At 36.0% G+C, this 144,179-nt stretch overlaps 4 protein-coding genes across 5 annotated transcripts; 2 read left to right on the top strand and 2 right to left on the bottom strand.

Annotated features, from left to right (window-relative positions):
• Positions 1-35,134: 35,134 nt before the first annotated feature.
• On the bottom strand, positions 35,135-37,433 carry LOC132543118 (mucin-2-like). Its single transcript, XM_060206582.1, has 2 exons — positions 37,428-37,433; positions 35,135-37,159 (listed from the first exon to the last, which is right to left on the bottom strand). Exons 1-2 carry the CDS (start codon positions 37,431-37,433, stop codon positions 35,135-35,137), a joined length of 2,031 nt encoding a protein of 676 aa, XP_060062565.1.
• A 1,615-nt stretch (positions 37,434-39,048) lies between these two features.
• Positions 39,049-96,606, top strand: LOC132543018 (tetraspanin-18-like). 2 transcript variants are annotated; one of them, XM_060206476.1, is made up of 11 exons: positions 39,049-39,433; positions 42,019-42,111; positions 60,881-61,015; positions 74,051-74,224; positions 81,934-82,134; positions 82,430-82,504; positions 84,167-84,286; positions 86,013-86,112; positions 88,147-88,295; positions 90,162-90,245; positions 90,572-96,606. In XM_060206476.1, the coding sequence occupies exons 1-11, from the start codon at positions 39,401-39,403 to the stop codon at positions 90,659-90,661; spliced, it is 1,254 nt and encodes a 417-aa protein (XP_060062459.1). In that variant the 5' UTR covers positions 39,049-39,400; the 3' UTR covers positions 90,662-96,606. The 2 variants fall into 2 exon arrangements, with proteins under 2 accessions (XP_060062459.1, XP_060062467.1); XM_060206484.1 differs by lacking the exons at positions 39,049-39,433; positions 42,019-42,111; positions 60,881-61,015 and adding an exon at positions 64,524-64,635.
• Positions 96,607-102,419: 5,813 nt separating this feature from the next.
• LOC132543156 (phosphotriesterase-related protein-like) lies at positions 102,420-111,017 on the bottom strand. Its single transcript, XM_060206630.1, has 8 exons — positions 110,931-111,017; positions 108,430-108,592; positions 107,609-107,681; positions 106,581-106,692; positions 105,745-105,897; positions 105,190-105,354; positions 103,415-103,632; positions 102,420-102,695 (listed from the first exon to the last, which is right to left on the bottom strand). The coding sequence occupies exons 1-8, from the start codon at positions 110,947-110,949 to the stop codon at positions 102,552-102,554; spliced, it is 1,047 nt and encodes a 348-aa protein (XP_060062613.1). The 5' UTR covers positions 110,950-111,017; the 3' UTR covers positions 102,420-102,551.
• Positions 111,018-117,322: 6,305 nt separating this feature from the next.
• On the top strand, positions 117,323-143,734 carry LOC132543108 (solute carrier family 2, facilitated glucose transporter member 10-like). Its single transcript, XM_060206571.1, has 13 exons — positions 117,323-117,350; positions 121,181-121,417; positions 126,802-126,918; positions 127,670-127,800; positions 128,707-128,763; positions 130,340-130,443; positions 130,848-130,956; positions 131,169-131,252; positions 131,866-132,063; positions 132,537-132,915; positions 133,371-133,493; positions 133,946-134,078; positions 143,602-143,734. Exons 1-13 carry the CDS (start codon positions 117,323-117,325, stop codon positions 143,732-143,734), a joined length of 1,833 nt encoding a protein of 610 aa, XP_060062554.1.
• The last annotated feature ends 445 nt before the right edge of the window (positions 143,735-144,179 follow it).

Genomic DNA, 144,179 nt, shown 5'->3' with positions numbered 1-144,179 from the left:
TTATCAACATAATCACCTTTTGAATAAAAAGGGGAAAAAAGAAGAAACTAATTCGTTTGAATGAATTAAATGACAATGAAATTTGATGTTATTTTTTCTCTAAACAAACCTTTATTTTCAATGTGTTTTTCAAACCGACCGTGTTTAGTCTGATATGTGAATGTGTCGAAAAGTCACACAATTGAAATAGCCCTGTGATAAGTCATGCGTGGATATCTACAAAAATCCTAAACAAACCATGATTTAACTAAAGCACAAACATATCTATAAATAGCGAGGAATTTACCCGTGAAATCGGAAGTACAGATCGCAATATTTTGCTTATGCTATTCAAATATGTGTTACTGCCATAATCATCAGCAACAGGATGGGGCATAAGTTCCCACATTATTTAGCCCTCTCCGAAAACAAATTACAATTACAGCATTTGGCAAAGAGGTCAAGAATCTATAATTATATACATACATCCAAGTAAACAGACACCCAAACTACGAAAACAAATTAGACTTAAATAGATAGGACTGGTCTATATGTTATGTGATACAGAGTATTCCAAATTATGGATGCTGCATAAAGCTCCAGAGAGTATTTCAATGGAGTGGATAAATGAACAAGGATTCGGTATGCTTGTAATTATAATACTAGAATTCTTTCCAGTAAAGAAAAATGCATTTTTTAAAACCGTGTTTATCTTTATAAAATGTCTCATGTCGTTGTCGCTTATGCACGTGCGTATTAGATATTGATCGATATGTGTCACAGGAAAACAATGCGCGTGAGATTGGTGCTGGATTTCCTTTCCGTGATATTCTGTAGTTCGTCTTCCCTAAAACAAATCCACGCGATCAAAATGTCGAAACGAAAATATGGCACACTGATGGTATTTTTAGTATTAGCCTATAATTCGATCAATTAATCATCTGAAACATTATATTTCTTCTCCATGAGACTATTTTCCTGTCAGATTTCCGTTAACTTGACACCAACAAGGGCCCAAAATTACAATGGTAAATACTTGTTACAAATAGCCGTCCGTCACGTGTGACCTCTATAGAAGGTTAAACATCGAGGAGGCGGTACCACAAATGCTTCGCCCTTTTCTACAGGAATTAAATTGTAATATTTTATTACAGTTGAAGGAATAATTGTAATTTGAAGGTAATTTATTTTCTCCTTGAGATCCGGTGCCAGTTGTGTTTTTCCTGTTTACACTCAGTGACAGCATGCGTCACATCTGCAGCGTTTCGTGAATATGACGATGGCGTGTACCAAAAATTTCAATTATAGTAAATGATTTCATATTTAAAAATCGCGTTTATTAGTTGTACATGTATTGCTCTGTTTAGAATGAATTTTTTTTATTTAAAATAAAACGGGGAGAAACAAACAAATCTATGAACAGTGTATTTACATACTTTTTTATGTGAATACCATTATGATAGCAACATGTACCTGCCTTGGCGCATTTCGACTGTGGTCAAGGAAAGTAATTAAATGAAGTAATAACAAATGTCTAAAACATCGTAATTTGATGCTTTCCTATCACAGAGATTTTACATAACTCGTTGTATGAGAGTAAGGAAAATGTTTATAGCTATTGGGTAATAAGAATGAGATCAAACTGCGTTTGGGAAAACTTTATATTTTGCTTTAAAATCCGCTTATAGTACACTTTATATTGCCATCATATTGGAGACTTAAAATCTGTGTTTATTTTGGTTTCTTCCTCTGAGAAGAGACAAATTTAGAGGCCCGTATTGGTATGTTTCGCTTTAATGATTGCAGACCAGAAAAACGAAACAAAAATCAATTCAAATTTCCATCGAGTTGGTCGGACATGTCTTAAGGGACAGGCTGATCAATTGAAACAGTACATTGATTGACAATCCCGTTCTCAATAATTGATTGGCTAATTCGCAACAAAGTGGAATTCTCCTGCATGAAGTCCAAAAACAGGTACCAGAACAGGTGACTCCTGTCAGTTCACCAGTTATTTCTAGAACGTAATTCTATTCAAAGTCACATATGCCAATTAAGATAACCCGGTTAAAGATCAATTATTCATATACCGTTGTACTAGGTTAGAAAAACGTCAATATTTCATTAAAGCATTGTCTTTTGTCTCGTCGGCCAGAGGCGTCGAATGGGGCCCCATTGACATGGAACATACACCCATCTTCCTACCCTTTCGATTCTACTGAACCCGACAAAAAATAAACAAAACTCCGAAAGTTTCATTGTACTGGAGTAGAACAAATAAACAGTCGATACGGTAAAATTTCATTCTTCCAAATTACATTTTATGAGTAAAGTTATATTGTATTATTCATCTTGATGACTAAACAGAAAATAATTTACGGTTTTTATCAATTTTGGAACACGCGGAACTATTGCTGAATACTTTAAAAAGATATCAGAAATCTGAGTTACTCTCCGAAGGACCGAGACGAGAGCGTACTCTTACTAAGAACCGAGACGAGAGAATACTTTTACGAAGAACGGAGACGAGAAGGAGAACGTACTCTTACTAAGAACCGAGACAAGAGTGTACTCTTACTAAGAACCGAGACGAGGCCGTACTCTTACTAAGAACCGAGACGAGGCCGTACTCTTACTAAGAACCGAGACGAGGCCGTACTCTTAGGAAGAACCGAGATGAGAGCGTACTCTTACGAAGAACACAGAGGAAAGCGTATTCTTAGGAAGAACCGAGAGGACGGCGTACTCTTATGAAGAAGTGGACCCAGCCTTGTTATAGAGAAAAACATAGAAACGTTTGTCAAAAACTATTTCCTTCGTTCAACTCCATTTATCCCGATATCTCTACTTCTCTGTACCATTTTGGCGCTATCTTCTGAGTAACTCCCTATTTATTGATAATCAGAAGAGTACGGGTGATTTGATTGTGTACAGCTAGTAGGTAGTGACATTTCCGTGAAATGGCAATCTAAAGTAGCCAATACAGGGATGCCCCTCGTCCATAAAATGTTTCGCCTGCCAACTTCAAAATATTCAATAGAAAACACCACAAAAGGAGAGAGCAACAAAAGAGGAAGTCTGAGCTTGTATTATGTGATCATATATATTTACATTGTACGTATACTGTGTGAATGTAATGTCGCTCTTAATTCTTATTTTCGGAAACTTAAACGACGCTTGGGATTTCTCAAAGTATGACCGTTTGGCGCCATTTTGAATTATCACGTTATAAATACCTCGTATTTTCCCCCACTTCCAAAAACGCGTTTTGCTTTTTGACATTTCTTGCATACGAATTATCGAATTTTACTTTTAACAACACTTATTAATGAATAAAGGAGTTACGAATTCACCAATCACGTGCACGCACGCATATCAGCACGCGATATAAGTCTAACCTATTATCTATATATTTCACTTATGTCATCGCCGAAGTTCCACAACTCGTTCATCATTTTTAAAAAGTCTTTGAATTTGACAAGCTCGGCAATAAAACCTATAATTTACGACATTTGGGTGTTGATTGGGTAGATCTTTTGATGTTGCATGCTACATATTTATTTAGAGTGCGAAAATACATTAATTTCTTCTCATAATTCTACACGACGAACAAGTGTTATACAAGCACCAAGTTACTGCAAGCGCGCAGATTTTAGTGGTGTTATTATCTTTGCATTTTATGGTTATGCTATTTATAGGTGTTTTTGTGATTTGCAATTTGCGTGTCTCATTTTATTGAAACGCCATTAAGAAATTCCACAACTCGCTAATATTTTAAGTCCGCTAAATGATTTTTTTACAGTGTCCTCCTGATAAGAAACAAACAGTACATTAAAAAAATTCATCAATACAGGAAGACAAAGAGAGGGGAGATAACCAACGTAACAAAATGTACGTTCACTGTCGGTAAGTGTCACCTTACTCACTGTTTTATACTCACGTAGTGTTTTTTTCTGCACCATATTTCTGGTAGGCACCGTCGAAAATGATATGCTTGACATGCTTGACTTCCAAGTTTTTCTATAGTTCCTCCAAACCATTAGAAATGTGAAATATGAATAGGATTATCATCGGAACAATTTGATCGGTGAAACACATAATCAGTATTGGGGCATGAGAAAGCTTCGCGAACACAGCCCTTTAAAACAAAGCGGTCGTTTCGTATCATAACGTGCGTCATTGTAAAATAGGACAAATCATGACGTCATAGGTCACAGTTTGTGCATGAGAGTCGATTTAAAGGAGAAACACGTGCAGTTGACACAGAGAGACTTGTATTTTGATATGAACTTATCAGGAACAAGCGTCTGAGAGATCACGACCATGTAACAGATTTCAGGTCCTGTCATCACGCCTTTCCTCATTTTTCTGAGACTGTAGAACACATTCAACCAACTCATTGTAAATATTTCGGTCATTGTTGTAAAAGAATGCTGGTTGGCCATTTTTTTCATGGACCTTCAGGACTAGTCCAGTCATTAGATTGCCATCTTGTTAGATTTGGGAAGGAAAACGTGACGTGTCCCATTTTATTGAATCATATTTTAACATAAAAGACTTCATTACATTTTTATTGACCTACGAACGGAACTGTCTCGTTTGAAACAAACCATAAAACAAATTTTATCATTGTACCATTGCTGAGTTCCCCAAAACTATCGTCCACCTACGTTACAATATCTTCCGAATTTTGACATGTGTTTCTTTGAAGTTTCTTCGTTTTTTTCAATACAAATTTATTTGATTAATAAAACTTTAGATATAAAACTTAAGATTGTATTACATTGATAACACAATTAACTGATTCGAGACAAACAGACACTATTGCCACTAATAACGAGCCCCATGTAGTATGTATCACTCGTTGCTTACGCCCAAAACAATGATGCTTCAGAAAAAATACATTGGTCAGAATCCCTTCATCCCCGCAGAATAAATATTTTAAAAAAATTACTATTACTTTGCCTATTAGTGATCCGTTCCTCAGCTCCCTAGATTGCCAGAGCCCTGTACAAACTCGAGTATCCTTCCCCAAAAATATTTCTGACCAAAAATTGATATCCACCACAAAAGAAGGACCTTTCTGGCCTCGGGGGTTTGATATACTATTTATACACCTACTATACCCTCCTCCTTTCTGGTCCCGGGGGTTTGATCCACACTTATACAACTACTTAACCCCGCCCTTCTGGCCCCGGGGCTTTGATCTACAATTTATACAAAATTAAGTCCTCTTTACTGAAAGATGTTTCACATCAAATTTGACAAAATCCTACTTTTTTCCTATAGAAGAAAAGGTACTTTAAAGAATTTTATATATTTGCCTTATTGAGTACCTGTTCTTCGGATCGGGTGAGCTGAACACAGCAAATAACATGCATTTTCTACTCCCTTTTGAATATAAATACATATAGCATGTACATTACGTCATGTGCCCAACGGAAGTTGGACAAACACGGAAACCGTTTGTGAAACATCAATATGTTAAAACAATAAGTCTGGTAGCCGTAAGTATCAAACAATCTAATGGTCTAACCAAACTGAAGAAAAATATGTCCACATTTTACTGTTTGCCAAATTTTTTTTATCCAAATCTGCTTGTTTCACCTTCGACCATTAAACAGATTTAGAATATACTTACGATGTAGTGTTGGAACTCTTTAGGGTACCCGTGGGAGGTGTTGCGTCCCGGAACATGTGTCGGTTATGGTGGGTTCGTTGAATAATACATGTCAAATCAAGATGGCCGCGCCAGTCTCTCTACATTCACCGACGTAACACACAATAAAGGTTATAGTTCTGTAGGGATAAAGTTTTAGCTACAGATAATAAACTACATGTCTACAGTGTGACAAACGTGTACATGTCTGTGATAAGCACCTGTCGTTTTATCGTTCCACTTGATATAGTTTAATCTGTTTTATAAAGTTTCTTTTTTTCTTTTTTTGTGGTGTTAATGATGATGATAAAACGTTCTCAAACTGTATTCAAGCTGACCTCGTCAGTGGCCATTTTCTAACGAGACCACTGTTGAGGAAACCTTCCATTGTGTTCTTCTTGATAAAATGTTAACGATCTGACGAAGTTGCTATATCTATAGAGGATCTGCGGTAGTAAGACGACTGTGTGTTGAATATTTAATAGCATTATAGTCAATTTACTATACAATTTAACTGTATGTCCCGTCATTGGTATGTTATGATGAATACCGGAATCACATTTTACCTAGTGCCTATTTTCGCAAGGTCAAGTTCCTTCCTGTTTATGAGACAGTCGTTGATTTTATTTGCTTTAGATGTCTTCCAAATTATCATCACGAGCTATCAGGTTTCCAAAATTGAATTATCCTGTACTGGGAGGTTGACACTTAGTTCTGATAAAAATAATTGCTTTGTGACAAAAAATGACCTTGATCTTTGATCTCAGACTAAACATATTTTAGCCCAATGATAAAAGGAAACACTGCGTGGGTCGATTGGTAACCTTAATTACATAACTTTCTCTGAAGCGTGCAGCATGTTCATAAGTGATCTGTACCTTACAGCCCCAGGACCAGTTATTGCGTCTCATGTAGGAGGGACCAGTTATTGCGTCTCCTGTAGGAGGGACCAGTCATTGCGTCTCCTTTAGGAGGGACCAGTTATTGCGTCTCCTGTAGGAGGGACCAGTTATTGCGTCTCCTGTAGGAGGGACCAGTCATTGCGTCTCCTTTAGGAGGGACCAGTTATTGCGTCTCCTGTAGGAGGGACCAGTCATTGCGTCTCCTGTAGGAGGGACCAGTCATTGCGTCTCCTGTAGGAGGGACCAGTTATTGCGTAGTTTGATATAATTGTCGTTGGATACTCTTCTTCTTTTAATCGTTCTTGTCATACATGAAGACGTGATTTTTTTGTAAAAATTTCCGAAGGTGAAGCTTGACCTTTGACATCTTATTACGGAAAACAATAGGATTCACAGCATGATAAATTAGATTATACTCCATGGCATTGTTTTCTGTTAGTAGTGCTGACATGTTTATGTCTACACGGTTCTTTTTTAAGCTCGCCCCTCGAAGAGAGGAGGAGATAACCACGCCGGCGTCAGTTTCTAACGTTAAGGTTTTGGTACGAGTGATGAAAGAGACCTTAAAGCCCTTTATTATTGTACAAGGGTACTGATATTTGGTTTCGGGGATTCTGTGGGAGTTAACCACTACTTCAAAATGTCGAAATACAGATTTTTGAGAGAGAGAGAAAAAAACTTTGAATCGTTTCAAGCGTGGACGTTTTATATCAAATCTGTTCAGGTTTTGGTGCATAGACATGCCAAATCCAGTGTTAATCAACACACTGAATCTGACGTGAAGTAATTCATCACAAACATATTTAACAACCTGGATGACGCACTGGTAATGCACTCGCCTTTCAGGCAGACATTTGGGGTTCAGTTCCCCGAACAGCCGGGAACAGGTGATGGGTAACTTGCCTGACCGCACGGGTTTTCACAGGGTTTCCTCCCAGAGTAATAACCCGTTACGTGCTTCCATCCGAAACAACAAGAGTGATTTTTTCGCAATTGTTGTGAAATAAAGTTAAAATTTGAATAACAAGATGTAAAGAATTTTCGTTATTGGTAAGGCTAAGATTTTGAAATTGACAGCCATCGAAACACTCCTTTATCAAACGTAATTCTACTAGGGTTCCTAATTTTGGTAGTGATACTTCCGTCGGTTGCTACTTAGTATTAAAGTTAGGCGAGTTTTATAACATTGGACTCTTGTTCTCTCATTAGAATGACTGAACGCGATCTTGACCTTTAACCTACGACTTTAAGCAGCAACAAGGTTCATCTTCTTATGAAGGGGAACAATTATGCCATGTTTTGTATTTTTCTGAATGTCTGTCGGTATTTGTTGCATATTTCAATTCAAAAATGCAGTTTATAAATGTGTTCGATAGTTTTAAACGTAAAAGCATGCGATCCAAAACATTTTCATACCTTTGTTACATTAAAAACAAAAACTGCCAAGTTGTTCTACCCAGTTCGTGTCCATTTTCTGTTGTCTGAACCAGGCTGATCTCACTCTGCAGACGGGCCGTCAGGAACTTCTCTAATATCAAATATCAAATTGGCACTGTTGTGTTTGTCACAGTAAGGACGTGACAGCTACCGTGATTACCTACATCGTAATCCTATACGTTTCGATTTCCTCCGGGTCTTTTATTACGGAATCGTGTGACGTTCTGAGACAAATCGTCTGGACTGATAACGGTTAAAATTTTGTTTTTGACCCCCTCTGTAGTGTGAAATTTGTACCATTACACTACAGGGAGACATTATGTGACAATGTGTTACGTTTTCTCTGGTGTCCCGTTACGAATGCTAAATAACTTATAGATTTTTTTTAAATTACATGCACTTTAATTCTTAAATGAATTTTCTATCTAAGTGGTTAAAATTCAATCTAATTAAATTGAGATCTAAATTTCATTTCGTTCAATAAGACTGAAGGTTTAACCTAGTGGGACATACGTTTACATACATCTGCGTCCCAGTTCAGAACTATTTGAAATTTAGATTTTCCAAGCTATCGCTTTGTATGAATTAATCCTACAGAAACCTTTACTTGACCGTTGATCTCGTGTCGTGATTTTAGTTTTCAGAGGATTAACGAATTTAACACCAAAATACTGGACCACTATACATGATATCAAAATGTCGGTATAAATTTTATAATGAAAACAGGAGTTGACAGTTAAGTCATCAACATTGCGTCAACATTTTAAACATTCTCAAAAATAAAACATCAAACACTGCATGGCTTCTTAGAGACCCATCCTCCGAGGTTATTTTAATTGGTCAGTCTATATTCTTTAATGAGAAAGGGTGTGAAAGATAGGCTAGAGAATGAAGATCGAAACAAAATAGCAGAGAATGGTAATGAAAAACGAAAACAAAAACATTTTAAAATTACATGCGTGGATTTGTGTACCTTTAAAACCGATGTATATATTTTACAACGTCACTAATCAAGCAGGTTTAATTTTTCTTGTCATACATTTTGATTTTTTTTTATATTTTACGCGATGAAGGATTACGTAGATATACATTGTGTATATGTTGTAAGCTGGTAATCTTTACGATTCAAAATTTTCACTCACACGTCTCATTATTTCACGGATTAAATTCTCGCGACCACGTGAATTTACAGCGAAATAGCGAAAATATCATTTCCGCGAAAACTGCCGGTTATACGATATATACGATATATATTTATATATATGAATATTAAACATGGAATTCGTCTATCATGATTAAACGTTGAACATATATATTTATAGTTAGCTGAGGAAACATTCTCGTTAAAGTCAGATCTCGAACACAAGACGTTGAATACATGGATTTATATGTGCGTCTATCGATTCCAGCCTAAGTTGATTATATATCGAATACACGGAGTCAGTTGGGAATAGCACAACTTAACTCGGCAGGGATTCTTTTATATACTATCCGCAAATAAATTTACCAGAAAATACTTCCTTTCGGAATAATCCTCCCTATGACGTCTCCCGTGCTGATGTCACTTCTCTGAATTCTACCAAGGTTACCGCGCGCTGACAAGGCCATCAATCAACCACCATCTTTAACAGATGGAGCCGGTGAAATAAATTCGACAGTCAAACAAGGATTGAAAGATTTATCCGAAAACTGCTGCATTTTTTTCTTCTTTTCTTCTGTGCTGACGGGAAATGCTTCAAAGACTTGCGAACACGTGATATTTAGCAAAATATCGTTTCCTCCCCTTGGGGATTCTCTACAAATCTGAGTGCCGACTGCAAACGAACATCAAGTTGTAATAGACTTGCAACCATATTGGATTTGCGGAACCTCTCTTTATTTATCACTTAAGAGATCTACAATAAACACAATGATGTCTGTCGTTATCCAATGTTTATCGGTGTTACACAGGCATACATCTTGTTTGGAATGTGTTTCGGTGACATCCGTCTGAAAATATGGTAGAAAAATGAAAGAGCAAGTGACAGGTATTGTGACATCACTCAACAGCGACAAAATCCATTGAAATTTTATGACCAAGTTCGAGATTTTCCCCGTAATTTAGTACCATATACATAAAACACAAGTAAATAAATCAATAAAGAAAACTGTTTACATATCATTATATAATAAACCAAAACCTTGTTTAAAATGAGTTTTAGTTCAGGATTGGTAGCAGGGTTTCTGTCTCCATGACTCTACATGCTTTTAACGGTCGTTTCATCGACAATCGTCATTGTTCTGACGTCATGGTGGTAAGGACAGCGTGTGTTAGGAGATATACGGATAACGGATCACATACGCTTCCTAGTTAAAAAGAGCTAGGAACAAGTTCACCGTTATATGTACTCATACCTAAAAAAAAAAAAAAAACTCCTTCACATACGTCTCGATATTGACCACTATATGCCAGACTTCAAAAATACCCATGACCATTGCCTCACTACATGATCATAACAAGGGTCTTAAATGGGATAACTTTCCCTTCTATTTTTCTTACAATCGTGTTTTCTGATAAGCATCCAGATTAACAACTTCGCGCTTCCGGCATTGACGTTGAGTCCAAACGAGATCAGTGATCGGTTTTGTACAAAGACTACGACTTCTGGTCTACGTTTGAAGTTTAGCATTAGATTTGCGGTATAGAAAGGACTGCTTAGCTTGTGAAATATCTAGTTGTCGCACTACTGTGTCCAGGTTATGAGGTTTCAGTGTACCTACACTATAACAGTGTCGGTCAGTGGCCCTAACATTCGTGGAAACTGCCGTATAATCTAAACTTAGGAAGGATTGCGAAGTCTTTGATCGCCAAAGCTAATGCCACGTTCATAGTCAGTCAAAGTCTGGGATTACTAAGATTAATGGTTTAACAATGAAATTAGATATTTGTATTCCATTTACATCCCATGAAATACAACATACGACAGCTCACAACAACATCAATGAAAAGATGTACAACATAGTGGCCAATACCTCTAACTTAAGACTTTTGTATTTATTATAAGACAAAACGATGAAAATCTATCTTAAATAACATGAAGACAAATTCAAATACAAAATAACAACGAAGCTCACAAACTGACACGACATTTACTGAATAAGTTTTCTACCATACAACATACAACATAAGGCTTCCATGCTCATAACCAACTTAACACATTACTATCCGCTATACTCACTATAACCACTCACAGAAATCCCACCAAACTAGGTTCTGAAACCGGCTTTACCCACTAATGGACAGCAGGCCGACCAGGATTGCTTTCTCTTGGCTTACCAACCAGGTTTACTAATTGATGGCCAGGACATTGCCAGCGTACGTTTGATATTCCAGTCGTTTGAAGATTAACACCATTGTTTAAACCAAAAATCTCGAAAATCTATTGATTTATTGAACCTCACGTTTCCGATTACAATTATCAAATGCATTTACGTAGGCTGGAAGTGAAAACTAACACCGAGATTGTCGCTGTTGCTGTTGAGTTATGTAAAAAGTAATTACATATAATGAACGCATGTCAAAAAACGTGAAAAAAACCTAAACGGTGCATGGCGCTGCGGATCGCACTGGGAGAACAACGGCATGTATTAAGGAGCTAAATAACACGGCAGTTTTTGGTTTTAAAATACGCCTGGCACTGATATTGAATTTTGGCGACATTGTTACTCGCGGGATCCCAGAAAGCTGTTGATGAGGTAGCCCATGGGAAATAATAACACGATGGCATCCTTTCCTCACCGAGCTGTTCATCTTGCAGAAGACAAGCATGCGCATTACTGTCACGTGAGAAATCATGCGCACTACCTATAATTAACTAATTGCCACTCTTTCGGCACAACACACAACAGAGCGAGAAGTGTTTTCTCCTTGTAACAAATCTGTTTTATTAAAGGTTTATAGTTCATTAACATTGATTTCATCTCGGCTGTTTCCTTTTCTTTGATATTTTTGTTCGCACAGTTGCCTAGGAAACAAATTCGTCAATATTCATTGGTACATGCATTTCAGAATTTACATTTCTGGACTGACGCCTTTTCAATACTAAAAGTCTAACAATTGATATCGACATATTAGTAGATATATTTATAGAGGTCCCAAGCCATCGCTTTAACACATGCATGTGCAGCATGAACAGTAACTAAGAGACACATCCTGACGCGTCACTCTAAAATTGTCACATTAAAACGCTTCGAATGAAAGTAATTCTAAACACTGAATATCTGAATTTAACCACAATCGCGTGTCTGCAATGATCTGTCTAGGAAACTACATAATATCTTTTTCCATTTTCTCAAATCAACAAAAGAACCCAAATTTGATTACATTTTACAATTTCGAAACAAGTTACTCGGCTCGGAATGAAATGCGCGATGGGTTTTACTGTCAGAGAAAAACCGGAGCACTCGGGGTGGGGTGAGGAGGGACCTACGTGGTCAGCCAGGTGAACTTTATCTGACAAATGACCAGTAGGTACGAGCTACAAAGTACATGAAGATCTGAAATATTAAATTTCGTGTTATACCGAGGTGGCAAAAGGTTACGAGATGGCAATGAAAGTACATGTATAGTAAAAATCAGGCGGAATTGGTGAGTAATTTTTCATACCACTTTGTTTTAAACTTTAAAGAGTATCAGTTGGCCTGAACACCAGTCTGACCCGTTAACGGATAGATAGACAAGGTAAAGTCGATGAAAACGTGGAACTTTTGGGTTACCACAATAGTCCAAATATCTGTTTTGCACGTGCATTCTATGAAAATAAATGGCGTATTCGTTTTCATACGGGTAGGGAAAAGAAAGAAAGAATTGATCCCGAATTTCTCCACCCGTATGAAATTAAAAGAAATTTCTGACTAATGTATGGAAATATTTCAATTTACATCCTGTCTGCTGCTGTTATGTAACAAGTCAGCTGGTTCAACTTTGGCGATTTATCGAGGATAAATAAAATTAAGAATGTTTATAAAGTGATGTTATTAAGAATAATGAGGTTACCAGAATGATGAACAAACCAGATCGCAGGTAAGAACATGATTACAGTACAAATAAACTCCATTCCATCGTAAAGTTCATGAAGGGGTCAATCGCACCACATTAAAATTCATTTAATAATTTATTTTTCTACAAAACATCATTTTCCAAGAAATAACTTGTAATCGTTTTCAGAAAAAAAAACTGTTCAATTTCCAAATATTGCGAAATGCAAATGTGTGATCTCTCACATACATGTAACCTATTGGTAACACTGGAACGTACCTGTAACCTATTTATACCACTGGAATGCACATGTTGCTATCGGGTTTGTAAGCAATATTGTTTACCGTGAAAGTTGATGCAATAATCAATGTTTTGGAAAGAGTTGACCGTTGCCATGACAACACAACGTGTTGCTGATATAGTTACACATCTTACAAGTTTTCTGTCAATAGCTACCAATACCCCAATAATTTAATCCCCTTTATACCAATCTAAAGAATGTGACAACATAGAAGATTCCACGGGAGACATCATCTAATTGCAACCGATTTAATCCTAACTTGGTATACTTTCATTTAACGTGATTTCAATCTAGTCTGGGAAGCTTTTTCTCTTCATAATTTTTATTCGCGTGACATTTTTTCTGATAGACTAAGCGCGTGACCAGAACGTGCTCTCGTGTCAAGCAACGCTAAGATCTATCGGGATTTACTAGCCCCTTTCTTTCTCCTCTCCCGATCTAATTAACGATAATGATCCCGTCGTTGAAGCGGACATTCGCGCCGGGGGTGGGGATGAGGAAGGAGGTGTGGTGTAAAGAAAAGGGCGTGTCCAGTTAACGGTGGGCGATTGGGATTAGAACAACTACTGAAAAATGCAGCTGTTACATGATTGATTGTCAATCAATCAATTCACGCAACTACATACTGTACGAAATAACCCTACACGGACTTCAGAGTCTAAATCACCTCCAATCACCTGCATCCTCTCTTACTAGTATCGTGACCTGCTAAAATCGATAAAATCGAACTTATTTCTGATCCGATTCTGCCATAATTAAACGGATATAATCATACTAGGACGACCGGACGGACATTGCATTTAGACAGATATATACTCAATAAAGATTTACACGTTCCGGAGTCCTTGACGGTGCCTCACCATAGACATGCCAAACATTCGGCTTCCCGGACGGGAGACTTAGCAATATCCGAGTACTCTCAGAGTCTTGGGATCGTTCCCATATTCGTAGTTAAAGTTGCTCTGTCAGATCGGATCTCGGCTCGTCGGCTTGTGTACCTTTAATCACTTACAAGTCTTAGAAATCCTGACCAGCACGTGGTCACATAAACAGTGTTGGACATTCACCAATTTAGGAAACATACGTCCTATGTCGGAGACGTCTCACCCACGGATGTATTATTGTCGGAAACTTGTTCCCCGTCAGAATATTGGATTGGAGGCAGTAGATTAACGTGTTGCTGTGAGAAGTTGTATAGCGAAGGGCCGTAGAATGTGATTAAAACATTCACAGTGCTTGGATGATTTCTGTGAGTAAGGTAAGAGGTGTTTGTATTGGAACCAAAGCTAATAAAAACTTTAAATCTAATTTATAGAAATTTTGTGAAAATTGAGATTTACAGGGGAAATTGAGTTTGGCTAATACAACCGTTGAATTGACTACTTTTGTAGTTGTTTTGTATCGATTTCCTGAGATATTCAGTATTCTTGGTTGTCGGAGCTTCCTAAAACTTTTCATTCTTTCTTGATGTTTAATGGTATTTTACAATAGCAGGGCGATGCTGTGCTCCGAATGGTACGAGCTGACGGCAGTGTATACAGCTTTGCCAAGGTCTCGAGTTGAAATGTCATCTAATGCACGTGTTAAGAAACGCTACAACCTAAATCAAAAGTGACTTTTTCATTGTATGGTACCGTGATGTGTGCAGTTAGAGCATTTATGAGGGTTTAATTTGTTTCTTAAATGATAGGCGACTTCACAGAGCGGTCCAAAGGTGTGACATTACCGATGTTTCGGTCATTACTCATTTCAAATATATTCTTTTTCCAATTTTCTCGAAGATTGTATCACTTGCAGATTTTCCTGGTAGCTCTGCTGTATTTTTTATTTTCTTTTTTTTTATTTCCGAAATCCTTACTTGCCAATCACAGGCCAACTTCACCAAATGACTCGTGTCAATAGTTTAATCACGTGACAAACGATTGGTTTTATTAACACGTGCATGCTTAGTTGACTTTTATTCTGAAACAAGTGTATGATTTGATATCTATTCTTTATTTATTGTTGATACGAATTTATAAAGGTCTGAATTGACGTGTCTGGAATAAAGTTTTAAATGACACGTGTCTGTAGTATTGTTTCAAATGACACGTCTTTGTATTATACTTTCTAATGACACGTTTTTGTAGTATAGATTCAATTGACAGGTGACTAGTGACTAATGGCGATATCGGCAAATTCATGGTTTGTAAGAGATAGATAAGATTCGGGTACACTTTCTCACAGTAAATATATTAGCATTGTGTTCATTATACAATGCGTTCAAACTCAGCAAAGAGTCAATAGATGGCGCGCGCTGTAATTACGTCACAAAATGTTTAATGAACTAGGGGAGATTACTGTTCTATTGCTCTGATCTTTGTCCGTGTTTGTTTCGGACAACAGTCTCCAAATTATACCACCATCATATCATAAAGCTAATTAAATCCTATACACGTACAGACCCAGTCATAAACGTAATTAACTACACTGGATATTTAACTGACCACGACTTGAATCTCGTTGACTGACCTAGAAAATTATGCAAATCACCTCATGGATATGGTCTTATTTATTGACCTTCAGACAGCGTTCTTATAACACTCACCTTCGGGTGGATATTCACATAATAGGAACACGACACGGGAGAACTGAAAGTGTATCTTGTGTTTAATGAGCGTTAGCTACCTGGTTCAATTAAACCGTTCGGAGCACGCACCTGCCTTACGTACGATCCTGATGAATATTTCATGTCACTATTTCTCTTTACGGAGAACTTGAACGCTATCTTTTACATGTTTATTGAGAATATAGCCAAGGAAATGGTGTCGCTTGGAAACAGGACTTAAAACGTGTTTTCGTCAGAACAATTGCTTTTAATAACATAATTGCATTCCGTGTCAGGAAATTATTTATATGATGAACATTAAACTAGTATCAATGATGGCTTCGATTATAGCGAACTTTGTACAGTAAATATTACAATGCTCTTACGGTCAGTAGGTTGATAAAAGGATTAACATTTCGTATCTTCCTAGGGTGGATGTTATTTTTCGTTTTTACTAGATTCTAGATTTATCTCTTTTTTTCTTATATATACATTTGTAACAACGAAACACATAATGTTTTATTAAAGACGTGTTAAATATTATATATCTACACGCAATTCATATCCATCGAAATTATGTTGCGTGTTTAAAAAGGCCAGATAAACAACATTGCTTAGAAGACGATCGTAAAGTACATATTTTTTTTATTAAATTACGTCAGGTGCGTGAAAGAAAATCTCCTCTGAACCTGTAAACCTCTTACAATCTTCAATTACGTGTTGCATTGTTTTCCTCGCAACAAAGCAGTGGAGAGCTATGATACTAAATCTACAACAAACAGTTGGCGACACGGCCAGTCGGGATCGTAATCAGGAGAAACAAAACCTGCGGGCGAGATAGGCACTTGGGTATGCCAAATACCACCATGTTACTTTATGCCTTGATGAGTTTAATGAAAAAGGAAAAATAAATCACATAGCTATATAATTAAGTTCAAGATACAAAAATAAGTTGTTTATTGTCGTTTAACTTAAGATAAGTGTTCATTCATTTTTACTCCACCTGTTTCACTTAAAAAGAAATTAAGGTTGTAATGACGTAATAATGAACGTCAATGTTATTTATCATAGAGAATCTGTTAACTCTAACAACGTATGTTAGCGCCGATATCAACATACACAACCGCGGTTGTTCTGGAGAGGAAACGAGAAATTCCACAAATTGATTATATTCAGTTTTTAAATTTTTTTTTCCAAATTTTAAATGTTTGAAGTATAAAAACTCTGGTTAAAACAGAGCTCTTTCAGTCTATTAGATGTTTTATTTTCTAACGAAGTTAATTACACAGTTTTATAATCATTTAATGCTTCATGAATAAAAAGAACAATATTCAAACCCGACCTGTTTCCGTGTAATTACAAGGAAACATAATTGATTGAAAGTTATACTGTAGCCATATCTAAAGTAATGTGTTTGATTTTTTTAAAACAACAGAAGTTTCCACCTGTTTCAAGGTCAGTCAGTAGCTGTTATTTAAGACGTGCGGAAAGGAATTTGTGGAATTTCTGAACCAAGTTCGTAAAAAGGAGAAAATAAAACAAAAAATAAACTGAAAACTGAGTAGTTTATATAAGTCAGGTATATGATAATTCACACAAGGACGTGATGAATAGTTTACGGTATGTTTAGACCACACTTTATCACAGAAGCCTGATAATTGATTTCAGGATGTTACGTCTTGACTTGTAACCTTGATCACAGGGTCACGAGAGTCCTTTAGAGTGTGTTTATTTGGACCTTACATGAACACTGGGACTTAATATCTAGATAGAGAATGATAACTGATAAGGACCTCACGTGATCTAAAGGACATGAAAACTGGTTTTTATAGATAGAAATGTTGACCGTAAAGAATTTGTGGATATGATTTCTTCCGTGTTGAAATTATCACACATTTTCACTAAAATCGAAATCCTTTGAAAATAGGCAATTTTATCATACAATACAAATTGTCAGAAACTTGTCAACAGAACCTCGATCCAGTGACTTTACCCTGACACCAGGTCAGCATCGTCAAGAAATTGTCTCTCCCACCTGACTGTGTACGTTTCTACTTTAAACACCTTCTGGGAGAGTTGTATTCATAGTACTTTAAACGCATGAATAAAAGTGTAGTTTTAACGCTATTTTCTCCCACGTCGAATAGAACAAGACAATTTGCACGTGCCAAACATTGAGACGATCGATGGTATACGGTTGTATGAAATTAAATGATACACGTATGACATTTGAGTTTTAAATATCTTCATGGAATATGGAACCTACCGGCACGCTTCCTTATCGTATCACGTGACTTAATTTTAATTGTTTTTATTACTTTTTATGGTAATTTGCTTGTTTATTTATGATAATATGTTACACAGTTGTTTACTGGATTACATATCTACTGTTATATGATGGATATAAATACAGGATGTTGATTCATTATTCTCATCCAGGTTCCTGTCAAATATTTGCTAATGGTTAATTCATTCAGGTGTCACAGAATAGAAATTATTATTTTCCATTCAGAGGTAGAAGTATGATGAAGACAAACAGTATATCTATTTTCGGTCTATACACTCTTGTGACACGATGTTGTTAAATTCCTTGCGAGTTTTCATGATTAAATGTTCCACTAAATATCATTGGTTTTTCAAGTTTCAAAATTTGAGACCCCGATAATTCTATTGCTGTTGTAATGATCGTGTATGGATGTTGTGTCCAATCCAAGCGAGCTCTCCATTTTTCATCTGCAATATTATGAGTGCTAGGCACAAATGGCAGCACAATGAGGATATAACCAGTGAATGCGACACTGTGTGGCTCACAGAGACTCACTCAGATAACCAAGTCTCTATTGATGATTTCTGTATTGGTTCCATTTGATTGAAATGTTGTAAGTGGTGTCATTTGGTTTATGAAATAGTATTTAACAAAGTAATCGTTTACGTAAATTTTAAATGAAAAAAAATCAAAGCTTGGCAAGGCCTAAAGCGGGGATAGCATCAGCTACCAGATGCTAAGAAATGCATTACACTCCACAATCTGTTTGAAATGTTATTTTATTGTCATTACAAATTGATGTTTCTACTAAAAAAATGGAAGTTAACCCATGCCATTATTACGGATCATCCATCAGATGTCCGTAATGATGATTTATACAATGAATCGAGTCTAGAAAATTTTATAACCTAAAAAAAACCCCAAGAAAACTGTTATAAAGACGAACTCGTGACTTCTTAGACCGTATTATCACCTGTTATTGGTAAAAAAACTCGTCATATTAAGTTACATAAAACTGATAACTACAATATTCCTCAATCTAGATTCTCCCTTGCTCTATCGTCTTTTATACCTTATATACGGTTCATTCCTTGCTTTCGTTAGATTTATTCATATCCTCTGTGAAGTCAGAGGTGCTGTCTCCCCAGTCTGTGCGTTGTATGTCGCTGATCGTATGTTCAATATCACCAGTGTGACCATGATAGGACAAACCTTGTAAATAATGCTTCGTGTTCTTATGTGTACTTGTGGTAATCGTTGTAAGAACGTATTCCTCTATTTTTTAGAACTTTATACAAATGATAGCCTGATTATTTTGATCCAAAATTTCATAATGAAGAATGTTGCACTCAATTTGGGTACAATTCTGTATTGAAATCCTCATCTTATCTTAGACACCATCTCAAATATTAGTACCTTCAGGCATTAGCACTCCTTCATTAAGTCTAGTAACACTAATACTAATAACTATTATAGATATATATGCTTCTATGATAGTAACTATTTTCCGTATCAATAGATAAAAAAAATTGTAATAACTCATAACTTTGTTCTGAGGCGTTTGTATTTTGTTCAATTTCAATGTATTCCAGTTATAGGTATGTAAATATGTTTCCATTCAAACTGTTCGCAAAGTCGTATTTATTTTCCACACGTTTGTCCACAATCAGTTTTTAACTATGTCATTGCTTTTCAAGTCACATGTATGGCTAATTAAAATCTCGTCATTTCCTTTATTTGGCAAAACTCAATACAAAACTTCGTTTTTACAAATAACCTGTTATACAAATACATTGTACCAAACAGGAACGAAAAATACCAATCATATTCCAGGAACCGTGATAAGGTTTAAATGTTCGAAAAACGAAACCGGAAATGACGATCGCACTTAACTGGTTCCAGTAGACATTGCTATTTCCGGAAAACCAACGACCTCGCTCGTTTCCTATAAGTAATACCGATGTCATCATCGCTTATATACCATGACGTCATCTTCTAATAAACTTATCACTTCAATTTTGCTAATGTATTTTCATCATTTCAAAGTTTAAACAGAAATTGAAGTATAATATAAATTTATTGTTTCTGATAACAGACCCAGTCCAAAAATGTGTCAATTTGTATGTTGAAATTCTTCTGGAAAATGTAGCGTTACGTGGCACTTCTAACTTTAATTGAATACAGTTTCAAACCGGCAACTTGCCAGATCCTTGAAACTAACAGCATGTCTCTTGAAAATGTATAATTTGGTTCGATAAAATGCGGTATTTCTGTTGTAGAAAACATTTTTTCTCTTTCTCGACATTGACGATTTCGTTGTCGTAATGACTTTTTGTGTCCTGCTAGGTTCGCTACTGTGATGTTCTACTGTAAATATTTAATGATAATTGTAGCTACGAAAGGGCGCTAGATCAGTTTATAGACGCCGTGAAATAGACACAAGGATGCTGACATTGTCTTTGCATCTCTTGATCACGTGATTCGAAATGACGGGATGCAGAAAAGCGTGAAGAGTGTGATGATAATTTTATCATGAGAACCATTGTCTAGGATACTGTGTTTAAAACAGATGTCAAGGGTATCGACATAAAATCAGGCCAAAGGAATGAAGATGTACCGGTGAATAGTATATTTCAGTGCAAATTCAGTGTTACATTTTGTAGAGCAGAACAGTGAATAAAAATGCATCACACTCCTGTTTCGTCGTTATAGGATTCGTCAGTGAAGCTTGGGACCTAGAATGTTGAAAGTTAACAGATGAACATGGAAAATCGATTCAACTGAGTCATGTAAACATGTTGGGGACGTAGGGAGGTTGCTCTCCAGAAATGGAAATAGGGAAATTTATAGAGATCGAGAAAAGCAGCTGAAGTAGAAGAGTCTGTCTTTTCTTTGATGTCCATTTCTGGTGTATATATATACGATGGACATAGTCAACAATAGATTTCTTGTTATTCATATTTAATTTAATTTAAGAGTTAAGCAACGTGTTAATACTGAATTAAAACGCTGACAAATCACGATGCTTTACATCTAATAAAAAAAATGACCAGTTAGTTGTGGATAGCTATCGAGTCTCCTGCCACATATTCTGTTTTATCTAAGGTTTTTTTTCAAAGCTGTCTAAGTTTTATTTGGAATGAGAACACAAAAATAGTGATCACTGCAAAGATAGAAAGAAAGGCAATATCTCAACCTTATACTTCTGTTTATCAATTGATACTGTCTACCAGAGTTGATTTGCATCCATCGTTTCTAAATTTGTCCATTGTCATTATCGAAATTATCGCCATTTACCACGTCACTGCATCGATTAGCACATCGTCCACATGTCAAGTGATTTATATATACATACGGTGTAACGACCCCGTGGGGACGGGACAGACAAGGGAAAATACTTGATGGAACAATTACTGATGCAAATTGTTGCTTATCGCTGTTGGTGTTCCCATCTTTCTATCAAATGTTTTAAATATTGCCTGGGACACCGGTATTTAAATTCTATCTAATAGGAAAGAAATCATACGGAATCAAATGCTACGTTTGCTGTAATTTTCTTATGAGATCGCCAATCGTGGGTGGAACATTTATGTCAGAGTGTGTAATTTAAATTGCTAAGTCTTAGTTCTAGATCAATAAAGTAAAACATTTGCATGGAATAACGGTACGGATCGCGGGTTAGCCGTATTCACGTCATACAACGACGGATCCGTACCACAAGGATTGGCTGTGGGAGTCATGGGTGCCGGAATGCACGCCCGGCTACGGTTTTGACCAATATAACCTCCCAACTAATCGTAATGAAATCGCTTTTTAACCCCTGGGACGATGAGTTTCAACCCCAGAGTTTCGTGTTTATGAAAGTACAATGCACATTTTACAGTTTGTGGGATGGATAGTGGGCTGTTTGCACGTCAAAGTTGAGCATAGACTCAGAAGTTGTTCGTTCTGAAACTTCTTAGGCTAACGATAAAAGCTGAAAACACACATCTGCAAACACCTCTATCAACACACCACAGTTTACATAGGGTTTATGCATTATTCATGACCGACAGTCTGTGATGCACGAGAAGAAAAAAAAACGACCTGTCGGGTCTTCTGTAATGTATTTAACATTAGTTCTACAGGCAATAGATATTTGATGAAACATTTGATCTTTTTAAATTTTGTCAATCATGAGTTGCCACCATAAAGTCGTCAACACTGATCACGTGATCATGAACTCTTCATTTGATAAAAAGCGTTCTTGTCTTAGTCACGTGATCAATAACCACTCGCTGGCGTACATGATATAGGTCACGTGATCGTTTATGTATAACAACTGCAATTAAATTAAGTGGTCATCAACTACAGTGGGTTGGAATTTCATTTTACTTACAGCACCGCCGCTGCTCGGATCGAACATACTGCTTCTATTTTTTGCGGGGTTATGACCAGGAATTGAATAAAAATGAAAGTGCTCCATTATTTGATAAAGCTCTGCTGAATCCGATACCCGTCATAATTACGTAGTCGGAATCTGCTTAAATGTGACGAGTGACAGACGAGGTGAGTACGGAATCTGCCGAGATGTGACGAGTGACAGACGACGTTAATACTGAATTTCCCGAGATGTGACGAGCGACACACGAGTTGGTACGGAATCTGCCGAGATGTGACGAGTGACAGACGACGTTAATACTGAATTTGCCGAGATGTACACGCGTAACAAGTGAAAAGTGCTTTGCACTATCATACGTCGAAAGAACGTCTTGAATAGCCAGTCTTTATTAAGCAGGAGATGTGTATTTATTATCAAATCTGCTCATTGAATTGTTGACCAAATCATAAAATCGGCCTGTATGTTGCTGTGTATTTTCGCTTCTGTCGATAAAGAAAAATCGAAATATTGAAAGCAGACTTGAAAATTGGTACGTTGATGTACATGTACATTAGAATGCACCAGTAAAATTGATAAGGTTATTTTCAGTATCATTTCCTTAACAATATTTATGAGTTGTTTTCTAATTCAAAATTATAACATAATTAAAAATATACTAGTGGTCTTGTTGAAAAGTAAGTTCTCTATTGGCCACGCCACGTTGAATTAAAAAGTCGTCCAGCCAATGTCGTACACACAGTAGGAGTTCCATGCTAAAGCCTGAATAATCACGCAATAAAGATCCTGCTTGAACCCTACTTTTTATTTGTTTGATAAGCTACAAATGTTCCATGTTGATTGCCGTGCAATGCAAAACCATCGACTGTTAGAAAGAACTATTTCATATTCTTGCCAATTTAAGCAATCATAAAACGAGAATGATGAACTTACATTCAAATGTATTTGAAGTACAGCAAAGGGACCTTTATAAACTGTCGGAATTTTGATATATATCAGCCCACGGATTTACGATCTGAAAGTAAACAAGGAACAGTCGGAGGAAAGTGACAATTGGCTTGGTCGGCAAAACGATCGTTCAAATTTCTAATATAATTTCTTCTTGTCAAATTTAATGACTAAACTCAGGCACATGGACTACACTTGTGAAAGTCAGCGTTCATAATCCATCGTAAAACAATCGCGCCTACAAATATTCTGTGATTTATGATCAGTTATAGGGCGTATTTGCATCTCCCGTCAAATCACTGTTTTACTGCAGTTAATAACGGCTTGTCAAACCGCGCGAGAAAACACGAGAGACAGACCATACAATTTCCCGCCAAATTCAATATTTATGAGAACGTAGACAGAAATCTTGGTAATATCTGTATATTTCCATTAATATGACAACATCAGGTCTACACTACGTTTAACAGTTTTGACATCTTAGACACTTTTCGAAGTTTATTTTCTATTCGAGTTTTAAAATGAAATAGTTTTGAAAAGGGTTTATGTCAATTTCACAATACATAAGTGTTCTGATAAATAAATTATAGGTATAAACACGATTTTGAGCGTAATTCACGTCTTACTTTCACACAAAGAAGGCACAGATCCAAGAGGGGAGGGGGAGGGGTACATCCAACACGCGCACCGCCCCCTCCAATCAGAACATTTTCCTATGATTTAGAACAAAAAAGCGTATTTAGTTGGTTGACGTTATTCAATGGGCCACATTTCTCCCTTTTAATTTACGTTTTTAATCGTTTTGTGTATTTGTTTGTTTTCTTTTCGTTTAAGTTGTGAAATCTATTGGATGTACAGTACGGGGAGGAGGGGATTTCCTTACTGTTGTGTTTGTATCAAACAACATCACGTGATTGCATACGTTATAGTGACTATTAAACTTTATCTATTTTATAACAATTACGAAACATATTTTCCAGCTTATATTAGTCAATCTTGTTAACTAGGACGGAAATGCGACAAGTCGAGTGTAAAACATCCGCAATATCGTTAATATGATTAAGAAATAATAAGGGGCCCAGGAAAGAACCCTGTGGAACTCCTGCGTTTTATCTTCTATTTGAAAGATAATTTTCTAACCAAGCAAACATGTCTCCTGGCCCCACTTGTATAAAACATCTCAACTTGAGATTTCCTCAAGTTGAGATTTTACTCTCCTTGAAAATATCTTGTATGGAAATTCCTCAAGGAATTTCAGGACATCCTAGCCGATGACTTCCTCCTGTTCCTTGAAAAAAAATTATACAAGCCGTTTTTGAGGAGATATCAGCCGAGGAAAATCTCGACTTGAGGAAATCTCAAATTGAGGTGTTTTATACAAGTGGGGCCTGTTACACTATAACAATTTAACTTAATTAACAATCTTTTCTGTCAAACACGATCAAAAGCTTCAGATATATCACAGAATACTAAACAAACATGGTTTTCTCTCTAATAGATAAACAAATATTGCGATTAATATCAGTGAGATGACAAACAGTTGAGTGATCCGGCATATATCCTGACTGATATTTGTACAAAAAAAAAATATATAATTTTCTATAAAATAGTTATGGATGTACGTAAATATTACTCTCTCGAATACTTTGTATAAATTAGAAGGAAATGATATGAGTCTATAATTTGTTGGCGAATGTCTGTTCACTTTCTTAAACAATGGCATCACTGTAGCAATCTTCCATGTGTAAGGAGAGATTTTAGAAGGAAGTGAAAGGTTAGGTTGTAATTGAAGAGGTTTTGAAACTGAGTGTCTCCAAACCTAAGGTGACTAATACCGTCATGGTGAAACGCCTTACCTAATCTTAAGATGTGTGGTATATCTTCAATTTCAGATGCTGTTGCCCTTAAAGAGTTAATACTTTAGTCTGTTATATTTTCTGACATAGGAATATCCGTATTCCCGTCATCAACTTTTATTACAGAACAAAAATATCAGCTTGTCGCCATCTTCTGTAACTGTATCTAAACCTGGCTCAGGGAAAGTGGGAATGGATTGGGAATACTTGATGATTTTATACGTCTTCAACTAATTTCTGGTATTGCTTTGGGTCAGAACACCGATCAACTGGATCGTGGACATTTTCATAAATAAAAACTGACGGGCATGCTACTTCATGGTATTTACTTTATGACGTTGATCGTTGTGTCATGTTAAAGTGAGGAATTTCCAGCTTTCCTTGCTATACTTGTGGGACGAATTAGACAGGTTTTAAATAACTAGATGTTTCCAGAGTGAGTAATTAGTTTCACTATATATCATGCTATTTCCAGCCTTTGTCAAGTATGTTTCTGTGAATCTAGACAGTTGTCATTTGTGTTGGGCTTTATATATTAATGTTATTAGCTTGCTAAGTGATTAATTTACCGGCGTTTCATTCACAAGACTCGTGTGTGTGCAGCATACGTTGATTCTGTGAATACGAGGTAATCAGTTCAAACTTCTTGTTTTCATTTGATAATAATCATGGTTAAATAAATTACAGTGTGAATTCAAGACCTACCAATATTTTTGTACTTTATAAAAAGGCAAATTAAACTCGTGGCATACGCTTACAAACGTATTGAAATCCCTCCCTCCCTCCCTCCATTCATCCCCCCTCCCTCCATCTATCCATTCATCCCTCCCTCCCTCCCTCTATCCATTCATCCCTCCCTCCAAATGACGGTAATGTACAGTCAGTTTCCAGATCTCGAAAAATAAAAAAGACTTATGTAATTGAGTGTTTAGTCGTCCGCCATCTTTCAACCTCACAATAAATCGGAAAAAGTAACCGAAGCAGAAAATTCACAAGATTTTTACTGAGAACGAATTGGGAATAATTAAACCAGATTGAATCAGAATGGAGCGATGTTTTATACAAAGAAAGCTGTTATTTGTGAGTTTGCATTACTGGCGGAAAAAGTTGTCGGGAAATGAAGTTTTCGGTGGGACAGACTGAGTTATGACAAGTATTGGATTTCAAATCCTGAACTTACTTTAACTGAAATATGATTTCCTGAAAGTTCTTCATTAAAAGCATTCTTCAGTGTTTCAGAATTTTGATTTATTGAGAAATTATTTAAATACATGATAAATACAAGAATGAATTGCACCCTCAGGACAGACACGACCTCGTCAGGATAGAACCCTTTAAGACAAGAAGCGTATTTCGTGGACAATACTCCCAAATCAAAGATGAAATATGCGGAGGACGAAATTGTAAAAACGATCGAGTTTCCGGTTGACAACATTTTCGTCGAATTTGGTGGTAAGATCTTCCAAGATCTTCGCGCTCTGTTGATACCTGGTTTTGTTTTCATACGAGGCTAAATTTATCGAAGAGCGTATCAAAACAGATCATAAAGACCTTGCAAAGGCGTTTAATGTCACTTTCTGATATACTGATGACGTCTCGTCCTTAAATAACAAAAACATCTATTAACCACGTCCATCGTATATACTACAGGAAATGAAAATCAAGGAAATAACAAACTCTTCTTCATCAACCGCTTTTCTAAATTTTTTTCTTATAACAAAACCAACAAGGACAGCTTTCTTCTGTATGATAAGGAGAATGATATCATTCTTAATTTGTTATTTTGCCATTTCCTGAATAGCAACATTCCTGCATCCAACATATGGAGTTTTCATGTCGCAATTGATTCGATATTCAAGGGCCCGTTATCACGATTTTCGAGCGAAAAGTAGTCAACTTCCGGACGAACTGGTAACCCAGAGTTTCAAGATGAGTGTTGATAAAAATTATGGAGAAGTTTTACGGTTGTCATAGTGGTCTCATATAATGAAGCTAAGCGTGTTTGATGCTCATTAGTTTTCATGTTGGATCCGTTGTTGTATACGTTGTTCTCGTTTGAGAACGTGACAATACTACTTACTTAGATCGAGTAAGGAACAGAGGGCACTTACTCTTTCGAAACACCTGGTCTTATTCTCCTTGTCAATCCTTCTTATGTTGATATTTTGACCTAGTTTTATTGAATTTGAGTTTTGATTATGTTGACATGTTGGTATTGTTGGTTTTTTCTTCTGATTGAGTTAAGGGGATCAGTCCTGGTGGAGAGAAGGAAAGATAAAGATCGACTTCTAATGTTGTCTCATCGACAAGGAAATAAAAGATGTTAACCCAAGTCTTTTTGACACCGGAAACCTTGGAACGATCTCTTGATAACTAAATAAAACATGGTTTAGAGGCCGAATTTAAATAACGCTGATTTGTTTAACGTTTTGGATGACATTTCCTCCAGGCCCTAGGAAGGAAATAAATAAGGGTCCCTTCCTCTTACTGTGAAGCATTAATAATGTCTAATGTATTGCGTTTGTGTTTTCTAATTTGCATGTGCTTTGGCTGTCCTTTCAATTTGCGTGCCCAATGATGTAAGCGACTTTCGCCTTTAAAGGGTCACATGCGTTACCCATCTTGCGTTGTTATTTTCCCACAATTTGAGACTTATTGTCACTCTCAATCACGGCCAAAGCGACATTTTTGTTTGGGTTTACTATATATGATTACCTCAAAACAGATGCCATATTTATAAAGTACTGCATCATTATCGTGTGCCGTCTACCATTATCATAATGTATACCAAATTGTTGAGGTCAAAGGTCAAACCTTGTTTAGAAGTTAATTGCACATGATAAGCTCGTGTGTGTCAGCATTAAACACCTGGACCGTATGCTTAAAAAAATCAAAATGAGATCAGCACCGGAAATGGCAGTTGGCATATTAGATATAATGATACCTATTTAATAGTTACATGCATAGAAAGATATACAAAGCCCTGTTTTACGAGGGCGCCATTTGGGAACTGAACCCCGGATACCAAAAATCAATTTGGCCGGATTTTTTTCTGAGAGGAAGAAATTATGTAATAGAATAGAATTTATATACAGTGACAATAATTAGTAGGTAAATGAACAAAGCATTGAACAGGTGTGTTATTCGATGTTCCCTACTCGTGGTCGTGTGTAGTTCGACGGTTCCTATCAGTGGCCGTTTGTTTCTCAGAAACCGGACCATACTGTGCTGACGTGGATGTGACACTTTACTTTCACTGAATAGCGTGGGACGGACCTCCCGTATGTTGTGCAGTGTAGCCAACTCCTACAAGGATATCCCGTCTCAAAAAGACCCCGGATGTTGACCGGATAATAACCCCTGCGATAAAACGTAAATCAACAGTAATTTATCACCTCTCTAAAACAGCACTAGATGTACTGATGATTACGACCTGAAATGGTTTGTCGTTTTATGCACACATCAACCGTTCAAGTTTCATCGAGACACCATCTGAATTGTTTGTTTTTTGAAGATAATAAAATGTCATTGTGTTCCCTGCTAGCTCGAGCTTTCCTTTATTAAATACGACATTTACTTGAGAGCCAGTTCAATTTGAATACGACCCAAATAATTATTTTTTCTGCCTGTATCCGAATTATATTGTGCATTTTGTGACGCCCTCTGTCGTTTTGTTTATTAGATTTTTACCACAGGAAGATAATACAATTGATTATATTACCAATTATTGTACTTCAGATAACGAAATGATATTATTTTTCTGTGGAGATGATTACAAAACTCCAATTTATAGCTTTTGAGCAAACAGATATTTGGATACCTGGCCATCTGTACAAAGGGTATTAAACGTCGACATTTCTCTGCCGGATCAATATTTTGTAAATATGTACATATTAACTCCAACTGGCGGCGAATAAAGTAAAATGTCACCGTTGAATATCGGTAAACAACGAGCTAATTGCTATTACAGGGGTACTTATTTGGTAGGTCGCTAAAGTGTGTGTCATTTTAATAAATATTAAAACTTTTAAACAAACATTCATTTATTGATGACTTTAGATACGCCTTGCAAACATTCAAGTTGATATTCGATAAATGACCGTGGTCTGTTTGTGGATTCTAAATACAAGTGAAAGAAATATCGATTATCACGTGTTTGATGTCTGACTGCACCTGTTGGTGTATATATATCTCCATTTATCGTAGAATAATTGATGGTATATCTGATCCTATAGGTTCTGCTACAGGTCTGGACAGAGAGATGTTTCGTGGGAGGGGAGCTGGATAACTGCCTCACAGTATTTTACAACATAACCTTATGAAATATCTAGTACTTGAGCTCTCTAGAAATCCTTAGTGTCTTCGAGTTTGCTATAAAAATCGATATTTCTTAATTTAATTTTTTTTCAACTTATGTTGAAGCTCTTTATTATTTGATTTACGTTGAGAATTTTTAGGAAGCAAAAAGGTGAGCTTCTTTATGATGTGACCGTTTTTATGTTTCACTTAATAAAGCAAATAATGTTGGGATTCTCAATACTTGTCGTTTTCGTCTGAATGAGGCAGCGACTAATGCTGGGGTTCTGAGGCTGTTGACATGGAGATTATCCATGAGGCGACTAATGTGGAGTTTCTCTTTGAAGCGACTAAAATGGGGATTCTCTGTAAGGCAGCTGGCGTAATGTCAGTGTACACATGTTTCTTCAGTGTAATCAGTAAGTGTAACCGAGAGGTGATGAGTTAACTTATTTTTCATTTCACGATAAGGACGATGTCTATTTCTATTTCCTAGCCAATAGATTATGAATAGAAAAATCATTATAAAAGCTACCTATAATCAGTTACTGTTATCTTTTTTCTATGCTATAATCTTGTGTTGAACTGTAACATCGGTTTCGAGCCTGGAGCCAGCAACTTACATGTTACTACCGGTAAAGGCAATATGACAAAGCATGATTTGAGATCGCAGCGGTATAAGTGAATAAAATCGGCGACAGGTTGACGACATCCAAATTGTTTCATGTAGATGGCGTCGTATTTATCTATTCAGTATTCATTTTATTTTATTCATTAGTGTCCATCGATTTATTTCTTCACGTGAACTGTGCGTTGATGATTATCCTTCCTTCCAACAACAATCCCCCCTCACCAAACTCTTCGTCATCCTTTCGTCCACCCCTTTTCCACTTTCGCCAATCCCCACATCTCAAACTATATACCTGGTTCATACAGAGTTTGTCTTATACAAGTTACAATCGTAAATGTCAATTCTAGATACGCCTTTGGACAGATATCATCTTTATTTCTTTCAGTCACGTTAATACATAATATTCCTTAACATCTGTAGTTTGCTAAAACACTTAACTGTGTCTTGAGTTGTATAGAACTATCTTGTGAAGCGATCTTGTAACGTTCTCAAATGAGATCATTGATTAACTTATATCGGAGGTCATATTTTGGTGCAATGTTTAGGAGTGGTTGCTTCAGAACACCATATAAGGTATCTCTTGATATCAATGGCTGCGATACACGTTTATTTTACTACAGCCACTCGGCGTGGGTTCGCGTGCATGAATAATACACCCCATTGACGTGAAAACGAGTGCTTAGCTCGCTCTACGTTGATCATAGTTATGTATTAAGGTTTATTGTTCTCGGGCGAATCACTTGGAGGTGGGAAAATTCCGTATAATATTGAATCGATGGTAAGAATAACTTTCTCTCTCTTTTTAAATGTCGTTCATTTATCAGTGTTTGTACAAAACAAATTGTAGACAGCTTAGAGACTTGCACATGAGTTCAAAAGCATTCGCGTGCATTTTGGTATGCATGCTTAGAGAATTACTAGTATGTTATCGTAGAATTACTGATCTGTTGTTCAGCTGTTGTAAACACTAAATGAATCTTCTTGTATCTTGTATCGGCTATATCATTAGGACACATGTCCTTTTTGTAGAAACGACTTTTTGTTGGGATGTTGTAAATATCGACGAGGAGACGGAGTTTATTTTCCGGAGTAGTTTCTACATTGGAATTCGCAATGTTCTCGTATATCTTTTTACATGTATATAATTTTTCATGTGAAAATATTTTAGAAGTAGAATGGTTGACCGCCATATCAAAAAAGGGTATATCGGTACAAAATTGGTAATAGAAACAGGAAGTAAATAACGTCATGCCGTGAGGTCCTTTCTAAACATACAATAAGTTATCATATTGTAAAACGAAATATTAAAACATTTTTTATATAATAATATGTGGTATTCAAATGCCAAAAGTTTAACGTTAAGAGACACACTGATCAGCCATTCCAAGGTGTGAATCTATGAATCAGAAAGCGGGACGCATTTTGTATGACTCAGTGATTGCTATAAGGTACGTGTATGCAAAAGGATTATAGAATATACTGCACTTGTTATCACTTTGTCTACACACAGGGACAACAACAGAAATTCGGGACATATTGTAGCGCATCAGACGAAACGACATATCAAAGAGGCTAAACAAAACGACAAAATAAAACATCAGCACACAAGGGCAAATTAATCAAACCCCATCTGATGCTGAGCATATGATAATGAAATCTTAACCAAAGAGTCATATTTTTTATATTCAGAACAAAGTCAGTAATATAAAATTTTGTCATAACGGAGACACTACTGTAAACGCACATGGTTTAGCTCTTATCATATTTTAGCCCCCTTTGCGTTGAAGGTATTGCGGTTAAATATGATTGTACAAATCACCGAGTTAATTGCCTCTACAGCAGTTGTTTAGGACACTCCAATTATTCACTGTGCAAATTCACCAAAACATGATATAATACGCTTAGATATTCTTGTACGTTTACAATATGTTCGCTAACGGTATTTATCAGCCTTCATAATTTTATCCTATTTTCCATTGTAGCTTTTCCCGTCGTAAGGTTATTCCATCATATTTTTGTATTCCCTAGATGTTATCGTAATATTTCATTGATGCTATCTTCCAAATTCAAGATTCCATTCTCGAAATGGGTTCATCTCACCATTGTACAAAAAGGCAATATGTCTTGACGAATTCGAAGACCCCTTGATTGGTTCCACACATACAGTTTATGGAACTGAACCAATCACAAGTCCTTTTATGGTTACTTAGAAATTACAGCCAAATGAAAGCTGATAAATCTCAGTGATGTGTTGTCATCGATTCCTTTTACTTTTCATCAAAGAGATCAAGAGATTTCTTAACGTGTTCTACACAAGTCAGTCTGAATCAACCGCAGTGTTTCAAGCGCAGAGCTTTGAATTCGTCTTGGCATATGCTAAGGGTGAAGAGGAATTCTGTTTATTGAGAATGGAACCATCTCGCTTTGGAGATGTGATACCTGAGAACTATCTGAGCAACTGTATTCTCCGGGGTGGTAAACCTTGCTTCTAATCAACGATTCAAATTTTAGTGTAAATATAATCAGTGTTAAGACGCAATTGCTTTTTCTGTTTTTTTTTAACTATAAAATTTAGCTTATTGAATTTCGTGGCATTATAACATTTATTGTTTGAAATAGCATTAACGATGAAAAACAACTTTTTATTTAGCAAGATAACCACACTGTACCATGCGATTTGCTGACCGATTTTCAATGTCATATGCCTTATGTTAAACCACTTACAGCTGACTTTCTGTATAACTGGCCATGGAATCCAGTATTTATAAGGCGCTATGTGTTATCAGTGTTCGTAAAAAAATACCTTGCCACATAATAAATGTCTCAGGGCTCAAATTCTTTTATTGACTTCACCGACTTATTCTGGTAAACCGAAAGGCCTGGACTCACATTTTTGGCACTTAATGTACAGTTTTCGGGGAGAAAACTTACCCATCTTCATGGTCTAATAGGTCAGATTTGCTGACGCTGAAATGAGTTCTGATAAGCAAATGGATCTGAAATTAAAAATATTTAGGCTAGACGATTTGTGGCACCAAGTGCTAAAATGATTATGAAAAGGTATTTACCTTGAGTCAAAACTATGAAACGACTTCTCTAGAACCAACAAGCGAAAAATTCATGACATTTTACAATTAGTTTGCTGACAGGTACAATTTCAAATGTTTGAAAAAAAGATACATGGTCCAAGATGTTTGTAAAATACATTTTAAACCAAGTAATCAGTAGACAGCCATTGTACAACCTGTTTAATATACAGTACTGTTACAAAGTTTGTTCCTTATTCTAAATCTAACAAAAATTGATCTGTACCGTCCACACATTTTAAAAGCGACACTTGAAACTGGTTTAAATTTGTTTGTAAAATCTTCAGACTTCAAACCTTAAACTTCGGCATGCTTACACTTTACACAAAAATCATACAGAAAATAACACATTAAAAAAATATTTAGACTATTTCACAAAAACGACGAATTTCTATAGGTGCGTGTCATCATTCTGTGATAGCGTGCTGAATGTTGTGATCTGATTCTATCGTGAACAACACTTCCGCCAAACTCCGGTCTTTTCCGTTAGTATGAAAGGCATAATTCCATCTGATTCAAAATGGACGTTTGTGTGAAGTCAAAACGGATATATATTTTCAGAGGTACAAAGGACAGAGGTAAATATCTTCTAAACTCATTATGTAGCTGGCTTCGTCTAGCGCTTTCATCAGTCTTTTTTAAAATCCGATTCCACATCTACAATTTTCCGTGTAACATGCGTTCAATTAATTTCTATCGGATGAAAACCTCTACTTGCACTAAAAAACATGAAACACAAATACGTGCACTTCAAACGCATATGACTTCATCAATAGCTTCCGATATTCAGATCTTCATATCGTTTCAATTTCTTTAAACGAATACTTATATTTTTAATAAAAAAATAAGACTTTAAACTAAAAACACTAGAAATGATACCAGTGTATTGAAATTGCACAGAAGACAGAGTCACAGTATAGTTTGACTATGGTTGAGACCCTTCTGTTTGGAATGACTGGGATTTTACCAAGAAATTTACATCTATATTTGTATTTCTTGAAATTGAAATCTGGTGTAAATCAATTATTTGAATTATTCAGGAAACGGCGTTTGTTTAAAAGTTGACAAACATATATCTGATGATGGAGTAAACTCCAGTTTGTGTGTGTAAATAACTGATATTTTGATATAGATATATGTAAATACACATATTTGTAGTAATATAAGTAATGTTCGTGTATTTGTGTTGATATTATACTGATATTGATTATGTATTACGTGGAGAATCATTACTGGTAGAGCTAGAACAGACACCTGAGGTATGGCAAAAACTAACACAATCGATAGACAGAGAGTCCCTTGACACTCATATCCCGGGTGTTGGCATATATTTATATATAAATGACTAAGTTATTTAGTTATACCTATGACTAAGAGCGAATATAGAACGTGATGGCGTAAATTTGATAAAAATATGATATCAAAAATGCGAAAAATTTCATTTCAATAAAATGTACAATGAATATAAATCCTCAACTTTCCTGCTGTATTAAGTAAAATTTTCAGGTGGCACAGATGTATTCAGACTACAAGTACAATGTAATTCTCTACAGGACACACCTGTGCAGCATCCGCATCAGGTGAATACGAACACTAATTACAACAGTGTTACCTGAACAATCTAAGGTAATTACCTGTACGTACTATAACTGCTGGAGAAGACCAACTGTTTCCACCGTAATAAGTATAGGAAAGAATTTCGAAATGGCGACATTGTTTCATATAACGTTGATTAATGGCCAATGACTTGGTTTGGTGGAAGGGCTTGTATATTTTGGTGATGGTAGTGACTTAGTTTGGTGGTAGGTGTTGTAGTTTGTAGATAATGATAGTGACTTGGTTTGGTGGTAGGTGTTGTAGTTTGTAGGTGATGGCAGTGACTTGGTTTGGTGGTAGGTGTTGTAGTTTGTAGGTGATGATAGTGACTTGGTTTGGTGGTAGGTGTTGTAGTTTGTAGGTGATGGCAGTGACTTGGTTTGGTGGTAGGTGTTGTAGTTTGTAGGTGATGATAGTGACTTGGTTTGGTGGTAGGTGTTGTAGTTTGTAGGTGATGGCAGTGACTTGGTTTGGTGGTAGGTGTTGTAGTTTGTAGGTGATGGCAGTGACTTGGTTTGGTGGTAGGTGTTGTAGTTTGTAGGTGATGACAGTGACTTGGTTTGGTGGTAGGTGTTGTAGTTTGTAGGTGATGGCAGTGACTTGGTTTGGTGGTAGGTGTTGTAGTTTGTAGGTGATGGCAGTGACTTGGTTTGGTGGTAGGTGTTGTAGTTTGTAGATGATGGCAGTGACTTGGTTTGGTGGTAGGTGTTGTAGTTTGTAGGTGATGACAGTGACTTGGTTTGGTGGTAGGTGTTGTAGTTTGTAGGTGATGGCAGTGACTTGGTTTGGTGGTAGGTGTTGTAGGTGATAGCAGTGACTTGGTTTGGTGGTAGGTGTTGTAGGTGATAGCAGTGACTTGGTTTGGTGGTAGGTGTTGTAGGTGATGACAGTGACTTGGTTTGGTGGTAGGTGTTGTAGGCGATGGCAGTGACTTGGTTTGGTGGTAGGTGTTATAGTTTGTAGGTGATGACAATGACTTGGTTTGGTGGTAGGTGTTGTAGTTGATGGCAGTGACTTGGTTTGTTGGTAGGTGTTGTAGTTTGTAGGTGATGACAGTGACTTGGTTTGGTGATAGGTGCTATAGTTTGTAGATGATGATAGTGACTTGGTTTGGTGGTAGGTGTTATAGTTTGTAGATGATGATAGTGACTTGGTTTGGTGGTAGGTGTTATAGTTTGTAGATGATGATAGTGACTTGGTTTGGTGGTAGGTGTTGTAGTTGATGGCAGTGACTTGGTTTGGTGGTAGGTGTTGTAGGTGATGGCAGTGACTTGGTTTGGTGGTAGGTGTTGTAGTTTGTAGATGATGACAGTGACTTGGTTTGGTGGTAGGTGTTGTAGTTGATGGCAGTGACTTGGTTTGGTGGTAGGTGTTGTAGTTTGTAGTTGATGGTAGTGACTTGGTTTTGTGGTAGGTGTTGTAGTTTGTAGGTGATGACAGTGACTTGGTTTGGTGGTAGGTGTTGTAGTTTGTAGGTGATGGTAGTAACTTGGTTTGGTGGTAGGTGTTGTAGTTTGTAGTTGATGGTAGTGACTTGGTTTTGTGGTAGGTGTTGTAGTTTGTAGGTGATGACAGTGACTTGGTTTGGTGGTAGGTGTTGTAGTTTGTAGGTGATGACAGTGACTTGGTTTGGTGGTAGGTGTTGTAGTTTGTAGGTGATGTAGTGACTGATGGCAGTGACTTGGTGTGGTAGGTGTTGTAGTTTGTAGTGATGGTAGTGACTTGGTTTGGTGGTAGGTAGGTGTTGTAGTTTGTAGGTGATGACAGTGACTTGGTTTGGTGGTAGGTGCTGTAGTTTGTAGTTGATGACAGTGACTTGGTTTGGTGGTAGGTGTTGTAGTTTGTAGGTGATGGTAGTGACTTGGTTTGGTGGTAGGTGTTATAGTTTGTAGTTGATGGCAGTGACTTGGTTTGGTGGTAGGTGTTGTAGTTTGTAGTTGATGGTAGTGACTTGGTTTGGTGGTAGGTGTTGTAGTTTGTAGGTGATGGTAGTGACTTGGTTTTGTGGTAGGTGCTGTAGTTTGTAGGTGATGGTAGTGACTTGGTTTGATGGTAGGTGTTGTAGTTTGTAGATGATGATAGTGACTTGGTTTTTTGGTAGGTGTTGTAGTTTGTAGGTGATGCTAGTGACTTGCTTTTGTGGTAGGTGCTGTAGTTTGTAGGCGATGGCAGTGACTTGGTTTGGTGGTAGGTGTTGTAGTTTGTAGGTGATGGCAGTGACTTGGTTTGGTGATAGGTTTTGTAGTTTGTAGGTAATGACAGTGACTTGGTTTGGTGGTAGGTGTTGTGATGAAGTTTGGTAATTTGACATCTGTCTGGAAATATTCTGACATTCTATCGACTTAATGACGTTCTTTCGACTTAATGACATCCGTCTGGCAATATTCTGACGTTCTTTCGACTTAATGACATCCGTCTGGCAATATTCTGATGTTCTTTCGACTTAATGACATCCGTCTGGAATTATTCTGACGTTCTATCGACTTACTAACATCCGTCTGGAAATATTCTGAAAAAGACCTTAGTAAGGTTAAACTTGGTGTTACTTTTTATCAACGAAATGCTCTGCTCTCTATGAAACAATATCTACTCCTGACTGTCTCGATCAATTCATGTGAAAATTATTCTCATCCTGTAAATATTTTGTTTAAAATTTGCGATAGCATGGCTATTCAAATTGATTCTGTACGTTCAAATGGTACGTTACATTTGACGTTTTCCCCTTCTCTTATTTATTTCTATGTTTTCAGGGGGTAGGGTGAGGTGGGGTGAGGTGGGGTGGGGTGGATGGGGTGGGGGTATTGGAGTCAACAAGTATTACGTCATAACTTTCCACGTGTCAGTTCCCAGGTGCGTGTACGTGCTTTTATTGTAATTATATCGCGTACATATAATGATAACGACTTAAACTGCCTCTCTCCTCCAGTTATTATCCTCTTGTCAAAACTATAATCTGAGAACTCTATGACGGATATTTCCCGATATGTTAACGTTATGGCCAATTCACAGTTTAGTTTCTACTCTCAGGTATAAGGTAGATTTCCATGAATTTACACTCAAATGTCGGTGGATATTAAGCGGAAGGTAATTTTCTAAACAGATGCCTAATATTTTAAAGGTTAAGCAGCTTTTATTTAAGATTAAGAATGAGCACAAATTTTAAAACATCATAAAATATCCAAACGATTTTACTTTTGAATTTTTCCTAATCCGTGTTTATCAATGTTAGATACATTTAGTGTGTTATTAATTGATTATGGTGTTTTATAAACATTTTCGGTGATTTATTATTATATATTTAAAAGAGGTAAAGCTGACTATACTTTTACAACCGAGTTACGGGTCGTAAAAGCTGGCGGCAGCCTAGGCCTTTCTGTAATTTACGCATAATATGAGGCAATTTTGATGACGCTTGCTACAATAATGAGTTTATCGAATTATATTTCAGCTGCTGAGGAACAGTGATTTTCTACTTTGAAACACTCCAACAGTATACTGCATGTTTACTAAAGTAAACTACGGCTGGAGGACCGGAAGTGCGAACTTTTCTACATTTAAAAAATAGCTGTATGATTTTATTGAGGAAAAAGCGTTTTACAATACAACGGATGTAAAGAACGAATATCGTTGACATTGAACAAACAATGGAAGTTGTATCGAATAGGGGCTTGTGAATACAAGCGTATCGTGACCCAACAAAGGGCACCCGGGATACGCGGCAAGTCACCGGTGCTAAACACTAGAACACTCCCCAAACTAACGGAATATTCGATTTCTTTGTTGAGGAGATTTAAAAATCGTTACTGGGGAGATTTTAAAGCCCTGTGTGACACTCAACTATAAACGGTATTTATATATTCGAAGAATTTGTCATGTCTTGTGAAAACTAATATTAGGTATTGAAATCCGCGGGAATTCGTTTTACACACGCGTTCAGCTATATAATTCTCGTTGTTTGTTGTGAATGAAGTCTACAAGTGCTGGAGAGTGTGCTCCCGTCTAACACATGTCCACATGGAGATGTCATTTGATACGTCAGCTCCCAGGGTTTCAACTCCACAGGCAGACTGCTCGACGAAGGCTAGAGATTAAAAACAAGAAGGTCACGTCTTCAGCATTTTAGCTCCAGTGGTTGAATACGGTGATAAAGCTGTGAGAGAGAGTTGATCTCGTATTTACGTAGCACTGCTGTGAGTGGTCAGAAGATTTCCTCCGGGAGATAATATTTACAAATATATACTACTTCGTGGTTGGGATTTACTTCTTAAGTGGTTAAGGGAAACAGCACGTGCATTGTGTGTTCATTTCTTGTGAAATTTCGGGACGTTATGACGACATCGTTGTGTTGAAATAGTTATCCGGATTTTACAGATGTCCCATATTGGATTATTAGCCAGCAATGTATCCGAGAACTCTGTCCTATAACCACACCATCTGTTCTCATTGAACAACCAAACAACTATGGAATCACCTAAGATGCCAGAATTAATCGAAGTAAGTATGTGTCCTTGTTAACTATGTGACAGATAAATATATACGGATTATTTCTTACACATGACGTTTACAATATCACAGGTGTTTCCAATAACTTGTTGAGTTGGTGATTATTGTTATTTTCATATTTATAGGAAAGCCGTCACGTTTTCTTTTTCATTATCCCCTGTCCTGTTTATTTTTAGAGAGAGTTGTATGTACTAACGTTTTCAAACTTATCTATATAACAAAGTTTTTCATATATGGTATACTTATGGAGTCCTTTTTCTATATAAGTAATATTTCAGAATTTCTCATGCGATGTTGAAATATAATCATATGAAACTTGTCTTATTCGAATTTCTGTAGTAAACGATTTTTATATAAAAAAAAATATTTTTGTATATGAGAGTATAACGGAAGATGTGAAATATAAGTCAGTATATCCGGGGCTTAGATCAGGTAGTTTCATAGTATACAGAATATTTCGTTATATGTAAATGGGTTCGAATTAAATATATTTTACTCATAATAATGGTAGAAAGTAAGATGTTGTACACGATTACGTTAATTAGTTTGTGAATAAAATTGCGCTTTGTAAAATCTTTTTTTCTATATATTATTGTAGAATGTACTCTGTATTTGGTTTTAAGTTTATGTAATTCAGTTAAATAACATGTTTATAGTTTGTAAACAAAAAAATATGTAAATGTTAAAAAAAGTGTTTTGAATAATTCTCTTCTTTAATGTCATCCGTTTCTGTTATCGATGTAATTCTAGTTTAAAACGAAATTATATATGGATAAAATTTTTGTAAACAAAAAAAAATGTCGGCCATGTTAGAGGGAGTGTGGTGAACATTGTACTGTTATCACAGGGACTGTTTGTAAGTGGGTAACACTGCAGCGCCCTTACACACTCCAGGCCCACGTGATCATATTACGATTTAATGGGGCGTTGACACAGAATTAAAGGCTACATGTATGGCAGTTATACAGTCTACGTGTACGTGGGTGAGTGAGAGGTTTGAAAATAGACAATACGTGCAAACAAACGATTTACGTAACGAGTTATTAATTAAATGACATGGTATTTGAATGAGACAAACTATGTATTCGATGGTAAACTGACTATTGTCCCACGAAACAATACCCCTTGATTCAGTTGCCATCTTACTTCTAACCCTGTTGTGTGTATGTGTTTTAGGTATTATTGTGTTTTCCCTGCTCTTTTAAAAGTGTCCCTCGTTTTATTTCCTTATAAGGGTAGGGTGCCATATAGGCGTATAAATATGTGATTTAACACCCAATCTAAAGGGATATAAGTTCCGATCCAAGCATTGTTGTAGTAAAGTCGGCAAAAACCTTTTAATGTCAGCTAAGTGAAAAGTTTTGTCTAACTGTTGCATTTGAATGGAACCAAAACGAATGATGTGTGCATTTAAAACCATGATACATGTACATGTAATACGCTAGAAAAGATAGAAAAAAAAAGATACGATCCTTTTTATATGAAATGAAATATGTTGTTGTAACCGGAAACGGTGTTTTTACCTGCGACAGCCGTCAGTTATGATGAAATAGGGTGGGATCCGGTCCTCCAGCTCTTTAATTGATAAAGAATTTTGGGGAAGGGTATTTATTACACAATATCTTAATACCAAAATACCTTTAAATCGGTTTAAATTTAAAAGGTAAAGGAAAGGAATAGAATGAAAGTCGGAGGTTAGGAGACTTTACGTTAAGACATTTGAAAACGTAAAGAAATACAGGTTTTTGTGGGTGAGTAAATTATTTATTCTGACAAAAGCTACCCAGACGTTAGATTTCGGAAAAATAAATGAACTCCAGATTCATTTATCTACTTATTTAACGGCTAATACGTCCATCTTATGACTTTTCGGTCTTTCAGCGGACGAGTTCTCGAGAAGATGAATTAATAAATAGTATTTGAAATGATAGATAAAATCTCATGAAGACGTAAGAGTAAAAGCTAGTGAGATAAAAGGAAGATTTGTAAAACATTTATAACAAATTAAAAGTATTTTTATATTAAGGCGAGCACTTATTTTTAGAATATCATTGAAAGGAATGAGTATATAATACTCGTATATTCTCTGGTATGTGATGTCCACGCCTATATGCCATATGGCGCACTTGGTTGTAGCTAATATCTAAGACATACATCAATTAGAATTAGCATGACGTCACAGTTGACTTGCCTATCACCTGTACCAGCTGGACTTAAGGCTATATATAGCTATTTTACCTTCACCAGGATGTTTAAAAAATCGATATTAGCATTCAGGACATGATCTCTCTCGATTAGTTCTACAACATTTTCTTTCGAAATGAGAAAATCACTCAGCCATGAAAATTAATTACTGTATCTTATTCTACACCTTGAGGACGGTGTATAAAACAATCTCTAACCCGAAAGGAGGTTGATACTTAATTTTATCAACCTAATAAGAAAAAAAAAAGAGTGAACACTGATTAACTCGGAAATGTTACATCTTAATAGTTTTTAACTCGATGTTTTCTACGTACAATTAATTAGAATATTGATCCTATCAAGGTGTAAAATTATTGTCATTTTTTTGTCAGGCTGATTCCAGTTCTAGTAATCACAGATCAATGGCCAATTGTAATAATTTCGAGGAAAACAACTCCTTACCGAGGAAATCAGACCCTCAGTGGGTAAGTAGCCTTTATTTAGTAACTTGATTTTTGATAAGCTATCCAGACTCCTACCCCCATCCCGGGCCTAACTCCCCCCCCCCAACCTCCAACAGACGTTTTCACCTATATTTCCTATATTTCACATGTGTACAGTCCTTATTTCCTAAATTCCGCCCCACTTCAATATATCCTGTCCCTCCGGCCACCCATGTCCCCTTTCACCTATTTTGTATGTTTACAACCTTAGCTCCCTAACCTGTCTTTATCCCATTTCCCCCTTAGCCTCCTCCACCCATGTCCCCTTTCACCTATTTTACATGTTTACAACCTTAGCTCTCTCACTCTGTCTCTATCCCATTCCCCCTAAACCCCTGCCGCCCACGGCCCTTTCACCTATTCAGTCTTCGGCCTCCCACTTTCCCACACACACACATGTAGAGTTAGTTCTAACAGCGACGGATTAGCGTCACTCGGTGCGTTTATTTTGTTTTCCTCCCGAAACTGACCCCGTCAGAACATGTAATTGTATGACAACAAATGGTTGATGTACACGACAAACCTACGAAGAGATTGTTATGTAACAGGAACGTAAATATTGAATAAAAAATCGAACAAGTTTATTCAAATTATCTGGAATGTAGGGACATTCCTGCATGTAATTTTCTGACGCCGAGACAGAAAAGTAGGCTATGAGATAATAAATGTGCATGACAGGTGCAGAGGGTCCTGAGAACTATCCGAACGGTGTATGTTGAAGTGTATGGGAGAGTATGAGATGGAACCTATTCGATTATACTCTTTTCTAGGGAAATGATACTTTAACCAATATAGAATCTACAACCTGCAAGAGTTGAATTAATCTTATTGAAAAATACCTACTACCTACCCCATGAACAAACGAGGAAATTTTAAAGCAGTGAAACTTGTAGTTATTTCGTAACTCTCCGTGGGTAGGGGAGGTTGTGTTTCATTTTATTTATAATTGTGACCTTGCGACGGTTAGCAGTATTATAAGAACACGCTTCGACGAAATCACATGACTTGTTATTGTGCAAGTCATAACTTCGGACTGGCGTGATAAATAGTAAGCAGGAAAGTGGGGTGGACGCAATAGTGACTTCCGGTTGTGGTTTTCGAGGCTTGAATCCCACGCTCAAACATTTGAATAAAGTTGATTATATGATGCCAAGCGTATTCTGGGAAACACTCAGTGGCACGATGTGTAGATATTTTCATAGTACAACTCAATGCAGAATTTGATGTGACCTTGTAAAAATACCAGATATGTTGGCAGTAAATTCAGGATTTGTACCGTATATGGGATGCATGCAAAGTTATATAATACTGTAAGTCATCATGAGAGGCGACTTATGTGAGGGGGCCCCGCTGATCATGGGTTATACTTAAACTGTAGCTTTCTCTCCCTAGCTGTTCTATTAACTCCGCAGTAATCTAAATTAAAACAATTGTATATAAAGAACCGGAAGTAGAACGCTTTTACTGGAGTCCAGACAGAACTTGGAGTTTTGCAGTCAAACAGTTTTTTTTCAGAGATGTCCCTAAAGTACCGAATGTGTAAGTCACTCTTGGTCATCGATGTACAATAATTATATAATTATATTCCTATTATATGCCCTTGATGTGGTGTACCATAGCTGGTTAGAGGAGTATAGAAAATACAGTTAGTTCGCGGCATCCATTTATAACGACCTAGTGGAGGTGTTCCAGATGAAATTTGACAGTTAGTTTCTGAGACATATATCACCCGAATCACCACGAAACCAACACAATCGGCTACAACAACTCCCGATTTCACCCCGGGGGAGGTGTGATAAGAAACGTTCTAATTCGTATTGGAGTGATATCGTTTCCTCATGGGGGATTCAATTAAATTTCCTACATGTCAAATTGTGGTATATTGTCAAATTAATTGTGATTAGATACAATGTAACAACCGATATGCATGTAACCAGAGCACAACTTGGATAGGTCTGGAGCAGAGATACCGTTATATACGTCAGGGCTATGTATCGCGTGGTCGGTTTTCATTGGCCGAGATTTAATTAAGGCGGAAGAGGAAAATTGGTTAAAATATATATATTGACATTCTTTAACAGTGGAAAAGCAATAGAATTTGTACAATTCGATTTACTTACAATAAAAAATAGACAAACTGCTATCTTTCTGATGGAGAATTGACTGTGATTGGTATGGGCGCTATTGTCTGTACATTCGCTTCATTGTTAAATTATTGAAAATTCAATTTTTGAAAGTAAACTATTTCGCAAAAATCTGATAAAATAATATAGAAGTGATCATTTCAACGCAAAATATAGTCAATGACTGCGTACCAGGCACAACTAGTCGAGCAGCGGAACACATCATATACTATCTAATTATCAAGACATTGGCGCTGAGGTATGGTTTCTCGAAACGAAATGCAGCATAATTGGCAATTAATTTTCATTAAATGTGATTGAGATAAAACTCTTGTAATTGCTCAAGAAGTGAACGTTCTCGAAAGGCCATACTGGATTGTTGGCGGATATCACGCTATCTTTTCGAAATACTTAAAACCTGTCGCGCTGAGATTCTAGTCTTCCAGTTAAACAGATTGACAGTTTGCATTCGCTCAGAATGAAATTACGACAGAATTTTCTCAGAATTGACCCCTTGGGATTAAACAGATTTTTCAAATTGTCAGTTTAGATTTTAAATTTGAGAGTTATTTATAGTTAAACAGGTCGATTTTCTTGCCTGTAATACTAGTTCAGCTATGACTAGCGTTTAGCACTGTCGTATGTGAAAATGGGATGTAAAAATCAGAATTTATTACAATTTCGACAGTCTGTGTCATAATACGGCGGATGAATATATGACTAACGTGTCATTATGTGCTAACTACGAATGTAGACCTTTAACCCTTTATCGCACTTAAATCCTTACACCGCAACAGAGAGTGCAGCGTAAAACATCGTTTTTCATTTGCGAAACTTTGAATAACAACAATGAAAATGTAGTTAAAGCCAGTAAAAATGGATTTCATGAGAAACACCAAGAGAACATATAATTCATAAAATGCGAATTGAAATATACATGTACATGTAATTCGACCCCAGGTCATTTATAGTGTCAATTTCATAGTGATTATGTTGGTTAGAGTTGCTTTCCATCGTATCTCACTAGTATAATGTGGGCACCATAGGACTTTAAATATTAGCAACATATCTGACATATCATTCATGTACTTCTTCCTGATATTTATTTTGCCTTTCTGTCCTTCACTCTGTGATTTACGTCCTTGTTTCGAAGCTACTCATTCTGTCGTTCTAGAATTGTAATTTTCGTCTCTATCCTTTCTCTGTCTATTTCACCAACAGGGGTGTAATTTTCGTATCTATTTCTCTGATGCTCGTTGTTCCTAACGAATACAAAGATGGTAAAGGTTTTCCCCTTTCTTTAATAACCCGACCTGTCTCCCGACAAATGTGACAGACTGTTACATCTCCGTACAAAAGGAGAACAGGCGCTCACTCATATAAAGGGGGATGGCGGTATCCCAGATAACATCAAGTGGCTTGGTTACAGCTATTGATAAAAGTCTGTCCTGTCATCAATACATTTTAAAAGACATGTTTTCGTGGAAGTCCGTTTACGTTTTGTTTTTGCGTGACATACATGCAATGTTGATTACAAGCTCAGCAGTTCTGATAACCATCTACGAGAGTAATGTTTATGGTAATAAAGTCAAGATTTGCTTAAAAAGATATTCCTAATAATGAACGTATGTTTGTAGTTATTCAACCGGAACAAAGAACAACTGGAGGTGGTTCCAAATGAATTGGCCTTTATGTCAATAATACAAACAACAAACAATAAAATACCACAGAAAACAACTGGACAGGGAGAGTAGGAGCCATGTTTTGGCTCCTATTATGAACAATGGTGTCCACACATGTGACCATGAGTGAGAAGATCATAACATAAAACTAAATTAAGGTCAATTAATCTTACTCCTGGGTCTTCTTCCTAACAATAGCTACATGACTAGCTCTCTGTGCACAATGTACCATGTGGGAATCAAGTATAGCCGAGGTCAGCCTTTTGTATTGGAAAAAAAATGTGTTAAGGAGGTGAACTATGATGCACAATATTACCTCTTTTCAAAAGAGTTCAAATAGATCAAATATGTTCAAGAATTATGGCAGACTTTAGTACTCTTTAGACTGGTACTTTAATGCATTTCGTATCTTAAGTTCTTTCTTTGTGTTAATTATTAAATACGATTTTATGATAAAATTTCCTTAACCATTAATAAACAGTACTCCAGGGAAAAGACCTATCTTAGCTTTTGTCATAAAGTAAGACGAGATGAATTGAGAATAGACTGAACTCTGCTACTGAGTAATGGCAAGCGGCAATGAATTGCATTCATTATTGCAAGAATACGGTATACTGTGGATGGGTGACACTTGAGAAATGTATTAGCCATCTGTGCATCACAACTAGACTTAATGTGAAAAGGACAAATAATATGATCCGATATGCCAATAACGCTTAGAAGATAAGGCCTGTCATAGCTACAACATCTAAAGCGTGTTTTTAGAAATAATTGTAACGTAAAATAAATAAATACCTTGTTGGTACAGTGTACTACTAAAATTAAAATTGACCAGATTAAGCGCCCAGTTGTTTTGTCAGAAAATCGGAATGTTTTTGGGTTTATTTTTGTCCAAGGCTAGTCTGCCCTTGTGTTACTTAATCGATTCGCTGTTGAATAAACACAACGGCCACCGTTTGGTCTTTCCTGTCTGTACCGGAAGTTGCATAATAGGAGTTTTACGTCAAATCCATTATTTCAAGTATCCAGACTAAGAATAGATACTTTTTCGAACATGAAGTATAATTACTTTTTCAAATAGGATTCGATACCCGTCTAGAAGTATTTATGCTTTAAATTGGTACAAATACATGTATCAATCTCTTCAGAATCGGAAGTGGTATTGTTACATTTCTGCCGGAAAATACTCTTCTTGATGCTTTCATTTTCATAGAGTTATCTGTCGCAGTTTCTTTTAAATCTTTATCTCACAATTTAAGAATTAATTCTGAAATGATTATTTGATTTAGGTTCATGTAGCTGGAAGGATTGAAGATGATGTTTATTGAAGATGGGGTTATTTTTTCTCCTTATCTTCATCGCATTTAAGACCAGGAAGTCCAACCATACCTAAAACATTTGGCCCACACCTTTAGGCAAGTCAACTACAATCCAGAATAAAATCATTTTATCGGTTTTCTTTTTATTTCTAAAATGGAATATTCCTTTAACGTATAGTGACAAGGCGAATTTCTTCTGTATTTGAAATAGATTGTAAAACCAAATGTTCCAGGGTCGATATGACGGTCTAAAACCCACTTGATCCGATACTATCTCGGTACAGCAGACCTTTTCCCCATATATAACTTCGCTCATTAAATGGGCGTGTGTGTTAAACATGATGGTGCTTTACTAGATAAGCATCAAATTAGTCCTTAATTAGTTAGGTACAAGATATTCAGCTAACAATGATTCGAAGTCTGTCGAACAATATTCAATGTCCAGATCATAAAAGAAGACGAAAAAAGAGATCGCTGCATGTCCGCATTTTTTTATGTTACGTCTTTTTGTTCAGATTTCCAATTGCTCTTACACGTGGTTAAAGTTGTAGCACGCCTGTTTGCTTAATATACAAAATATTAATCACAAAAATATTCCGAATTGCGCTTTACAGATAATCCTCGATAGAAGTGAACGGTCTTGGTGTAGACATACATAACATTCTCGGTTTATGTAACTATGTTATCTTTTACAATGTTCGTGACGTAAAAAAGGCGCTGTTCCCTTTTATCTGCTAACTCTTCATGCATGGGAAGTTAGAACGAAACGATTGGAATCCTCGGCCATTTACAGTTTTCATTACTTAGATGTTAGGACACTGACAACGTGGTATATATTTACAACATAAAACAATCGGCTTTCTTACATCACATGCGTCTTACTTTTATCATATTACCCTTTCTTTAAACATTGGTACCAGGTAATATTTCATGTCGTCACTATCTTGTGCTTTATTTTCCACTCTCGGTGTCCCTCATGACTCCTGTCCTCATATGACCAGGGCTGTTGCGAAGATGTTAAAATCCGTTAAAAATATTTTGTTGAAACAACTACAATGTATAACTCGTAATTCAAAATGCCACAGTACAGTGAAATGGTGTTAGAATGAGTCTTTATGTTGCTAAGGTAGTCTTTTGTTATTGATAACAGCTTGAGTTAACTCCCTAAATCGGTTCAGTCTTTCATACCCATTCACCATTGCTATCTTGACCAGAAATCGACCATGATTTAGAAAACTAGGTTTATTTTTTTTTCCGCGCATGGTTTATTCGGTTTAATCTGTACATGATTACTGACTGATACCTACTGTAAGATAACTTAGCAGGTTGTTTTTTTCATCCGCCAGACAATACTTCTGCGTAACCAAACCCCTCATAATCTCCCCTTCATTCTACCTCCTCCCAACACATATCACAACTTTAACACGTGGCTGGACTGACACGTGTGCAGTGGCATTTTTGACATATTTGACATATTTGACATTTTTTTTTTGCATTTTAACTATTTTTCAACTGAAATTTGGTATGAGATTGTTAACTAGCTTCAAACTCTTGAAAACATTTTAATTGCATTATCGTGGTTTTTAAAATCTCTTTCTTCTTGTTTTTCCTGGTCTTTCAAATGATCTGGAAATTGGTACACAGGAAGTCGATAATTCGCCATTTTCTTATTTTACTTCAAGTTTGATCCGGAACAGCTATGGGGAATCGTCTGCTTATGTTTTCAGGAAAAAAACTTTGTTTAAACCATAATCTAGTGAAACGAAAAATATGTATTGACATCACAGTCGTGTTTATGGTCGGAGAGGGACATTTCAAGATGGCGGCGACGAAGCACATCTTACCGCAGTAGTCCAACGGTTTAGACCCAGTCCTTATAGTCATTTTGAGTTATTGTGCTATTTTCAGCAGCGCAGATCTCTTAATAGAGATATTGAAAATCATCACCTATGTGAAACGTACAAAGTAGTTTTGAAATTTACGTGATACTGATCTGTAATTGTTGTTGATACCAACTGAAAATTTGAACCGGTTAGGGTGCATGGAGCTTTATTTTTCTGTTAGCTTTCGTGTTCTTATGTATATTTTGACAGTTCTATCGTTACAATATCAAATCTGTGAGTGCGTTTTGCATCTTATTTACACAGTTAAAGTATCGAAATATTGGTTAAAAACTGATAGTGTTTGTCAGTCAACGGAAAGGTAATTTCAACGGAAATTCAAAATTTTGTCCCTTCTGTTGACGCCATTTCATTTTAAACATGATTTGAATTAATGATACTGCATTCAACATGTACAAGTTTTAGTATTTAACCTTATATTTCATTGTATATATACATTTTGAAAATATATTTGAATTTACGTAAAATGTAGGTCTCCTTTTGTTTTTGCATTTCCAATGAATGAATAAACAAATCACTTCCTCTTTGAATGCTTGACTTGTCGACCAAAGCCCATGTTAAAGGGGCGTGTAACGAATCGATAAAAAGTATCACAAAAACAAAAGATAAACACAAATTGAAACGCAGTTCATACAACGTAGATGTTTGGTTGTTTCCACACCGCTTTATTGAATTGTTTCCTTCAGATCACTTCATATTAGTGGACAACTCCAAAAATGGTATTCATTTGAAATTGGGACGATATGTCTTTAAAACACTGTCACTCCTGTTCGATCAGCCGCCAAAATGGTTTCAGTAACTGCGAAGGTAAGTGCATCCAGCGAAATGGTTCGTTTGCAGTACCACAGAACTTCTGAAATTCGTGTGATAACTTTTATCAAATCAACCTTATCACCCTTCCACCGACTCGCTGTGCTCCCTCAGTGCAATTTGTTCTGGCGAATATCCAAAGTGCCCGCGTGTCTTTAAAATTTCTACGTATGCAAAATTTTGGTACAAATTTTATTGAATCTTGTAAAAAAAGAAAGCCAATAAATATATGTAAATTTGTTATATTTTATTCAATGAAAGTTTTGGGAAAAGCCGAGACTGATATTATCGAAGAGTCGGAGAAAATGGCAATAAATCTTCATTTGTTGGCAGTTAGTTCCGACATTGAACGGTGTCCGATAGTAGAATGCTGATCCATCTATTGCGTCTCCTCGGCTCTCGTATGTTATTTACAGAAGTAATAAGTACTCCCGCGCTAGTTTAACCTTCGGTGACATTTGTAAATGGATCCTGGCCAGGCAATCAATCGCCGCTAGGTGGAGTGGTGCTACTAGGACGCTTCTTCAATCACGACAATACAATTACACACGTCCAAGGGTCCACACTTCGGACATTTTTGTCATCATGGAACGAACTATTCGCACCATACCCTAGATATAGTGATACCATCTCACAAGGAACATGATCAAGTGTTTCATTTCCATTACTTGATTTTTGTTCATTAATCTTTATCAATTTGCAACAACAGAAGGACTTTTTCATTGGAATTATATACATTGCGGATTGACAGTGAACGGCTGTTGTAATAGGTGAAAAGGGCCGTCCATTACTATTATTAAGAACCGTACACAATTCTATAATTTCGCGTTACCAAATTTGTCCAAACCCGAATTCTTTTCATCCAGCTTGTGTAGACATGCATTACGTTGATTGGAGTAAGGCTGATTAAAATCGAAAGTCTTCTATAAGTAGAACGAGGTCAGTTGACCTTAACGTACAGGGGTCAAGGTTATCTTATATTAATTGACAACAGGCGGTGTTAGCGGACGACTTTATAGCACCAATGTCTGCGATAGCAAAATTGCTGCCCATTGCCTCCATAATCTTTGTCTGCTGTCGCCACGTTGCAAGTGAAATCGGGACTTTTCTACAAACATAACGTGAATCCATTCCCGTTAGACTCAAGTATGGTGACCTCTGGTCCGGCGGTTGTTGTGATGTAGTTCCAGTAAATGATAAGAAATAAAGTCACTATGGCTTTATTTTTTTACGATGCATCATTTATACTAAATAAACACTGGGAGAGGCATTTTGAAGTTCAGTTACTGGGGACGATAATAGCTGATCCCAGTAACTAAGACTTGAGTTAGCTGACATAAAGTAAGTCAGGACGATGTTCGTTTACACGACATAAGTAAGAACGAGGTAAGCCGACATGGAGTACCTCAAAACGAGGTTAGCTGACACACAGTTACTCAGGACGAGGTTAGCAGTATCTCAAAACGAGGTTAGCCGACAAGCAGTAGCTCAGGACGAGGTTAGTTGACACAACATTAGTAAGAACGAGGTTACCTGATATGCACTACCTAAGAACGAGGTTAGCTGAGGCACAGTAGCTCAGGACAAGGTTATCAGTATCTCAAAGAGAGGTTAGAGGACACACGGTAATTCAGGACGAGGTAGACTGACAGATAGAAACTGATGGCGAGAATTGATGACACGCTGTAAAACAGAGAACGAAGTTATCGAACACTGAATTCCTGAAAGGGACATTACCTGACATTTGGAAACTAAAGAACGAGATCGGCTGTATTTCACTTGTTGATAATAAAAACAAGCTTCTATGACATTCAGTAACAAAGGACAAGGAAAGCCTTGGCTGAGAATTAAAAAAACAGGATTGGCTTACTTTCAGTAACTACAGAGACTTGCTTGAGATAAGCAGCATTGCATCAACTGCTGTCATGGTGAATACATGTATTTCCGTATAATTTTGCTTTGACTTTTCTTAAAGAATCGGAAAAATAATTCAACTGGTTATTTTTGCGCAGTAAGATGCGTAACTAATCTGATAGCTCTGCATATTTTGGCTTGATGAATTGATGTCGCCTTGGGGCTGTGCTCAGACTGAAGTTTTCCATCTCACCAAGTCAGTGCATATCTCGCAGTAGTTGGGATACGTAATTTTAATAAAGAGTGATGTCTGTATTTTCCTGACCATGGTTCAAATACGGTCATGAATTGCCTAAACGACTACAACAAACCAAAAGCAGTCCACTCGTTTGATTAACATTTCTTCTGATTCAATTAAACGCTTGAACGAGTCAGAATTATCCAAGCCTACAGAATGCGCTAATATCCCGTATAAAGCTGGGCTAATTATAGTCATATAAAGTAATGGTTAGGCAAATCTCTTTCCAATTAATCGTTATTACCTTGTGATGGACGGAATGTTTATGTACAGTTCTGACGAAACTTTACCAGTAACGGTCACCGAACACACGATAAAATGACGTATTTAACTGAACGTGTGATGTCATCAATCCTGGCACTGATTTGAATGACATCCGCTAGTCAGAAAACAAATCTATCAATACAGAAGAATGTAAGGTGTAAGGAGTAAGAATGACACAAACATGGTACCGATATCAAAATTTTACTGAGCAAATGAGCTTTCAATTCTCCAAAATAATGGTATAGCAGGAAATATCATTTAATTCTAATTTTGTTTAGTTTTGTTGTTGAAAAAATATACGTAACTTCTAGGGTGCCGTTTCAAAGAGTTGTATTTCTCATGTTTCTGACAGAATTAAGAAAATCCGTTCTGAGTTTATCACATTTCATTGTGATTAATCATAAGACACTGTTTTTGTTCGTTGTGAAAAGTCAGTTTTAAAATCAAGCTTTGGACAGTTAAACTCCATTATACCTCAGATAAGGAACAGGACATTCCCGGATGATTCAAAATCAAATAAGATTAAAATTCTTGACCTATTTCCTTGTGTATGTACTTGTAACTTTAGACTCTAAGCGCGTGAGTGACCTTATCGGTACAAGCGACCGGCAAAGACGTTTAGGCAAATTACTTAAGAGAAAGATTGACTACAAATGCAGTGTAAAATTGCACTTGAAATCCTTGAGGTTTCCTTTATCGCGAGATTGTGAGGGAAACGGAACAAAGGTCAAGTAGGTCAGTCATTCTATTCTACTCGAGTAGCTATATATTGTGGTGGTAGTGATGGTAGTGATGATGATGATGATGATGTTTAGTCCTTATTACATAGCTACATAATAGAAACAAAATGACCTTTCAATACCGTCGAGATAGTGCTAATTGTTATGGAATGTTTCCTTGCAGTCGTTTTTGTTAGTCACTAAAAGCTATTGTGGTTGTTGCGGAGTTCTTTCCCCTTTTTGACTCTCGTGTGCCAGACTTAAAAATATTAGAATTTTGTTTCAGGTAGTCTCGTTCAACTAGACTCTTAATGTCTGCTCACGTTACGCCATCACGTGGTGATCGAGACAATGGGTGAACAAGACTTGATATCAAGTGCAAATAAACTAGTACACCAGTAGAAGACTGGTCTGATAGAAGGAAATATCAACTTTGTTTTCAACAAGTATCTAATAGAAGTCAGACGGTAAAGTTTAAGCGACATATTCTAAACTACGAAACAACACGAAAAACCTAACCAGCTGTTCGTCACTTCGTTGTTTAATGTTTTCATTGATGAGAGATCATCGGTTTAAATATCTGTTGACAGAATCGTTTCCTGTAAAACTCCGATACATATGAAGTAAATATGATCATGTTTAGATCGTTGAACAGCATCAACCAGTAGTTCGATCATTTGCCGCCATGTTTTCTTATTTGCAAAGTTGCCTAAAGACATGTCTTAAATCACCTCCATTTCAAAATGGTTCCTGATCGCGATAACTTCTACTGAACTTATATTTTGTATCATATGCGCCAATGTTAAAACCCGAATACAGAAGTAGACACTAACAGGATACTAAAAGGCAGGTGTGTTCTTGTGAAAATCGCTGACACCCTTTATGTTACACGAACACTTTGCAGGCAGAAGTATCAATTGTAAAACCCTCATAATTGCAATTTTATTTTTCTTCCCTCTATTTTTGCATTTAGTGAAAATAATTAAATCTCGACAATAGGGACTACGACGCGGCTGTATCGGAATCTGTTTGCCCTGATCCTCCCATTAGTACTGAACAACTTGAACGATAAACCGGCTAGCATGCGATTGGGCGTTATTGACATTTTAAGGTTTTCTTCCACGAAACCAATTTGGTATTTCCAAATCAATGTGAACTTAAAAAGCTTCCATTAACCGATCTGGCAGCATTGTCATACTTGGAATAACCTTCCCGAAATGTTCCGGGCCATATCCGGACTCCACATCCGGATAACATATCCGGTTTTTAGACTAGTCCTTTAACCTTCCCTATAAGGATTATGTACCGGTATTGACTAGATCGTTTTCACATGGTGTTTTCTCTATCGTGTTTCTGTAGTATTTAGATAAGGATGTTAACCTTTCATGAAATCACCAGCCAATCGACTGGGACGGTTTTCTTTGATATAAAAGCATTAACCCGGCTGAATTTATAAAGCCTGTTTGATTACTAATTTTTCTAGGTTATCAAGTACTTTTAGTGAATGTGCATGGTCAAAATGAATCCGTTTGAATAAAGTCTTAGAGTTATCAACATGTTCACCAAACATAGGGATGATTACAACTTACTCAACCGGTTTGTCGGTAATACTGAAGCAAATATACAGTCACAATTAATTACAAGTTTACACCAGAAACGATGACACACAATAAAAAGTTCACCCCAAACATGCGGGTGAGCAGATTGAGATTGTTATAAAACAATACACCAACAGTACTGACACGCTCGTTTACAATGATATCCATTTTGTAGACACCAACCTGTATAATAGTGCACCTAACTTTACCACGCATCTTTTTTCTGTAATTATAGTCAGCCTCCTGAATCAACTGACACCATACGAGTTGTCAGGACCCATCGAAATTATCACACAAAACTTCACCAAACCATCTAACACCTTTTGACATGTCCCTGATCGAAACTTCTCCCAAATTCTGACGAAACAAGATTACGTTCAGACACAAATTTACAATAAACTTCTGACACAAGATTATTCCTAACCCGACACAAGATTACACCAGCCTTCTGACACAAGATTACACCAATGTTCTGACACAAGATTACACCAGCCTTCTGACACAAGATTACACCAATGTTCTGACACAAGGTTACACCAACGTTCTGACACAAGATTACACCAACGTTCTTGCACAAGATAACACCAACGTTCTTACACAAGATTACACCAACGTTCTGACACGAGATTACACCAACGTTCTTACACAAGATTACACCAACGTTCTGACACAAGATTACACCAACGTTCTGACACGAGATTACACCAACGTTCTGACACAAGATTACACCAACGTTCTGACACGAGATTACACCAACGTTCTTACACAAGATTACACCAATGTTCTGACACGAGATTACACCAACGTTCTTACACAAGATTACACCAACGTTCTGACACAAGATTACACCAACGTTCTTACACAAGATTACACCAACGTTCTGACACAAGATTACACCAATGTTCTGACACGAGATTACACCAACGTTCTTACACAAGATTACACCTACCATTTAGACACATGATTACACGAAACCTTCCTTGATATATAAGATTTCAACAGACCTGCTCCATCGACCATTGTATCCCACCAGACGTGATTCCCTAGACATACATAAATGGACTTCTGTAAAAGCGAATATCTCCGATCACATCCAATATTTATTTTAAGATCATACACATGCAATCATACTTACTGAGGTGTATTTTTAGACCCAAACCTTTCAGATGTATACATTTGTACTGAAACAACGCCAAATGGAATGACATTGCTGGCTACCGTTTCTATTTTTCTCTAGTCAAGCACATGCGTACTTCAGTCTTCAAAGGAACCTTTTTTTGCAAAGTTTGAAAGTCACGATTGGGGATAAAAATGTCAATAGAAATTAGCACGTGCCTTTACGTAGGAAATTTACTTACATTGAAAATTTAATAGGCAAACAAAATGATCGATACCAATGTCCTATAACTTTAAATATTGATACATTTTTCATACAAAGAATTTGTCAATGGGAGTGCCATTTGAATCTGAGACAGACAACACGGTGTTTGGCGGGAAATGTTGCCAGTGAACCGTCTGCCAAAACTGAAATAATATTTGTATAAGTGTTACATCAACGCTGATCTTATACAGAATTACAACTGTAGCTGTATTTGGGTGTTAATGATACAATAAGATATTCTCGTCTCTCAGTGGTGTCTACTAAAACCGGATTTTTTTCAATATCGTTAATATTTTAATGGAAAATGTGCGCGGTTTAGTGGTGCAGTGCGTCATGACAATGTACTGGTAACAGCAAACATGTCACTGACGTCATAAATATCTGCATCAACTGTATGACGTATTGGTCTGTAGTCAGTGACAAAGCGTACGTAAAGTGCTGGCATATGGTCCGTGACGAAGCTGAGGTTTTATGTGTTTGACTGTTATATATTCTCCTGATTTTTGTGACAAGGCCTAGGTATCCTGTCTTGGTCTATTGCATGCCGACCTGTACTCTGTTACGAAGCGTATGTGTTACATGCTGGCATATTAAAGGCTGGTCTATAGTCAGTGACGAAGCGTAGGTGTTACATGCTGGCCTATTACAGGCTGGTCTATAGTCGGTAACGAAGCGTAGGTGTTACATGCTGGCCTGTTACATGCTGGTCTATAGTCGGTAACGAAGCGTAGGTGTTACATGCTGGCCTATTACAGGCTGGTCTATAGTCAGTGACGAAGCGTAGGTGTTACATGCTGGCCTGTTACATGCTGGTCTATAGTCGGTAACGAAGCGTAGGTGTTACATGCTGGCCTATTACAGGCTGGTCTATAGTCAGTGACGAAGCGTAGGTGTTACATGCTGGCCTGTTACATGCTGGTCTATAGTCGGTAACGAAGCGTAGGTGTTACATGCTGGCCTATTACAGGCTGGTCTATAGTCAGTGACGAAGCGTAGGTGTTACATGCTGGCATATTAAAGGCTGGTCTATAGTCGGTAACGAAGCGTAGGTGTTACATGCTGGCCTGTTACATGCTGGTCTATAGTCGGTAACGAAGCGTAGGTGTTACATGCTGGCCTATTACAGGCTGGTCTATAGTCAGTGACGAAGCGTAGGTGTTACATGCTGGCCTATTACAGGCTGGTCTATAGTCGGTAACGAAGCGTAGGTGTTACATGCTGGCCTGTTACATGCTGGTCTGTAGTCAGAGACGTAGTTTAGGTCTGTGGTCAATGACGAAGCGAAGATATTACGGGCTGGCCTATTACAGGCTAGTCTGTAATCTGTGACGTAGTTTAGGTCTATAGTCAATGACGAAGCGTAGGTGTTACAGACTGGCCCATAGTCTGTGACGTAACGTTAGTATTTCGTGCTGGCATATTGCAGGCTAGTCTGTAATCTGTGACGTAGTTTGGGTCTATAGTCATTGACGAAGCGTATGTGTTACAGGCTGGCCCATAGTCTGTGACGTAACGTTAGTATTTCGTGCTGGCATATTGCAGGCTAGTCTGTAATCTGTGACGTAGTTTAGGTCTATAGTCATTGACGAAGCGTAGGTGTTACAGGCTGGCCTGTAGTCTGTGACGTAGATAAGGTATTACGTGCTGCCCTGTAGTCAGTTACGAAGCGAAGGTGTTACATGCTGGCCTATTACAGGCTGGCCCATAGTCTGTGACGTAACGTTAGTATTTCGTGCTGACCTATTGCAGACTGGTCTGTAGTCTGTGACGTAGATTAAGTATCACGTGTTGATCAATAAGGGGAAGCTATATGGTATTCGGGTAAGATGTCATAGACCCAAGTATCCCAAGTATTTTATTGCACAAGACAGTTTAACAAATTGTAGAGGATCTTATGTGAGTTTTAATTTCTGGATGGACTGAAATAATTGGCCAGATTTGTTTCTTTCTGCTAGTATTTATGGTGGCGTGTTTCCTAAAGATAAACCACGTGTATTGAAATTGAAATTGTTTTGGTTCTGTTTACCACACAACCAAGATTTAACATTTTTTGAAAACGGCATTGTATATTATATTGGTTCCATCAAGGAATACGATACTGCCCCGTGAAGTTGTAACATCACATTTGAAACGTGTGTTCGGGATAACAGGATTGATTAAATGGCTGATATTACATTGATTACGATGTAGCTCTGAGATATTTTGCAATTGTATTTACGACTAGACTCACTTGAAGTGAAGTTATGTTTTCAGTTATAGCCGTCTAATATTGCCAAAATTGTCCATTTTGTAAATTTTGCAAAACAAGTCCCAGCTATAGCATTGACGAAAGCATTCTTAACGATTCTGACAACATTTTTCATTCGGTTGGGAACGGTATATGACGGTTTGTGTCGGCGTTTATCGGCATATCTCGGAAATAAACGAAGCAGCAATGGTATGACTGAGGACAATTCACCGTACGAACCCTTAAAAACATTGATATATATATATATTTTTTTTTACATAATTTGACATCGAGAAACAATTGGTTCCTTTTTCATTAACGGACATTTCCAGTTTAACTTTGTAGTTTATCTGGATCCCGGTAAATGAAAGAATCCAGTCATGTAGTATTCCATGTATTTCAGCGAAAGAAAAAAATATGCTGCGTTCGATTTATTTCCATGATCCTTTTAACTTAGCAATGATTATTTAAAATTCAATTACACTAAGCCACGTTATTGTCTGTTATTTTGTTTAATTCATTAAATAACTTATTTAACGTTTTATTTCGAAGTAGAATACATTGATCAGTTTGTCCTGTGTAGGGCTGTCATTAATTGTATGAATGCCACCCTCTTCCTAGAACTGTCAGTCTGTAATCGTGAATTACTGTTACCGAGATTTTACAGAATTCTAAATGAAACGTAACCACGTTATTTTATCGAATTTACTTGTCATGTCAGATTATTAATTGTCGGATATGGTCTGCAAACCACGCTGATTGTTCTGACGGCCGTATACATGTGGAAACACGATGTATTCCCCAAGGCTATCGCATCAAATGAACATATTACTCAAAAAAACGTTTGAATGGAAAACTTACAGCGTGTAATTTGGCGGTTTTATCACGATTGGCGGTTTGTACGGTAATTGAAATATAGCGCATCTGTCGAAATAAAAAATAAGGATTTACATTTCAACTGAATATAATTCAATGTAACATACTTTCAATTCCGTTGCAGGTTCCGTCGTAGTATTGTCAGAAGAAAATGTGTTCGCACTGTTATGAACACCAATGGTGCTGTGTCAATTTTAACGCTTCTTCTGTCGTATTTGTGATGTGAAAAGCAACCACTTTGACGAAGTGATGCCGTTTCTGTTGTAATTATGAAGAATGCCTGACAGTTTGATTTACTAATAACTGTGACTTTAAAACATAAAGCAGTAAACGAATTGGATACCTTTTGCATTCATGATGGTATGAATGCGATCGGTTATATTTATATACGAAACCTTGTGTCTAAATATTTATATAGGTATTTATACCGGCCCCATCACATACACGTCAAACCTCGATATCTCGAACGCATATAACTCGAAGACCCCTTTAATTCGAAGTATTCCGTTGGTCCCACCTACTTCCACATTCGAAATAACTTAAATTGAATACTCGGATAACTCGGGGTTTTTCCACGGTCCAGCCGACTTCGAGATATTTAGTGTTTAATGACGTCCATTATTTTTTCAGGTAATAAAGTAATCCAGTAAATTGTTGATAACTGCTTTTTTCTTCATTTCATGGCAAAATATAAGTTAACTGACACATCTAAAGCAATTAAACAGGCTAGAAATCCGATGTTTATAAGACATGTATGACCTGCTGTCAGCGGATGGTCTATACATGTAACGTTACAAGTAATTGGTCTCGAAATCAGGTCTTTCAATTCAAGAAAACACAGTCAAGTGGTTTCTTTTATCGATATAAACTGGGTTTTCAAGATGGTCACGTGACAAAACAACCCAATACTGACTTGACATTGTAAAGGATATCTTAAACAAGACTTGGACTTGATAAAATACCAAACGTAGACCACCTAATCGTACTAATTAGTATGTTATCTGGAATAAGTCCGCCACGCCCACATCACTGAGACTGGTCTTATTGGATGTAGCTAATGCTAAGGCCTTTCGTTTTTCTTTAGTATTTTTTCATTGCAAATATTTGTAGCGTTAGCAAAACATGTTTCTTTAGAATAGCGGAATTCTTGAGAACAGCAGGTTTTTTTTTAGAACAGCGGAGTTCTAAACTGACGTCAGGGACTTATAATTTTATAACAAAATATTCTTGATTTCGTACAATGGTGTGTTTTTATTTAAATAGGGTCGACTCTTGTTTTCTTTATGGAGCTGCTGGGATATCTCCAATTATGAACTCTGGCGTCATGTTTTAGAAGGGTTTATACAAAGGTTACCAAATGTAGTGTTGGTTATGAAGAATACTGAAAATATTTGTAAAATGAAGCATAACGTTGGTGTCCTGTAAAATGGAAACTAAAAAAATACAAAACAAACAACGCAGGTTTTAGTATGCTTATATTTTATGCACTATTGGGCTGAAATCTTCATCCACCATGCGTTTGACCTTATCAACACGTTGATTCATGCCGGAAGTAGACATTGTTACAAAACAAGATGGCTGAACTAATAACGGATTTAGTTATTTCAAACGAAAAGGACTTCTTATGTAAAATATTTGTAAATGGAAATATTCGAAATGCCATTTATAGATTTCAAATATTTATATATTTACTTGACAGGGTGAAAGCACTGCCTCTAAGCAACCGTTGGACGACCCGCCTTATTACCGCGAACCACATCGAGGCAGATTTCAAGATACGTCACGAAATATCAGACATCATTCAGAAATGGAAATCATGGGCAATGGCACGCACGTATGTATACATAGTATATAAAATACTTATATTCCGGGTACATAGTTATGGTACCATACACTTATTGATATTATTATTGTTTTTGTCATATTTATCTCCCTTGGTATGATTTAAATACATTTATTATGATTTTGCGTATGGTTCAACGCAGAAGGAACGTCGGTATCTGTTGGTGAGAATCCACCAAGCGGTTGTTGATGGAGTCGACGAGAAACCTGTAACTAACCAACCAAATAGTGTTAATACATAACATTTAAAAACGTGTAATCAATAATGATTTTCTCCGGAATTAATTTAATACGAGATAATTACGTAATCAAGTACATGTATATAAGGATTGTATTATCGGTATTTCAATTACGTTAAAATTACGTCATCTGAACATATTTTTATGAAAATTGTAATGAATAATGCGGTCACGAATAATGGCATATAAAAAGGTGACACAGGATTTTGTATGAACTTTTAACCTCGCAAAAAACTTTACATCATCGTTCGAGCTGAAAAATAGATTTTTCCGCAGTTAATCTGAAAAATATACATAAAAGAAAAAAATGTATAATCCGCCATTAAAACCTGTTAGAGTTAATGACTTTTAGTCCACTGTCATAAATTCTAACTAGAACACAATCTTGTTTAAATCCTGTTATACTTCCATAATAACTCATCGTTATCTAGTTTGTTTTGTGCTATTAATTTTCAGTGATAGTTGTCCAGCGTTTCCTGTCTAAGTGTGTGCAGCATGTAAATTCATTTAACGTGGAAAAGACGGTGTTTCACTCGGCTGATTACAGCTACATTGTGTGTTCATTACAGCCATTATTTCCCCGCTAATTCCTCGGGCTTTCTGAAATATGACTCCATATGTTGATAACATCCATTACATGTACAGTATGTTTATATATACCAGTATGTAATATCTTATCTGTGTATCAACACTTTGTTAATTACGAGCAGGTTCCTGAAATACTAGAACCCTACCATAAACTTAGTACGTAGCCTTAATTTGATCTTGTAAGCATAAATCACGTGATAGATATACTGCATAAAACATCATTTAGTTGTCTCTTATTTTGGGATTGTTGCATAATATTCAATGTGTTTTGTTTCATCTTCCCTTCTGATGCTAAGCATGTCCTTTCTAGTTTTAAATTTATAAAATAGTTCGCATACCTCGGAATGCAGCAAGACTTCGTGAAATGTGTTTGTTCAGTCTCCTTGAGTACAGCGTTATTTAGTCCCGCGTAAAATATACACATTACACAATATAAATGTCACCGAGCTTACTTTATTTTTATCTTACTTGAAAAACAATAAGTAGTTATATAACTTCGTGTGTTACACAGGCGGCAATTAAGTTAAATAATTGGAAACAAACAGCCTGTTTAAAAGTATCAGAAATTCATATAGTTTCTAAATTTTCCAGATATATCTTGATATATTTAAGCAAAACATAATGGAGAGTTTTCGTGCCCGAGAGATATCTTATTTTCAAAAAGTGGTTCTTGATTTTCATATTTATAGAGGTATCGTGATGTTTTTAGTATCGAAGGTCAAGGTTACAAGATGCAATGGAACTTTGAATCTGGTGACTTACATAATTATGTAGACAGGGTCTTGGTTGAAACAAGAAGAAGAGAAGCCTAAAGTGACCGAAATAAAGTCGTAATTTTGTCACCAAACAATGTCGATATATTTCAAATGTTCTGTATTGAAGTACAGCACAACCGATGTAGGATTTTGAAGGTCACGAACATATAGATCACTTTAAAAGTACTTATTTGTTCCAAAGCGGCGCGCATCCCTTATTTTCATCGTTATGTAACACATTATGTAGTCGAGAGCATCTTTTAACTTTGGAGACAACATAGTCTATTCATCGTCAATGTATATTTCCGGTAATTCCTGTCTCCGTTCTCATCGTCTCCATATAAGTTTCCCATCATGCATTGCTGCCATATGGCTGTATGATTAGTCACGTGAAATCTGTTTCACCACGGATATTACAATCGTGTATCTCAATCCAATTATTTTTACACTTAACATTCTTCCTCGCACTTTCACAATTATTTTTCTATCCGGATCTAGTATTATACATCCTTGTGATCAAGTCAACTGGTCACTCAAGCTTATATCGGTTCCAAGGCATAGGACACGTGTCCATCAACTTTTCCAATAAAACCTTTCTCAGTGCAATATCAAAAGGTTACAGCGAGTTATACCGTCTTTTTTCCCCGGAAACTTTCTTCCGGCTACATATAGCAATTTTCCCGATGACACTATACAGGCAGTTTTAAAGGATGAAAACCCTTACCTTCTAATTTTCTGTGTCAGTTTAGTATATTACATATTTGTGTAAAAATGCAAAAAAAAAAAAAAAAAAACCAAACAAACAAACAAAAAAACAAAAAAAAGACAAGGCGCTCGAACTGTTTTTTTTTATATACATATATTTTTCATTTCATCGTCAGAAGGGGACATAACTCAGTTAATTAAAGGAAGGGTAGTGATCGGGAAAGAACCCATTTTGTAGTTTGTAAATTGCGTTGTTCGAACCGAAAAGGACCACCTCTCTTCAAACGAATTGCTTTCTGTTCAAATACTATTTTACACTAGATTTCTCCACCCCTGTTTGTGAAAGCCTTATTCGCAAATGGTTGTGTTTGTTCTACCTTTGTGAGCCACTGACGTGAACATTCCCGACTTCTGACCGCTAACATTTCGCCTTGTTACCTACGAGATGGTCAAGTATAGGTACTACCTGCGGGACATATTCAGGTTACGTATTCACACCTGGTCTTACCTTTAGCCCAGGTAAGCACCTCGGGGCAATTTGACGTAATAGTTGTCTGTATGATTTGAGACCGATAACAGTCGACTATTCATTACCGTGGTTAGGGCTTTATCAGGAGAGAACGTCGCCGTATTAAAAAGAGAAATCTATTGAGACTGCTTTTGCTATCGATCTTTTCCAATAGCTTTGCTTGTACCCATCTCCACTACATCCAATCAAGCCGTACTAAGAACGACTGTTCTTCAGCCGATGCAGCCATTGGAAACGAGCGGTGGTGTTTACCGGTACAGCAAAAGAGGACATCAACTTTACGCTTGATCAAAACGAGGAACAAGTGGCATTAGGACTAAATTAAATTCTCAGGCCATCATCGCCGTGGACAGCGATCGAAACGGAGAGCTTTTGAGTGGCTAATAAAATTTTAATGACCATATAAGGAAACTTGTGACAAGTGGAAAACTTTGTATTGTTATTAAATATCACCAGTCATGTTTGTGAAGTGGATTACTTATATAGAACATACGTGAGTTTGTATGCATTTCTACGGAATAACTAAAGCGTGAGTCGGCCGGCGTTGCTGAAAGGAGCACTAGAGTTCATGAAAGGAGTGCATTGTTGTATGACGTTCTCCTAGTCAATTCATTCATGATGACTTGACACGTTGGGTAGTTGTGCCCTGTTCACCTCTCGTCAGACCACATGATTGGCTCTGTTGTTTGGAAAATAGTTGTGATTTGTTCTCTCTGATTTTTATAAACATATGACCATGTTCACTAAATCTGGATTATACAAACTTCCTGGGCTGGCGGATGAGTCGAAAAAAGAGGTATCTGTACTTTTTTACTGTACAAAGTCGTTTATTATCATTGTTTTTATTTTTAGATTAAAAAATATCTGTATAATTGTATGGATGTAGCTATTGATCTCATATAAACAAACTATGTACAAGGACATACTGATAGTTGATGTTATCAATATTTTTTTCTGTCTCCGACACCTCCTTAGGGCCAACCAGATGTTACAGATGTTTTCCATGTTTGTTGCGGAATTAATGGAAGATTATTACGCAATATTTCCATACGTTCACACTGATGATAACACAAAATTATTTATATAGTTAATTAATTAGTATGTTGATATACCCGTTTTTTGCGTGTTTATTTTAAGCCAGTGGACCTAAGTCTGTAGTGCGTACATATGGTTCTGAATTAAAAACAAAATTATTTTCTTTTTTTTTCCTTTTTGAAGAATAAAGGAAAGCGGTTAATGATACACTGTATTTTGAGTACTTAACCTTTGATTTATAACTTTCAAAATCTTGGAATTATCTTCACTAATAAAGACCTTCATGTTCTAAATTCCTGTAACAAAACCGGCTAAATTCGATTTTGATAATTGATTTTCCGTAAGCCCGATGCCGATTGGTTAATTTCGATAGTATCACACAGAGATAAATCCACAGTTTTGATTGGATTGAAATCCTATGATTATCGATATTTTTTATCGCAGACGCAACCTTATTCATGAAAAAAAAATCAACAACTAATATGGTATGGTTTTCTGTTTAATTTTACACATTAGTTTCATTAGTAATTAATAAATACCTTCATGAAAAGAAATCAGATGTAAGAGATTCCGGATACTTTGTTTATGTTTTTCGTCCTTATTGTAAATTCTTTATATATTCACTCTTCCAAAGTTATCTTACGTTGCGGACATTTGTTAATTTAGCACAAATTCTGATATGTAAATAAATCAAAGAAAACAAGGAAATTCTTCAATATCGTAAGGAATGATAAAGAATAATATCAAAGTTTTTTTCCGGGTAGGAGTTATCTGCTCTTGTCTTTGCATGCTCAAATTCTATAGAAACTTCGTATGAGATAGATAAGTTACGTAAGGACAGCCAAAAATAATTTGAGACAAAAACAATCGAACTAAATGTAATGGACACCGTTACAATGACGTTTAAAAATCAGTAACCCAGTAAAGCATGTGTTTCTTTCGACCCACCTGTCAAATAGATAACCGCTCACGTCACGGAGTCTTCTCTTACTGTATCGCCCGTCCACCGTTTCTGCCTGATTTGTAAGGATTCCTTCAACTTCTTTCAGATCAATAAAAAATGTTTTTTTTATTGTCGCTTCTACAATTTGAGGGGGCAGTTACCTCTTCTTTAAGTTATGTGGGGTATTTCTACTTCTGTAATTTGTGTGGGCTATTTCCACTTCTGTAATTTGTGTGGGCTATTTCCACTTTTCTAATTTGTGTGGACTGTTACCACTTCTGTAATTTGTGTGGGCAATTTCCACTTCTATAATTTGTGTGGGCTATTTCCACTTCTGTAATTTGTGAGGGCTATTTCCACTTCTGTAATTTGTGTGGTATATTTCCAATTCTGTAATTTGTGTGGGCTATTTCCACTTCTGTAATTTGTGTGGGCTATTTCCACTCTGTAATTTGTGTGGGCTATTTCCACTTCTGTAATTTGTGAGGGCTATTTCCACTTCTGTAATTTGTGTGGTATATTTCCAATTCTGTAATTTGTGTGGGCTATTTCCACTCTGTAATTTGTGAGGGCTATTTCCACTTCTGTAATTTGTGTGGGCTATTTCCACTTCTTTAATTTGTGTGGGCTATTTCTGCTTCTTTCATTTGTGTGGGCTATTTCCACTTCTGTAATTTGTGTTTGGTATATTTTACTTCTGTAATTTGTGTGAGCTATTTCCACTGTTATTTGTGAGGGCTATTTCCACTTCTGTAATTTGTGTGGGCTATTTCCATTTATGTAATTTGTGTGGGCTATTTCCACATATGTTATTTGTGAGGGCTATTTCCATTTATGTTATTTGTGTGGGCTATTTCCACTTCTGTTATTTGTGAGGGCTATTTCCATTTATGTTATTTGTGTGGGCTATTTCCACTTCTGTAATTTGTGTGGGCTATTTCCACTTCTGTAATTTGCGGGGCTTAATCCAATTCTGTTATTTGCGTGGGCTATTTCCACTTCTGTAATTTGTGTGGGCTATTTCCACTTCTGTAATTTGTGTGGGCTATTTCCACTGTTATTTGTGAGGGCTATTTCCACTCTGTAATTTGTGTGGGCTATTTCCACTTCTGTAATTTGCGGGGCTTTATCCAATTCTGTAATTTGTGTGGGCTATTTCCACTTCTGTAATTTGTGTGGGCTATTTCCACTTCTGTAATTTATGTGGGCTATTTCCACTTCTGTAATTTGTGTGGGCTATTTCCACTTCTGTAATTTGTGTGGGTTATTTCCACTGTTATTTGTGAGGGCTATTTCCACTCTGTAATTTGTGTGGGCTATTTCCACTTCTGTAATTTGCGGGGCTTTATCCAATTCTGTAATTTGTGTGGGCTATTTCCACTTCTGTAATTTGTGTTGGCTATTTCCACTTCTGTAATTTGTGTAGGCTGTTTCCACTTCTGTAATTTGTGAGGGCTATTTCCACTGCTGTAATTTGTGTGGGCTATTTCCACTTCTGTAATTTGTGTGGGCTATTTCCACTTCTATAATTTGTGTGGGCTATTTCCACTTCTGTAATTTGTGTGGGTTATTTCCACTGTTATTTGTGAGGGCTATTTCCACTCTGTAATTTGTGTGGGCTATTTCCACTTCTGTAATTTGCGGGGCTTTATCCAATTCTGTAATTTGTGTGGGGTATTTCTACTTCTGTAATTTGTGTGGGGTATTTCTACTTCTGTAATTTGTGTGGGCTATTTCAACTTCTGTAATTTGTGTGGGCTATTTCCACTTCTGTAATTTGTGTGGGCTATTTCCACTTCTGTAATTTGTGTGGGCTATTTCCATTTATGTAATTTGTGTGGGCTATTTCCATTTATGTAATTTGTGTGGGCTATTTCCACTTCTGTAATTTGTGTGGGCTATTTCCACTTCTGTTATTTGTGAGGGCTATTTCCACATCTGTAATTTGTGTGGATTGTTACCACTTCTGTAATTTGTGTGGGCTATTTCCACTTCTGTAGTTTGTGTGGGCTATTTCCACTTCTGTAATTTGTGTGGGCTATTTCCACTCTGTAATTTGTGTGGGCTATTTCCACTTCTGTAATTTGTGTGGGCTATTTCCACTTCTGTAATTTGTGTGGGCTATTTCCACTTCTGTAATTTGTGTGGGCTATTTCCACTTCTGAAATTTGTGAGGGCTATTTCCACTTTTCTAATTTGTGTGGACTGTTACCACTTCTGTAATTTGTGTGGGCTATTTCCACTTCTGTAATTTGTGTGGGCTATTTCCACTTCTCTAATTTGTGTGGGCTATTTATAGTTCTGTAATTTGTGTGGGCTATTTCCACTTCTGTAATTTGCGGGGCCATTTCCACTTCTGTAATTTGTGTGGGCTATTTCCACTTCTGTAATTTGCGGGGCCATTTCCACTTCTGTAATTTGTGTGGTATATTTCCAATTCTGTAATTTGTGTGGGCAATTTCCACTTCTGTAATTTGCGGGGCTTAATCCAATTCTGTTATTTGCGTGGGCTATTTCCACTTCTGTAATTTGTGTTTGCTATATTTTACTTCTGTAATTTGTGTGGGCTATTTCCACTGTTATTTGTGAGGGCTATTTTCACTCTGTAATTTGTGTGGGCTATTTCCACTTCTGTAATTTGCGGGGCTTTATCCAATTCTGTAATTTGTGTGGGCTATTTCCACTTCTGTAATTTGTGTGGGCTATTTCCACTTCTGTAATTTATGTGGGCTATTTCCACTTCTGTAATTTGTGTGGGCTATTTCCACTTCTGTAATTTGTGTGGGTTATTTCCACTGTTATTTGTGAGGGCTATTTCCACTCTGTAATTTGTGTGGGCTATTTCCACTTCTGTAATTTGCGGGGCTTTATCCAATTCTGTAATTTGTGTGGGCTATTTCCACTTATGTAATTTGTGTGGGCTATTTTCACTTCTGTAATTTGTGTAGGCTGTTTCCACTTCTGTAATTTGTGAGGGCTATTTCCACTTCTGTAATTTGTGTGGGCTATTTCCACTTCTGTAATTTGTGTGGGCTATTTCCACTTCTATAATTTGTGTGGGCTATTTCCACTTCTGTAATTTGTGTGGGTTATTTCCACTGTTATTTGTGAAGGCTATTTCCACTCTGTAATTTGTGTGGGCTATTTCCACTTCTGTAATTTGCGGGGCTTTATCCAATTCTGTAATTTGTGTGGGGTATTTCTACTTCTGTAATTTGTGTGGGGTATTTCTACTTCTGTAATTTGTGTGGGCTATTTCCACTTCTGTAATTTGTGTGGGCTATTTCCACTCTGTAATTTGCGGGGCCCTTTCCACTTCTGTAATTTGTGTGGGCTATTTCCACTTCTGTAATTTGTGTGGGCTATTTCCACTTCTGTAATTTGTGTGGGCTATTTCCACTTCTGTAATTTGTGTGGGCTATTTCCACTTCTGTAGTTCGTGTGGGCTATTTCCACTTCTGTAATTTGTGTGGGCTATTTCCACTTCTGTAATTTGTGTGGGCTATTTCCACTTCTGTAATTTGTGTGGGCTATTTCCACTTCTGTAATTTGTGTGGGCTATTTCCACTTCTGTAATTTGTGTGGGCTATTTCCACTTCTGTAATTTGTGTGGGCTATTTCCACTTCTGTAATTTGTGTGGGCTATTTCCACTTCTGTAATTTGTGTGGGCTATTTCCACTTCTATAATTTGTGTGGGCTATTTCCACTTCTGAAATTTGTGTGGGCTATTTCCACTTTTCTAATTTGTGTGGACTGTTACCACTTATGCAATTTGTGCGGGCTATCTCCACTTCTGTAATTTGTGTGGGCTATTTCCACTTCTCTAATTTGTGTGGGCTATTTACAGTTCTGTAATTTGTGTGGGCTATTTCCACTTCTGTAATTTGCGGGGCCATTTCCACTTCTGTAATTTGTGTGGGCTATTTCCACTTCTGTAATTTGCGGGGCCATTTCCACTTCTGTAATTTGTGTGGTATATTTCCAATTCTGTAATTTGTGTGGGCAATTTCCACTTCTGTAATTTGTGTGGGCTATTTCCACTGTTATTTGTGAGGGCTATTTCCACTTCTGTAATTTGTGTGGGCTATTCCCTCTTCTGTAATTTGTGTGGGCTATTTTCACTTCTGTAATTTATGTGGGCTATTTCCACTTCTGTAATTTGTGTGGGCTATTTCCACTTCTGTAATTTGCGGGGCCATTTCCACTTCTGTAATTTGAGTGGTATATTTCCAATTCTGTAATTTGTGTGGGCAATTTCCACTTCTGTAATTTGTGTGGGCTATTTCCACTTCTGTAATTTGCGGGGCCATTTCCACTTCTGTAATTTGTGTGGTATATTTCCAATTCTGTAATTTGTGTGGGCAATTTCCACTTCTGTAATTTGTGTGGGCTATTTCCACTGTTATTTGTGAGGGCTATTTCCACTTCTGTAATTTGTGTGGGCTATTTCCACTTCTGTAATTTGTGTGGGCTATTTTCACTCCTGTAATTTGTGTGGGCTATTTCCACTTCTGTAATTTGTGTGGGCTAATTCCACATCTGTAATTTGTGTGGACTATTTCCACTTCTGTAATTTGTGTGGGCTAATTCCAAATCTGTAATTTGTGTGGGTTATTTCCACTTCTGTAATTTGTGTGGGCTAATTCCACATCTGTAATTTGTGTGGGCTATTTCCACTCTGTAATTTGCGGGGCCCTTTCCACTTCTGTAATTTGTGTGGGTTGTTTCAACTTATGCAATTTGTGTGGGCTATTTCCACTTCTGTAATTTGTGTGGGCTCTTTCCACTTCTGTAATTTGTGTGGTCTATTTCCACTTCTGTAATTTGTGTGGGCTATTTCCAATTCTGTAAATTCTGTAGGTTGTTACCACTTCTGTAATTGTGTTGGCTATTTCCACTTCTGAAATGTTTCTTGGTTGTTGCCATATTTGAAATTAATGTTGGATGTTCTTAAGTGTTTGGGTTTTTTTCTTTTGTGTTTTATAATGATGTGGACTCTTAAACTGAACTCTAATACTCCTATTTGCATGGGCTCTTTAGAAGTTAGTCATCCATTTCTCATTCCTGACCACATTTCTGATTTTGTTGTTTTCTATATTGTATTAGACACCAGTATTTAAGAAAATCTCGCTTGAATGGACACCTTTTCACTACTTCCATCTGTTTCACTTGAAGTGACAACTCAATGAAGACACTCTCTATATAACAACAAACTACTAAGTCATTCTTAAAGCTACAAAAGAATTAAATCGGCACCACTGACCTCGCGTGCTCGTGTTTAGTGTTGGATATCCTTCAAAATGGAGCACGTCACACCGAAAGTCTGACATTGCTATTATCCAGCACTTCCTTTACACATCTACTCGCTCCATATTTGGCTTGAATGTAGGTGTGTCAAATATATATCTTGTAAGTATGAACAATCTTCTGTGACCTCGCCAACACGAGATCACGAGAAGGCGGCAAGATGAATAACACAACTAACCGTATGTAAACTATTTAGTGACAAAGATATAGTCATTATACACAATAACTATCGCAATTAGCAAGAAGAAAAATATATCAGGTTTGTAATCCCATAAATACAAGTGTATATCCTTTGACCTCAATTACATCAGAATCGAGAACGAGGGTACGACGAAATTACATGACCATGTAAATTCGACTGTGTATCGACATCTAAACGCGATATGGCGTGTCTGGTACAATTACAACTATTTAGCCTCTGGTATATTTCTCCAACAGATTGTCATCAAACTGATCTACAATACAAATATTTGAACAAGTCAATGTTTGTTTTTTGTATTATTTCGTTAAATGGGGCCCATGGTGAAGACGACTTCCCAAACACTGTAGTAGCATTTTTGTTTTCCCTCTCTCTCTCTCTTATACGAACATGTCCTATTAACATGGCGAGGACAATTAGCGTCTATTATTATCGATATTGCTGGTATACGTAATTGCCTTTCGGTACTGAAGCATTAGGTTCCAGCGTTTGCTTGTCTACATTTGGCCTTTTTGACATAATTAAGCGACAATTGTTTCTCACAAACGTAATGATAATTCGTCCTACGCTCTGCAATGCGGTATACGATTTCCGTGATACATTGTGTTGCGTGTAGGCCTATTGTGGTACATTTTGTGTGTTCTCGGATAAGTTTCATCGCCTGTTCCCTTTAAATCGTCCTCGTCTTTGTTGTGATAACAATGGACAGCACTGAAGATACATACTCGTACGTCTTCAGTGACATACCAGCAGCACTTCCGGTTTGTTTGATTTGTAATTCCGTTTGTGTGGGCTATGTTTTGTTTTATGTCACATGCTTTCTTGAAGACAATTGATGGCAACTTGTTCTTGTAATTACATCTCTTTATGGCCATTTTGTCTCGACGTCTAGCCGTGTGTGCATGTATAAGGTCCACTTCTAAACGGGCGCGGTCTATATGCAGGGAATCTATCTGGCTAAATAGGTAATATATTTAAGTATAGATTCATTCCATTTTCAATAAATTGCTATTTGTTTCGCCATTCTATTTTCTATTCAAAATTCATTTGAATGTTTCTCTTGAATATCGGCCCAGATTTTTTAAACGTGTATATTAAGTTTCCTCATTAGCAATTTTAGCCTCTTTAATCTTTTCAGCTAAACAATGTTTTAATTGGTTATAAATATACCTCAATGCCATTTTGTTGACACGTTGAATAGTGGTCGTTTATTATTTTTACGACAACTCGTCGAATTTTTTATCTCAATACATTTTACCAAGGTTATGTACAGTAAAGTTTGTAACTGTTTACAAGCGATATAAATGGACGAGAGAGAATACACGTATTGTTCACTCACGCTAATAGTATACACATATGAGTCAAGTGTGTTTTTCTATGAGATCAACATTGGAGTGACCACTCTGGTCAGTTGTGACCATTGTAATCACCTTTCCAACCGTTTAGTATGTCCTCATTAGGCTGTTGATTGTCAAGAACAACTCTGCTTGAAGAAGGAGCATTTTAAAAGTTATATGAAATCACATGAAACATTTTAAGCCGTTGGATTACCTTCTACAAATGTTGAAGTGAAACATGATGTTATGTGTCATAGGTTTTGAAACTGTATGTGTTCTGGTCCAATGAATCGATAGCAACTTGGGAAACTATTCTAAAGGGATAACAAACGTTTGATTGTTTGTGTGGTGTTATAACTATGGTGTGAAAAATATCGATGATACATATACCAGTAATTAAACAGAAAGGAATTACTGTTGATCTTCCCTAACGTAAGGTACGGTATATAATATAAATGTGTATATTGGCGCAAACGAATTAGGTCTAATACTTTTAATGTTGTCACTCCAAGTGAGTTATCTCCCTTCGTGTGATAAGACGTACATAAAAAAGTACATCTTATTTGTAAAACTTTTGAAAATGAAAGACAATATTCTATGGAAGTCACAGTATTGTGTAATATTAAATACACTATATAACGTGTCTCCTGTAAAGTTTTGATGAAATATTCCAAATGTCATGGCTACTTAGTACAGACGTGGAGGGGTATGTATTGCTAGTGACGGGCCATTGAATTTTGATAATCAGATAATACAGTCTTCAACTTATGATTTGCCAGCAAGATTCACTCTTAGTAATGGGGCTGATCAAGATTTCGAAAGAGGTGTTTTGGACTCTCTTGAAAAAATCCGATTGTGGGGTCGACAATTATAACACTACCAAGCGATATGTCTATTTCAGCTGCGCTATAAGTGCCCGTTTAGAGGCCACGTTCAACCTATCGAAATTATATTCATGTATGGCACTGCATGAATTGAATAACAAGAAAATGCATGTGTCCATGTTTGTGGGTAGCCCGTAAATGATATACACAACACGAATCGTAGTTTAAAGTTTTACAACGGAAATCCATGTTAGGCCTGAACATATTTTATGAACTCTTTCAACAAAATTTTGTTGAACTAAAATTTACATGGGTGTATCTATTAGGATAATTTTTAAACGATTTATTCCGGAGAATCTTGAAGTTTTAAATCTTCGGAAAAAATAGTCCTGTATGGAAACGAATAAGGATTTGAAATCTTTGCGCCGCTGGGAACAACGGGTAACAAGGTTATTGCTAAATTTCGCGACGGGATGTCTTTTGAATAAAACATTGCAAAAAACTTCGGGATTTGCCGTAATTAAACTGAAAACATGACTAACCATGTTGTTTTTGTTTGTTCCAGCCCTTGAGTCGTGGTACGTCTAGAAAACAGTCAAACCATTACCATAATAACCACAGTCACAGAGGCTACATGGAACAACAACGGCACCAGAAGATACGTCTAAAACGGGAGCCGACCCGTAATTGTGTCTCCTACCTCACCGGAATTCTACACTGCTATAACGTTTTTCTACTGGTATGTAAAATTTTCTTTAAATTCCAATTATCACAGTCTTGACCTCTACTTTATATCAACCTTCAAATTCGTGTCTGTTTGTTTTTTGGACATTCTATTCTGTTCAAATGCCAGACAGCAATAACTGATACCGGTGACAACATTACACCGTCAAGACGAACGTTTTTGTACAGATGAGGCAAAATCTGAGAATAATTGAAGGGAATTGGATCCATTTGTGATAATACGCAACATTTGATTGGCCGATGGGTAATTTGTGACCATTATGGATAAACATGTCTGCTATTTTCTCATCTGCTTGTTGAGCTCGGATAAGGATTGTTGACAACGTCGTTGGCCCCGACCAGTACCGATATGTCATCAAATCGATTATAAAAATCTCTGATAGTAATTACAGGCTTTGGTTGAGATAGACAATGAGGTATGATATAAGTAGGTGTGCAGTGTATGCATATATAATGTGTATCGCCATCAGAGACGTTGTACAATATATATAACTGGCCGTAATTAATACACCGTCATCATAGACGTTATACAATTAGTATAGCTGGCCGTAATTAACATACCGTCACAGAGACGTGATGCAATGTACATAGTTTTCCGTAATCTATATTGCAACCGTATTTCGAGTTGTTTGGTCGCTGTGTGACTTTTATTTTAACTTTCTGGTCCCTTTGGTGTTAGAGATGAGTAGATGTATCTTTAGGAAACAGGTGGTACATGTATCTTTAATCAACGTGGAATCTTTATTCATTACACAGACTGCATGCATGTTGTATATAGATGAGACGAGTAATATCACCAGGTTGCTGTTAACGGTTGTCGTAAAATTCATCCGCGTAACAGTTGTCGTAAAATCCACGTGAACAATACGTACACATTTTAAAAATAGTGAAATGTTTTGATGACGTCACGATAAGATGATATAACGGTAATGAGGAGACAAAGTTCTGAGTACAGGTACTGGAGGAAAATAAGTAAATTAATAAATAATTTTCCCAATAAATGAATATACTCCGACTCTCCGTGATCGACCTCGGTATCTGTTCCAGCGATATACATAATGTGTATGTAGTTAAACGTAAAAGATAAAGATCTATTTCTCGGGCAAAAATATGAACAACATGCATGTAACTGGTAATAAATATGAAAACAACCATGTACCGACAAAGGTCAGAAATAGGTCATTTGTGAGTTAAAGAAGACATCCAGTCATTCTACAGTTACAAATCGCGTGTCTTGTTTTAATCGATTTGTGAGACCCTATACCAGTTAAAAGGCACCTATTTAACTGTTGTAGATATCTAACATGCTTTGTCGCATATGCCATGATGACGTCCATTATCAGGAGCCAATTGTGATATTATATTACACATGAACAATATAGAAATATCTCAAATTATGGTTTTCTTATTTTGATTGATTTTTCCATCATAAAGACATTTTTATGACCGTGTTTAAACGTTTTTATATCTAGTAAAACACCCACTGTGTATATCGGATCGGTAGCCAGCTCGCGCGGTAGGGAATATTCCGAGTCTATTTATCTATATCGTATCAGTATCTGTTTACTTATGTTACACAAGATAGGAAAACAGGATACATCTTTTTGAGTGAGGATAGAGGAATCTCGACAATTACGGAAAAATGATGTTTATTTCATGTCGCGGAAAAAAATTCTTCGGACATCTCGAATGTCTGTGAAAAATGCTCTTTTAGAATATACATACGTAAAATTATAAAAGTTGGAAATTAAGAATATTTGCGAGAAATTGGAAAACGGTATGAAACTCGTTAAAATACGTGTCTAACGCTTTGCAAACAGACAGGAAAATAAACAAATAAGGACAAAAAGTAGAATTTATGTTAAAAAGATAATAAAGAAATACTTGACATAAACAGATCATAATTACTGAATAAAATAAGCATGTAAGTAAGAAAAATATACATACCAAAGAAAAACAAGCGACAAAAAAACAATCTGAAGGCGAAAAACAAAGGCTTAATACAGAGAAATGAAATAAACAAAAAAAAAAAAAAAAAAAAAACTGCTGTAAAAATGAACACATGACTTTATAACAGAAAAATCAATTTCTCGGTAAATTCAACGAAATTGTGAGCTCATTATGTGTATTTTTCATATTCATAAAATCACAAAAGGTTTGAAAGAAAAACATAATTTGAGGAAATTCTTGTATTGGGTCACTTATTTGCAATCTGGAAGGTTCGTTATAGGGTGTCAATGTTGAGTTCGCAAGAGCCATTATCATCATATTGAAAGTGTTCACTTTAAAACCGCGTACTTTAAGGGTTTAAGAGATGTTATATTGAAAAAAAAGTGCATGCCTGTTCTCGTTTATGATTTATTTTATAGCACAACATGCGAAAAAGTACAAAACTATTATGAATTTAGTAGTTTTTAATAGAAAATATTCTTCACGCTGTTTATAACTTCATAAACAGGCTGATCTTCATATCACTTTCATTCCAATTGGATATTTTTTAATCCGGTTCCAATTTTATAGTTACCAAACCTGGAATGTTTTTGCCAATTTCCATCCAAGTACATTTTATCCAGGCTAATCGACTTCTCAGTAAAATACGTTTTGCACACTTTATGCATAGGACAATTGTTTAAAAAATTGAAAGAGTAAAAAAGACCAAACTCATTTTTTCTCATTCTGCAATTTGCAAATGGCGGTACTTTACTGGTACTAATGTGGGCTGAACTGAGTCATATCATCAATATGGATTTTTTATATTTCAGATTGAATTTGCAATATAAAGAAGATTTTTTTCTCTCTTAATGCTATTTCTAATGTAAAATAAGAACGTTAAAGTTTCCTTTACAAAGTGATGAATTTGATCAATTCCCTTACTAGGTCATGATTAGAGGTGAGAATCTGAATGACGTCCTATCGACCAGTTTGGTAGGCGAGTTCCTCGCGCGCGTTCAGCCGAGTCGAAACTCCTCTCCTTATCTCAGGTTTTTGAGAAGTGACAACTATTCAAGGTCTGGCTTGTCTATCGACATCTCAAGCTAGAAAGCATTTACACCACGTAACGATGGACGGGGAGGGAATGAAGGAGGGGTTATATCAAGCGTACAGGGGATCTGACAGACACTTGACAACACTTGAAGTTCATGCTTCAGGACTTTTACGTAAAATTGATGCCAAGTTTTGCATTATTTCGTCATATGTCGAGATCAAGCTGCAGATATGGAGCATTCGTTGCCGGTTTAACGCTTTACAATATTGTGTTTACATAAAGATGTCGTCCTTGTCAAATTGCCGCGAAATGACAAAGATTCATTCGATCTATTTGTTTGGCGATCTCTGGCGTTATAATGGATGTATTTACTAACGTATAGTAAAATCTGCCCCGTATACCTGATAAAATACACCCTACATCTTTGTCTCAATGTTTCTCGCATGAAACATCAGTGAAAATGTAGGAGATAAGATATAATATTTATAGGGAAATTCACTTTACTGTTTCATATCGAGCGAAAGCAATACATCAAACTGCCTTAAGTTTTAATGATTGACGATGAAATAAAAGTTGTTCAAATGCCTGAATGTAGCTTTTATGAAAATTGTATGGAAATGAAAAGTTTAGGAAACGTACAAAATTGTCTTAAAATACACCTGATGAAATTGAAGTTCATTTGATGAAATATTTCAATGCCTTAGTGTCTAAGTGGCCAAGTATATCCTACGTGTGAGGCATGCACTGCCCCATCAGTGTGAAGCTGTCGATCGCTAATTTTAGCATTTCATCAATAATTAATCTGGCGTTAGCTGTTTTTCCTGTCTGTCAACATTTGAATAAGACAAGCTAGTGATGTAAGCCCTTTGGTGCTCCTTGTTTGTGTCTTTTGCGCACGATATCCCGACTTCTTGCGTCAGACTTAATCTCATGTCATATCTGTGTTTACACGAGGTGCTGGTAAGTTTTCAGTATTTTCCGACTTAGTACCGATAGACATCCAACCTTATCAGAAGTCTTTCTCATGCATGGTTTTAGTTAGCATGCCCAGAAGTAGGTTGGCTTGTGATTCACACACCTTGTTTGGTCAATTGCTTTCCTCGTATCTGAAATCCCGAACATACTCCCTAATGCATTCTGACAGTTCATCATCATCGCCACAGGTTTTGTGTCCAGCCCAGTTTTAGATATTATCGTCATCATCTTCCTTTCCGTCTGAAGATTTCGAAAATTTATCAAATTGCTAACAAACGTCTAGCATCGTCACTCGGGTACCGGCGGTCTATGTCGTCCTGTCGGTCATACCGCTCAGCAGAACGTATGTCGTGTAACATTATGTAACTGAGCATCCATGATGGATTTTAAACGATTTTTCGTTTTCTGCATTCTCAGGTAGCTATATTCCGAGCCCTTGTGCCCGCTACTGGTTAGCATGTGTAGCAGCTATCGCCATTTCTGGACTCCATCTTGATAAAAATTTCGCCACAAAGTCAAAGTCCGCGAAGATTTAGTATTTTTTTTTTTACTTTATCCAAAATGGCGGGTATCCGCGCGCGCCTAATCGTCAGTGATAAAGTCTGACCCCTCGTTGTACAACACCGCTAATCTTAAACATCGCCAAAGCTTGTCCAGTCATATTGTAAATCAAACACCGTCACTGCCGAGTGACACTGGCGTTACGTGGGAATAAAAAGAAAATGAAAAGGTGATTGGTCGATATGACCGGCGATATGAGCACACATCTCCTGGGATCCCGGAGTACTTTTATCAGGTAGTAAAGACACAAGAACTACACTTGCACGAAAAAAGACTTGCATGGAATTTCCCACCACAATATGTGGTTATTATTCAACTCCCAAGGCATCAGCGAATCATTACAACTGTTAAATAACTAAACATTTATACTTAAAGTGGTATAAAGTGTAACATAGCGCGTTTTGATTGGCTGACACGGTGACAGGAAGGGCTTTGATTGGCTGACACGGTGACAGGAAGGGCTTTGATTGGCTGACACGGTGACAGGAAGGGCTCTCCACGCACTTACGGAAATTAAAACGGACAATAAGTTTTTCACGTTATTTCTATCAAGTTAAAAGACAATGTATTGCTTTGCAGAAAATAAACACATGAATTACATGTTATGGTTTGTAATGAATTATAACGTATTTGCAAATTCATGATACTGTCAGTTATGCGTATCGATTAGCGTCATTCTATTATAGGTCATATAATTTCGCCCCAACTGATATCAACAAAACACACGTGGGTGCAGAAACTTTTATCGGAGTAGCTTTGTATTAATGTTGTAGAAACACCCACACAAACTCATGGTTGCTTTTTATAGTATTTCACTCATCAGGTTTTTTTTCAAAAGATACAAAAACACTCCGTAAAGTACGTGTTTTTTCTGCAACTTTTGAAAAATAGCTATCTCGAGTGAAAGTTATAGATAATTCCTGTATGTATCATGGGGCATAGTGTGAACAGCAGGCAGGATGAGAGCTTGTTTCTTTAAATTACAACTTATTTTTACGGCAAAATAACAGTCTCGCTTCGTTCTCTTTTAAAGTACGCGCACTCAAATTATCAACTAAATTACATCTACACCACCGTCGTTAATCAAGCATACATGTGAGATGTATCAGTGACTCATTTACAATATATGTAGGTAAAAGTGCAACTACTCTCAAGTATGGACCCAGGGAGTTAATTATCGATGTTTTTGGCCTTGTCCGAGACGTCGCTACATCCGAATTAAAAAATGCTCATGTCTTTTATTCTAATTAAGACTTATTGGAAATACAATTATATTGAATGAAAATCCGATGCTTCCACTCTGTGCGGAAATAAGTTACATAAATGCCTGCTGCTATTGGTCAGGCCAATGGGTTGTCTACATTGTCTACAGTAGTCGGAACGTTAACAGGAAATAAAACTGTATATAGTAATTGTATGTATCCATGCGAAACTATTGCGGTGTTCTGTCGGTGCTGCTCGGCGGATGACGAATCTCTCGTTTGTTTTAATCACTAGATTTCCTCGGACGAACCTTGCAAGTTGTCACTGCCATTAAGTGTAAGACGAGTATTTGTCGATGATGGATCTGCTAGTCTAACGAGAAGAATGCGACGCCATGATCGAACACGTGACCATAGTTCCCTCTAATCAACAACGCGGTAACGGATCCGGATATTGCCTCCCGTCCCCCATTCCCTGCTCGATATAAACACTGATCACAAATCGTTCTAATGCTTGATAACCAAGTACGCCTGTGATTTGACGTGGAAACGCACAAAGTGATCATGACACTTTACATATGTTATTTGCAGCAATATTCTAGAAACAGGAAGCAATTATTCTGGAACGAAATGCCTACTCAATGACTTCGACTTACGAAAATTGTGTGTTCGGTGACAAATAACTGCAAATATTTTTTACGCAAAAGATACTTACAATTTTTTTTAATTTTGATGCCAATGTCTCGTAAAATACGGAATTTATGCGGTATAAAACGGTTGTAACACTCTGAAATATTTATTCCCTCTGTTTTGAAGGAAGACTGATTTTGACAAGAGTGAGACTCGCTCGTCATTAAAAACAGGATGTACGTTTCGCGAAAGCAATTGCGTAAAGTCACGTCGGCTCACTGTAAATAGAGTCCTGCTGCTAGGCATGTATGAACAGAGACTACGTGTCATGAGGTGCCTACGCGTGCATGATCCCATTGTCCAATGTAGGTTTCAAGTACTTATCTATTATTCATGGTAAACCCAACGAGACATTTTCTGGCAGGGGTATTGTCAAAATTATAGCCGGCTTCAAATTTCTCCGGGGAACTAAAATTAGATTCTACTGCTTGTCAAACTGTATTGTGTTTTTATTTATACCGACATTTGAATTCATGTTTTAACGGCCAACTGCCTTACAATCTGTGAGGGGAGAGATTGGTGCTCGCTAATTCATCAGTGTTTCACGAATGATACAAGGAAATGTCGCTAATTTAGTTCAACACGCGAAAGCTGCTGTGCCTTTATCGATATGAAGGAGAATTGTGCTTCTTTTCACCCAATAAGTCAGAACGTAGACTTCTGTCCGTGATAAGTTGTCTTTACTTCTAATTATTTGGACAATACGGATTTTTTCAGTTCGTGCTGAAATAGCATTGGCTTTGTAATGGTAAAGGTACAAAGTTGACTACATATTTATAATAGCAGTTGTAGTCAACAAAATAAAATTGAAGAAAGAGAGAGGAAAAAAAATTCGTTAAAATTGTAAGAAAAAAAACCCCAAACAAACGAAACGATCACGGTAACAGATACCTACAATTCAAATATTTATTGTATCTTTGTGATCAATTAAGGATATACGGAGTTTTGGTATCAATTGTAAATACAGAGCATCAAAATGAAAGACAAATACCTTGCTAAGGGAAGTTCATCGAGTCACCAGGGGCAGAAAAAAGAGTAAATAAAGCTCCATAATAAGAAGCAATATTTCATCTCTCAATCCTCGGTAAAGAAACTGTATTTCATGGTTAGAATTAATGTACAGTAGTGTCGAGCTACCCTTTTCCTTCCGACTATATCTTTGTATTTCTCATATTGTCCCACAACACCTGCTATTGGTCGGAAGGTCTCAGTAATCATACTTTCACTATCCTGAACAGACCACCTTCATCCCATTCCTCAGAATGTTTACATTGTTAATATCTTTTATAGGTTCTAGGATCTGGTGTCTTAGCTGTCGGAGTATGGCTGCTGGTAAAAGACTACAATTCTCGCGAGATATCGGCAATTGTGGGATCTCGTCTTTTCGAATATCTAACATACGGACTGACGGCAGGGGGTGGTGCCGTCGCCATTCTTGCCTTCTGTGGTTGTTGCGGGACCATGCGTCAAGATAAATTTGTTCTTGGATTTGTAAGCATATTTTCGTACTTTTTTCTACAATAACTTCATATAATTTGCTAAAATTAAAATGCACTTCTAGTATCTAAAATGTGAACTTTTAGAAGGCTGAAAATATGTAATGTTTTGCAGTGTCAATGATAAAATCACGTAATAGTTTCCGAACATATTTTTTTTTCGATTTCGATCAAAGAATTAGATTGATCAAACGAATATAATGCTTTCAAAATATCATTTGTTGACATTTACTCAATACATGGATATGTGTGATGCTTTAACTTGTAAGAGCATGTTATTCTTGTTTCAGTATGGTACCATTCTGACTATTGTGATATTGATGCTGTTTGCCGGATTTGCGTTAGGAATCACGTTCAGATCAGAGGTAATTGGTTGCTAATTGTTATAACCTGAGTAATAAACATTATGTTAATTACTCGGGGGTAATAACTATGATTGGGGCCCAGACTGAGTGTGTACGAGAGGTTTGGAGCTTGACAAGCGCTGAAATCGATGAGAGATTTGCATGTAATTGTAGACGTCGCCATGGAAATTACAGGAAATTGTCGTGGGCTTTATTAGCTGTATACAAAAATACATAAATGATAGTTCATCATTTCTGTAAGCAAAGTGTGGACAAAAATTTCCTATCCCTTTGTCTGTATGATTCATACGACTGTCGACATTTAAAATTAATATTTCAACTTATTTCTTTTGGAAAATGGTTTTTCTATCTCTTAGCCTATCTCCACAAATGTTTCTATGTTCACAAGTCCTTGAAATAATTATATCAGCGTCAAGGTCTGTTTTGAAAGTCACATTGCTAGAGGTTTCATTTCATACTCACGGTAATAAAAAAACAAGAAAACATTCACACGTCAACACAACATGAAATTAATCTTAAAATCTGAAACGAGGGTGAAAGAAATATTTACATTTAGACCAATGAAAAAGTAGTATAAGGAGAATACGTCTGTGTTCTGGAAGGATAAGCGCATTCTGCTTCGTCGACGACATCCAGTCAACACACTCTGAGAAAGACCTATTGTGAGAAATTTTACATTCCAACTTCGAGAAAGCGACTTGTGAATGATGCGTCCCAATAGGTCTCTCTTATGAATCCATTTTTTCCTTAGTCGAAACTGTAATTCAATTGTTGAAGAAAAAGACCTTAAGGGAAAAATAATAACATGATAAAATTTCTATCTTATTTTGATCTGTACAATGTCAAACTTTAATAACCATTGCTTGGTCAGTGTGTCTGTGTCCTTTCGGAACTCTTCGGGTCGGCCCCAAGATCACTTTATTCTTTTTTCATTTGTTGATATAATCGGAATGTTTCTGAGAAATCTATTTAGTTAACTACAAGAAGTACAGTGCAAATACAACAATATTTGATTAAATCTGCAAGTAGTAAACAGCATTCGCAACGAGATTGTTTCAAGATGTTCGCGGCTCAACCACAAAATGATATTGCAAGCAGTTTTTGATTAACACAAACAATGCATTGAAATTAAAGATAACTTAAAATATGTTCAATACAAGAATGGATCGTCCTTTGCAGTACATACACAATAATACGTATTTCATGAGTATTTGCGTAATCACGAAATTACAGTCCCGTGAAAAACACCGTGTATTTTGTCCCCCTATATATAACACGAGTTCCAAGACAAGTGTCTCTACTCAGATACAATAACAGTTTCCAGGCGGTTGTGGAATATTGGCAACATATTGTCAATAAGGTTTCCATTGAACCTTCAATAATGGGCTCTGCTTCAAACTCATACTTTTTCTGGTCAAATCAACCTTGGGTGCTGTCGCACGCAGGCGCACTTATTTCAAGACAAACCGCGTACTCCGTTGAGCGCAACAGGCTTCCTGCGAGGTTTGCTGGTCCATCAATGACACCATTGTGAGATCGACAGGCGTGCTGTATTCATAGAGGAATTCAATTAGAACCGAATAGCCAACTTTTAATCTTAGACCTCTTTCACGCAATATATAAATTCGTACATTTCCTTTTAATTTCTTTCTTTTTTTCCAGTTAAAAGAAGATCTTACTGAACATTTTAAGTCGTCAATAATCAAACACTATGGAGTTGACGTGGAACGAAATTCCTTCAACCGGTTGATAACAGATGCGTGGGACGCCATGCAGAGAACGGTAAGATTAAATTAATTACCGAAACGATCGTCCAAGCCGGATTGGAAAATCCGGAAAAAATATTTCCGGACTTTGAAATAAGAGCTTTGATTCAGTATAATTAAAACTTAATCTCAGTACATGTAACCTTCAGATATCTTATTTTTTGTTTAAGTTTGAATAGATAACGCAGCTTCTTCTTATCAATTTTCTATGATCCAAATAAAGCGATTTCTAATTTTTTTCGCGTTTATGAAAATAAGCTTGGAATGAAATATACAATTTTATTTCGATAAGGGAATTAGTTTTTCGAGGTTGCTTTTTGCCTTAAGATTAGAAGCTGTCATAAATCGCTCAGTCTTTATCTTTACGCGCTTTTATTTTCGAATTACTTATTCTTGATAAAACAGCGATCCACTATATTATAATTCCTTTATGCTATCTTTAGAAATATTTCCAGGTATTGAAATTTGTTTTTAAGTTTTCTGGTAAAAAGTCTCCAGTTCTCGGTAAACTTTGAAATCTCGTTGTCAATCATTTTTGGTGTTGGAAAATGTGATTTTCTCGGGAATGAAGACATTAAGAATCTTGAAAGGGTTAAATATCTAGAGAAGTGAACAGGTAGTGGTAAGCGTCCTTTGTCATTCACGACTTCCGTAGATACCTAGGAACTACATGCTATAGATTTACCAATTTTCGGTCACTTTTTTGTGAAAACACAGTTTCGCGGAAAAAGAGACAATATCAATAGCAGTATCTTGCTGTAGTAGATCACTGCGATACTGTACCGAACTGCTTCTCAAGTAGGAACCTTAGTTTGAGTATCAAAAGGTCGAAATGTAATCCGATTGCTGGAAACCAATTGTATTAATTACGAGACGGGAACCAGATCGCTCAGATTTCAGAACAGAAAATTTAATGTAAAAAGGGTATCGTCTTTAGTGTGTGCTGGGCCGCAATGTAATTCAATCTACTTATTGGATTTAAAGTTTAATGATTTGCAATTTGTTCTTAATCTGAGGTCTTCTGTTTTATTTAGCTCCAACTGATTGGTTCTGTTGCTTTTTACCTCTGAGCACTGGTTTATCCCTTTAGTGTCGGACTTTATCCTGAATTTGTATGATTTCATTACTTAGTCCCACATGTGGGTATTGGTGATTTCAATTTGAGCAGGAGATTTGCACAAAATACTCGCTATGGCAACGTGTGCCAAAATCACGAACAATTTAGTAATATGTTTTTGTTTTGGGAGAAAACACAAGTATCAAGATTAGATAATCTTTCTTTCAGACTTATATTATTACATAAACATTTGCAAAAATATGTTTCCAACATCGAGAAACCTCTCTTAATTTTGAAATTTGCGTCCTCATCCAGGCGAACGACACTTCCCCAAAGAAATAAAAAAAATCAGTGTTGAATGAGAAATGAACACTTCATTAAAATGCTATTGTTATCAATATGTACATACATGTTAATAACAATAACTTTAATACAATTGTAATAAAACAGTATAAAACATTATTTTTTTCTGTCGATCGTTACGAATGTAATGCTGAAGAGAGATGAGCGAGGATCGTTTTGATTAGAAACTCAGATTATTAATTGCTAACGTTACATTCGTAACGTCAGAAAATGTATATTTTGGATTAATAAAGTTGAAGACGTCATTTAATTTACCCCTCCCCATCGTCCTCAGATTAATTCTAATTCACTATATCTTCATTGCTTTGATTTCATTTTCCAGTTACAATGCTGTGGAGCTGTTGGTAACGAAGATTCACTCTTCAGTTGGGCTATATTCAAACTACACAGCGACTGGTACGCCGTGGAGATGCGGGACAAACGTAAATATTTTTATTTTTCTCAGATATGCTGAAATAGCTCTTCATAAATATCCTTTCTCGAGTTTCAATCACGAACTTTTTTGTGAAAAATGAAGAAACATTTTTGATGGTTTCTATTTGTCATTATGATAAACTTCACCACCAACAGTATGTTGTAATCTCTCAATATCTTACAAGAGTTGTTGTCTTATGAGAAAATCAACCCGTCTTAGCCGAACTCTCCGTAAACCCACATTTTCTGTCGGTTATTCTACATTATGTGTTACATATCAATACGTACTTAAAGGATAATATGGTAAAGCATCTCGATTGATGCAAATGGGAAAAAGACAACCAGGCTTTCGCATATATGTTATATATCTAAAGTGATGAAAGGCACTGCATAAGGTCAAACTGTGGATGTAGTCCGGTCGATGTATTCTTTAAATAATATATAGCATAGTATCTTATTGAGGGTAATCTAGATTCCATGTTTCCGTGTACCGTTAACGACGGTAGAAATAACACACATGTAGGGACTCGGCCCTCTGTACGGCCATGTATAATTAATATTGGAAGATGAGAATAGAAATACCTGCTCGGAAACTTGCCCTGGTGTAGATTTTTTTAAAACGTGTTAATTGATTTGGCCCCTATGACACTGCAACATGACTTGTGGCCCCTTTTGATAAGCTCCAATTTCTTAATCTGAAATTGATCACAGAGGAACATGCGGGTCACTTAGATCTCGGAAATGAACACAGAAATAGACATTTACACCTTTTTTCATTGCAATGGATACCTCGGATCGTCACGGGAATAAAATCGATATATATTCCGACGGCATCTTACTATAATTGTTCACTTCCAACGGGTCCTGCAATAAAAAATGTGCCTGTTGATGAATTCCAGTAAACATGGGTCTACTATAGACTAAGTTGTAAGTAGTATTTTCTCAGGGAAAATGAATAATATTTCGCGATCTTGATAATAAGTGTGAACAGTATAATGGGCGGTCCATTAGCTATTGCCATACCCCATCAAAGGTCATTGAATAAGTGTCCTGGTAATGACCGCAGAGAAACCATACAATGATGTACATATTTATTGACAAAAACTACATTCATATGTCTTTCCATCGTCATCTGAAAGAATAAAATCGATCAATATAGAAACTCTAATCACACACTAATATTATTATGATAACATCTAATACCAGACTCCATTCATCACAATATCACGACCTGATACCAGACTCCATTCATAACAATATCACGACCTGTTACCAGACTCCATTCATAACAATAACACGACCTGATACCAGACTCCATTCATCACCATATCACGACCTGATACCAGACTCCATTCATAACAATAACACGACCTGATACCAGACTCCATTCATAACAATAACACGACCTGATACCAGACTCCATTCATAACAATAACACGACCTGATACCAGACTCCATTCATAACAATAACACGACCTAATACCAGACTCCATTCATAACAATAACACGACCTGATACCAGACTCCATTCATAACAATAACACGACCTGATACCAGACTCCATTCATAACAATAACACGACCTGATACCAGACTCCATTCATAACAATAACACGACTCCATTCATAACAATAACACGACCAGACTCCATTCATTACAATAACACGACCTGATACCAGACTCCATTCATAACAATAACACGACCTGATACCAGACTCCATTCATAACAATAACACGACCTGATACCAGACTCCATTCATAACAATACCACGAACTGATACCAGACTCCATTCATAACAATAACACGACCTGATACCAGACTCCATTCATAACAATAACACGACCTGATACCAGACTCCATCTTAACAATAACAGAATATGGTAACTGACTCCAATCCTAGAAATAGCACGATCCGATAATAGACAACTATCCTGAAAATAAAACATGCTCATTTTCTGTGATAACAGGAACCTCTGTTTTCCCCGTCAGTTCCCTCTGATAACACATGATACCATCTTATAACACATGTTTGTTTCCCTACAGAAAACAGACCGTACGTCCCGGAAAGCTGCTGCGTGACCGGCATGTCAAAATTAGATTGCCAAGGACTAGGGAAGATAAGGAGAGGGTTTCCTGTGAAGGGGCCAGGTCAAAGCTACGTCGAGGAGGCAAATGACGCACTGTTGAAAAAGGTGAATATTTCATCCAATCAGAATCAATGTTACTAATGAGCACGCGACTACTTTCTATTTATAAATAATGTGCGTTTGTTATTTGTTTGTCTAAGCCGTATCTATTGATAAACATTTCCCGTTACAAATAGATTTGAGGGAAAATGTATTCCAAAATTACACCCTAATAATTCAAGCGGGATATGCAGAGAGAGGAAAGAAGATAAGAGATATTTTTTTATAACTCTATGTAAACTATGTAGAACAATGCCTTACGAAGCCATGGTATTACATTTTGATGAATGAATTGAAACACTGTATGTTTTGAAAGGTGAACGCAAACACGTGTCACAAAATCCACATGAAAAAGAAAATGATATATAAAATGTTTGTTTTCTATCTAAAGTCTATCACCTCTGGACGTGATAGGTCTGAAATGTCAGTATTTATTGGTATATAGATATTCTAGTCTCTGATACACGTGGGATTTTGGCATTTATGTAATAAATGAGTGTTATATAACCCATCCGAGTAAAGTTCTGCTGAAAGATGAAAGCACAAAAATATCGAAATGATAACTTGATATTCGTAATAATCTGAGGAAAGTTCAAATGCCAATTGACTTTTATTCTCTCAGAGGTGATAAGTAATGATAGACCATGAAAGTAAGTTCTGGGTCGCGTAAATGACGTCATTCGACGGGACAGCTTCGCTGATATAAATGCCGTTTGTTGATGACCCTCAGCAGGAGAGGTCAAATCTTCACCATTGTTCCAAGCAGTCCCGCCATTCTGCGGAATCTTGTCTAATCTAAAATGACTTCTGTGATGATAATTAATTATCTTTGAGGAAATAGGAGAGAAAGTACAATACATGTACAAGCAAATCTGCCTTCAAAAGTACGGAAGCATTGATTAGGTGCTGAAGGCATGACGGTCTGGTGCATTTATTTATATGTAGCGTTTGAGAGATGCCCCGTCGACGTGGCTGGTATGCCAGCGTATCGATAGGACTGCTCTATGGTCCTGTGCTGCACGTTAGCAGCACGTTACCAAGCGAACGTGTCTCGACATTTATATTACAAATTAAAGGAAAAATAAGTCACGATCGCATCTCTTTCCATTTAAATATTAGTACGAAGCTATTTTCTGTGTCCATAATGGAGTTTTTGTTAAGAACTCGACTCTATCGATCGATTGACTAGAGTTTGATAGAAAGCATGGTCAGCACACGGACGGTATGTTTCCCAGCGGAGATGACCGACTCCCCCACAGCGGCCCTTTCCTATAGACACAATACAACAGTATTTTCCTTGTCAATAACCGGTATTTAGAAGCTTGCTTAATCGAGAGAAGATCGCCCATGCCGATACCGTTTACCTCAACAGGTTCGCAATGGGTGTACATGTAGTCTGTAATCTAAAGATCACTCGGTGCATGCGCAGAACTTGTGGTGTAAACAATTCATACTTTTCTTTGGTGGCTAGCGTACGTTTTCTTGTTGCTATTTCTTACTGTAAATCATATACTTTTTGCGGTCATTTATTTTCCCATGTAGATAACACTAGTATTCTGGAAAATTTGAATTTCATGTACAAAATAATAAATCTCATTGCTTGCTATTGCTTATTGAGATGTTAAAAGTAAATGGATTCCTTTATAATGGAATAAAGAATGTTTATACAACAGAGGTGTGGTTTTAGTAAAACTTTTTGCTTTCTTCGCATTTTTTTTCTGTTCTGTTTCTCGTGTCGGTGTCCTCAATACTGACACCTTCATTGGCTGTTGAGAGGACGTTAAACCACAAACGTCATGTAAAGAATATAATTAAATAACATTTTAATACTGGAATATTATTTCAACATAATATCACCTACGTTGTTTTCAGGGGTGTTACGACCGAGCTCTAGACTACATTGAAAACAACAGTATGTACATAACTATAGTTGCCGGTGCTGTTCCACTTTTATTGGTAAGTTATCTTTATAACACGTGACTTTCTTTGTTTTTATTTACATGTTATTGTTTCGAAAGAAAATCAGATAATTTTGTTTGTGATAACATGAAAATGTGCTGTATATAATAACATATTGGTATTGTCTTAATTTCGGTATCGCGTAATTACACTGTTACGTCTAATTCCATTGATCATTATTGTGACTCGTCAATGTTGAGATTTGATTACGACTTTTCACGCGAATTATGATAACAACCAATTATTTACCAGTTACACAAAAATATATTGATTATGTCACGTGATGACATTGTTTACACCACCATGTGATTTCATTGTTTTAGATTGTGGGGATGATAATATCATTCTACCTATGCTGTAAGGTCAAAAACGAGGACGACGATTTCGACGATGGCGATGAAGTGGAAGTATAAATCTTGTCGATGTAAAAGGTGTTTAAGAATGAAAGCAAGCACATTCCGTCCGTCGGTGTTCATATACCGCTCCGTAATTAAGGAGCAGCGTGGTTGTGTACGAAACCTACATGTAATTATCTGCCCGTACTTCCGGTACGCGAAGAACTTCTAAGGCGATTCCATCTGTTAAATGGATTTCAGGATGTTTGGACGATCAACCTAACTTCCTGGTTTTACATTCGACAGTCACTTGACGAAGTACGGTTTCGTTGGACGATCACGTGAAGAGATGCCTACTGAGAGTGATATTAAGTGCTGTGTGTCTTCCATGTCAAAAATCATTTCGGTTTCAAGTTATTGTCTCACCAAAGTGGAATCACCTCAAGCGTGACTGAGATCGTCTTGCCAACGGGACCAGCAAGTTTTTTTTAATGCATCCAGTATACCATCGGTAGGTTAACATTCCCTAAGTTCCGCCGAACTGATTTAAGCTATGCATTCTTAAAATAGCAAATGTTACGGGGAAAAGATTGCGAGCATGCGCACGAGCAAATAAGGATCGATGCTCAGACAATTGTTGCTGATAATTGCTATCAATTGTGCCTCGCCACCTGGACAGGTGTGTCACATAGACAGGTGTAAACTTATGCCTACCTGTCTACTGTTGAAATCACTACGTCACATCATTACGTCACTTCATTACGTCACTATTCATTTAAATTTTCGGATGGAAAAATATACATTTCGGAGGACCCATATATCATCATTTTCCACATCAATATCTCTTCACATTTTTTTTTACTTAAAGGCGTGATTACTACATGAAGAAATGTAGTGGACATAAAAGGTAGTGTGATATTAAACTATGGCTGATATCAACAACTACCTAATTTGTTGACTCGAGGTGTTTACTAATTGATTAACATCATTGGTCGTTACGACGAATTTTATCATCAGTTGCAGAAAGTTCATGATTGACTACAAAAATATGTGTTGAAACCCGCTGAAATTCAGAGGCCCTGATCACTCTCCAAGTCTGACGAGTTTGCAACTAGTGGTCTCTCACTGTTATGCAGACTATGCTGTTTGTTGTGAATGTATTTTGTCGGATTATCTGCCCCTTAATGCAACAACGGCGAAAAAAGCGACTGCTTTCCTTAGCTGCATTTTAAATGTGTACAAGTCACTGGGGTAAATTTGAGAAAAAATTGGATAAAATGCAGATGTAAACATTGTGTTGGATACCAGTAAAATCTGTAGGCTGTTTTCATGTTCACGTGATTAACGGCCAGTAAGTGAAGAAATGCTGACTTACACAGAAACTATTAGAATTTACCCACGACGTTCTAATTAGTTGTTATTGTTGTTATTATTCTGTATATATTGGTTTATTTCTTACATTTTAATTATCTCCATCATTTCCCTAACACTTTCCCATAATGACCACAGAGAAATATTTTGAACAGAGGAGGTAATATGTTTTCTTTAAAGGGATGTGTTTTTTGCTGTGATAAAATAAAGATATTTTATTGATATAGAAAACTGATGATCCATTCAATTAATGGCAAATTTATATCGGTTCAAAACTATTCTTTTTTGTCGCGGGGAGGGGTCAACTACTAAATAACAAGGAATTTCTAATTTCACAAAAAGCTTGGTAATTCAATGTTGTGTGGTTGATATTATTTTATTTGTTATTTTTCACTGTTATTAAATGTACATTTCTTTTTTTTTAATAATTTTACTTTGTCTACTCAATATTTTAACATGTAACCTAACTTATCAGTCGTTTACTCAGTCACATATGTCTTTATGTTGGAGATACGGACTTGTAATTATGTTAATTACGAAATTTACATGGGACTAATGTACCTCTTCATCCATTTTTTAAAAATATATCTTTTGATTTTCGTAAATTGGATATACCGCCCTATTTGCAAAATTTCTTGCTGTTCTGTACCTTTTAAGAATTATAATAATTACTTTTAAAATTGTTGTTAACATCAAATTATATCTCCTGTTTCGACAGGCGATTCGACAGAATATCCCGTTAGATGGATCCTAGGTTTCAATTTTGAGGCCTTTAGCATCATTGATGAGTCCTAGAAGGACGAAACAGTCATACGGTGCAATTTAATTTAGTATTTTGTCTTACTACTTTACTTTATCTTATTCTAAATTTGTATTAAAAGGTGTAAATCACTGGTGTGTCGTTGTACAATCCTAAAAAAGTTTCTTTTAAATGCATACATGAGATGAGACAAAAATTCACGATGTGTAGATGTATCTTATGGTTTTCAACTTAATAAACTCGGAACGCTTTTGGTTTTATATACAGCGCATGATAACCCCTGGGATGGAATTTGGCAATTAACACGTGTATATCTTTTCAATATTATGATAGATGTATGTTTTGAGGAAACTAACACGCACCTTAATGGTACTTTGATTATTATATAAACTGCAGTGTTTAAATAATTCACTTTAATGTTTCACGATCGTGTACCTGCACAGCTTCTTGTGTCAGATAAAACCTACATCTACAGACATAGAATATCTTTAATTCAACAAGATAACCCATAAAAAATAAATATGTAAAAATATTCGTAAATTTTCAACGATATGTCATAAGAATTCAATTCAAACCTTTCATGAAATCTTCCGAGAGAGAAAAAATTCGGGAATACTCGTGAAAAAATTTGAGTATAAACAGAATTTTAGTACGTGTATTGGAAAGTCAATACCATTACGTTAACGGCCAAACACTACACCTCTCTGTGTATGTATCATCGCGCTACCCTAATCCCAATAGACCGTCAACATATAGATAAGACCATATATGGAAATTGTCTTAGCCATGGATATAGACCAGTTGTCTTTGAAGATATTATCAATTATTGACTGGAACTCAAAATGTATGTCGTTACTTACATTTATTTCCCCTATACACACGAGTTATAACATTTTTATTCATTTATTTAACTTTATAGAAAATTCTAGTCTGGAAAAAAATAAAAATAAAAAAACCTAGTCCATCGTCTGTAAAACTGATCAAAGATTGTATTTAGAACTAGTTGTGCAACTTAACATTGCGAAACGTTGGTAGTATCAAATATACAATCAAGTTTAAAGCTGTCTCTCGTATCTCTCAATCAAGTATTCATGATTATTTTCATTTACCATTTCGTTTAATTTTTTTCAGCATTATCGTTTTATTCAAGCACATGTACAATCGAATTATTCTGTTATGGTGTAATTTTGTATTTTTATGTATTTTTTCTCAGATTTTATGTTTTACATGTTTGTATCAGTTCTTTTTGAAGGTCAGGGTATAACATGTATGTAATGGTGTCCACCTTTTCCGAAAGAATGTTATAGTTGACATAACGAAGTCCAACTATGTGCTCTGATATTTCACTGAAAGAATACAGTTTGACATCAAAGAAAAAACTGACTTATAGTCAAGACTACGTGAATCCTATGTATTTTCTTACTGAATACTACATACAACTACATAAGGAAGATTGATTGCGCATTACCTTTTTAACAGAACTAGCGTTCGGAATATCGAAATTGAGCAGAATTTTATTTCCAAGTAAAGACCGTTTTTCTTCGACATATTGAAGGCTGGCTTTATTCATTCTATTTCAGTGGTAAATTTTGTATCGAATTCTTACATGTACTTCAAAAGTTGAAATTGTAATTTTAAAGGAAATTGGAACAAGAATTTAAAGTGTGCTGATGTTAAAATGTTTCAAGGGCGTTAAAAATTCTTTTGTGTGCGGCACTGTCAGTATTGATCCATCTACATGACTCTGCACTATGATCTCACATAACTTGCACGTGCTGCTCAGTCAAGGTCATGCGATTCTCAATCACCGGAACGCCACCATGACCACACGTAGATTGTTTATCATGTCCGTCATGCCTGGATAATGGTAATCTTTTACAGTTTTTCAAAGCAAACATTGGTTCACTGGAGTAGTACATCAATCAGCCAGCATCTTCTTTTTGTTGAAGAATGAGGGATCTCGTACCAATTCGACAATTTTCGCGAAAATTTTCTTTCGTGATCATTGCTCTTACCTTTGAATGAATTCTTAGAAAACGCTTACAAACAAATGTATTTTGTGAGATAGAATTAACTCAAGCAATTGATTGCGTCTGGTTTTATTTTTGTCATAATTTACTTATATAATTGTTCGAAACGCATGACCTTCATTAATAGTTGTGTCAGGATGTATATGGATATGGAAATCACGTCTTATTTACACGTGATATAAGCAAACTTATGTTATTTACATGTGATATACGCAAAGTTGTGTAATTTACACGTGGTATACGCAAAGTTGTGTAATTTACACGTGATACGTAGAGGAGTGTAAATGACTCGTGACAAATCAATTTGTGAATTTCAAAGTTGTGTAATTTACAAGAGATATACGCAAAGCTGTGTAAACAAAAGTCAAGTCGTGCTATATTGTACTCTACATATAAAAAGTTGTGGCATGCGCAGTCGTATAGTGTAAACTGAAGCATGATATAAGCTAGGCATTTAATATGACTTTCTGACATTCGTGTGAAAATATCTACGCATTTCTCATATACTTTTTGAACTACCCATGTTTATAAAAACGCATTTGTTTTAATTTAACAGTACATGCATTCGTCAGTATTGCTGTTACACATATACTTCATGTTTTATGTAAAAGTTAATATATTTAAATTAATCGTTTAAATACATGTATTTTAATAAAATTGTAGAAATTCTCGAAATTTAAATGAACAAAAACGACAAGTCTGATTTCATTTAATGATTTTTTTTATAACTGATATATGATAAACCCTTGTGTTCAGTATTGTACCTAAATTCAAATGGCTCGATGAGTTAAACATATTCAAACTATTTCATTAATTTGTGGATTGGAGCTATAAAATTCGATGGTTGTACAACAGTTTGGCAAAAAATCTCATTTTCTTTTCTTTTGAAACTATGAATCTAAGTTTATTTTTATAGATAAACTCACTTAGTGTTAATCAATGTTTGTGTGTTTCAAGAACTTGATGAATTACTATTATAAGTCATCAGGATTGTGAATTATTTGAGCTTTTTGTGATATATCGAGATACTGAGAATTGAACAAGAAGAAGGAATCAGGAAATGTTATTAATCTTACTAGGTTCTAGTCGATATCACATACATCAAATAGTGTAAAATTAGTTCGTTCAAATTTACGATTTGGAAATCGTACATTACATGTGGAATTTCACCAAAGATTTATTACAAATAGACCGAACACTGCATGCTGATCATGAAATGAATTTGAAATGATGGAGTGCGTGAAGAGTTATGACCGGAAATGACGTGTGTTTGCAAGAAAAGGGAGCGAATGTGAAGATTTGCCACTTGTTTTCAGAAAAGAATGACAGTGGCAAAATGAGAAAGAGTGAGTAAGATTTTAAACGTAATCCAAGAACAATTCATCATAGGAAGCTTGCATGTGAGAAGTGATCAGTTACAAAGTCTTAATCGTACCGTGGATGTTGTTTTCCGATCTAGAGAAACTGAATTCTCCCTTGGGACCAATAACAGTCATGTTGTTACACATGTGTATTCGAACAATTCGTATCGTTTAATGTTCCATTACCTTCTCATCATGAACACTAGATATATTGTTTTTCTATAGCATGGTCGTTCTTCTACAATTTTTTTCTGATTTTGACATTTTCCCTCTGCCTATGAGATTTTATATACAACTTGTTGCAATGTGTTAATATGTCGTTTTACATTGAGTTATTGAATTAACAACTCTTTAAATATATTATACTGTCATTTTATACACGATGTTGTTATAATGTCACTCGCATGGCTGTTATATATGATGATTAAATTTGTAAATATTGTACAAAGAATATCAAATTAACTCCGACTATTTTATGTAATAAAACCACCTGGTAAGAAATTGGACTTTATTTGTATTTTATTTAACATAATATTTTTCAAAACTGAGAGAAAATGATTGAGCACAGCTGATATATTTGATAAAGTGTTAGCCTGTAATACCTCTACAGAACTGACATAATGCAAAATACTAGACACAACGCATGCCATTTTACGATGAGAAATGGCTTATTCAACTTCTTGACCCGTAAAGTTTATGACTCAGTTAAATTTAAAATGATTTAGTCGTACATGTATCTTCACTACACGACGACTCCGGATGAGGTAAAAACCGATAACCCTTTGAGTAGAATGTAGACAATATAAAAGAAGTACAACACGAAGAAAGGGTCGGGATGTGATAATATTGCATCGTAAGATACGTATGTATTATAATAATACTCGCAAACAATAGTGACCAAGAATTAAAACAATTGTACAATGGCCAATATATTCATAAACGGTGTAATATATGCAAGCTCTTCTCATTCACGGTACCGCGGGAGAATCGCTTGCCGGGACAGGGGGCGTGTCCTTTTAGAGGATGGTGCAGAGTGTGTTGGAAAGTTTGGATATTTTTGTTGACTTTGCCTTGTGATATAACAAAGATATGTACACCATGGAACATCAGAGATATCTATGTATCGATATCTGCAAGAGTTTCAAGCTGAAGTCCATAGGTTTTCACGCACTTCCGGAAACGTTTTTGTCACTTCGCGTAGATCGCAGTGTTGACAGCGATGTCAAACAACATTTTTTTGTTTGTGGGACTAGCGACCGGGAGTATGGTTGGTTGATTCTTCGGTGAATTGGATAAAAAAGGAAGAAAAGTCCATAACGACCTTCCAATGAAATGTTACGTAGAGGGAGGGGGAGGGGGATCTCTTACAGTTTTGAAGTTACGTGGGAGGGAATCGTTACTTAAGTGAAAGAATCTACATCGGGTTTTGTTTTGCCCCACTTGCTTACAGAATTTGATTTTTAGAGGACCAATAATTATTTACCTTATCATAGCAATTGTAAGCAATAAGATTTTTATAAAAAAAAAAAGGGTGGGGGGGGGGGGGAAGAGGGTGTTGATTCTTCTTCGGTGAGAAAAGTTCTCATACACTAAAATCCTTCTGCACGCTTCCAGCTGAATCAAGACGCTTAAACTTGTAAAATACTTCTTGAGAGATTATACGGATCAACAAAACTGCCACATCATGATGAAAACACGGACCTTAGAATTTTCTGGTCGTTATATCGGATGAAAACAACATGTGTTATAGACGATTTCTGATTTAATCATTTTGTATAAAAAAAATCAAACATAAACTTCACAAGAACATTGACTCACGAGAGAGTGATTTATCCCAAATTGGAAAGGAGCTTTCCTAGAAGGACGAAAGCTGCATGATGCAGTGTTATCCCAGCATTGATTGACTTCATTGAATCTGATTCTAAATAGGTATTAAAAAGTTCATTTTTATCTTTTGCACGATCTTGGCAGCTCATAAATGCTATTGTTTTGATGCATAATAGCTTAGTCCTATATATTTGTAACATGTGAGTATCGCATGTGTGTACTATGAGCAAACTCAGCACGGAGACTATGAGGTAACATTTTAGCCTGAATGGCGAAAAAAATGGATCGAGAGGAAAATTAGGACCTTTCGGGAAAATGGATCATAGATGTTCTGTTTCGGCCTTATAGGTTGCCATCTTGATTTCACTACGTAGTATTTGGTATCTCACTGAACTATAAATGAGAGATCCGTCGCACATTATCCAAAATATATGTTGCCCAGGGTCACAACACACAGATAAAACCATTTACCAATGTTCACGTAGGATAACACTGTAACTTCCTTTCTTGTCAAGTATAGGCCATCATCTTGTGTATTAACGTACCGACTGTAATATCACTGACACGTGTTGAAAGATATGACTACAGGCAATGTCAAACTGGTTACTTGATACTGTATATAAAATTACATACACAACATGTTTAATAATACTATATGTATGGGTGATATAATTATATTATTAAGGCCCGTCCAGTACCCGGTGTCTAGATAGAAAGATCCTGCTGTTGAGTAATAGATTAAGTGGGTCGTTACAGTTCAGGTTACAAATAATAGAGATTATATCAGATCTACGGTATCTAAAGTACCTTTTTCTACAGAAGACAGCAGAATGGCTGAGCTCAAAAGTGAGAACGTAAAAACAAAGGTTTTGCTCCATTTGCCATGTTACAGGTTGGCACGAATTGCCATGTTACAGGTTGGCACGAGTTCCCTGTTATAATTGGGCACGAATTGCCATGTTATAATTTGGCACGAATTGCCATGTTACAGGTGCGCACGAGTTGCCATGTTACAGGTTGGCACGAGTTGCCCTGTTATAATTGGGCACGAATTGCCATGTTATAATTGGGCACGAATTGCCATGTTATAATTTGGCACGAATTGCCATGTTACAGACAGGCGCTAGTTGCTATGTTACAGGTGGGCATGAGTTGCCATGTTACAGGTTGGCAAGAATTTCCATGTTACAGATTGGCATGAATTTCTATGTTACGGGTGGGCAAGAGTTGTTATGCTAAAATTGGGTACGAATTGCCATGTTACAGACAGGCGCTAGTATCCTTGTTACAGGTGTGTGCGAATTGCTACCTCGCCCCTCCCCATATCGCATATTTGACTGTATACGTGCTGTAGTTAAACATATATGGACAGAAATAGTCGAAGGGAAGCAACGTTCGAAAAATTCAACAAACCACAAATGTTCGATGGTACAAGGGAAGCAACTCGTAAATTTCCCATCGATATAATTTCTTTCGGAGATAAATGACGTTATAGAAATGTAAGAAACGTTTTTGAAGGATGCATCAGATTCCAGTGTCCGCTGTTGATATTCTTTTGAGGTGAAATATAAATTCAGGACAGGGAGGTGGTGTGAGGGGGCGTTATGTTCAAAGTCAAATGACGATTGTATTTTATGTTGTCTAGGTAGATTTTCCATGTAAACTTCAGAGCGACTTTCACATGTGGAAAAGAATTGGTAATGTCGACAAGAACTCGCCGGAACATGTATTATCTTTGACAACGAATGACCGGTGACAAATTAGTAAGTAAGGTACAGGTTTTCTGTCCGCCTTACGTCAGTGTCCGTCTGGTCACGTAATACGTCAATCTTGTATACTCGGAGAAGACATCGTACTACACATAATGATCGGATGTTTAACCATACACGGTTCGAAATCCACAAAACTTCAATGATCTTATCATCAATGTAGCAGAAAACTAAGTGCTTGAAATGCTGGAAAGGTTGCTAGTATATTTTCAATTATAATTAAACTCGACTTGAAGACAACACAGTGGGAAATATCTAGGATGCTGTCACGTCCCGAGATAGAAAAAGACGCAGATGCTAAGTTATAAGAGATATAAACACCTTGTTAGGAAGTATCATCGGGGGCTCAAAGATTTGACCGAACTACCAGCGAAGCAGTTAGCAAACACTTGTAAAAACATTTTAGCAAAACTATCACTCGCAATATGAATTAATTACCTCAAAATATTAGAAGCCTGTCAACAAAATTCACCATATAAAAAACGTGTATTTTCAAGAACCAATTCACACATAACCATGCTCAGTAGCTTATTGACGTCATAGAATTGCCCGTGGAGGTATATTGAGATACCGAATTTCATAAACAATCTGAGGTAGTCCTAATACAAAGTGAATGCACCAAATTATGTTTGTCTAGTACTAATATGAATACTCTTTCTCCTACCTGTATACTTGTAAGTTCTACAGCATTACAGCTACTTATTGCAACACCTGACTTCGGATATAGAGTAAAAAAAAACAAAAACAAATGTGATGTACAAAACTGGTGCCGAAAAGTAATTCAAAAACAAATTATGGCGATAGGTGATGTACAAAAGTGGTGCCGAGTTGACCAAGTAATTCTGCAGCACCTGTGTCTAGATACGAGACTGATTATGGCGATAGGTGATGTACAAAACTGGTGCCGAGTTGACCAAGTAATTCTGCAGCACCTGTGTCTAGATACGAGACTGATTATGGCGATAGGTGATGTACAAAACTGGTGCCGAGTTGACCAAGTAATTCTGCAGCACCTGTGTCTAGATACGAGACTGATTATGGCGATAGGTGATGTACAAAACTGGTGCCGAGTTGACCAAGTAATTCTGCAGCACCTGTGTCTAGATACAAGACTGATTATGGCGATAGGTGATGTACAAAACTGGTGCCGAGTTGACTAAGTAATTCTGCAGCACCTGTGTCTAGATACAAGACTAATTGTACCAAACTGGTGCCGAGTTGACTTTGTAATTCTGCAGCACCTGTGTCTGGATACAAGACTGATGAGTACGACATTTAATACATTATAATTACCCCGCCTCCTCCTACCTCGGCCTGTATAATAAAATCTTAACGTAGATCGTACATTTACACCTATACACCTGTGTGTGTAGACGGTCAAGCATCCAGAGGTTCGGTTATCGTGTAGAAGAGTGACGCTACGTCAACTTCAAGCAGATCCATACAGTCAGCAAACAATACTTGTCATATTTCATTACATTCAATATGGCTTTGCGAGCATATGAAAACGGACAATTAGACGAGACCACTAGATAAGTAAGTCCGTGGCAAAACAAGTTGCCTAGCCATCTATACTGAAAGGTCGTAACAGAGACGTAAAACCGGTTAAATAAATAAATACTTGCTTACTACTTTGTTCGGTGGACAAGAAGCAGGACTTATTGGCCAAGTTCATCAGTTTAATGACTAACGACCATGTAATGTTTGGCTGTAGTCACTGATTTTCATACTGATGTGGTTTCTTTTTTTCTACTAAATCGAGGACGTTAAATATACGCTCCAGTCTAATTGTCGGAAATCTGACAATTTTGTGTTGAAATTCAGAATGAAGTTACTTTTTTCTAGCTACCGTTTAAGTTATCCTGATGGACTTGTCTTGTTTGATCTCTATAAATCAGTCAAACTTAACATCCTAAAATATGATACTGACATGTATTCACTATATCAAAGCATTAATTAGAATTTTGTCTTATAGTTTATCAGGAGTTATCGATCTGAATCAAAAAGTGCCTGAAGGTGTAGATTGACAGAGGAAGTAGAATTTATATGTAAAGATTTTAGATAACATTCTTTTACCCTGTTAATAGTTTTCATATCTTAATAATTCTATAATATAAACACTTTAAGGAATATATGTGTACAAAAACTATGTTGTTTTAAACAATTTTTGTAAAAAGAATACTAAAATAAATGAACACATGTATGCCGACCAAAATGTGTTTCATTGCCTTGTTCTGCCATATGTGGCATTGACTGAAACAGAGAAAGAAGGTGTTGCAGCAATTAATATTCTGATGTGAAATTCAAAATGATAAATCCCATGATAAGAATCAATTTTTAAATAGATGAATAATTCTTTAGGAAAAATTGAACTGATTTCTATGCTTGATTTTAATCATAAATATGGTTTGTCTTTTGTACAATTATATAATGCTTTCCAAGACAACATGAACTTTGGTCACTCACTACTGACAGGTAGAAACTCTCCTGCTGTGAGTAAAGGTTGTATTCTGGTGTAAAATCACAATGACATGTAAACTAATATCATTGAACAGTACTCTATGTAGTAGACCTTAGTGTACAGTACTTGTAAACAAACCATGTAGCACATTACAGATATAATTAGTTAATCGTGTAGAATTAAATAATACTCACCTTCTTAGCCATAGACACCAAAACTTGCTTAATAAAATCATTCTTTTTTATTGATGTATTTTTTTCAAAACATTTACTCATAAGAGAGAAAGTTTTTTTTCCATTTTTTAAAAATCAAATTTAATTCATAGTCATACATTCACATCATAATCAATCCTCGCTCCAGATCACTGATTCGCTTATCTCCACAGATTTTCAGTTTGGTGGGTTAAATTCCAGCCATCTTTGTGGATTCTCTGTAACCATTTTATATGCAACTTTCTTAGAAATTCCCCGCTGCTGCATCTTCGGTAGGATATTTAACAGGATATGGGAGAACCCATGGCCTCCATACTTCATCTACAACAGAAAAGTCTTACATTGAGAATGTACTTGGGATTTGTATTGTAACATACTGTAAATATATGTGTTTCAGTGGTTATTTTATTTTAACTGTCCCAATGAATGATAATTGTGCTGTACAATATACTGATAATACTGATTTTATGCCCCCCGATAGAAAGATAGATCAAGACATAATGTTTCTGTGCTGTCTGTTTGTCTGTTGTCAACTTAACCTTGCCCATGACTATTACACCATAAGAGGTAGGGCTTTCATATTTGGCATGTGTGTTCCTTATGACAACGCTTTTCCGGTGGTAACATTTTTGACCATGCCACCAGGATCTTCATTTGAAAAATTTAAACATTGGCAATAACTATTTAAATAAAAGTGTCAAATCATTACCACAACGAAGACATAAGTGTTTCATAAAGTGTGCATGCCATCAGCACATGCTTAACACAGTGCAGTTTTACCGTCCTACTTCAGAATTTTGTTGCAAATGAGGGCATAGTGTTTCATAAACACATCTTGTTTTTGTTATATTTTGTGTTTAGTTTTGAAAAAAAATATGTATTGATTTATCCACCAATATTTCTAAAATTGGAATATTGATAAAAAATGTAGAGAACTTGGAATAAACAATTGTACTGCTCCTCTTACAAGAGTTCAAGTGGTTTCAAAACAAAATATCCTTGAAAATTCTTTCTAATATGTGTAGCTGTTTGCGTATTACCAGTCGTATCTTAGTATGTATATCATGGGCAATGGTAATCCGGTCCTCAAATCCTGCATACAGAAGAGATTTGATTCTTCGAATTCTGTCAGCATCGTTTGGCATGTCACAACTTTCACAGAATTGGTAATGTGAATTTTCTACCCCAAACAAGTCATACTCGCAGTAACAGCCCAGTCTGGCAAAATCTATGAGGCGATCGACATCACTGATAGTTCCTGAAAAACAAATTCTCATGGCACTGACAAAAATTTACAAAAGGAAAACAAGATCTAGAAATTGTCTATCAGGCATGAATGCTCCTGAACCACGCTCTGTCACATATTTGTACAATACAAGGTAGGTACCATGTAATCTGTAAGCGTTTCCCGAGTCTGGGATAGATTACAATTCTATAATTGTCATACCTGTCTAGTTGCTTACAAGTTGTCTTCACATATCACAATAAAATTTTAACATGATAACAATGGCTTCTGTAGTACTTGGTCATATATTATTCATACTCATAAGGTGCATTGAAGTCAATGTTAATGAAAGAATTTAGAATACCTATGTCTGCTCCCCATCTTACCCCCAGAAAAACAAAAAATCACTGAAACATTCTTTTTTTTAATTATCATTAGTAATTACAGTGATTTTCCTAAACAAATCCACAAAATTTGGTAACTTTGTTCACATGGAAATTAAAAATAAATAAAAATAAAAACATAGGTATGTCAATGTGACATGAATAGCCTTGGAAGCAACCATAAGAAGGAAGGAGGCTGGTCATGTTTTCTTACGGAACATTTTCTTCAGGATGGTGATCTCAATTGAATGGAAATTCTTGCAACACGGTCACCTTCATCTGACAAGAGACCAGTGTGATAATTTTTTGATAGTTTCTACATGCATTGGTCATTGCTCTTGAAAAATAAATATACAGGATCCAAATAAAAGCAGACTCACATCTTAATAGAACTACTGACTTTTCTACATTGTTCTGAACTGGTTCAATGACTCCAGGCCCAGGTTATTCAATCAGTGGTTCATGATAATTTTCATACATAAATTGAATCAAATTGGAAACATTCTCTATCATTTCACAGCTGTAAAGGTTTGCTGTGACAGGTCAGATTGATACATTCTGAGTGTTAATTTTTCAAATACCACTCTTGTTGGTTCAGTAGCGACAGTTTGAATTTTCCACTAACTACTGCTTAACTGTCGATAGTATTTGAGGAACTGGTGCCAGACCAATATCCTAGAGTTGATAGAAAGTCGGAATAATTCAGAATAATAAAACTATAATTCAAACTCAAAATCGATGAAATGAGAGTAAAATCACAGTAAATGAAGGGATATACATATATTCATTGAGACCTTAGCGAAACAAAGAAAAGGAGACAGACTTGGTGTACTGGAAGAGTAAGTGGCTGGGTGTACACATCCTCGATACTCCAGGGGTTACAATCATATTTGCTCTTTATACCCCTGGAACAATTCATGGCAAAAGTTCTATGTTCGCCATTTTGTGGTTTGATATACATCAAAGTAACACATAACAGTGTATTGTACTGACTTTGATGTTGGGTGTCATTCCTTTGTGAAGGAGCGTATCAGGATATCCTACTAACACCTGCTCTAGAACAATCAAATTACCTTCAATTTTTCTTTGAAATGTTCCAGGGGTTCAGGGAACAAAAAGTGATTGTAAGCTCTGGAGTATCGAGGATTGGGTGTACACAGTGTTATATATTTATTGTGTATCTTTATCAGATTTTGTAGGTACTTACTGTCTAGATGGGACATAATTAGTTTGTCCACCCTCCCACCTGCCTCTTGATAAATGCGAACTAATTCAAATGGTGCATCAGGATCGCGACCCGGATGAAAGATAACGGGACAGCCGAGACTCTGCTGTACCTCACCGGATGCTTGGACTGCTCGCTTCTCTGATGCTGTTGACAAAGAATGAATCATTTCCCACAATACCTGATGTAGTCAACACATCAAACAAATAAATTATCTTCAGAAACAGATACTTTCACAGCAAAATGCATAAACATTTTTATGTTCTCTAATCATTTTTTTAGATAAAAAAATTAATAATTTTGAACAAATTTATTTATTTTGACATTCCTGAATTGAAGTATTAATGAAATCTGACATCACATTCATCCAGAGAAACCTTTAACGCTTTTTTTCTTATTCCTGAATAAATTTTCTTTTGATTTGTAAGATAAGTATATTGTAAAGGGTGTATTGCTGTACTGAGAAAACCAGAACTTTTTAGGGCTATCTCTGTACAAACATTCTGACAGAAAATACTGAAATTGTCCATCACTTACCCCCCAGTGGCCAGGAACACCCAATCTCTCCTATACAACCACATTTAATAGATGTCCCGTCACAACCACTCACAATGTCAGTTGTCATCACTTCAGCCATTTCCTCAACTGTCATGGCAACAGTTTCAGGTCGGGATGATTCTACATAAAATCCTAGAAAACAAGAGATTTGAGACTTTCTGTTATCAATATCTTCCATGACCTGATAGCTATTATAAATGTGTGTTTTATCAGTATCTTTATACCTCAGAAAGACCAGGGTAATATTCTAACAAAGATATGTCAGTATCAAAAAAGCATTATTATCACCCCCAGATAAAAATCTTTACAAAATGTGACACATACATCATTCAGCACTGTATATATTTTGATTATAATGATAACAATCAAGCATGCTGATTGTAGAGTACCATATCAACAGTAAGTTTATTAGACTTTGATTTAAATCATATTTTAGTTACATCAAAGTGTATTTAAAACTTGAACTATGACTGACAGGTCTATCAAAGGTTATTTAGTGTACTTCCTTTTTATAACTATCCTCTGTACTTAACTCTATTTTCCTCATTTCTATTTCTAACAGAAAGAGCTGAAAGAATAAAAGGGCAATAACTATTGAATGGCTCAAAATTTTATATAAAAAAGGAGACAATTCAATATCAAGAGTATAATACATACCAAGTATCAGAGAGATCAAATCAGAACTGACAAAGGTGATTTCCACAAAAAAGTGAGAATGAATGGATAGACTGCACTTTTTGAATACCAAGAATTCTATAAGAGAGATAAGGGAGGTATGATGTGTCAGGTAACATGCTTCCTTAAGTAAATATTACCACTGCCGGACACTACGTTGACTCCTGTGTCCTGGGAGATTTTCTGAAGGTAGTTGACATCTCTTTCTATACCCATAGTTGTCACATCAACAATGGTGCCACCTCCGTTACTCTACAACAAAGTGAAAACAATCAGATCAAACTAGAGGCAAAAACAATATAATTACTATGCACAATGATAAGTTTTATTGTCATTTAACTATACTGAAATTGTTTCATCATTCAATATAAAACACAGTGTATCTATATGATATACTGGTATATATCTTTGAACTTCCATTCTGATGTAAACCTCAGAGGTGAAATCATACACTTAGTATTTCTAAAAATGCCTGAGAGCTAATAAATGACCTTGACCATATGTAAAATTCCAACTTCTGTCATACTGATCATATGAAACATTGTGGCCTCAGCCTTGTATCATAATTACCTTGTATTACACCAATCCTCAAATTATCAGCTGAACCTTGTTAAACATTTCAGTTGTCATTTGTGATCCCTGAGACTGTGACCTAACCCTAGTTCTGCACTTCTTTGTAATAATCTGTCTTACCTGTGACCTTGACCTTGTTCAACAATTATTTTGTTGTACTTCTGTCCTGAAATACTGACCTTTAGCTTCTTGAACAATTACCTTAGAAAAATTAAACTCGGAAGCTGTTACCTTGACAGTGACACACTTATCTTACAACACTGTAATCCTGAATCAGTGATCCTGACCTTATAACACAATGACCTTGTAATATTGTTGTCCTGAATCAGTGACTATGACCTTGTGATATATTACCTTGTAATACTGTAGTGCTGAAACTGTGACCTTGACCTTATGACACAATGTAATATTGTTATCCTGAATCAGTGACTCTGACCTTGTGACCTTGTGACATATTACCTTGTAATACTGTAGTCCTGAAACTGTGACCTTGACCTTGTGACACACTTACCTTGAAACATTGTAGTCCTGAATCCGTGACCTTGGATATCTGTTGCAATTACTATCATTTACATGATATTTTCCTGTAGATTACCTTGTAATACTCCATTTCAGCTGCTACAGCATCCTGTACGTCATTCAGATACAGGTTTTTAACACTGCTGTATCTGAAAACAATTATTCAAAAGTCTGTAACACTGTAGAGAATAAAGAAACAATAGACAGGTACACAATTTTTTTACCATTATCATCTACCTTATCAAGACATAACTTAATTGTGCTCTTAAGTTTGAAAGAAACACTCAGTATCTCAGCATTTATTTAACGTCACCATAGCTTTACTCAAAGTAAATATAGATATAAATTTGATCTGTTTTATAACACATTATAATATCAGGCACCACTTGTATAAAACATCTCAAATTGAGATTTCCTCAAGCCCAGATTTTCCTAAGCTAATATCTCCTTGAAAATATTTTGTATGAAAATTCCTCAAGGAATTTCAGGACATCCTCCTGTTCCTTGAGAAAATTTTATACAAGCCGTTTTTGAGGAGATATCAGCTGAGAAAAATCTCGACTTGAGGAAATCTCAAGTTGAGATGTTTTATACAAGTGGGGCCAGTTCTCTTAACTTTAATTAGCTCTCAGCATTTTCCACATGGAAGTATGCTGAGAGTCTTGACTGGTAGTTCCAAACCTTCACATATGATCTAGTTATCATTGTGAAAGGCTAGTACGTTACCTTTTGTACTTCCTATGCACTCAATGTAGATTCCGTATAATTCAGAAAGTAGCTTACAAAGTGTAAAGTTTTACAAAGTCCTAAGGTCAGATTCCACCTTAAATTTGACCTCGGTAATGTAACAAATATGACACATATACCAAACACACAGACTCTGGTTTGTAAACCTACGGGTGCTGACGTATCCACCAGAGATTTTCTAACGTGATGTCATCATTCTTCTGTTCTTGTATTTTGGGGTCAGGATGTGGTGTGTACATCGTGTGAAACTCCATCTTGAGGTGCTCATGGGCCAGCGTTACCCCAGCCTCATTGGGCTCTATGAGCCCCAGCACTGAAAGATCAACCCTGTACCTTGTAAAACTGCATTTTGTTTAAGGATTGGTGTCTTTTGGTAATTTGATCAATGGAAGAAATTCAATATGGTATTTCACCAATAACTTGAAATGTATACATAAAAAAATATATATTAACAACAGAATTTTTTTTCAATCATACCAAACCTTAACCATTGAATTTTAATATTATAACAAAAGTACTGATATCTGAATATTTTAAAATATCTTCTATGGTTTTAATTATTTCAACAGTTTATCATAATTGAATCAGTTTATCAATTTCGGACAATTTGAACTTGCAAAACCAGTTTTCATTTATAATTCTTATTTCAAATTCAAGGCAATCACAGGGATTTCTAAAGATATTTAATGACTGAAATTTTAATGAATGCCACAATATATTTCATATTTCGTTAACAATACAAAGTAATATGATTAGCAGACTATATATAATCCCCCGTCTCTACTGAGGTATATATTAATGACAAAATTAACAACCCGCCAAAACTCTATTTATAGAGTAACACATGACTTATTTCCAGTATATGACACTTTGCCAACCGCAGTTATAGTCACTACAATGTCTGGCTACTGTACATGTAAATGAGATCTATTCCCAAACAAAAGGGAAGCATCGTGAAGAAGGGGCCATAACTCTAAATATACAGTGGAGTAGTTGAGAAACCTCTGATTTTCATAATTTGATATTCCACTATCTAAAGGGGTGCTCAAACCAAAATTGGTAATTATAGGATAAAATCCACTGATAAGCAGAGCTTTAGTATATTTCTGACAGTGAAGATGCATTCCTTAATTGACTTTATCTAGACAATTTGTAAACACAGTCACGACTCGGATCTTATACACCAGTACATGTCAGCACACTTACTTACTGTGATATCTATCTTTGTTTTAGCTTCATGTTGAAATCTTAAAGTCATCTACCAGTTTATATAGCTTGAATTTATTTAATGTACTTGTCATACTGAAATCTTCACAAGTATTCGACTGACCACGGAGAGTGGGATAAGGTCATTACAAATCCTTCTTCAATTACAGGTTGATATCCCAGATTAGTGAGGGAAGTGGAGGGGGTGGGGGGATGGCCTGTGGGTAGATGGATATAGCTCTGTAATGTGAATATCTGGCCTCTTAGTGTCTAATTCATATACAAATAGTAAAAGCTATACATGTGTTGACTATTGTAACTATGAGGAGATGATATCCAAAAGGATCAGACTATTACAGGTTGATTTATATGTGGTGCTTGTTTAAAAAAATACTACAGACAGACCTGGGACTTATAATACAGAAAGGTAACACACTGCCTATACCTGTAACGCTACTGCAAAGAAATTCAAGATAACCTTTCTTGAAGTGTTGATAAAACAATTTTCTTCAACAGTATTCTCTTCAAAATAAACCATATGAAAAAAATTAAAAATTCTGAAACTGATAGTGCTAACTTTTGTGATGATAAATTTCTGTTTAATTTTCATATTTGTAAAATGAAATGCATGTTTAAGCTATTTACAACTGAAATACAGACTGTACCATCCTGTATTGTATACCACTTTCTGTTAGAAAAATCATAGTGGAGAAACTTATCTTTACATTGATGGCATCAAAAAGCTGAGTAATTTTCTGAGTGACTAACGGAACTTTTGTGATATATTACTTTTATCCATTAGTATATTTTTTGTTATGAAAATTAGACTAATGTCTCACTGGCCGACAAAATGACTCTGGTTAGGCTGGTCAGTGCCACATTACATCATATCTACATATTTAATTAACAGGTTTTATGTCCACTATTATGGCCTTTTGGTCTTTCAGCTGATGAGAACTTCATCGTAGAGACACAGTTGAATAACATTACATATTACAGCAGTAAGAAGAGGGGACCTCACAGCTCATTGAACTAACATAAAAGCTAACATCAGAGAAGTCACCACTTGGCCTAGTTTGTTATCATTCTGTATTATACGTCCCTGAGAGGTACCCATCAAAGTACATTAATATAGCTCATGAAACTGGGTGAAGTGGTGTAACATACTTGCAAAACCATGAGTAGAAAATTGAATGATCTTCACAAAAACCTCAAAACCTAAATATCACATACATAACAGTTTTATACAACAAATCTGTGTATGTATTTGTAACTTTTAACACTTATTTTTGAATGTTGCATAATATATATATATCTTTTGAAAAGATTGAAATATACATTGTACTACAACAGAGAAACACTGACTACGATTTAGAAGGAAGTCACTTCAGTATTTAAAAAGAAACTTAATAAGGGATCAACTGTACACGGAACAATTAACATACCTGTCTGTATTTTAGCCATACTGTCCTGTGTATAACACAGATAATTGTGTAGTCTAATGTCTTATCACATAAAATGTTATAAAGCAGATCGAGCCGAATGCGTGATCGCTGTGCATGGTCAGTAGGTAACCGGTTTCGTGGGAGAATTTCTACCCCGATAATCATTCCTGCCAAAATGTTGAATATCGACATTTGTTCCCACAATGCGCTTATGTAAATATTTTATTTTAAGAATACGAAACAAAAGACATGAAAAATTGTACTTGTAAATTCTCTTATAAGCTTAAAATCAAAAACAAAAAAAACTAACTACTAATTTTTTTCCGGTGAAAATATTAGAATGCCATTGTAAACTTCCTGTTTTGAAAAGCAGTGACACGCACTGGAATTAAGATGTAATTCAGGGAAAGTGCAATGATGACCCAGTGATAGGTAAACTGAAGGTAGGACGTTGTGGTGATGTTGGATATATATGTACACATATGTTAACAATTAATGGTAACCTCTAATGAAGTTAGATAGCACTGACGGTAAGTCATTAATGGTGAGTTGTGTTTAAGTTAGGTAGCACAGATGGTAAACCAGTAATGGTGACTAGTGTTGAAGATAGATGACACTGACGATAAGCCATTAAGGGTGACTTATTATGATATTATGCAAAATTCTTTTTTTTGTGCGCGTGGAGCCATTGACTGGAACCATCTGGAAGACAGTAATGTCTTAAGCACCTAGGTATAATCTTTCAAACTTGCCTTTGGTGAGGTACCACGACTAGATCGTTTTGACTTTTGTCAGTCATATTATAGTCCAACTGGGCATCTATGATGTATCAATACATACAGAACTTTCAGGACATGGTTCTAACCAAATACCATCACCAAAACCACTTGGATCATTGAATCATTCCTTGTTCACTTGTTTGTTACCACAGGAACATACTTGGGCACATGTTGATTTATCACATTATTATAACTATACATGACTATACTAAACCAGTGAAAAACGAAATAATTTTTAGATCACATATGCGATGTTTAAAACTGACATGGTGTGTTTATAATGCAAATTCATAAACAACATAAAAACATATTGCAATCAGTTTTGTTAGGAATTTGAGTAGGCATGAGTTTTTACCCCCAAACCTACCGAAATACACAACAACTGTACTGAAAGACCACAAAAATCCACTCAAGTATCTTCATTCTTGCCTAGCATGTCCATTGAACCTAATTATAGCAATACTAGACTCTACAATATGTAAAAATGTGTGTTTTTAAAGTCTGAACTCATGATTATACAATTGGTAAACCAATGCAGAAACCACTGCAGCCATGCTTTTTCTTAACAATTATAAATGGAGCAGAATTAAATGATTCAGAAAGTGCACTTCAAAATGTTTCTGACTTAATCTGGTACGATCATCTTCATATTATAGGATGTGTTTAGACACTTGAACCTGACTAATTTATCTGTCAACATAATGATGCCAAGTTTTACAAGATTAGTTCTCCCTGCGACATTAGCAGGTACATATCTTCAAATTCTTCCAACATTACATGAACATCTTTCTTCTGTTCCTAATCGAGCATCTCAGAATCCAGAACACCTTCAACAAATGTGTATGTGCAGGTTAAGTATGATATGCTGCGCTTTCTTCTATTTAGTAAATACAAAGTGTATGCTTATGTTTACCAATTAATATTTGCTGTTTAATGGTACTTAACAATTGGAGTTCTTACTGAATTAAAAGATGATGTGACAAGGGACCATAACTCTATGTACATTGTAGTATGTGGAAGACCTCTGACTTTTACAACAGTACATGTTTAAATAAGGATATTAGATGCATGTAATTAATCAAAAGACAAAACAATAAAGGGCAATAACTCTTAAACACTACAAAGCACTAGATCCTATTGTTGTAATTGTACGTATTCAACACTTTACAAATACTCTTGAAACAGTTTAACAAGCAGGAATGAGGAAAGTTATATGGTGTATATATATATATATTGGTTATTCTTTCCTACAAAAATGATAGCACATGACCTTTGTAAACTTTAGTAGCAAAAAATGAACAACGGGCTATAACTCAGGAAAGAAGGTCTGATTTCTTAATTACAGTGAAGTGCTTTTATAGAATATTCTTGTGGTAACTGTAATATCGTAGGAGTTGTACAATATCTTGAAAACATTAATCCCGTCATCTCTCACAACCTTAATTATGCAGGCATGGGAAGTTATTAAAGATGGTCAGTGGACAATACCTTATCCAATAACAATATAAACTTTGTTGCCCTTTATCAAATTCTTTAAATTATTACAATGTCTTTCACTTTGTATGGATTCTGTACATTTACCAAATACTCTAGTAATGGACAAACAAGTGCCATAAATAGTTGTTTAAAACTTTAATATAAATTAATCCAACTATACTTTTATCCTTGATTAATGCTTGTTGGATAAACGAGACACAAAATCAAAAATAAGTTTACCATAATTTTTTAAGATTTTTAAAAATAATTCTTTTTTGAATGTTGAATAGATAAAAAGAAACTAAAATAAGGATCAACTGTACATGGACCAATTCACATACCTGTCAGTATTTTAGCTATACTATCTTAAGTTATAACACAGGTGACTGTGTAGTCATGATCAGATGTCTTATCATAGATCTAGCTAACTGGATTGTACCTTTGTGTACCTGTAGGCTTAATACAGGCATTTAACTCACTGATGAAGAAAATAGCATGTATGTTTATATATGTAAATGTCCTTTTCCTTTCTAACATTCTCCAGTTGAAATCTTTCTCCTCCAGATCCTTCTATATAATACGTTGATCTTCGTGTTGTACATGTATAAGTAAAAGAACTTTACATTTGTTAGGATGGAACTTTAGTAATCAATTTCTCAGTCAAGTTTGAAGTTTGTCCAAATCATTATGAAGTATTTACAACTTCCTTGCTGTTGTTTATCTCTCTATATGATTTGTTATCATCAGCAAAGAGTGATGATGGGTATACTGGTATTGCTGGAATTTCATGGTTGTATACACAAAATAAAATGTGCCTAGTACGCCTCCCTGGGGAATACCACTTATCATTTAGAAATCATAATTACCACATATGTTTGACTATTTCTCACTAGAATCTGGTTCTAAGCAAGTCTTTTAAATTCAATGTACAATGTAAAGGCTTACACCATATGCTGAACAATTTCTCCAATAAATGTTGGTGTGGCATTTTATCAAATGCCAAATGCCTTTATAAAATCAATGTATAGGACATTTAGTATGACACTTATCTGGCTTAGCAGTGTGTAATTTCCTGGGTCAGACTTCGCTCCTTGTTTGGTTGATTGTACCTAGTTATGTTTGCCTCTTGACAACCTTGAGGTAGTTTTCCCATCAGGTAATGATTTGTTGAAGACATCTGCCTCTGATATAGATAGATATAACACTGACAGTAAGTCATTACTGGTGACTTGTGTTGAAGTTAGATATAACATTGATAGTAAGTCATTACTGGTGACTTGTGTTGAAGTTAGATATAACACCGACAGTAAGTCATTACTGGTGACTTGTGTTGAAGTTAGATATAACACTGACAGTAAGTCATTACTGGTGACTTGTGTTGAAGTTAGATATAACACTGACAGTAAGCCATTACTGGTGACTTGTGTTGAAGTTAGATATAACATTGATAGTAAGTCATTACTGGTGACTTGTGTTGAAGTTAGATATAACACTGACAGTAAGTCATTACTGGTGACTTGTGTTGAAGTTAGATATAACACCGACAGTAAGTCATTACTGGTGACTTGTGTTGAAGTTAGATATAACACTGACAGTAAGTCATTACTGGTGACTTGTGTTGAAGTTAGATATAACACTGACAGTAAGTCATTACTGGTGACTTGTGTTGAAGTTAGATATAACACTGACAGTAAGTCATTACCGGTGACTTGTGTTGAAGTTAGATATAACACTGACAGTAAGTCATTACCGGTGACTTGTGTTGAAGTTAGATATAACACTGACAGTAAGTCATTACTGGTGACTTGTGTTGAAGTTAGATATAACACTGACAGTAAGTTGCTACTTGTGACTTGTGTTGAAGTTAGATATAACACTGACAGTGAGCCATTACCGGTGACTTGTGTTGAAGTTAGATATAACACTGACAGTAAGATGCTACTTGTGACTGGTGTTGAAGTTAGATATAACACTGACAGTGAGCCATTACCGGTGACTTGTGTTGAAGTTAGATATAACATTGACAGTAAGTCATTACTGGTGACTTGTGTTGAAGTTAGATATAACACTGACAGTAAGTCGTTGCTGGTGACTTGTGTTGAAGTTAGATATAACACCGACAGTAAGTCATTACTGGTGACTTGTGTTGAAGTTAGATATAACACTGACAGTAAGTCGTTACTGGTGACTTGTGTTGAAGTTAGATATAACACTGACAGTAAGTTGCTACTTGTGACTTGTGTTGAAGTTAGATATAACACTGACAGTGAGCCATTACCGGTGACTTGTGTTGAAGTTAGATATAACACTGACAGTAAGTTGCTACTTGTGACTTGTGTTGAAGTTAGATATAACACTGACAGTGAGCCATTACCGGTGACTTGTGTTGAAGTTAGATATAACACTGACAGTAAGTCGTTGCTGGTGACTTGTGTTGAAGTTAGATATAACACTGACAGTAAGTCGTTACTGGTGACTTGTGTTGAAGTTAGATATAACACTGACAGTAAGTTGCTACTTGTGACTTATGTTGAAGTTAGATATAACACTGACAGTGAGCCATTACCGGTGACTTGTGTTGAAGTTAGATATAACACTGACAGTAAGTTGCTACTTGTGACTTGTGTTGAAGTTAGATATAACACTGACAGTGAGCCATTACCGGTGACTTGTGTTGAAGTTAGATATAACACTGACAGTAAGTCATTACTGGTGACTTGTGTTGAAGTTAGATATAACACTGACAGTAAGTCATTACTGGTGACTTGTGTTGAAGTTAGATATAACACTGACAGTAAGTCATTACTGGTGACTTGTGTTGAAGTTAGATATAACACTGACAGTAAGTCATTACTGGTGACTTGTGTTGAAGTTAGATATAACACTGACAGTAAGTCATTACTGGTGACTTGTGTTGAAGTTAGATATAACACTGACAGTAAGTCGTTACAGGTGACTTGTGTTGAAGTTAGATATAACACCGACAGTAAGTCATTACTGGTGACTTGTGTTGAAGTTAGATATAACACCGACAGTAAGTCATTACTGGTGACTTGTGTTGAAGTTAGATATAACATTGATAGTAAGTCATTACTGGTGACTTGTGTTGAAGTTAGATATAACACTGACAGTAAGTCGTTACAGGTGACTTGTGTTGAAGTTAGATATAACATTGATAGTAAGTCATTACTGGTGACTTGTGTTGAAGTTAGATATAACACCGACAGTAAGTCATTACTGGTGACTTGTGTTGAAGTTAGATATAACACCGACAGTAAGTCGTTACAGGTGACTTGAGTTGAAGTTAGATATAACACTGACAGTAAGCCATTACTGGTGACTTGTGTTAGATTGTCAGGACATGAACAATATTTCAGTTGATATAACAACAATATCAAAAACAGATGTTTCATGTACAAGAACATTTAATGAATGCCATGATGAGAAAAAAAAACCCCGCTAAAACTGGCATGGAATTTGGAAGAGATCAACAAATTGGGAATATTCTTAGATTTACAATGCAAGGATGCACTGAAACTCCCATCACATCCTTTCATTTATTGTAAACAAAAGATCATAATTTGTTGTCTAATTTGTTTACAATCATATTAACCATACACAGTGTAATTCACTGGACAGCTATAGTTAAGTTATGCAAGCTTAGGTTAATATATTTAAATGTACTTACCTATACATGCGTTTTGCTTATGGAATGTTTCCTGAATATCAACGACAATATTGAATAGTGGTTTGGTTAAGATCTTTGTGTAAAAAGTATAAACAACAAATTTTGGAAATTTATGTTTGAAGATGTAACATGTAAGATAAATGTCTCACCCCGTAAATCAGAAAATGACATTTTACATAGGATAAAAAGAAATGAAGACCTATCATTGGACATGCATTTAGAGGATATTAATCCTATGTATTGAGAGGATGTGCTGGACTTGTAGTCCGTCCTTGGAAATCTTAAGAGACCTTTTCTTGCACTCTTTATCAAGCTATTGCAACATATGGCACAACCACAATTGGTTCAACAGTTACAGGACATTTGTGATGATATTTTTTGTAAAACAAATAATTATTTCTTTCAGGTCCTTATAGGGATCTATAGAAATCCAAGGGAGGGCACTCAGCATGGAGAATGAGGATCTGCAGGAGGGAGGTAATTTTGAGAATTGATTTATTCTATGTTACATGTAACTGTCCATTACCTGGGTAAGTTTATTGAAGAGGGGGATAAGAATTGTCGAAACTTCCATGTTGGTATCACTTTCAACAAAGAAAATATTCTTCAGGATTTTTTTTACTACACAATTAGATCCCGGGAACATTGCACCATATGATGTATCCCTAATGTATAGTGATACACAGACTATTATGATAACATGTAATGTCATTATACATGCTCATGTACAATCAGAGAGATAATCATGTACACATGTAGATCAAGCAATAATAACAGTATTATAATACCATATTTGACTTTATTATCTCGCCTACCTCTAGCTTTACGAACCGATGGAAGTGCTTAATTTTATAACATGATACCTAAACTCCCCCTCCCTTCACCCTAATAAAAGAAAAAGACTAACAAGGAAACAAACAAAAACAGTGTTTATTTCAGCGTTCTACTAACCTTCATACAGCTAAATATTTTGTCTGAATGTTTTTTTGCCGTAATTCAAACTGTATTTACTATTAGTACCAAAATTTTATTTATGCTTAAATCATTTAATTCAAGTACATTATTTCATTGGTTTACTTCATAATGAACCCTGTAATGTTATGTGACAATGAAATAAATGTTTCTGCTGGGCAGTAGTGATGGGTGATGATAGATAAAACCAATCGCCTAACCTTATCTGATGCGCTGATCGATTGTAATTTTCCATAACAGATCATCAGTAAATACTAAACATTTTCTTGTGTTTTAGCAAAAACCAAATTTATATTATATGTAATAAAGATGTCAATGGCCAATAACATTCATTCTTATAGGAATTTCAGATAAGTGAGGAACATTCATTCTTATAGGAATTTCAGATAAGTGAGGTATTTTGGGTTAAAAATGTGTGTGTCTCTCTATATATATATTGAATTTAGTAAGTAATATCGACCGTATGGTCCAATATTGGTACTTGATCCTAACATACAAATGTTCATTAGATACAAATTACTGGAATAGATATGAGATCAATGAGTAATAACAACAAGTGTGCCGAGATGTACCGGTAGACTACTTTCCCCAGAGTGTGACATGCAATTGTTTTCGTTGCGATCACAGTATGCTCAGTGTCTACAGCACAAAAAAAAAAGTAATTATTTAAATACAACATTTTCAATATTTTAATCACCATCTTCCATACAACAACTTTGGATGGTTTTTGTTCCTTGTAAAGGGCCTTCGTAGTCCCTCAGCTGTAGGGATTATCAAGACACCTAAATTTGCACTATCGCTCTCAATTTTACTTTATAGCTTTGTATTTGTTTCATGTTCTATGTATGTAAGTTTCTGTTTTAAAGAACAAAGCAGCGAAATGCATCTTAGATTAGATTAGCGAGTATTTTTTCAACTAAGATTTCACATGAAGCCTTTTTACCTTTTAGTTTGGTTGCAGCCCTTTCAGTCTTTATAAGTGAGTGGTATGTTTTTAAGGTTGAATATGCTATACTGACAGTATTTATTAATGCTCATGGTTTTTGACAACACTCTGTGATCAGAATATCAAATAGCAGTGCATACTCTCAATGAACACTTTGTATTCTGTATCCTGCTGTTGTTAATGACAACCAGTATCTGTCAAAAGAGGAAATGTGAACTAAGTTATTTCGTTCAGATTTGGCTGATATGATTCGTCTCTCTTGTTAAAATGATTAGTCTCCCTCGTAAAAAAAATATTGATACCATTTATACGGGATGTATATAAATTTTTCTGAAATAGATATATTTTTGCTATATAACTATTGTACCAGCTGATATTTTTCAATCTTTTGTAATTGTTCTGTTTACCAATATTTCCCTTGAAAAGGTCTTTTGAATACCATTAATGATCTTGTCAACGTATGGGCTGTATACACAAACATCTATGTAATAAGATGACATCTGTTACACGAATATTGAAAAACCAGTTGATGTTTAAGGTATAAAAAACTTAAATAAACATGTACAGAATCACTCAGTTACTATGTAAACACATACACAGTAACAGATGTGATTTATCTGATGAAATATCTTCATATCAATAACTTACATTATAAATATAATAAAAATGAAATATGCATAACATGATGAATTATTCATCTGTTAATTTCAGGAGGAATGTAAAGCAGTGTTGATTATTTATTGATAACTTACAAAAATATATATATTTGTACGACAGGTTACAACATAAGTAAGGAATTGGCAGGTGCTTGATATCATGAAATGTGTCCTAACCAAAATCAATGCATCTGAGAATGCAAGATTTTGCATTACGAAAATTTACATGATTTACAATACATGACATCTCTTTGAAAATTGGATATATGTGATTATTCCTGAGAAATTCGACTTCTACTGTTAATATCTGTGGTCCTGGATTATATGTACTTGAACATTTTGAATGGTACCTATTTATTTTGAGTGATATTTTGCAATTGATAACCTGTGCAATGTGTCTGAGTTTACCTGTATAATCAGAACTATTTATTATTTACACGTGTGCTAGCTCTCTTGATTTGTGCTCCACACTTGTAAATCATTCCTACATTTTACTCTAGTGTCAATTTTTAGTAAAAGACAAGATACACTGAGGTGTTTTGCTTTAATATTTTACTAATATGACCTGGTTTGAATAGAAAATTATATAGAATGTCACACTTGAGTGATTTAATGGATACTGTGAACTGCCCTATCAGCTGAAAGTAAAAGTATACACATGTATACGCCCAGTGAAGAAAGATGGCACTGATGTAGAGATATCATGTCTGAGCTTTACTCACATTAGGGACTGATGTCTGAAGGAATCTGTTTGTTTGAATATCATTATGGGGAATTTACTGAGCCAAAAGTTTGGGATTTATAGTGAAAACCCTGACGTACCTCTAATAAAAAATGGCAACGTGGACAATGAAACTGGTCACCCTATTACTAAAGGTACGGTTGATTACATTAAATTTATCAATTACTTCAGTTATCTTTTTTTATACCAAAAAGATAAAAAGTATCATGGTACTTTTGATAAGATTGTATAATTTATAAAAAGCAACAAGTTATGATATACACATCATGTAAACAATTTCTCATGAAAAATAGACGTTTGATTTTTGCCTTTTGTGGAATTATGCTTATTTTGTCTAAAATAATTATCTGTAATGCATCAAAGTATTGTCCAGTAGTTGTATATTACTGACAAATTAGAAATATGTGTAGTAGTGTCATCATTTGGCAATATTGCTTTTAACATATTCATAGTATTTTAACTATATGCGTTCGTATGTAATGGAAATCAGCCTACCGTAAATATTGTATGTGGCGCATTGTGGAAAAACACACGCAGAAATAGCACGTGAGAATGTGAGTGAGATACTAAACGGATGTGATGTAATGTGTAGTAAACCTGTTTGTCCAGTATGTATTGGTAAACCTGTTTGTCCAGTACATATTGTCTTTGTATAATAAGCAAGTGACCTCTGTTACCTATGTTTGGTTTGTTAGGGTTGAAACGGTAGTAATTCAATCTGATGTTGCAGTATGAAATATCCAACCTTGCAACATATGGCTTGGAAAACCTGTTGAACGAAAAAAGTATAATTCACCAACTGATAAGTTTTATCAATATGTAAAGGAAAAAAAATTTGCAGTACTCATCGTTTTGCTGTGTAATTGATAAGCCTACCTCCTGATTTTGAGTTTAAGACCATGTTTTGGTCCTTCGGGGCTTATTGTAGTAAAACTACTGTATTGGACATTCTGTGTGTATGATATTGTTAAGCATTATATTTTTATGACAGAGATTCTATTGAAGAATTACGCCTCCCGCAATGGGTCCCTTGACTCAAATCTGGATCAAGACACTATACAGGCCATACACATGGAACTGGAGGAGTGTCACCTTGACAACAGTCCTGTGGTTAGTCCTATCCACTCAGCACAACCCTCCAAAGTCTCTGGTTTCTCTCCCAACTGTTACCTTGGTCTGGCAGCTGTCATGGCTTCCCTTGGTGGTATTCTCTTCGGATATGACATTGGTAAATTCTTTACATTTTTCTGCTTATATTTTAAGAAAGTAAACATACACGAGTTATGTGCAAGGAACTCATTGACTTTTACATGTGTCGAGAGACAATTAATCTGGTCTAATGAGATTTAATAAAAATGTTTACTTGTAGCTTTCATTCTGTATGTTGATAAGTCAGATATGTACAGTAATTTATGAAAAAAAATTGTAATCATTCAAATACTTATTTCCTTTGATTATTTGACTATACTCACACTAACAAGCATCTTCTGTTCCTTTTAAGTATCATTAAAACTTATGTTGGGTTGAGTTTTGATTGATCTAACCCCTTCATATTTATTTACCACTTTTTTTGGGAAAAAGGTGTTTACTATGGATGTTTTGTGTTCTCAGACACAAATTGGAAAGGAACATCTATTTTAACCTTGACCTCTGTGACCTCAATTAAGTCTCAATATTTAGACCAGTTACAGTATTATAAAGCATTCCAGCTAGAGTTATTAACAGAGTTCACACTTAGTGCTATACCATTATATAGGAATACAGTATGTTACCAGACATATTTCTGTAGTGATAGACAGTATATAGGAATACAGTGTGTTACCTGACATATTTCTGTAGTGATAGACAGTATATAGGAATACAGTATGTTACCAGACATATTTCTGTAGTGATAGACAGTATATAGGAGTACAGTATGTTACCTGACATGTTTCTGTAGTGGTAGACAGTATATAGGAGTACAGTATGTTACCAGACATATTTCTGTAGTGATAGACAGTATATAGGAGTACAGTGTGTTACCAGACATATTTCTGTAGTGATAGACAGTATATAGGAGTACAGTGTGTTACCTGACATATTTCTGTAGTGATAGACAGTATATAGGAGTACAGTATGTTACCTGACATATTTCTGTAGAGATAGACAGTATATAGGAGTACAGTGTGTTACCTGACATATTTCTGTAGTGATATATAGACAGTATATAGTAGAATACAGTATGTTACCAGACATATTTCTGTAGTGATAGACAGTATATAGGAATACAGTGTGTTACCTGACATATTTCTGTAGTGATAGACAGTATATAGGAATACAGTATGTTACCTGACATATTTCTGTAGTGATAGACAGTATATAGGAATACAGTATGTTACCAGACATATTTCTGTAGTGATAGACAGTATATAGGAATACAGTATGTTACCTGACATATTTCTGTAGTGATAGACAGTATATAGGAATACAGTATGTTACCAGACATATTTCTGTAGTGATAGACAGTATATAGGAATACAGTATGTTACCAGACATATTTCTGTAGTGATAGACAGTATATAGGAATACAGTATGTTACCTGACATATTTCTGTAGTGATAGACAGTATATAGGAATACAGTATGTTACCTGACATATTTCTGTAGTGATAGACAGTATATAGGAATACAGTGTGTTACCTGACATATTTCTGTAGTGATAGACAGTATATAGGAATACAGTATGTTACCAGACATATTTCTGTAGTGATAGACAGTATATAGGAATACAGTGTGTTACCTGACATATTTCTGTAGTGATAGACAGTATATAGGAATACAGTGTGTTACCTGACATATTTCTGTAGTGATAGACAGTATATAGGAGTACAGTATGTTACCTGACATATTTCTGTAGTGATAGACAGTATATAGGAGTACAGTATGTTACCAGACATATTTCTGTAGTGATAGACAGTATATAGGAATACAGTGTGTTACCTGACATATTTCTGTAGTGATAGACAGTATATAGGAGTACAGTATGTTACCTGACATATTTCTGTAGTGATAGACAGTATATAGGAGTACAGTATGTTACCAGACATATTTCTGTAGTGATAGACAGTATATAGGAATACAGTGTGTTACCTGACATATTTCTGTAGTGATAGACAGTATATAGGAATACAGTGTGTTACCTGACATATTTCTGTAGTGATAGACAGTATATAGGAGTACAGTATGTTACCAGACATATTTCTGTAGTGATAGACAGTATATAGGAATACAGTGTGTTACCTGACATATTTCTGTAGTGATAGACAGTATATAGGAATACAGTGTGTTACCAGACATATTTCTGTAGTGATAGACAGTATATAGGAATACAGTGTGTTACCAGACATATTTCTGTAGTGATAGACAGTATATAGGAATACAGTGTGTTACCAGACATATTTCTGTAGTGATAGACAGTATATAAGAATACAGTATGTTACCAGACATATTTCTGTAGTGATAGACAGTATATAGGAATACAGTATGTTACCTGACATATTTCTGTAGTGATAGACAGTATATAGGAGTACAGTATGTTACCAGACATATTTCTGTAGTGATAGACAGTATATAAGAATACAGTATGTTACCAGACATATTTCTGTAGTGATAGACAGTATATAGGAGTACAGTGTGTTACCTGACATATTTCTGTAGTGATAGACAGTATATAGGAATACAGTATGTTACCTGAGACATATTTCTGTAGTGATAGACAGTATATAGGAATACAGTATGTTACCAGACATATTTCTGTAGTGATAGACAGTATATAGGAATACAGTATGTTACCAGACATATTTCTGTAGTGATAGACAGTATATAGGAATACAGTGTGTTACCTGACATATTTCTGTAGTGATAGACAGTATATAGGAATACAGTATGTTACCTGACATATTTCTGTAGTGATAGACAGTATATAGGAGTACAGTATGTTACCAGACATATTTCTGTAGTGATAGACAGTATATAGGAGTACAGTGTGTTACCTGACATATTTCTGTAGTGATAGACAGTATATAGGAGTACAGTATGTTACCAGACATATTTCTGTAGTGATAGACAGTATATAGGAATACAGTATGTTACCAGACATATTTCTGTAGTGATAGACAGTATATAGGAGTACAGTATGTTACCAGACATATTTCTGTAGTGATAGACAGTATATAGGAATACAGTGTGTTACCTGACATATTTCTGTAGTGATAGACAGTATATAGGAATACAGTGTGTTACCTGACATATTTCTGTAGTGATAGACAGTATATAGGAGTACAGTATGTTACTAGACATATTTCTGTAGTGATAGACAGTATATAGGAATACAGTATGTTACCTGACATATTTCTGTAGTGATAGACAGTATATAGGAATACAGTGTGTTACCTGACATATTTCTGTAGTGATAGACAGTATATAGGAATACAGTGTGTTACCTGACATATTTCTGTAGTGATAGACAGTATATAGGAATACAGTGTGTTACCTGACATATTTCTGTAGTGATAGACAGTATATAGGAGTACAGTGTGTTACCAGACATATTTCTGTAGTGATAGACAGTATATAGGAATACAGTATGTTACCAGACATATTTCTGTAGTGATAGACAGTATATAGGAGTACAGTATGTTACCAGACATATTTCTGTAGTGATAGACAGTATATAGGAATACAGTATGTTACCAGACATATTTCTGTAGTGATAGACAGTATATAGGAGTACAGTATGTTACCAGACATATTTCTGTAGTGATAGACAGTATATAGGAATACAGTATGTTACCAGACATATTTCTGTAGTGATAGACAGTATATAGGAGTACAGTATGTTACCAGACATATTTGTGTAGTGATAGACAGTATATAGGAATACAGTATGTTACCAGACATATTTCTGTAGTGATAGACAGTATATAGGAGTACAGTATGTTACCAGACATATTTCTGTAGTGATAGACAGTATATAGGAATACAGTATGTTACCAGACATATTTCTGTAGTGATAGACAGTATATAGGAATACAGTGTGTTACCAGACATATTTCTGTAGTGATAGACAGTATATAGGAGTACAGTATGTTACCTGACATATTTCTGTAGTGTTAGACAGTATATAGGAGTACAGTATGTTACCTGACATATTTCTGTAGTGATAGACAGTATATAGGAATACAGTGTGTTACCTGACATATTTCTGTAGTGATAGACAGTATATAGGAGTACAGTGTTACTTATTTCTGTAGTGATAGACAGTATATAGGAATACAGTATGTTACCTGACATATTTCTGTAGATAGACAGTATATAGGAATACAGTGTGTTACCTGACATATTTCTGTAGTGATAGACAGTATATAGGAATACAGTGTGTTACCAGACATATTTCTGTAGTGATAGACAGTATATAGGAATACAGTGTGTTACCAGACATATTTCTGTAGTGATAGTATATAAGAATACAGTATGTTACCAGACATATTTCTGTAGTGATAGACAGTATATAGGAATACAGTATGTTACCAGACATATTTCTGTAGTGATAGACAGTATATAGGAATACAGTGTGTTACCAGACATATTTCTGTAGTGATAGACAGTATATAGGAGTACAGTATGTTACCTGACATATTTCTGTAGAGATAGACAGTATATAGGAGTACAGTGTGTTACCTGACATATTTCTGTAGTGATAGACAGTATATAGGAATACAGTGTGTTACCTGACATATTTCTGTAGTGATAGACAGTATATAGGAGTACAGTATGTTACTAGACATATTTCTGTAGTGATAGACAGTATATAGGAATACAGTATGTTACCTGACATATTTCTGTAGAGATAGACAGTATATAGGAATACAATGTGTTACCTGACATATTTCTGTAGTGATAGACAGTATATAGGAATACAGTGTGTTACCAGACATATTTCTGTAGTGATAGACAGTATATAGGAATACAGTATGTTACCAGACATATTTCTGTAGTGATAGACAGTATATAAGAATACAGTATGTTACCAGACATATTTTTGAGGTAGCGACTTTTATTTTACTTTACTATCTTTAACCTTATTCATTCTTTAGTGTTTGAGTACTGAATTAGTATACTTACTGCAGGCTCTGTTTTTTTCAGTTTTGAAGGTTTACAAAATTACATGTATATGTGTTTATTGGCCAATAGGAATGCATCTAACAATTAGCTCATCTAAATCTATTGAAGCTTCTGTGGAAATGTCTACATCTTCCATATCATTGCTAGGTGTTTGTATTGGGTATTTTATAAATTGAGTTGAAAGGGGTTCTTCTGTATGATATTGAATGTCATTCCTGAAAATAAATGAGTTCCTTTTTTATTTTTATGCTTCAAAAGGCTATTGGAAATGTTTGAACACAAATTCTGATTGGTCGAAGCCCACTTCCCCACTTAGGGTATATATGTTGTTGTCATGGGCTTATGGGAGGATCAATATTGCAGTCTAATTTTCACCATGGTGAAAAGTCAAGTAATAAAGATGTTTATTTTAAGATAACATATCAGGGTTGATTTATTTTGATAATTCCAGGTATCATATCTGGTGCAGTCCTACAGCTACAGGACCAGTTCTGTCTGTCCTGTTTCCAGAGGGAACTTGTTGTCAGCATTATGCTTGTAGGGGCCATGATGGGGTCCCTCTTTGGAGGTAAGCCTAGTTTCATAACAGAGATCAATTATCATGTTGTAGGACAAGATTTTTAGACTTGACTGAAAAGAATGGTACAATAGATTTATATAATTTTTGACTTAATAATTAAGAGGTGAATTTGAAATTTTCAACCTGACTTAGTTATAGGTTAGTATCAAGTGTATGTGTTCTGTCAGAATTAGTTTTGGTTCTTGGGATAATGTTACTCTTAAATGATGGAAGTGAAAATAAAATCTAATTGGAAGTTGTTTGCTATATCAAAAACTTCCATGATTTTGCAGTGGGGAGGTCTGCAACATTATAGTAAAATAATTTTTGAAAAACCATTGTATGAGATGATATATACAAACAGTTTATGATTGAACACTGTATACCAGGATATTTTCACCCCAAGTTATTTTCTTCCTCGTACCATTACTCACAAATTTGCCTCATGTTGCTTTTGCCCTCTGAGGATGATATAAAACAGTATAACAAATTTTCACCCCTATCTTCATTTCACCCTCCCTGTTCATAGAAAAAAAGAGCCAAAAAACCCAGGGGTGAAAATTTCCCACTATACAGTATATGCATGAAGAAAATGCAGGATTTAGATAATTCGTCTGATATCAAAACTGAATGTTTATGGTTGTGAAAACCTGTAAGAGTAAGTCAGGCAGTACAGCTTACTGAATTCATATTTGTTTTACATTTCTGTAATTGGAACATGTATTTACATATTTTATACTAGAGTGTCTTTTACTTGTAGGATTTGTGATAGACAAGTATGGACGAAGGCAGACCATCATTCTTAATGCTGTAGTATTCCTAGTGGGAGCTTTCATCCTCGCCGTCTCTTCCAGTTATCCTCTCCTTGTAAGTACTGGAGTAGTCTCAATCGTAGCATTCATTCTCACCCTCTTGACAAATTATCCCCTCCTAGTTAGAACTGGAGAAGTCTTAACAGGGATATTCATTCTCATCTCCCTACCAGTTATCCTCTCCTAGTAAGTACTGGAGTAGTCTCAATCGTAGCATTCATTCTCACCCTCTCGACAAATTATCCCCTCCTAGTAAGAACTGGAGAAGTCTTAACAGGGATATTCATTCTCATCTCTCTACCAGTTATCCTCTCCTAGTAAGTACTGGAGTAGACTCAATAGGGACATTCACTCTAGCCCTCTCTACCAGTCATCTCCTAGGAGATTCTTGAGTGTTCCTAGTAATATTTACCTTCATTCTATTGTCTTGCCCACTCCTCTTTTCTGTTCTAAACTCGAAATTAAAAACCTTGAAAAAAATACTTCAAACATCTTGATGAGGATTGGTTTTTAAATAATTGTCAATTTTAAGAGCTCGCTAGTAAATGTATATCTGTGATTGCCAATATTTATGTATCAGCAGTATTAGATTGAAATTACAAAGAGTGGATGAAAGAATTATGACATTTATATTTTAATATGTTCAGGATCACCTCTTAATGTTTCTGGTAATACAATATTAATTGTGTGTATGCCTTATGAGATCAGAGTACTGAATTCTTGAATAAGGACAATTAATAAGCCCACCATGTGAATAACAGTAAATAAACAAATGCGAGGCAATGCTGTTTCCTGGCTTTGTGATGAGAAGACCTGCTTCTGTGACTGTGTTGGTCCTGGGTCCCTGCCCCAGTGTGATACAGGTTAAAAGATACATTCATTTTTCTTTCCAGTGATAGCTCCTGCTGTAAGTATATAAGTGTGACTGTTTACATATCAGAGATAGCATCTGTAAGTATATAAGCTGTAGCCGTCCTGCTGTAAGTATATAAGTGTGTCTGCTACTGGAGAGTGTGTTTACATATCAGAGATAGCTCCAGCTGTAAGTATATAAGTGTGTCTGTTTACATATCAGAGATAGCTCCTGCTGTAAGTATATAAGTGTGACTGTTTACATATCAGAGATAGCTCCTGCTGTAAGTATGTGTGTCTGTTTACATATCAGAGATAGCTCCTGCTGTAAGTATATAAGTGTGTCTGTTTACATATCAGAGATAGCTCCTGCTGTAAGTATATAAGTGTGTCTGTTTACATATCAGAGATAGCTCCAGCTGTAAGTATATAAGTGTGTCTGTTTACATATCAGAGATAGCTCCTGCTGTAAGTATATAAGTGTGTCTGTTTACATATCAGAGATAGCTCCTGCTGTAAGTATATAAGTGTGACTGTTTACATATCAGAGATAGCTCCAGCTGTAAGTATATAAGTGTGTCTGTTTACATATCAGAGATAGCTCCTGCTGTAAGTATATAAGTGTGACTGTTTACATATCAGAGATAGCTCCTGCTGTAAGTATATAAGTGTGTCTGTTTACATATCAGAGATAGGTCCTGCTGTAAGTATATAAGTGTGTCTGTTTACATATCAGAGATAGCTCCTGCTGTAAGTATATAAGTGTGTCTGTTTACATATCAGAGATAGCTCCTGCTGTAAGTATATAAGTGTGACTGTTTACATATCAGAGATAGCTCCTGCTGTAAGTATGTGTGTCTGTTTACATATCAGAGATAGCTCCTGCTGTAGATATATAAGTGTGACTGTTTACATATCAGAGATAGCTCCTGCTGTAAGTATGTGTGTCTGTTTACATATCAGAGATAGCTCCTGCTGTAAGTATATAAGTGTGACTGATTACGTATCAGAGATAGCTCCTGCTGTAAGTATGTGTGACTGTTTACATATCAGAGATAGGTCCTGCTGTAAGTATGTGTGTCTGTTTACATATCAGAGATAGCTCCTGCTGTAAGTATATAAGTGTGACTGTTTACATATCAGCTGTAGATATAAGTGTGTCTCCTGCTGTAAGTATGTGTTACTGTTTACATATCAGAGATAGCTCCAGCTGTAAGTATATAAGTGTGTCTGTTTACATATCAGAGATAGCTCCTGTTGTAAGTATACATACCAGGTATCTGTTTACATATCAGATATAGCTCCTGTTGTATATTGATAAATGTTAATTAATGCCATTAAGATATCCAAGATCATTAGGCTGCTATCAGTTAGAACATATTACAATACATTTACATATCTGATATCGCTACTGTGTATGTCAATCTATTCATTGATATCTCAGTGATAGATCTTAAACATTTGTTGTTATTATTTTACCATTGTATCCCTTCTTGTCGAATAATTAAGGAAATTCCATACACAATTACAGATTTAACAGGAATAGTTTTGTCTCTGATGGTGGACCATTTATGTATTGAAAAAGAATTATAAGGGGAACAACTTTCTTATAATAGTTTGGTGTTATAGATTAATAGACTTAACACAAAACTAATGCAGATTATCATACTTCCTGCACAAATAGATGTTACTTTTACAGAAATATTAAAATTTGTCATGCAATCCTATATATATATCAGCTGAGACTCTTGTCTTTGTGTTTACAGAAGAAACGTGGGGTGCTGGTGTCACTGAATGAGTTGGGCATTACCTTAGGACTTCTCCTGGCATACCTTGTCAACTACTTCTTTATACAGGTCAACAATGGCTGGTATGTGCTTTATACAGTACACATTACCTGTATATTTTAAAGTAAAAATCAACTGTAATAACCTTTCATCAATCCTCAAGCCAGATGTCATGGTATCAGCAGTAAAAAGGCCTTGGTCTCTTTGTTGAAGAAACCAGAGAATTATTATACATACATTTTGCTATGAGGTCTTCCATTAACCAGGTTGTTAAATTTGATTGTTTTCTTAAGAATGTATATACACTCTAGAATACAAGACTATAAAATGTTTTCATGTTGGTGGTGTGTTGGCCTACATAATGTCATCACTAAGCCTGTCACCTGAGAGTACACACATAATAGTTTGTTGGCGTCTTGTCAAAAAAGCTCATTATATTAGTAAAAGGAATCTAGTTGATGTAAAATTGATCTCTTTCTTCTATCAGGCGGTACATGTTTGGACTATCTGCCATTCCTGCAGTCATCCAAGGTGTTGGGATGATGTTCCTTCCCAAGAGTCCTCGATTTTACATGTTGAAAAGACAGGAGGCCAAGGTTAGTTCAAAGTCATACTGGAATGGGCAGACAACTCTATAAAAAGTATATGTGCATGTAGTACATAAAGTGTTTTTTTTTTTTAATTTGCTTTTTCGATGGTTCTAATTTTGTGGTTTTATTTGTTTTAAAAAACAAAAAGGAAGTATTTTTTATGGACTTGGAACAGAATACAACCCATTAATGTGATGATGATATGTGGTGTTGTTTAGGCACAAGAAGTGTTGATGAAGCTGAGACGGGGAGATGTAGAGAAAGAGATGAATGCCATGAAAATATCCATAGCTGGGGAAATGGTATGTTGTGGCAGGTTATTTCTAGAAATACATTATTGAGGAACAGAATAATTTCATATGATAGTGGTTTTTGAATTCCCCACATGTTTTGAGTTAAATGAATGTTTATTGTAAAATTTTAGATTTACTCTGTTATATTTGATGGCTTTCATTACCATTTTTATTTCTTGACAACTTCCTCCCTACTTCTTCTAATAGTATAGAATTAAATAGTTATGTTAAAGTTTCCTGTTGGTATTACAATCCAAGTATTCTCTCAGAATAATATTTAGATTGAGTCCTCAGGCTGGTCAGAAAATCATGGAAATACAAGGTTTGTTGATAAACATGTCTTGATAAAGACACCCTCAATATTGACAGGTGCTAATTATCCTTTTTCTGTTTTCTGTTTACCTCCCCAGATATCTCAGGCAGTAGTTGTATCTGTTCTGTTTACCTCCCCAGATATCTCAGGCAGTAGTTTTATCTGTTCTGTTTACCTCCCCAGATGTCTCCGGCAGTAGTTCTATCTGTTCTGTGTATATACTCAAATTTCTCTGTTTGATCTGTGTTCTGATTACTTCCCTACATATGCTCGTTACAGCTGTTTAATCTATTCTCTTTACCTCCCCAGAACCAGACCTGCTGCAGCCTTTGCAGCAGTGTGGACAATATGAGAGGTCGGATGATGATTGGGGCAGGACTTGTCTTCTTCCAACAGTTTACCGGCCAGCCAAATGTGCTGTATTATGCACCCACCATTTTTGAGGCTGTAGGCTTCGGATCACATTCCGCTGCTACCCTTGCAACAGTAGGGCTAGGGGTTATTAAAGTAAGCACTGACACACAAAATGCTTAAAAGTAATGCTGATCAAATGAAAATTAAAAAAAAAAACATTCTTCCTGAGATTTGGATTGACAAACAGGCACATGGACAGGCTGTTTGAGTCACCCTTCGTCCATGGTCATTTTTCCATCTGTTATCCCTCTGTAATTCAGGTTATCAATATTTCTCACGTTGTAATTGAACATTGGTTGAGCCTTTTAAATTTTGAGCTAGGATAAACAAAATGGCTGGCATATCCTACCATATATCAAATTTAACAGTTGATGTTTAGAAAACAATTAAATCAATGTATCATCAGTTTTATAAAAGTCCTACAATGGTAGGGTGTTAAGATTTTGTATGTATTTGTTCAGTATTTACTTTTAACTGTTGTTATATATAGTAAGTAACATACATGAAGTACAATGATATTATTATCAACTTACACATGAAATATATTTTCTAATTGATGTTAACAGGTTGTAATGACTGTCATAGCATTACTGTGTGTGGATAAATGGGGAAGACGCAAGTTTCTCCTGACTGGTGCTGTTCTGATGGGTACTGCCATCTTATGTCTAGGACTTGTAACTCATCTTCAGAACCACACACTTAACAAAAAGACATGCTCAGAGAGTGAAGTGTGTGTGCCATCAACAGATAACCATCAACATCAAGTTTTTCTATACAACCAATCAAATAGCTTCACTGGTGCTAACCTGACTAACCCAAGCATAGCTAATCAGTCTAACTCTACTGATCACACACCTTTGGTACATGGGGACAAAGCAGGAAGGGTAGTAGCATTCATAGCCCTGATGACTTTTGTAGCGGCTTATGCCATTGGATTTGGACCAGGTATGATTTTTTCTTGACTTAACCTTATTGCATCTATTTTGTGTTGTGAAGAAACAATAGAATGATGTGAAATAATCTATTTTAAACTTTATCTCAGTCAAATCAGTGGTACATTGTAAGGTTGGGATCGGGAGAAGGGAGCCTGTATTTTGCAAAAATTACTAACAGCTGTCCAGGATAAGACTCTTTCACATTCTTAAGACATCACAAACATAGACTTTTCAAATTATCATCTACAAACTTATTTTTATCCTAAGTTACAATATAAACAGAATTATGATCAGACAGGACTCAAAATGTTTGTCTGCTGAAGATTACAGATCTACTTTAATATTAGTTACATAGTCTCTCTCTCTATGGAATTTTCATTTGCTGTGGTATGTAAAATGAAATTTGACCTTTACCACCATGGACAGATGTGATGACCTTTAACCTAATGCTTGGTTTTTACACAGTAACATGGCTGGTCCTCAGTGAAATTTTCCCTGCCTCGGTGAAGGGACGGGCCATTGGCATAACAACAGTTCTCAACTGGGGCACCAATATGGTTGTTTCTTCTGTCTTTCTCAATGTCATTGGTAAGCACTCAAAAGATACCACTGATCAAACTAGGGAGAAAATGTACCTAGTAAACTGAAAAAGAAATATTAATAAGAAACATCCTTTCTTTTCATTGTTAATGATGGGTTCCATTCATGGGTATAAAGTGTTGTTAGCTAAGTTTATTATCCAATGAACAGTCAGGGTGACTTTTAAGATGGTTTTCCTAGAAGCTCATGTATGACATCTGCTCCATACTATCCAAAGCAATAAGGATAAGGTCTTACTCAAGGACACAACAATGACACCACAGCATTGTGTGTGAACTCATTTTCTTTAGAGAAACGCAAACTACCCCAGAGTATGTTATTTAAACTAATTATAAAGAAATATATGTTAAACATAATATGCCATCTTTTATCAACCTGAAGATTTTAATATACCTGAAATGTAAGTAAGACAAATATGTTTTATTTTCTTTGACCTTCAGATAAGTTGGGAGTGTCCTTGACCTTCTTCGTCTTTTGTTTTATCTGTGCGCTATCCACAGGATTTATCTTTCTCTTTGTTCCTGAGACCAAAGGGCGTTCCCTGGAACAGATATCTTCTGATCTTACAAAGGGGTAAGTAAAATAAAACAATACCAAATTCAATGTCATATTTTAAAAATAATTTTTATAATCAATTAATTTTGAGTGAAAGTGACTAATTATGCAGTGTTGGTACATGTACAGAAATATATTTGTTTGATAAAGTTTTAGATTAAATATGATGTTTTTATTCATAATGTAACAGATTTATTATCAAACATATTTGAAAAAGTGTATGTGGTTTAACATTTATGTTTAATGACTTATATTTAAAATATGCAGGTAGTGTTGTAGTAGACATCATTGTTGTATACAAAGATCTGGTATATTATAAAGATCCTCTTGTATTGGGTGAAAACATGAGTTATTTATATACTTACTAACATTGTAAACTTATCTACCAACAGTTGTATAGTTCAGAAATGTCCATGTTCTTGGTAAGATTTCACTGCTCTCATTTTAATAAGGTGTTGGTATTTCTGGACTTTGATAGTATTATATTTGTATTTGGTTTTACTAACAGTTTACTGACAATCAGCTGTCCAGCACTCAACTCAAAACTTGTGTGAAGTTTTGTCTTGAATCCTGCAGCAAACATTAGTTATGTTAGATATTATATGAACATAATTATATTTCATTTCTTGGTAGATTATCATAAATTGCCTCTGTATATGTCTTTTGAAACATTTCCTTCTAGTTCAAATTTCAACTCTCTAGGGTCGACAACAATGTCACTGTTTCTATAAACACAAATCTGGCATCATTGGTCTCCAACTTCAATTCCTTTTGTGATTTTCAAAATATTGACAAGTCCTATAGTCAACACATTTCGATATTTCGACCACCTGAAATCAAAGGCAACTTTTACAATACTATTTTGATGACATTGCTCATTAGATTTTAATATGTATTATCTTATCTCCCTTCTTTTAATTAAAACAAGGTCACTGTTACTATAAATAGAATCTTTGTGTTTCCTCTTAAGACACTTATTTTCTTTAACAAAAAACATCATTGTTAATAAGGTCATTGTTGTGTTGCCTGCAGAGCTGACGGACACTTAGGGATCTATTTGTCCGTCGTCATGCGTCAGCGGCATCTGTACGGAAGTTTTCCTGACTTTTTTTCGGTTATGCTTTGAGTTATAGAAATGAAATTTAGTACCTTTGAACTTAGAAAATTATCTGGGAATATTGTTTTCTGGACTTTCTTTGGTTATGCTTTGAGTTATAGAAATAAAATCTGGTATATGGCTTCTTGTTGGAAGGGTACAGATTACATTTGATTCTTGGCTCTCTGTGACCCTTCTTTGCAGAGTTATGCCTCTTCGAAAATTCTTCAAGAATATGTTTTTTTTATACTTTTCTTGATTATGCTTAGAGTTATTGAAATGAAATATGAGAAATGGCTTCATGGTCGAACATTACAGATAAGGTTTGATTCACGGCTTTCTTGGCAGAGTTATGCCCTGTTGAACTCAAATTCTTTGAGAATATTGTGTTCTGGATTTTTCTTGGTTATGCTTGGAGTTATCAAAATGCAATTTTATACATGAGTTCTTGATCAAAAGTTACTCACCAAGTTTGCTTCTTGGCACTCTGTAACCCTTCTTGGCAGTGATATGTCCCTTTGAACTTGGAAAATTTCTCAGGAATATTGCTTTACGCAGTTTTCCCTTTATGCTTCGAGTTATAGAAATAAAATTTGGTATTATAACTGTTAATAGTGAAATTTGTCACTCAAGTGTAGAACATAATTTGTGTTAAATCTTAATGTGACCGGCTGGCTTATCAGACAGATAGTTTAATTGCGGTCACCTTAGTGTCAGAATCATGCCGTGAAACATTGGCTGGGCATGCTCTCCACCATGGAGACATTAACTGGTCACGGTTTAATTGTAGATCAGTAGAAGACACTTTCCCTATCAGAATTAGGTTATAATTGCTTTAGGATAAACTGTAAGATCACAGCAAATAGAGTCAGTCCTGGTGTGGCCGTGGAAGGAGTAACTTGTTAAGCTCGATACTCAGGCCATACATGTTATCATTGTTGTAACTTGTGTTAATACTCAACATTTGTACTTGAGAACGGTTGTTGCTGGTCTTTTGTATAACATAAGGATAGTACAACATAACGGGGTAACATATTCTGGTGGCAGCGGTAAAGGATCATTCTAAGGAGAAGGACTCCGTTATCAAAGATATAACGCTCATTAGAACTGTTCAATATGTCGACGACTGAAGAAACGGAAACTGCGAAGATGACGGCAGCACAAACAAAGTTGGAAATAAGAAGACTCGAAATTCAAGCAGAGAAAGAGGAAAAAGAACGCCAAATGAACTTAGAAAAAGAAAAACTTCAAGCAGAGAAAGAGGAAAAAGAACGCCAAATGAATTTTGAAAGAGAAAGGATGACGATGGAAGTTGAAAGAGAAAAGATGAGAATGGACGCCGAAGAAAAGGAAAGAGAACATCAAAGGAAAGTGAAAGAATTGGAACTAGAGATTGAAAAAGCAAAACTTCAAAAGGAACGGTGTGAGACAAATTCTAACCCTGTGCCGTTTAGACTGAAACTTCAACCTTATAATCATACTGAAAGTGAGGATATAGTGACATTCTTATCAGAGTTTACTGCTTTATCAACACAGGCTGGATGGACAGAAGAAGTAAAAATGCTACAGCTGAGAACCTTGTTAACAGGTGAGGCCAGAGAGGTAGCTATTCAAGCACATGGGTCATTTGAAGAACTTTGTAAAGCCCTAATGGACAGGTACGGGAAAAGGCCCTACCAATATTTCAAGCTATTACAGACAGCCCAAAGGGAACCAAAGGAAACATACAGAGGACTTATGGCAAGAATTGAACAATATCTTACTAGATTTGTGGACTCAGTAGAGGATGTCATGGAAAAATTCAAAGAGGAATATTTTCTTAGTGCATTGCCAGTGTCACAAGCACAATGGATACGCCGTAACAAAGGGTCGAGCAGTGTGGTTGAAGCCGCAGAGGATTATATTCTACCTGAACGGAATATAAACAAATCAACGCAAGGTAAAAGTATAAATGGAAAAACTTTTACCTCTGATCGGGACCAGAGAAAGGAGCAATCGACAGAGCAAATGAAAAGTGTGCAGTGTTACAATTGTAACAAGTACGGGCACTTCGCGAGGAAATGTCCAAAAAACAGAGAAGGTAAAAATCTTGCAGGTTTTTTAGTGCGACAATACACGGGAGGACTTATCCATGTCCCAGGAGAGGTCAATGGCCGTGATATTAGTTTCGTGAAAGACACTGGGTCAGCGATGACCTTGATTAGGGAAGACCTGGTGGACCCAAGTTGTGTATTGGAGGGTCAGCGGGAGACGCTGTGTACAGCGACTGGACAGCCGTTTTCAGCCAAACTGGCTATCGTTGATATGGACACGCCATATTATAAGGGACATGCTCAGGTCGGATTAGTGCCTGACCTTGTCGCTGAAGCCCTGTTGGGGGTAGACATCATAGAGAGACAATCAAAGGCTGTGAATGTTGTTACGCGTGCACAACATCGTAATAACATTGCTGAAGAAAGGCTAGCTGAGGACAAGGCAAAGGAATGCCATGTAAAAGTTGGAATGGACCCCGACATGGACCAAGTGGATGCCAGTAAGGGAAGTGATGTTGGACAGGCGAACGATGTGGACCTGGACCATGGCGATGGCGTTGGTGAGGACATTGACAACATCAGTGAGACTGTATCCCACAGCAATGGGGATGATACAGTTAACATCACAACAGAGGAACCGCTTGAACTTTCTGCTGTAAATGCTGAAGTGCTTAGTAAGCTTCAGCAGGAAGATCCAACTTTAGCCAACATTCGGAGAAAAGCTGCAAGTTCAGAGGAATCTGTGCAGGAAGATAGGAATGCCCTGTACTGGGAAAATGGGATTCTCCGTAGGAAATGGGAGTCTAGTGATGGAGCCCAACATGGAGTCCAGGTAGTACTACCAGAGGCACTACGTCTCAATATCATTAAATTGGGACATGATAGACCACTTGCGGGACATTTAGGGATAGAAAAGACCAAAGAGCGTGTCGTTAATTCATTCTATTGGCCAGGAATTTTTAAGGACATACAGGAATACTGTAGTACTTGTAACGTATGTCAAAAGACCGCCAGAAGACGTGGTGACGAGAAAGCTCCATTAGGACAACCACCGATCATTAGTGAGCCATTTTACAAAATATCTATGGATGTTGTTGGGCCACTGTCTCGAACAAAGAAGGGGAACAGGTTTATTCTTACCGTTATGGATGACGCAACAAGGTACCCAGAGGCTTTTGCATTAAAGAATGTGGACGCAGAAACCATAGCTAACACATTGGTGGAACTGTTCAGTAGGGTAGGAGTGCCTCGTGTTATTCTGACAGACCAGGGCACAAATTTCACCTCAAAAATGATACAAGAACTCTACCGTGTGATGGGAATCAAGGGCATAACAACATCGCCATATCACCCACAGGCTAATGGGAAGGTAGAAAGATTTAACGCAACTCTCAAAGCTGTGTTAAAGAAACTCTGCACGTCAAATCAGGAAGCCTGGGACGAGCTGTTGCCATATGCATTGTTTGCATATAGGGAAGTACCCCATGAGGAAACGGGATTCTCACCATTTGAGATGCTATATGGATGGCCGGTCAGAGGACCATTACAGATTTTAGAGCAAGCCATGACAGGTGAAGGAGAGCTTAGAAAATCTGTCATTGACCATGTTGTTCATATGAGAGAAAAGCTCGCAATGGTTAGAGAAACAGTACAGGAAAACCTGACACACAAACGGCAAAAGATCAAAGAGTGGTACGACAGGAGCGCCACAAAACGGGAACTTCGACCTGGGGACGAGGTTCTACTATTACTACCATCAGACACATCAAAAATGGTCGCCCAATGGAAAGGACCATATAGGGTCATAAGGAAAGTCAACGACGTCAACTATGAGGTCAATGTTGGAGGACGTCGTAAACGAGTTGTTTATCATATCAACCTACTACGGAAGTACAATAGAGCTGTCCAAAACGTCATGTTTGTCGAAAAGGTTGACATCGCCGATTCTGATTTTGACGGTTCTAATTCAACATTGGAGGTAACACTGGATGTTACACTTGGCAAAATGTTAGATAAGTCACAGCGCCAAGAAATCCGTCAGCTTTGTCAAGAATACAGTGATGTCATAAATCCTAATCCAGGAAAAACATTGTTAGTTACGCACAGCCTGAGGACAACGTGTGAGAAACCAATCCGACAACAGCCATACAGAATTCCTCAAGCCAAAAAACAAGAGGTGAAGAAAATGTTGGATGAAATGATAGAGCGTGGTTATATAACACCTTCCTCAAGTCCATACTCATCTCCAATAGTTTTGGTGGAAAAGAAGGATACTACAACTCGGCTATGTGTGGATTACAGGAAACTCAACGACGTAACTGTATGTGACGGGTACCCAATACCCAGGGTGGACGAGATATTTGAAAAGCTAGGCAAAGCTCAATACCTCAGCACTATGGACCTAGCAAAGGGATACTGGCAGATACCTCTGTCTCCAGATTCACAGGAAAAGTCAGCTTTCGTAACTGAATTTGGACACTTCCAATTCAAGGTAATGCCTTTTGGTATGAAAACAGCGCCTGCTACATTTGCAAGAATGATGGACAGACTGTTAGCAGGAGTAGAACATGTGGTCGCTTACTTTGATGATATAGTGGTATACAGCGACACATGGAAGGAACACCTTGAACATATCAAGACTGTATTGGACAAACTTCGGGAAAGTGGATTAACAGTAAAGCCATCAAAATGTCAATTTGGTGAAGAGGAACTTTACTGTCTGGGACACATTGTCGGGAAAGGAAAGCTTAAACCAGATAGTCGGAAGGTTCAAGCCATGGTTGACTTCCCCCTCCCACAAACCAAAAAAGGGATTAGGTCATTTCTAGGTATGACTGGTTATTATCGGCGTTTCATTCAGGATTATGCCAAGATATCGGCTCCATTGACCAACATGCTAAGGAAAGACAAACCAAGGCAACCCAAATGGATGGATGACACTGTAAATGCATTCAACCAACTAAAGGACGAGATGACCAAGGCACCGGTACTAGCAAATCCAGATTTTAAAGAGCCCTTCGTCATTCAGACTGATGCCAGCAACGTGGCTATTGGAGCGGTCTTAAGTCAGAATATCAACAATAAGGAACACCCTATTGCGTACATCAGCAGAAAGTTACTGCCGCGGGAACAAAATTACTCTACAGTGGAGAAGGAATGTTTAGCTATCGTTTGGAGTGTTGAGTCATTCTCCTATTATATTAGTGGTGTTCACTTTACCATTTTGACTGACCACAATCCACTTAAATGGCTTGATAGGACCAAGCAAAAGAATCAGAGACTGTTAAGATGGGCACTGGCATTACAACAGTTTCATTATACAATCAGATATCGACGGGGCCAGGAAAATGCCAATGCGGATGGACTATCCAGAATTGAATAAATAGTGTATATATTTTGAAAAAAAAGGAGACGAACACTGACTCTGGATGTATCATCAATTGTGAACATGTGATAAGGTTGTGATGTGTATACCTTAAGAACAAACAGTGACAGTCTAACAGAAGTACCTTATCCAAGGAAGTTAACAGTATATTGTAGAATTTAGAATTAACTGTTGTTCAAGTAAACTTACCAGTGTTTGTGTACATACTAAATATTATCTCAGCCTGAGTATCATGAGCAGTTTGCTATCTCTGAACTTTTAGACCGTAAAAGTTTTCTTAGGCAGGGGGATGTTAATAGTGAAATTTGTCACTCAAGTGTAGAACATAATTTGTGTTAAATCTTAATGTGACCGGCTGGCTTATCAGACAGATAGTTTAATTGCGGTCACCTTAGTGTCAGAATCATGCCGTGAAACATTGGCTGGGCATGCTCTCCACCATGGAGACATTAACTGGTCACGGTTTAATTGTAGATCAGTAGAAGACACTTTCCCTATCAGAATTAGATTATAATTGCTTTAGGATAAACTGTAAGATCACAGCAAATAGAGTCAGTCCTGGTGTGGCCGTGGAAGGAGTAACTTGTTAAGCTCGATACTCAGGCCATACATGTTATCATTGTTGTAACTTGTGTTAATACTCAACATTTGTACTTGAGAACGGTTGTTGCTGGTCTTTTGTATAACATAAGGATAGTACAACATAACGGGGTAACAATAACTTTATGGTTGAATGTTGCACATCCAGTTCAATATCTGGGTGACCATGACACATTATGCAGGTGACACATACAGTTCTGAGGAACTCTTGTTGATGTATTTTGTTTGGTATTACTGCCCTACCAATTTTTTTGTTTCCTCATTATTGCTGAACTCCAATACCTCAAGAACATAACCTCCTGTATGAACTAGAAATTTCAGGATACAGGGTTGAAATACAAGGCCACCATTACTGTTACTATAAATAGATTTTTTGTCATCTCTTTTCAGACTCATTTCTTTTCCAAAATTGAAGTGATATTTCTTTTACACTATCATTCCAACAGCAGTTGCTGGTCACACAACTTCATTATTTATAACTACACCTAATATGTTATGTCACTCATTTACTTATGGTGTCCACTTAAACTGGGAATGTATGTATTCTTTGATAATGTTAAAAAGTGCATGATGCTTTATTAAAAGCATGTGTATGGTGGTGGTTAGGGTTGAACTTCTAATATGCCCTTCATTTTCTTCAATGAAATCTTTATTAACTGAGGTTTATATATATTTACAGTTCATGATATTTGTTAAGGTTTTTAGATTATGTTTGATGCTACTGTGTTGAATGATTCATGCTAAAATCAATAATAGTTATCACTGTAAACAGTTAGTTACTTTGAAAGCAATATTTTTTATTGTTACTTATTACTAAATTCTGTAACACTTATTGAATGTATCATTTAAAACACATACAGGAGAAAGCATTTAGTATATCCAGAAATATTTACCACAAAATTCAGTATATCCTGAAATATTTACCACAGAATTCAGTATATCCAGAAATATTTACCACAAAATTCAGTATATCCTGAAATTACCACAGAATTCAGTATATCCTGAAATATTTACCACATAATTCACTACATCCTGAAATTACCACAGAATTCAGTACATCCTGAAATATTTACCACAGAATTCAGTATATCCTGAAATATTTACCACATAATTAATTATATCCAGAAATATTTACCCCAGAATTCAGTATATCCAGAAATATTTACCACATAATTCACTACATCCTGAAATTACCACAGAATTCAGTACATCCTGAAATATTTACCACAGAAACCAGTATATCCTGAAATATTTACCACAGAAACCAGTATATCCTGAAATGTGTACCACAGAAACCAGTATATCCTAAAATGTTTACCACATAATTCACTACATCCTGAAATGTTTACCACAGAAACCAGTATATCCTGAAATGTTTACAACAGAAACCAGTATATCCTGAAATGTTTACCACAGAAACCAGTATATCCTGAAATGTGTACCACAGAAACCAGTATATCCTGAAATGTTTACCACATAATTCACTACATCCTGAAATGTTTACCACAGAAACCAGTATATCCTGAAATGTTTACAACAGAAACCAGTATATCCTGAAATGTTTACCACAGAAACCAGTATATCCTGAAATGTGTACCACAGAAACCAGTACATCCTGAAATGTGTACCACAAAAACCAGTATATCCTGAAATGTGTACCACAGAAACCAGTATATCCTGAAATGTTTACCACAGAAACCAGAATATCCTAAAATGTTTTACCACAGAATTCAGTATATCCTGAAATGTGTACCACTGAATTCAGTACATCCTGAAATGTTTACCACAGAATTCAGTACATCCTGAAATGTGTACCACTGAGTTCAGTATATCCTGAAATGTTTACCACAGAAACCAGTATATCCTAAAATGTTTTACCACAGAATTCAGTATATCCTGAAATGTGTACCACTGAATTCAGTACATCCTGAAATGTTTACCACAGAATTCAGTACATCCTGAAATGTGTACCACTGAGTTCAGTATATCCTGAAATGTTTACCACAGAAACCAGTATATCCTAAAATGTTTTACCACAGAATTCATTATATCCTGAAATGTGTACCACTGAATTAAGTACATCCTGAAATGTTTACCACAGAATTCAGTACATCCTGAAATGTGTACCACAAAAACCAGTATATCCTGAAATGTTTACCACAGAATTCAGTACATCCTGAAATGTTTACCACAGAATTCAGTATATCCTGAAATGTGTACCACAGAAACCAGTATATCCTGAAATGTTTACCACAGAATTCAGTATATCCTGAAATGTGTACCACTGAATTCAGTACATCCTGAAATGTTTACCACAGAATTTGGCTTTATTATTTCAAAATTCTATTTCACAACATATTTCATAGAATTCTGTTTTATCCTTTAAGAATGCAATTTTGTAATGTACCTTTCGTTTTACCATTTCAGATCACTGTTATCAACGGTCAGAGTACGTCTGGGAACTCTTTGGTGTTGTAAGTCACTGAAAACAGAAATCAAACTGTCGTCTGGATACAAACCTGTCCCAGAGGTACGCATGTCCTCACTAGCTGTGAGCTGAGGTCATTGAGGAGGAACAAGAGTCAAAATTTGATTACGGTCAAGAATTGTTTGAAACAGGTCTTCTTGGACAAAATCAACTGTCAATTAATTCTAGTCAGACTTAATCAAAGGCATGGTAAAACAAAATTATTCTCAGAAAAAGATTAAGGATTGGTGCAACATTTAATTTTTCAACGCAGTTTTGTTTATCATATCAAGTTAGATTAAATAAACTATACTTAGTAAGACCCTGACATACTGATACTGTAGTACCTGGCCCCACTTGTATAAAACATCTCAACTTGAGATCTCCTCAAGCCCAGATTTTCCTCAGCTAATATCTCCTTGAAAATATCTTGTATGAAAATTCTAATTCTAAAATTGAGAAAATTTTATACAAGCCGTTTTTGAGGAGATATCAGCTGAGGAAAATCTGGGCTTGAGGAAATCTCAAGTTGAGATGT

Source organism: Ylistrum balloti, unplaced genomic scaffold (genome assembly GCF_031769215.1).
Source record: "Ylistrum balloti isolate Yb309-2 unplaced genomic scaffold, AGI_CSIRO_Ybal_v1 Utg369578, whole genome shotgun sequence".
Classification (NCBI taxonomy): domain Eukaryota; kingdom Metazoa; phylum Mollusca; class Bivalvia; order Pectinida; family Pectinidae; genus Ylistrum; species Ylistrum balloti.
Note: the sequence above shows the minus strand (reverse complement) of the source record. Positions and strands in the feature narration are given on the sequence as shown.

Coding starts and splice junctions, on each gene's coding strand:
- LOC132543156 (XM_060206630.1), bottom strand. Junction 106,693..107,608: donor CTGAAATGGAGTATTACAAG/GTAATCTACAGG, acceptor ACTTTGTTGTAG/AGTAACGGAGGTGGCACCAT. Junction 105,355..105,744: donor GTGTTCCTGGCCACTGGGGG/GTAAGTGATGGA, acceptor CTTTGTCAACAG/CATCAGAGAAGCGAGCAGTC.
- LOC132543018 (XM_060206476.1), top strand. CDS start 39,401: ATGGAATCACCTAAGATGCCAGAATTAATCGAA. Junction 84,287..86,012: donor GGGACGCCATGCAGAGAACG/GTAAGATTAAAT, acceptor TTCATTTTCCAG/TTACAATGCTGTGGAGCTGT. Junction 90,246..90,571: donor GTGCTGTTCCACTTTTATTG/GTAAGTTATCTT, acceptor TCATTGTTTTAG/ATTGTGGGGATGATAATATC.
- LOC132543108 (XM_060206571.1), top strand. CDS start 117,323: ATGGAGAATGAGGATCTGCAGGAGGGAG. Junction 128,764..130,339: donor TATCAGAGATAGCTCCAGCT/GTAAGTATATAA, acceptor TTGTGTTTACAG/AAGAAACGTGGGGTGCTGGT. Junction 133,494..133,945: donor TGTCTTTCTCAATGTCATTG/GTAAGCACTCAA, acceptor TTTGACCTTCAG/ATAAGTTGGGAGTGTCCTTG.